The 144179-nt window shown below is 43.7% G+C and overlaps 2 protein-coding genes across 2 annotated transcripts; one reads left to right on the top strand and one right to left on the bottom strand.

The window, feature by feature from the left end:
* Window positions 1–77252: 77252 nt before the first annotated feature.
* LOC141104420 (serine protease ami-like) lies at window positions 77253–97735 on the top strand. Its single transcript, XM_073594054.1, has 6 exons — window positions 77253–77410; window positions 79206–79362; window positions 80978–81116; window positions 88409–88666; window positions 94995–95949; window positions 96956–97735. The coding sequence occupies exons 1-5, from the start codon at window positions 77353–77355 to the stop codon at window positions 95181–95183; spliced, it is 801 nt and encodes a 266-aa protein (XP_073450155.1). The 5' UTR covers window positions 77253–77352; the 3' UTR covers window positions 95184–95949; window positions 96956–97735.
* Window positions 97736–102241: 4506 nt separating this feature from the next.
* LOC141104404 (myeloblastin-like) lies at window positions 102242–139446 on the bottom strand. Its single transcript, XM_073594053.1, has 5 exons — window positions 139295–139446; window positions 134471–134624; window positions 104937–105078; window positions 104596–104829; window positions 102242–102532 (listed from the first exon to the last, which is right to left on the bottom strand). Exons 1-5 carry the CDS (start codon window positions 139347–139349, stop codon window positions 102383–102385), a joined length of 735 nt encoding a protein of 244 aa, XP_073450154.1. The 5' UTR covers window positions 139350–139446; the 3' UTR covers window positions 102242–102382.
* Window positions 139447–144179: the final 4733 nt, after the last annotated feature.

Below are 144179 nucleotides of genomic sequence, written 5' to 3'. Positions count from 1 at the left end.
TCAAGTGAAGGAAGTAGGAGTAAAGCGGCGGAAGTAGATCAGCATATCGGATTTCTGTGACCGGGGAACACAGGACTTTGATACAAAGGAGAAGGTCAGTGTAACGTTGAAGAAGCAGAAGTACTGGAGAGAGAGTAGCGTAGCATGCTGTGTGGCTGGGGAGCATAGCATGGACAGAGGTGGACAGGCTGGGAACAATAGCTTGTCGGGTTTGCCATGTGCCAAGTCATCAGGAGGGAAGATCCTGTGTGTGCTCGGTGGTGATAACTTCCAGAGACTATGAGGAGGTTTAGTTCTTTGAGTCATGGAAGATAGGCGGTATAGGCCTTTGGCTCTCTGATATGTAACAGGAAAACCACATTAGTCTAGAGGGGAATTATTCAAAGTGATTTTTCTTGTTTTAACTGGAAGCAGTGAGTAGTAAATCTTCAGTCAGATATGCCAAGTAACAGAAGAAGCAATAGTCTGCAGTGAGGATCTTACAGGGAAAATACATATACTAGGCCAAGGCCATGGATGATTCCCTTCTATATATGAAACCTATATGGGCATCTCATATTTCCCTTCAGTTCCATCCAAGTTTATCATGCAAATAAAAGCAACAGAAAAAGAGCAAAGTGACTGTTTAATGTATTCAGAAAGGTGAATGGGAGGTTGGCAGCAGGGTGATTGGCGGATTGCTATAACCAACTCAGCAGCCCTCACGAGGGTACCACTACGTTATGGAGGTCCCACCGAGATCTGCCTTCACAGCTAAACCTGCTGGTCGTTGCCAATAGCAACCGTTTATCGCTGGGAGAGATTTGTCTGGCTGCTTCAAAAAATACTTTGCTACAGGTTGTTACCCATAGCAACCAAACCGGACTTGTTGCCAATTGCTGCTGCCCATAGCAACATTCAGGATTAGCGCGGCCTGCGCATGTCCTGCACCCAGTTGCACCAATGGACACTGACGTTAGTAACAGGTCCTGCAATTCGGTGACTGTAATCATGTGCTGTCATACGTGGCAACCACAGCGGCATCATGCCTTTTGGATTACAAATGTGTCTGGCGTGTGTACAGCACAGACACTACTCACTGTTTACAACAGCTGAATCATCCTGCTAACACAGTAGAAAGTGTGGAATGTGATTGTGGATGTTGCTGTTGGCCTTGGAAACATGGACACAGGGGGTGTCGTGGACGGGGACTGCAGGGAATCGGTCTCTTACAGTGGGACATCACAATGGGGGCATTTTTCTGTGTAAATCAGTGACTGCTGCCAAGTTAGCCTGCAGTTCAACAGTGTCTGCCACCAGGTGTCGCTGGAGAACATTGTGAAAATGTACAGCTACAGTTCCTCGTGCACTGAACCAACAAGTGATGGGTGGAGCTATGCCCTGGACAAAGTGTTTTGTTTTCCTTGTTGATTGGTCCTCACTGTTTACCATTTCTATATATATTTGGCAATATGCAGAGGTGATTTATGCCCCAGTAGAAGACCATTTGGTTGAAACGCGTAGGGTGTTCTCATCACTCTTCATATTGCCCTTTCTTTTATCGTGATCGCATGTATTTTATTGTTTTTTTATAAATAAATTACCTCTCGTTTTTTTCTGCACCATGTGGAAGCACTATTTTTTCTCCACATGATTTCCTGTTATGAGTGGACACCATGACTTGGCCATACCCACCCCTCAAGATTTATGTTCCTGAGTCCTTGAAGTGGCGTTGGGTTTGGAGATTTTCACAAGTATCCTTGGAAATTACCAACTGGCGTGAGCTGATACCCCACCTGGCTTCATCCACCATCCGTGTTTCCATTTCTGTGGTTTCTGAAGTTGTGTTGGATCTGATAGCCCAGAGGAGTGCCCTTGGATTTCGTGTTGTGGTTCCATCCATTTAGACATCTATACACCTGCCAGATGCGGCACACTGCTTTGACGACTCTATGTCGCTGACATTACAGTCCACCAGATCTGGTAAGAGCATATACTTACCATCCAGTTGTTGATGTTCATTGCCTTCTTATGTTTTCTGCCATGGTTGGATCTGCATATTGTTTCCCATCATTTCAGGAGTTACACCATCCAGTTGCTGTTTAGTCTGTTTAGACATAGTGAGACTTTCTATTGTCCTTGTTCGGATATGGACACTTTTATTGTTTGTTTTTCATTCCTCTGGTGTATTGATTTTTACCCTCTTTTATATCATATTTTTTGTTGTTTCATATGATTAGCACTAATCTTATGCTCTTTTGTCACGCGCTACATTTTTTTCACCCTAGAGGAAAGTGTTCAGCGTGCCACGCGCCATACCCAAGGCAGAGGAAGATGGCGGAAGGTATTCAGAGTACATCTGCCATGCAGTGGTTATCTGAGCAGCAGGACCGGGTCTTAATAGACACCAGTATTTAGTTGGAGCTCACCGGTGGGCTGGCGTTAGAAGTAATCGGAGGTGTGGAGAGACTGTGCATGCTTTGTCTGGAATGTCGGAAGCCTACGGTCGGTATGTGTGCTTGGGCATGCTGTGGACACTGTGGCGCTCAGTTAACGCGCCTGGGACCCATGCAACAGGAGGTTCGATACTACTCTGCTAATCCTAAAACTGAACTTTGTCTGCCACAAGAGCAAGTGACCCGGAGGGCCAGAGAGGCCCGTGTGGTAACCTGCTTCAGCAGCAAAGGAGCTCCTGTCTGATTCGGCTAAATCAGAATCATCAGAGGATAAGGTAGGACCTGTTGGGGAAGCCTGTAGCCTTGCCAGGGACTCGGAGACTGTCAGTCTTAGTGGGCAGTCTTTGGAAGAAACCCCTGAAGAGCCAGCCGGGAGTAAGTCCTTTGCTGTGCTTGTCCGGAAGGAGCCACAGTCACGGGAGGGGGATCCCTCGGGTGAGCCGGACAGCGTGAGCAAGGGCCGGGCTGTGGATTGGGGGTTACCTGAATTATTGGAGAAATATGGCTCACTAGAAAATCTTTTCGAATGGTCATCCCCGGAAGAGGTTGAATGCAGTGATGAGGAGCCATGGGTTTTAGAAAGTTCTGTCTCTGCAGGAACTTCTGTCGGAGCACCGGAGGGGCCATTAAGATCCCCACTACCCCCAGTACCCCCCTTCAGTATTGTGTCAAATGCTCTTCCTACCAGAGCATCAAAATATCAGCAATGGGTTAATAAGGCCATCGACTCTTGTGTTCTGCCTGGCCGGGAAGGCCCAAAGAACTGCCGAGATGTTCTCGTTACCAAAGGGATGTACAGAAGAGAGTTGCTCAAGAGTGGGGCCTGGACTACCCATATGTTCCAAACCACATTATGGAGATAATTGAGAGTTCTCAGGAACAATGGGAGAATGACTTAGTTTTGAACTACCTTCATGTCCCAAAACCTCAGTGGACGCCAGAAAGTGAGGTTTGGGTTAGATTAAAAGACATTCACAGAGAGTGGAAGCTCGGGAGGGCCATCTATAAACACAAAGTTCTGGTTTTCAAGGCTGGACAGCATACCCGGAGCTACTCTGTCTCAGTCAGAGATGAAGGAGACAGCCGTAGGAGACTACCAGACCCTAGGTATTATCTGTGAGCAGGACTACTGTTGAGTAGCCACAGATGCACTAAAGTTACCCATTTGACTGCAAGAGGGCAGCTGAGTTAGGGTGGGTTTTCCCCAAATGACTGTCTAACAGCATTGCCATTCAGCGTGCCTGGCATGGACCAAGTCAAGGACACTAGGGTGTGCTGTCTCTGCTCAAATCCCTTTGCCATCATTTCTTTATTAGAGGGACTCTGTTGTATCATAGGTCATAGGTTGGACTTGATGGACTTGTGTCTTTTTTCAACCTCAGCTACTATGTAACTATGTATCAGAGCCTCTACTCTGTTCAGGTTGCAGTCTGCAGGAGGTCTTCCGGACTCCTTTTGAGGGAGTGACAATCCTGGCAGGGAATCCTATGCCATTTTGGTCCTTTATTGTTCTGTCACCAGATAGAGGATCATAACCCCCTCTGTTTGGTGAAGTGTCATTTCAGCTAGTTTGTTTAGTTAGTTTGTATATGGTTTATGTCTTCTCTTAGGAAATCCTGGGATGTGACGGCTGTCTATCCTCATCATCGTTGGAAACAGATGAAGACCTGTGGTAAGCAGAGTATTGCTCCCTAGGGAGCAATGCTCTGGTTCTGCTTGTATGTAGCTGATAGTTGTGGGGATCTGCAGTCAGGAAGTATAATTTGCACAAATGTATTTGTGACGTTTGTAATTTTATACCATGTTATTCCCATCCGAGTTTGTTCCTTTTACCCATTCCCCTTTCCAACTAAATTGATTATTCAAGGAGGTATTTTTTCCAATGTATTTTCCTACAACTGAGGACAGTTATGATTTTAGTGGGGGGTGAATGTAGCACCCTCTACCTTCAGGTAGGTGCTAGATTAGTATTTTTCTAGTGGTAGGGCTCAGATACAGGTACATTTAGCCATGCCTGTGTTTCATTTAATGCCTGGTTGTTTTTCGATCTGGGAGTGGGAGTGTTACTATAGTGAGGGGTGTGGCCACCTACACTTTGGCTCAAAGATGCCTCCTCTGTTTCTATAGGAATTACATAGTTACATAGGTTGAATAAAGACACCAGTTCATCCAGTTCAACCTGAGTGAGTGTGAGTGCGTGCCTACAATTGTCCCTATCCCTGTACATTGTGTCTCATTAAGATGCTCATCTATTATATATCATTATTTAAGGTACCCATATAGCGCCGTCAATGTACGTAGTGCTCCACACATACATCGCACACTCACATCAGTCTCTACCCTCAAGGAGCCCACAATCCAAGGTCTCCAAGGGCCCTTACATTCATATACTAGGGCCAATTTTGGACAGAAGCCAATTAACCTACCAGCAGGTCTTTGGAGTGTGGGAGGAAACCGGAGTACCCAGAGGAAACCCACACAGGCACAGGGAGAACATGCAAACTCCAGGCAGGTAGTGTCATGATTGGGATTCGAACCAGTGACCCTTTTTACTGCTAGGCGAGAGTGCTACCCACTACACCACTGTGCCACCCTCTGAAAGAGAGGCTGGACTTGAGACCTGAGTGGCAGGCAGCTCATGTGAGGAGCCCTGACCAATCATTAACTTGTATTGGCAGGGGGCAGGCATCCTATATGAGCTGGGGTCACATGCTTCCAGGGAGGAGTTCGGGAGTCTGGAGTTCCAGGAAAGATAGCATGGAGTAAGGAAGGTGCTGTACTGGGCGTCCGCATGTGGGGACACGCCATGCACCGAGGAGGAGGGATGGAGGAGCCATCTGGGAGGAAATTAAAGATAAAGATCTTCAGCTCTGTTGAGTGCATCGGGCTTCTGTGACCGGGGAACACAGAGCTTGGATGGGAAGAAGATCAAGTGAAGGAAGTAGGAGTAAAGCAGCGGAAGTAGATCAGCATATCGGATTTCTGTGACCGGGGAACACAGGACTTTGATACAAAGGAGAAGGTTAGTGTAACGTTGAAGAAGCAGAAGTACTGGAGAGAGAGTAGCGTAGTATGCTGTGTGGCCGGGGAGCACAGCATGGACAGAGGTGGACAGGCTGGGAACAATAGCTTGTCGGGTTTGCCATGTGCCAAGTCATCAGGAGGGAAGATCCTGTGTGTGCGCAGTGGTGATAACTTCCAGAGACTATGAGGAGGTTTAGTTCTTTGAGTCATGGAAGATAGGCGGTATAGGCCTTTGGCTCTCTGATATGTAACAGGAAAACCACATTAGTCTAGAGGGGAATTATTCAGAGTGATTTTTCTTGTTTTAACTGGAAGCAGTGAGTAGTAAATCTTCAGTCAGATATGCCAAGTAACAGAAGAAGCAATAGTTTGCAGTGAGGATCTTACAGGGAAAATACATATACTAGGCCAAGGCCATGGATGATACCCTTCAATATATGAAACCTATATGGGCATCTCATATTTCCCTTCAATTCCATCCAAGTTTATCATGCAAATAAAAGCAACAGAAAAAGAGCAAAGTGACTGTTTATTGTATTCAGAATGGTGAATGGGAGGTTGGCAGCAGGGTGATTGGCGGATTGCTATAACCAACTCAGCAGCCCTCATGAGGGTACCACTACAACAGGATCAAACAGTTTTTTTACACAATGCGCAGGATTAACCCCTTGAGTATAACAAGCTGCTTTACTGCATATACAGACTGATTTTTCTGTTGTGGGTTTAGTAACACTAATATGCACGTATTGGGATTTTTTTTTACAATGTAGTAGAATACATTTTGGCTTAAATTTATGAAGAAATTAGGTTTTTTTTGATTGGATATGTTTTATAACAGAAAGTAAAAAATATTGTTTGTTTTTGTTTTATTTTAATTCTGTCTTTTTCATGCATATAGCAAAAAAGAAAAAACCCAATGGTGTTCAAATACCACCTAAAAAAGCTCTATTTGTGTAAATAAAATTGTGTACAGCGTTGCATTTTCGCTCAAATGCCAGTTAAAGTAGCACAGCGCTGAATAGCAAAAAATGCTCTGGTCATGAAGGGAGTAAAACCTTCCAGAGGTCTAGTTGTTAATTCAAGAGCTATAATTACAGTTCACTTACAGCCTTGCTATCACTGCCTGCCATGTTTTCGTAACCACTTGCCGCCCGCCTAACCCAGATATACTGCGGCAGAATGGCACGGGCAGGCAGAATCACGTACCTGTACGTGATCTGCCTCCCGCGGGCGGGGGGTCCGATCGGACCCCCCCCTGGTGCCAGAGGCGGTCGACTTGTGTCTGGGAGCGATGAGAGGCGAGGGGGAGACCATCCATTCGTGGCCCCCCCCTCGCGATCGCTCCCAGCCAATCAGGTTCTTCCTCTGTTGCTGTATGCTAAACAGCAGCAAAGGAAATTATGTCATCTCTCCTCGGCTCGGTATTTTCCGTTCCGGCGCCGAGGAGAGAAGACTTCACTGTGAGTGCACAACACACACACACACAGTAGAACATGCCAGGCAATCAATACACCCCCGATCACCCCCCAATCACCCCCCCCCCCCGTCACACTAACAGCAAGCAGTTTTTTTTTTTCTGATTACTTGCATTGGTGTCAGTTTGTGACAGTTATAGGGCGTACACACGGTCGGACTTTGTTCGGACATTCAGACAACAAAATCCTAGGTTTTTTTCCGACGGATGTTGGCTCAAACTTGTTTTGCCTACACACGGTCGCACAAAGATGTCGGAATTTCCAATCGCCAACCACGCGGTCACGTACACCACGTACGACGAGACTAGAAAATGCCGGTTCAGAACCAAGCGCGGCACCCTTTGGGCTCCTTTTGCTAATCTCGTGTTAGTAAAAGTTTGGTGAGAGACGATTCGCGCTTTTTCAGACTCGTGGCTTTCAGATCGTTTTCTGCCGTTCAGTTTGTGCTTGTGGGTTTGTATCTGCTCTTCAGTGCGTGCAGCAAGTTCCGCGTGACTTTAGGTAGTCATAGTATTCTTGTTCGTTAGGTACTGTTTTTCAGGTCGCTCTTCACAGGCCTTGCTGTTCTTCAGTGCATTCTGTTACTTCGTTCTGAGCAGCCGACCGTTTTCTAGCCATGTTTCGTATGCGTACTCCTCGTAGAGTTCGTGCTGTGCGGGGGCTTGGTGTTGGGGTCCTGACCTTGACACAAGTCCAGTCCATGAACAGGGTGGGGAGGAGTTCATGGACCAAGAATTGGTTGCTTCAGCGTGACCAGTTCTCTCATATGCCTTTGCTCCGTGAGATCCGTGAGAATAATCCTGATGATTTCAGGAACTTTCTCCGGATGACGGACCCCGTGTTTCACCGTTTGTTGGCTTCGCTGACCCCCTATATCAGCAGGCAGGATACCTGCATGAGGCAAGCCATCACTCCGGAGCAGAGGTTGGTCGCTACCTTGCGGTATTTGGCCACAGGGAGAAGCCTGCAGGACTTGAAGTTCTCGACAGGCATCTCCCCCCAGGCTCTGGGTATCATTATCCCAGAGACCTGTTCTGCCATCATTCAGGTCCTGCAGAAGGAGTATATGAAGGTAAGATTTTTATCCTTTAAAATCACATTTTATTGTATTGAATGTTTGATAATATATTGTATTTCTTTCCTCATTCCCTAATTACCATGATTGTAATATGCTGTGAATGTCCCCTTTGTTCTCATGCATGCTGGATTTTTATGTAATTATTATTTTAGGTCCTTCATACATATTTGCCCTTCAATAACCTCCCCAGCATGGTGTCTCCTGCCCTATATTCACCTCATGTAGTCACTTAACAATTTATTTTATTAGCTCCATAGTAGTGCTTTACCCCAAACACCCCCTAAAATGTTTGGAAATGTTATTTTTTCTTTAAATTCAGGCAGAGTGCCAGAGGCTTTTTTTTGTGGTGTCCCCAAATAATTTTTTGTAACCCTCCCTCCCCCAACTGCTAAGTCAGCTAATCCCAATTCTCTATCTATCCTCAATCATCTATCTGCTGACTTTGCCAAACCCATACACACTATACCCACCTCTTTACTGGTCAGATTTATGGATGAATTACCCAAAGCATGTAGTGCAAGGGCCTGCCTGTATACTTTCCAATGGTACTGTTTAAAGTTTTTGTATCCTATTATTATCTTGATAGGTAATAGCAGAATGTCCAAATGTCCTCAAATGTGTACAGTGTGTATTTATATCTTTGTATTCAGACACTTCTTACCTGTCCAGTGGTCTGCCAATAGTGTAACTAAGGAGGGGCTGTTCCAAGTAATCCCCATTATTTAGGCATTCATCTCTCAATGAAGTGAAGAGGGTTACCTGTCCAAGATTTCCACACACCCCCTATAATGTTAGAAATGGCCCATGAGAGGGGGGGAGGGGGAATATGATAGGTGTACCTTATACTTTGGTGTTGTTAAATTCCCCTTAATAAATGCTATCTGGAGGTTGCCCCATAATGTTTGTGTCTGATCTGCTTGCCATGTTTCAGAGTAAAAATAGTAATGTTTATTGTTTTTTCTCAACAGTTTCCTTCTACGCCACAGGAATGGCAGACTGTGGCCTCCCACTTTGCCGAGCGGTGGGACTTTCCTAACTGTGGAGGGGCAATTGATGGGAAACACGTCCACATCGTCCCACCACCCAACTCGGGGTCGTACTATTATAATTACAAGGGGTTTAATAGTATAGTGATGTTGGCGGTGGTGTCGGCTAATTACGACTTCTTGTATGTGGACGTGGGGAAGAATGGCCGGATGTCCGATGGTGGTGCCATCGCCCAGACGGAGTTCTACAGGCGTCTCCAGAATGGCAGCTTGGACTTGCCAGCTCCAGAGGACAATGTGGAAGGACTCCCATTTGTGTTCGTTGCTGATGAAGTATTTGCGCTGGGGGACCACCTGATGCGGCCATTCCCAATGAGGACCCTCACCCCGGAACAGAGGGTTTTTAATTACCGGCTGGCCAGAGCCCGAAGAGTGGTGGAGAACACATTTGGAATCCTGGCCAGCCGGTTCCGCCTATTTCTGACACCTATCCATATGGCGGAGTATAAACTGAACCATATAATACTTGCGTGCTGTGTTCTCCATAACTTTTTACGGAAACATTCGGCCAACTATGCTGGCTCAGTTGGGCCTGAGGCCGGAATCCTACATCAAACCACACTGACGGTGCTTGAAAGTGGCCGTCCTGGCTTGCCCTCCCTGAGTGCCTGTGATGTCCGGTTACACTACCTGGAGTTCTTTGCGGGTAGGGGGGCTATCAATATGCCAGACAATATGTGAAGCCTTTTTATAATAAAAAAAACAGAAATTCTTTGTGGACATTTACTGCTTGTGTTTGTTTTAGCTGACCCTGACATAAATGTTTTGAGTGCAGAAAATGTCGTGATTGGGTAACCTTATACAAAGCACTGTTGGCTGGTATTTCCTAAATGCAAAAACACATTTCACTACAAGTGCACTTGCAACTGCCCTTAGGAAATAACCCCTATTCTTGCATAAAACAGCTATTACATCACCCCAAAAGTGTTGTAGTGTTGAGACAATAATCCACACATTCTTGAGTAAGCCACTTTTTTATACCTGCACAATCACATGTGCATTTACCAAAGGTTTTTAAAACAAACCAACATGTTTGTTGTATAACAATTTTTGCAGTAGCATTAGCAAAATTCGAAATGTCCATTTCAGATAAAACAGGCCTGTGTAAAACCAACAAGAAAGCCAAAAAAACTCGAACTTACAAAGTTCACATTAGGTAAAACCTGAAGGCTATATCAGACATCAGTATTTAGGAACTGGGTTTGATATAGCGTTCAGATGGGGGGAAATCACCCCTGGAAAAGCCAAATTTGGAAAATACACACCAATTTACGAATGTCAACATGTGCTATCTGCCATCAGGGGGGATCAAGGGACGTGTTTTGGGGGAGCAAGCCCTTCCTCAACGCGACTTTATAATTGAGGAAGGGGTTGCACCCCCAAAACGTGTCCATTGATCTCCCGTGATGGCAGATAGCACATGTTGGCACACTGTGTGCATCCTCCAAATTTGGCTTTTCAAAACATTGCAAAAAAATTTAAAAGATTGGACCACAATCCAAAAAGTGATTTTGTGTGGTTTTAAATTCGCCCCAAAACATCAATGATGTTATTATTTTTTTTAATAACATCATTGATATTTTGCTGGATGTTTTGCAGTTCGGCATTACACCCCATGATCTCCCCGATCAGGATCTGGGCACTTTCTGAAGTAAAGCGTTCTCTATCCCTCACATCACGATCACCTAAAAAGAGAGAAAGAAAAAAAAAACAGGTCTCAAAAATCTGCCACCATCCATCTCTTTTACCTGAGCCTGTGGTCGCAGACACTCACCTGTTGTGGTGCCAATCTCCACCACATCTTCTTCTTCCTCCTGCTCTTCTTCGCTTGGGGGTATTTCACCTTCTTCTATAGGTGGGGGTCTCTGGTCTCCTCGGATGAGGGGTGTCCTCCGAGTCTTTTCTCCCCTATGTAAAACAAAAATGGTATAATTAGCACACAGATATTTGATGGCAGAACTAGAAATAGGAAACATTGCTTGGAAGTGGGGTAGAATTGTCTATTTTAGCCGAGTTCAAAGATGTCTTTTTTTTATTGCCCTTTGTCAAGCTGCAATACTTTACCTGTTTAGTACAAGCTTCACAGATGGAGACCCCCCTATAGTATACACTGGAGCACCTGTGTGGCCCCCTAATAAAAATGGTGTTCTGGGGTCCCACACTAGTGCTCCAGTGTCCAGATGTGAAAACAGCTGCTCAGTGTCCTCTCCTTACACACAATCCAGTTGGCATTTCATTCTAGTAACAAACCCATCTATACAAACAAATATTTGGCATCCAAGTAGGCCCAAAAAAAATGTAGGAAAATGCATATGGCCTAAACAATGGTGTTCTAGAGGCCGAAAGAAAAATGTTTGATACGAACGAATAATGGGCCCATGAACATTAAAGTTGCCCTTTTAAACGTTACAATTAATAAAAGCACATGGAGCAGCACGAACATAATAAAGACAGAAAGAATAGGAACACAGCACAACTACTTACTTTTTGCAGCACTCTCCGGATCTTTCGGTACTGCTCTGGCTCTCTTAACTTCATGTCCGACCACCGCTTCCTGAGCTGTTTTATCGTACCCCGAAATTCCTGTGAAGGCTTTTGACCACTTTCGCCATGATCTTGGCCTTTCTGATGTTGGGGTTGGGGTAAGGCCCATACTTCCCGTCATAGTCGGACTTCCTCATGATGTCCACCATCTCCAACATCTCCCCAAAGGACATATTAGTGGCCTTAAAACGTCTCCTTCTGGATCGGGACGTGTCCGGAACCGGGCCTTCCTCCTCCTCCTCGTTGCTATAATTAGCACACACCTGCTCTAACTCCGCCATCATGCTCTTCACCCACTGCGCCAAACGAAAAGGGGCGGGGAATAGACTAGAAAGAACGTCAGGGGCGGGCGGAGTTACACGCATGCGCAGTGTGTATAAAGCATAACACGCCTGCGTATTACGTACGATCTGTGAGTGGAGGAAGGAGCATTGGATGCGCCGATCGTAAGAACGAAGGTAAGAGACAAACTTGTGCCTATACTGCTTCTAGATTGAGGCCTATATTGTAACAAGATTAGAGAGGAGAGTTTTGTCTGACATTAGGCTTTGTCTTGTGTTGTGTCTTGCAGTGAACATGGATATGCTACTCAAAGATAATGACTTCATGTCAGTATTCCTAGAGATGCTAAGGGAGCTGCCCTGTCTGTGGGAGATTAAACACCCCCATTTCAAGAACCAAGCAAAGAGGAAGGCAGCACTGGAGCAATTGTGTGAAATTGTGAAGCAGGTGATCCCCACGGCAGACATCACCTATTTAAATATATTAATTGGTTGCCTGAGGAGCACATATCTAAGGGAGAGCAAGAAGGTGCAGGATTCCCAGAGATCCGGAGCAGCAGATGACATCTATGTCCCCAGGATGTTGTACTACGACAGGCTACATTTTCTGGCAGGCCAGACTGAACCCAGGTCATCCCTCTCCAGTCTTCCTTCCACGCTTCCTTCCCCCCCCCGGCTGAGGCTTCTGACGCCCAACCTGGGCCTTCCAGGCCACATGTGGAGGAGCCCAGATTGAGCCAGGTATAGCATTCCTCTAAATATTTCTGCTTGTCCAATCAATGATGTTAACTAGATGTTAGTTGGGAGTACTAATTTAGGATTGGGATTGATGATGCAAAACATTACAACCATGTCCCTTTTTCATACACAGGGAAGTCTCAGCCAGGAGGTGGCCGGGCCGAGCCGGCTGGCTGATCTGCAGGTCCCTCCACCCCCCCTGAAAAGAGAAAGTGGCAGTAGGAGGAGTGCCCTAGAGGAGGCTGCTATAGGATTCTTTTGGAGGGCTACAGAGGTCCTGGGAGCACCCCACACCATGGAGGAGAACATTGCTGCCTTCATTGCATATAAAATGCAGAGGATGGAGGAGGGCCAACAAGTCATGTGTGAGGCCCTCATATTGGAGGCTCTTGAGAAAGGTATGAGGGGCCAAATGACACCTTAGACACACCTTTGGGATGGTCCTCCTCCTCCTCCTCCTGCAGGTCCTCCTCCTCCTCCTCCCTCTCCTCCAGGTCCTCCCAGTCCTCCTCCTCCTCCAGGTCCTACTCCTCCTCCTGCCACATCTCCAACTGCACAGCCACAGCCCGGAAGGAAGCGTGGAAGGAAGACCAGACAGTGATTGCCCTGGGTTCAGTCTGGTCGGCCAAAAGATGCAGCCTCTTGTGGTACCACAGCCTGGGGACACAGATGTCATCTGCTGCTATCCGTATCTCTGCGAATTCTGGACCAGACTGCCCTCCCTTACATATGGACTACTCAGGCCACCAATTTTGATGTTGAAGAATTGATGTCTGCCGTGGGGGTCCCAGGCTTTGCTAATTTCTCCTGTTGATCCAGTGTTGCCTTCCTCTTTGTTTGGTTCTGATCCCTTAATAAAGGATTTTTGTTTTGAATTCTACTCTCCTATGTGTTTTACTTCAAAAAGGACAGTTTGTTTGTGAGGATTCAGGTACATTTCAAATATACAATGTGAAATGAACAAGGGACACCAACAACAAACAATCTCCTGGAGATTAAATAATACAAGATATCAATGGTGTTGGGGTAACTTGACACACAAAACACACACAAAAATATTCTGGAGTAAAAATAAAAATAACATTGAACAAAGATCAGCCTTGGAAAAAATACAAACATTAAAGAAATAAAAAGGCTGAAAATCCAAAAAAAAAAAATAATAATAATATAAAACTGTCAGATGTGACAACTAATAACAATATATTCAGGGAATCCCACTAAAAAAACACAAATAAAACTTTGTGAGAAGTGTGTGTGAATATGAGCAGCAAAACTACTTCATTCTTGTCACATTATAAAGAAGAAGAGAGTGCGCTGTATTAAACCATTTTTAACATTGCAGCGTGACGAAAGTGCTGTATCCATTGCGAACGCTAAGTTTACCAGAATGAGCTGTCCCGTCTCGGAATTTCTTCTGAGCATGCGTGGCACTTTGTGCGTCGGAACAGGCCACACACGGTCGGAATTGACACGATCGGATTTTGTTGTCGGAAAATGTTATCTCCTGCTGTCCAACTTTGTGTGTCAGAAAATCTGATGGAAAATGTCCGATGGAGCCCACACACGGTCGGAATTTCCGACAACACGCTCCGATCGGACATTTTCCATCGGAAAATCCGACCGTGTGTACGGGGCATTAGTGTGTTAGGGCAGTTAGTGTTAGCCCCCTTTAGGTCTAGGGTACCCCCCTAACCCCCCCTAATAAAGTTTTAACCCCTTGATCACCCCCCATCGCCAGTGTCACTAAGCGATCATTTTTATGATCGCTGTATTAGTGTCACTGGTGACGCTAGTTAGTGAGGTAAATATTTAGGTTCGCCGTCAGCATTTTATAGCGACAGGGACCCCCATATACTATCTAATAAATGTTTTAACCCCTTGATTGCTCCCTAGTTAACCCTTTCACCAGTGATTACCGTATAACAGTTACGGGTGACGCTGGTTAGTTCGTTTATTTTTTATAGTGTCAGGGCACCCGCCGTTTATTACCTAATAAAGGTTTAGCCCCCTGATCGCCTGGCGGTGATATGCGTCACCCCAGGCAGCGTCAGATTAGCGCCAGTACCGCTAACACCCACGCACGCAGCATACGCCTCCCTTAGTGGTATAGTATCTGAACGGATCGATATCTGATCCGATCAGATCTATACTAGCGTCCCCAGCAGTTTAGGGTTCCCAAAAACGCAGTGTTAGCGGGATCAGCCCAGATGCCTGCTAGCACCTGCGTTTTGCCCCTCCGCCCAGCCCAGCACAGCCCACCCAAGTGCAGTATCGATCAATCACTGTCACTTACAAAACACTAAACGCATAACTGCAGCGTTCGCAGAGTCAGGCCTAATCCCTGCGATCGCTAACAGTTTTTTTGGTAGCGTTTTGGTGAACTGGCAAGCACCAGCCCCAAGCAGCGTCAGGTTAGCGCCAGTACCGCTAACACCCACGCACGCACCGTACACCTTCCTTAGTGGTATGGTATCTGAACGGATCAATATCTGATCCGATCAGATCTATACTAGCGTCCCCAGCAGTTTAGGGTTCCCAAAAACGCAGTGTTAGCGGGATCAGCCCAGATACCTGCTAGCACCTGCGTTTTGCCCCTCCGCCCGGCCCAGCCCAGCCCACCCAAGTGCAGTATCGATCGATCACTGTCACTTACAAAACACTAAACACATAACTGCAGCGTTCGCAGAGTCAGGCCTGATCCCTGCGATCGCTAACAGTTTTTTTGGTAGCATTTTGGTGAACTGGCAAGCACCAGCGGCCTAGTACACCCCGGTCGTAGTCAAACCAGCACTGCAGTAACACTTGGTGACGTGGCGAGTCCCATAAATGCAGTTCAAGCTGGCGAGGTGGAAAGCACAAGTAGTGTCCCGCTGCCACCAAGAAGATGAACACAGGCCTGTCGTGCCCATAGTGCCCTTCCTGCTGCATTTGCCAATCCTAATTGGGAACCCACCACTTCTGCAGCACCCATGCTTCCCCCATTCACATCCCCAACCAAATGCAGTCGGCTGCATGAGAGGCATTTTTATGTCCTCCCGAGTACCCCTACCCAACGAACCCCCTCAAAAAAGATGTGGTGTCTGCAGCAAGCGTGGATATAGGCGTGACACCCGCTATTATTGTCCCTCCTGTCCTGACAATCCTGGTCTTTGCATTGGTGAATGTTTTGAACGCTACCATACAATAGTTGAGTATTAGCGTAGGGTACAGCATTGCACAGACTAGACACCCTTTCACAGGGTCTCCCAAGATGCCATCGCATTTTGAGAGACCCGAACCTGGAACCGGTTACAGTTATAAAAGTTACAGTTACAAAAAAAAGTGTAAACAAAACAAAAAAAAAACAAAAAAAATATATAAAATTAAAAAAAATAGTTGTTTCATTGTTCTCTCTCTCTCTATTCTCTCTCTATTGTTCTGTTCTTTTTTACTGTATTCTATTCTGCAATGTTTTATTGTTATTATGTTTTATCATGTTTGCTTTTCAGGTATGCAATTTTTTTATACTTTACCGTTTACTGTGTTTTATTGTTAACCATTTTTTTGTCTTCAGGTACACAATTTACGACTTTGAGTGGTTATACCAGAATGATGCCTGCAGGTTTAGGTATCATCTTGGTATCATTCTTTTCAGCCAGCGGTCGGCTTTCATGTAAAAGCAATCCTAGCGGCTAATTAGCCTCTAGACTGCTTTTACAAGCAGTCTTACGTGTTTTTCTCTGGCTCTCCTGTCTCAACAGGGAACCTGAGAATGCAGCCGATGATTCAGCCAGCTGACCATAGAGCTGATCAGAGACCAGAGTGGCTCCAAACATCTCTATGGCCTAAGAAACCGGAAGCTACGAGCACTTCATGACTTAGATTTCGCCGGATGTAAACAGAGCCATTGGGTAATTGGGAAAGCATTTTATCACACCGATCTTGGTGTGGTCAGATGCTTTGAGGGCAGAGGAGAGATCTCTTTTTTCAAAAAAGAGTACCTGTCACTACCTATTGCTATCATAGGGGATATTTACATTCCCTGAGATAACAATAAAAATTATTAAAAAAAAATGAAAGGAACAGTTTAAAAATAAGATAAAAAAGCAAAAAATAATAAAGGAGAAAAAAAAAAAAAGCACCCCCCCTGCTCTCGCGCGAACGCAAGCGTCGGTCTGGCGTCAAATGTAAACAGCAATTGCACCATGCATGTGAGGTATCACCGCGAAGGTCAGATCGAGGGCAGTAATTTTAGCAGTAGACCTCCTCTGTAAATCTAAAGTGGTAACCTGTAAATGCTTTTAAAGGCTTTTAAAAATGTATCTATTTTGTTGCCACTGCACGTTTGTGCGCAATTTTAAAGCATGTCATGTTTGGTATCCATGTACTCGGCCTAAGATCATCTTTTTTTATTTCATCAAACATTTGGGCAATATAGTGTGTTTTAGTGCATTAAAATTTTAAAAAGTGTGTTTTTTCCCCAAAAAATGTGTTTGAAAAATCGCTGCGCAAATACTGTGTGAAAAAAAAATGAAACACCCACCATTTTAATCTGTAGGGCATTTGCTTTAAAAAAATATATAATGTTTGGGGGTTCAAAGTAATTTTCTTGCAAAAAAAATAATTTTTTCATGTAAACAAAAAGTGTCAGAAAGGGCTTTGTCTTCAAGTGGTTAGAAGAGTGGGTGGTGTGTGACATAAGCTTCTAAATGTTGTGCATAAAATGCCAGGACAGTTCAAAACCCCCCCAAATGACCCCATTTTGGAAAGTAGACACCCCAAGCTATTTGCTGAGAGGCATGTCGAGTCCATGGAAATATTTTATATTGTGACACAAGTTGCGGGAAAAAGACAATTTTTTTTTGCACAAAGTTGTCACTAAATGATATATTGCTCAAACATGCCATGGGAATATGTTAAATGACACCCCAAAATACATTCTGTTGCTTCTCCTGAGTACGGGGATACCACATGTGTGAGACTATTTGGGAGCCTAGCCATGCACGGGACCCCGAAAACCAAGCACCGCCTTCAGGCTTTCTAAGGGCGTAAATTTTTGATTTCACTCTTCACTGCCTATCACAGTTTCGGAGGCCATGGCATACCCAGGTGGCACAACCCCCCCCCCCCCCAAATGACCCTATTTTGGAAAGTAGACACCCCAAGCTATTTGCTGAGAGGTATAGTGAGTATTTTGCAGACCTCCCTTTTTGTCACAAAGTTTTGAAAGTTGAAAAAAGAAAAAAAAATGTTTTTCTTATCTTTCTTCATTTTCAAAAACAAATGAGAGCTGCAAAATACTCACCATGCCTCTCAGCAAATAGCTTGGGGCGTCTACTTTCCAAAATGGGGTCATTTGGGGGGGGGTTGTGCCATCTGGGCATTTTATGGCCTTCAAAACTGTGATAGGTAGTGAGGAATGAAATCAAACATTTACGCCCTTAGAAATCCTGAAGGCGGTGATTGGCTTTCGGGGCCCCGTATGCGGCTAGGCTCCCAAAAAGTCCCACACATGTGGTATCCCCATACTCAGGAGAAGCAGCTGAATGTATTTTTGGGTGAAATTCCACATATGCCCATGGCCTGTGTGAGCAATATATCATTTAGTGACAACTTTTTGTAATTTTTTTTTTTTTTGTCCTTATTCAATCACTTGGGACAAAAAAAAAATAATATTCAATGGGCTCTTAGCAATTTCCCTGGGGTGTCTACTTTCCAAAATGGGGTCATTTGGGGGGGAGGTTTGTACTGCCCTGCCATTTTAGCACCTCAAGAAATGACATAGGCAGTCATAAACTAAAAGCTGTATAAATTCCAGAAAATGTACCCTAGTTTGTAGACGCTATAACTTTTGCGCAAACCAATAAATATACGCTTATTGACATTTTTTTTACCAAAGACATGTGGCCGAATACATTTTGGCCTAAATGTATGACTAAAATTGAGTTTATTTGATTTTTTTTTTATAACAAAAGTATAAAATGTCATTTTTTAAAAAAATTTTTGGTCTTTTTCCGTTTATAGAGCAAAAAAAAAAACGCAGAGGTCATCAAATAACATTAAAAGAAAGCTCTATTTGTGGGAAGAAAAGGACGCAATATTCATTTGGGTACAGCATTGCATGACCGCGCAATTAGCAGTTAAAGCGACACAGTGCCAAATTGTAAAAAGTGCTCTGGTCAGGAAGGGGGTAAATCCTTCCAGGGCTGAAGTGGTTAAACAGTGCAGGGCTATCCTTTCGAGGAAAAATAAGAGCTCAGCTTATTAAATAGGTGTTCTTTAACTGCTCTGTCCTTTATGTGCCTAAAATTGTGTAAAAATACTAGTTGGCAAGTGCCCCAGTATCTCCAGCAGGTCAAGTTTAGTTTAATGCATTTTAGGTTTATTTGAAAAATGGCAACAACAGGGGTGGACTGACAACTCACAGGGCCCCCCGGGCAAAAGTAAATCCTGGGTCTCCCTGTCCCCGCCCATGTGTTCCTGCCCACACTCAAGCCACACCCACCCAAATCCCCACCTACATATTGCACTGCCCACACTACATGCGTTCGTCACAGAATTTCTCTACACTATGTTCAAAATAAATGTTTATTATAGAATATAAAGAAAAAAAAACTTACATTAAAGAAAGTGCAACAATGGTACATTTCCAAAATTAAGGATTTCATAAATTAACACAATATAACAGGTGCAACAAATGGCTTCTTAGCTAAACAGTTTGATAAAAAGTATACAAAAAATAAAAATCTCTGTCCAGCATGTTATAAAATTATGGCCCTAGAATCGCTCTTACTCCAATGTTCCCGATGATACCATACATGTGTGGCGCCATTATTGTTTACATACATGTGCTCGACCTACAGTCAGGTCCATAAATATTGGGACATCGACACAATTCTAATCTTTTTGGCTCTATACACCACCACAATGGATTTGAAATAAAACAAACAAGATGTGCTTTAACTGCAGACTTTCAGCTTTAATTTGAGGGTATTTACATCCAAATCAGGTGAACGGTGTAGGAATTACAACAGTTTGTATATGTGCCCCCACTTTTTAAGGGACCAAAAGTAATGGGACAGATTAACAATCATCCATCAAACTTTCACTTTTTAATACTTGTTTGCAAATCCTTTGCAGGCAATTACAGCCTGAAGTCTGGAACGCATAGACATCACCAGACGCTGGGTTTCATCCCTGGTGATGCTCTGCCAGGCCTCTACTGCAACTGTCTTCAGTTCCTGCTTGTTCTTGGGGCATTTTCCCTTCAGTTTTGTCTTCAGCAAGTGAAATGCATGCTCAATCGGATTCAGGTCAGGTGATTGACTTGGCCATTGCATAAAATTCCACTTCTTTTCCTTAAAAAATCTTTGGTTGCTTTCGCAGTATGCTTCGGGTCATTGTCCATCTGCACTGTGAAGCGCCGTCCAATGAGTTCTGAAGCATTTTGCTGAATATGAGCAGATAATATTGCCCGAAACACTTCAGAATTCATCCTGCTGCTTTTGTCAGCAGTCACATCATCAATAAATACGAGAGAACCAGTTCCATTGGCAGCCATACATGCCTACGCCATGACACTACCACCACCATGCTTCACTGATGAGGTGGTATGCTTTGGATCATGAGCAGTTCCTTTCCTTCTCCATACTCTTCTCTTCCCATTACTCTGGTACAAGTTGATCTTGGTCTCATCTGTCCATAGGATGTTGTTCCAGAACTGTGAAGGCTTTTTTAGATGTTGTTTGGCAAACTCTAATCTGGCCTTCCTGTTTTTGAGGTTCAGCAATGGTTTACATCTTGTGGTGAACCCTCTGTATTCACTCTGGTGAAGTCTTCTCTTGATTGTTGACTTTGACACACATACACCTACCTCCTGGAGAGTGTTCTTGATCTGGCCAACTGTTGTGAAGGGTGTTTTGTTCACCAGGGAAAGAATTCTTCGGTCATCCACCACAGTTGTTTTCTGTGGTCTTCCGGGTATCTTTTGGTGTTGCTGAGCTCACAGGTGCGTTCTTTCTTTTTAAGGATGTTCCAAACAGTTGATTTGGCCACACCTAATGTTTTTGCTATCTCTATGATAGGTTTGTTTTTTCAGCCTAATGATGGCTTGCTTCACTGATAGTGACAGCTCTTTGGATATCATATTGAGAGTTGACAGCAACAGATTCCAAATGCAAATAACACACTTGAAATGAACTTTGGACCTTTTATCTGCTCCTTGTAAATGGGATAATGAGGGAATAACACACACCTGGCCATGGAACAGCTGAGCAGCCAATTGCCCCATTACTTTTGGTCCCTAAAAAAGTGGGAGGCACATATACGAACTGTTGTAATTCCTACACCGTTCACCTGATTTGGGTGTAAATACCCTCAAATTAAAGCTAAAAGTCTGCAGTTAAAGCACATCTTGTTAGTTTCATTTCAAATCCATTGTGGTGGTGTATAGAGCCAAAAAGATTAGAATTGTGTTGATGTCCCAATATTTATGGACCTGACTGTACATAAAGCTTTCCATATAGAGCGTGTGTGGGGGTCATGGGTGTGCTTTACATTTTTTTAAAATAATTTTTATTCACTTTATATCATTTTCACTGACCACCAACGTAAGGGGCATTCCTCCCACTGATCACCAATGTAAGGGGCATTCCTCCCATTGACCACCATTGCAAGGGGCATTCTTTCTACAGGCCACCAATGTAAGGAGCATTCTTCCCACTGATCACCAATGTAAGGGACGTTCTTCCCTATTTTTCTTTATTAAAAGTCTTGACATCAATAAGCATAAAAACAATATATATAAGTATATACACATTTACATAAAAATGAAAATATAGCAAATCTGCTCTCAAACAAAGAAAGATTTTGCAGCAAAAGCAAAAAATCACAAATAATCATGTCATTACTGGAGAAGATAAATCTCATTACAACTAACACCACTACACCAGACAAACCTGTGAGGTCAAAAAACAAACCCGCACCCATTATGCATGAAGCCCTTCTTCAAGAAGAAGATACTAACCAACAAAAGCTAAGGGAGTGAAAGAAACAGAAAAAGGAGCTCCTTACCCAGAGATGGGCAGTTCACCAAAGGCAGGTCTGATATTCCTCCACGCCCTTTTCCAGACCGCCCGAGGATCCCTGCCCTTCTCAAGACCCTGAATTTTCCCAACCTCACTCAGAATATTGTGCACCACCACCTCAACAGAGAGGACTTTCTTCCACAGGGTAATCTGGCACTGTGCATTCCATGTGAAGTAACGAACAACTGTACTAACTAGAAGTGTATCGAAATCAAAATCCCAGCGAGTCGGGAATGCCCCGTACACCCACTCCGCATAACTGGTGATAGAAAAAGGGGATGCCTAGAGCCCTCCAAACCCTTTTATACACCTCTATGTTAAAGGGACACTGCAGCAAAAAGTGGTCCATAGACTCCACTTTACCAACACACTCTGCTCTAGGACAATCCCGATCATCCACAGGGCTATGCTTCAAGTTCCCTCTCACATAGAGCTTGCCATGAAAAGCGAGCCAGGCTTGATCCCTAAACTTCAAAGGCATTCTTTCTAAATTTATTAAATGCAACCCCTCCCTCATTACAGAGCCTGGGCAATCCCTTAAAGCCAGTGACACACTGAAAGCAGAGCTCAAAATCCTCTTCTCCAGAAGCTTTCTGGGGAGGGACTTGATATCCTCCACTGTCACCTGCCACTGCCAAAGTATTTTCAGACACGGGGCAACATAAGCCGGGAGCTTGCCATGTCGGACTCTCAGACTTTTCACTGGCCCGCCATCTTCCCAGCATCGCAGAAAAGGCCTAAAACAAGATTGAAAAATACCCACCCATCCCAGCGGGTTCTCTGCTAGCATGTTACCAAGATTGAACTTTAAAAAGAGCAGAGAAAATAAAACTATTGGGTTGACCATTCCTAGCCACCCTCCCGTCTAGACAGATAAGTTACATTGTGTTTGATCAGATTAAGCCTATTTCCCCATAACAGTTGGAAAAAACAGCCGTACACCCTTGCATAGAGAGATGCTGGCAAGATACAGACAAAGCTGACATATAAAAAGATTGGGACAGGTACGTTTTGATCAAGTTAACCCTCTCCCTCAAGGAAAGCTTCCATTTCTTCCAGCTTGCTACTTTGGCATTGGCACATACCAACCTGCTTTCCCAATTTCGATGACCATAGTCACCAGGACCAAATTTGATGCCCAACACTTTAATTTCCTGCTGGGGCTCTGGGAACGCATCCGGAAGTTCGAAGCTTTCACCCTCCTCACCCATCCAGAAAACTTCACTCTTTTCATGGTTGACTCTAGAACCAGAAGCCTCCGTGTACTGCTCCATCATAGAGACCACCTCCTGTGCCTCCTCCATCCCAGAGACAATAACAGACACATCATCAGCATAGGCCACGACCTTCAAAGGCGGAACACCAGCAATGCCCAAAGGCACCCCACACGAAGATCCACTCTCTAGCCTTCTTATGAAGGGGTCTATCAAAAGCCTTCGCCTGATCCAATGCCAGCAAGTACTTTCTCCATCCAGCAGCCCTGCATCATTCCAAAGCCTCCCGGACAGCTAAAACCGCTGAAAAGGTACTTCTACCTTGCACTAAGCAGTGCTGATGACTGGACAACAAATCACCTGCCACTGACGACAAGCGCCAAAAAAGAATCTTTGCCAAGATCTTTCTATCAACATTGAGAAGACTGATGGGGTGACAGTTCTCAATCTTTGAGGGGTCTTTACCTTTTAACAGAAGAATCACAGCGGATTGCCTCATGGAGGGAGGGACTGAACCCTCTATTAGACATCTGTTATAAACCTCTGCTAAAAAGGGAGCCAGAATTAACTTAAAACACTTGTAGAATTCAGCTGTCAATCCATCTGGCTGTCAGGTCACCTGAGACCAGGTGACAGATGCACTCTGTAGGAATCGGAAGTGCACCGCTAGGTAGTGGACCCTAGGACTGACTGCTGCGGATTGAACCCTGGGAGGTTCAGGAAGCAGGTCTACTGGATCACTAACACAGATCCCACTGGGAGCTAGAGCATAGATTCCCCAGGGCGCGGAGTCTAAGAGCCAGCAGGTGTTCACCAGAGCCTCTAGTGGTGAGGATGGACTGAGCTGCAGTCTGGCTCCAGGTCGCGGCCCCCAGGGTCTCACAGCTTACGCTCACGGTAGACTACAGGAGAAGAGGAAGGAGGCAGCAGGCTGAAACAACAAGGAAAGTAAGGGATAAGCCAAATGTCAGGGCGACTAGCAGACAAGGATAAACATAATACGCCAAAGGTTAGGGTCACAAGCAGACAGGGAAAGTCGAGAACAGGCCAAAGTCGGTAACTGGAATCAGATGTAGGAAATACAGCAAGTACACACGAAAGCTAACACACAATGGTTGATCAGCACTGCCGGCTTGCAGTGCACAGGTTAATATAGGGTTCCCTGATAGGGTCTGGGGTGGGGCCATGCTTAGAGGAGAGGTTATAAAACCAGCCAGGTGTGAGTGGCTGGCCTCTTAGTCTGAACACATGAGGAGAAGGTAAGCTGACAGAGAAAGATTACTGCATAACCATGACACTGGCCCAGGCGATTTTTTGGTAGCCAGCTTCTCTATAGCATGAACTACCTCATCCACTGAAATTGGTTCTGTCAGATCCATCAAAGGCAACGTACCATTTCCCAATTCTGGAGTAGAATCCAGAAAGCTTTCCATCCTGTCCTGACAAAGGTCCTTTCTTCCCAGAAGGTCTGTGTAATATGATCTGAAGATCTCCAGGATCCCTGATCTGGACTTCACCAGGGAATCCGTACTATCCCTCAGGCCTATGACCGTCTCAACTGCAATGCCTTGCTTACAGTTCTGGTAAGGATCAGGCAAGTGAAATTTTCCATAATTCCTCTCCAGAACCAAGGAGGCATACCAGTCGTATTGACACTTCCTAAGAAGAAACTTCACCTCAGAGATCTCCCCTGGATCTCCTCTATAAGAGACAAGACGATCAAGCTTCCTCCACAAATGCTGGTAGGCAATGTACATACCAAGCTGCTTCTTCTTACTTATGGCCTTGAAAAGTCCAATTGCCCTTTGTTTCACAAGTTCCCACCACTCTGACTTACTGCTGCAAAAGTCCAGAATAGAAACCTGTGCCTGAAAAAAATCCTCAAAGGATTGTCTTACCTCTACATCTTCCAGGTGAGCCCAATTCAGTTTCAAGGTCCCCCATCCCCTGAGTGTCCGAGGCTTTCAGAGTCACAGACAGCATACAGTGGTCAGAGAACTCCACTGCCCTCAACTCTGGGGCCGAGAAAGCAGAGTTCTCCTTTAAAAAAATACTATCTATCCTACTCTGACTATTCCCTCTCTGAAATGTGAATCCCGTGCTGCCAGGGCAGTGCTTAATATCTACCAGGCCTGCTTGTCTCACCATATCTCTAAGAAAAACGCTATCATAACCCAGGCTGTCTATGGAGCCTCTCCTGTCTTCAGGCCTAATTATGGTGTTAAAGTCACCTCCAAAGACAACATGCCGGGACGTAAAAAGAAAGGGCTTGATCTCCGTAAGGAGGCATTTCCTGCCCCATTTTGACTGCGGTCCATAGATATTGATCAGGCGCAGGTCCTGCCCCCTAACAGAGACGTCCAAGACCATGCATCTCCCCATTTCTACCTCAATTACCCGCTGGCACATTACCATATCGGTTTTAAAAAGGACCGCAACTCCGCTGCAGGGCTCAGCCGCAAGAGACCAAAAGGAGGGACCGCATCTCTACTCCCTTTTTGCTAGATGGACATCGGCCAAAGTATTGAGCCAGGTCTCTTGCAAAAATAAAATCTTGGCATCAAACTCGCTGAGCAAAAATAAGGCAATCTCTTGCAGATTTAATGCTGGCAACATTAATGGTCGCCACCTTTATCGGAGTGGGAACTGCCATCAGGATGATTGGGGTAGTCATTTATTAACCTTTACCACACTCTCATAACCAGAAACAGCTCTCTTCAGGCTACCTGACTCCCCCTCATCCATGGATGATAAAGAGAAAGATATATCAGACATATCATCACCTGACAAAACTGAAAGTGTTGCCAAGAGGAACCCCTCCTGGGTCCGACTCTGAGGAAGAAATTTCCACTTTACTTGTCTTCCTCTTCTTCTTTTTCTTCCTCCTAAACTTCTCCCACCACTCATCATCCGAATCCCCCTCAACAGAGGGTGAGACATGGGATATAGACACCCTTCCATCAGCCCCACCCCCATCCAGCACCCCCACATTCCCCTGACCATGTTTGCGCTGCTGAGGGACAGGGACTGGGGGCTGAGTGGGAAGATCCGCTAAACCTGCCCCCCCAGCAGCTTCTGCTAGTCTGGAGGATCTACTTACAGAAGGATTAGGGACTACCACAGGAGGGACAGACCCAGGGACCACATCACTGGGGAAATAGAATCCGAAACAACAGATGTAACAGACACAGGAGGGACAGACTCAGGGACCACAACACTAGGAAACAGAATCTGAAACAACAGATGTAACAGACACAGGAGGGACACACTTGAGGACCACATCACTAGGGGAAACAGAATCTGAAACAACAGATGTAACAGACACAGGAGGGGCAACAACATTTTTAGCGGCCTCATCCTCCTTATCAAGCCTCTGCAACTCAGCCTCTAATCCTGGCAAGTTATGCAATGCCTCTGGGCACTAACTATAAGGATGACCGAGCTTTTGGCACAAATTGCACCGAATTTCGGTACAATCCTAATGCAGCGTACACACGAGTGGACTTTTCGACCGAGTCTGGCGGACAATCCGATCGTGTGTGGGCTTCATCGGACCTTCAGCTGATTTTTTCTGTCGAAAGTCTGACGGACCTTAGATTTGGAACATTCTTCAAATCTTTACATCGTAACTCGGACCCAGAAATCCGCTCGTCTGTATGCTAGTCCGACGGACAAAAACTGATGCTAGGGCAGCTATTGGCTACTGGCTATCAACTTCCTTATTTTAGTCCGGTGTGCGTCATCACGTACGAATCCATCAGACTTTGGTGTGATCGTGTGTAGGCAAGTCCGTTCGTTAAAAAGTCAGTCGGAAGTCTGTCAAAAGTCAGTTGAAAGTCCGTCTGAAAGTCTGTCAGACCAGTCCGGTCAAAAAGTCTGCCCGTGTGTACGCGGCATTAGCCAAATGGTCTAGATCCTGGCATAGTGAGCATTTCTTACGGGTACAGGTAGATACAAAATGGCCTTTGTCACCACATTTATTACAGACTTTAGGCTGACCCTGGTAAAAAATGGTCAGCCTATCCCTCCCCAGAAAAGCTGAACAGGGAAGGTGTTGAACTACATTGCCCAGCACCCCCAATTTTAGTAACACTGTCCAGGCTCCTGTCCATATCCCCCGTTCATCCAGGACCTTCCACAGTGAAGCAAGGACCTCACCATATCCGAGTAGCCATACTATCAAATCAGCCTCTGGTATAAATTCGTTACGCACCAGGATCGTCATCGATTTTATCAGAAGCTGCCTCGAAATCACCTTTGGCACCAAACCACTCCACTGCGAAAGGCCCTTGCACCTCCTATATTGCTCCCAAAACAGATCCAAACCCTCAGGCTTTACAAAGGACAAATACAATTCATAACTCCATACTGGGCAAATATATCCAAAGCTTTGAACCTCATTTCCAAAACCAATTCAGCCACCCTCCCCCTTACTGGTGGGGACCCCTCCCCCTCACATTTCAACTGAACCACATTCCTCCTCCTGTACCCACTTACCATCCCACCACCAAACCTCCCCAAATTGTGACCACTAACATTTACAAAATCCCCCCACCCTCCTTAGTGCGACTCCCCAAAACTGCGTAACTGGCATATTTACAGTTCCTGCAGTCTTCTCAACAGTGTCAGTTCCCACTGCTGTGCTGGTGGAATCTTCAGCTGGCCTGTTCCATAGTTGCCAACAGTCCCGATTTTCCCGGGACAATCCCGATTTTGGGACCCTTGTCCCGATTTAATTTTGTCCCGGGTGTTTTCCCGAATTTTTGGGGTTTGTCCCGAGAAAATCGTGAGTGTTTTTGTAAAAAACGGCAACGGCTCCACAAAAATGGCCGCCGTTGCCTCCACGAGTCAGTCACAATGTTCCCCTTGTGTTCAGTGCAGGGGAGAGGGGCAGCCAATCCGCTTCTCTCTTCAGTGTACAAATAGAAAATTCTATTGTACACTGAAGCCTATTGGTTGGAGGGATTGGCAACCCCTCCCCGCTCTACACTGCACACAAGGAAGACGTGATCAGCCTCCACTGCCATCACCCTTCCCCCCCCCTGTGTCCAACGGAGCTCAGGGAATAGTGGGAGTGACGGGAGGGAAGAAGGGAGGCTTTCATCTGGCTGTTCAGGAGTTGTCTGACACTGTGAGTAGTGGCCTGTCAGTGTAGTGGGGGAGAAGAGAGATAGGGGGAGGGGGTGTACTCAGTGTATGGGAGGCTTGGAGCTTTCCCTGCAGTACACTTCTCAAAGGCTGAGGTCCAGCATGGATAGACTGGGGCTCCGCTGGCTGGGGACATTGATGGTCCTGGCTCCCCTCTTGCACACCATGTCACCACCATACCTGCACCCCTCTCCCCCCGTGTCACCACCATACCTGATTCCCCCTCCCCCCTGTGTCACCACCATACCTGATTCCCCCTCCCCCCTGTGTCACCAACATACCTGCACCCCCCTCTCCCCCCCGTGTCAGCACCATACCTGATTCCCCCTCCCCCCTGTGTCACCAACATACCTGCACCCCCCTCTCCCCCCTGTGTCACCACCATACCTGATTCCCCCCTCCCCCCTGTGTCACCAACATACCTGCACCCCCCTCTCCCCCCCTGTGTCACCACCATACCTGCACCCCCCTCTCCCCCCTGTGTCACCACCATACCTGATTCCCCCCCTCCCCCCTGTGTCACCAACATACCTGATTCCCCCCTCCCCCCTGTGTCACCAACATACCTGCACCCCCCTCTCCCCCCTGTGTCACCACCATACCTGATTCCCCCCTCCCCCCTGTGTCACCAACATACCTGCACCCCCCTCTCCCCCCCTGTGTCACCACCATACCTGATTCCCCCCCTCCCCCCTGTGTCACCAACATACCTGCACCCCCCTCTCCCCCCCTGTGTCACCACCATACCTGATTCCCCCCCTCCCCCCTGTGTCACCAACATACCTGCACCCCCCTCTCCCCCCTGTGTCACCACCATACCTGCACCCCCCTCTCCCCCCTGTGTCACCACCATACCTGATTCCCCCCCTCCCCCCTGTGTCACCAACATACCTGCACCCCCCTCTTCCCCCTGTGTCACCACCATACCTGCACCCCCCTCTCCCCCCTGTGTCACCACCATACCTGATTCCCCCCTCCCCCCTGTGTCACCAACATACCTGCACCCCCCTCTCCCCCCCTGTGTCACCACCATACCTGATTCCCCCCCTCCCCCCTGTGTCACCAACATACCTGCACCCCCCTCTCCCCCCTGTGTCACCACCATACCTGCACCCCCCTCTCCCCCCTGTGTCACCACCATACCTGATTCCCCCCCTCCCCCCTGTGTCACCAACATACCTGCACCCCCCTCTCCCCCCCGTGTCACCACCATACCTGATTCCCCCCTCCCCCCTGTGTCACCAACATACCTGCACCCCCCTCTCCCCCCTGTGTCACCACCATACCTGATTCCCCCCTCCCCCCTGTGTCATCAACATACCTGCACCCCCCTCTCCCCCCTGTGTCACCACCATACCTGATTCCCCCCTCCCCCCTGTGTCACCAACATACCTGCACCCCCCTCTCCCCCCCTGTGTCACCACCATACCTGATTCCCCCCCTCCCCCCTGTGTCACCAACATACCTGCACCCCCCCCTCCCCCCTGTGTTACCACCATACCTGATTCCCCCCTCCCCCCTGTGTCACCAACATACCTGCACCCCCCTCTCCCCCCTGTGTCACCACCATACCTGATTCCCCCCTCCCCCCTGTGTCACCAACATACCTGCACCCCCTCTCCCCCCCTGTGTCACCACCATACCTGCACCCCCCTCTCCCCCCTGTGTCACCACCATACCTGATTCCCCCCCTCCCCCCTGTGTCACCAACATACCTGCACCCCTCCCTCCCCCCTGTGTCACCACCATACCTGATTCCCCCCTCCCCCCTGTGTCACCAACATACCTGCACCCCCCTCTCCCCCCTGTGTCACCACCATACCTGATTCCCCCCTCCCCCCTGTGTCACCAACATACCTGCACCCCCCTCTCCCCCCCTGTGTCACCACCATACCTGCACCCCCCTCTCCCCCCTGTGTCACCACCATACCTGATTCCCCCCCTCCCCCCTGTGTCACCAACATACCTGCACCCCCCTCTCCCCCCTGTGTCACCACCATACCTGATTCCCCCCTCCCCCCTGTGTCATCAACATACCTGCACCCCCCTCTCCCCTCTGTGTCACCACCATACCTGATTCCCCCCTCCCCCCTGTGTCACCAACATACCTGCACCCCCCTCTCCCCCCCTGTGTCACCACCATACCTGATTCCCCCCCTCCCCCCTGTGTCACCAACATACCTGCACCCCCCTCTCCCCCCTGTGTCACCACCATACCTGATTCCCCCCCTCCCCCCTGTGTCACCAACATACCTGCACCCCCCTCTCCCCCCCGTGTCACCACCATACCTGATTCCCCCCTCCCCCCTGTGTCACCAACATACCTGCACCCCCCTCTCCCCCCTGTGTCACCACCATACCTGATTCCCCCCTCCCCCCTGTGTCATCAACATACCTGCACCCCCCTCTCCCCCCTGTGTCACCACCATACCTGATTCCCCCCTCCCCCCTGTGTCACCAACATACCTGCACCCCCCTCTCCCCCCTGTGTCACCACCATACCTGATTCCCCCCTCCCCCCTGTGTCACCAACATACCTGCACCCCCCTCTCCCCCCCTGTGTCACCACCATACCTGATTCCCCCCCTCCCCCCTGTGTCACCAACATACCTGCACCCCCCTCTCCCCCCTGTGTCACCACCATACCTGATTCCCCCCCTCCCCCCTGTGTCACCAACATACCTGCACCCCCCTCTCCCCCCCGTGTCACCACCATACCTGATTCCCCCCTCCCCCCTGTGTCACCAACATACCTGCACCCCCTTCTCCCCCCTCTGCTGGGGGCACCTTATGTAAGGACAGACTCTGCTGGGGGAACCTGATGGCATCTGGTGGCAGGCGACGTGGCAGGTGACACGCTCAGGGGTCCCACTGATTCTGCATTATGGTGAGTTGAATGATTTCATTATTTATATTACAATGTAATAATAGTAATAATGCGCTTCAATCATCCTGACACCATAACAACCATGGTGCCGGGATGATTGAAGCGCTAACACCAGGTGTTTGGAGTATCTTTATCTGCTGATTGTTAAACTCTGGAATACACATTGCTATTATGGTGTAGGGTCTGGGTCTGCTTTCCCTCCATCCCTCTACCCCCCTTTCCCTCTGCATCCCTCATTCACCTCAGACTCTAACCACACCCCATTTAGCCACGCCCATGTAAGCCACGCCCACTATTTCACGTAAACCACGCCCATTTTTTTGCGCGACGCATTTTTCCTTTTTTGTATGCCACGCCTACTAACGCATGCCCCGCCCCCTAATTATAGGCTGACTCCGCCTACAGCCAAAAAAAGTGTCCCTAATTTTTTTTTCCCAATGTTGGCAACTATGAAATCGCAGTAATTACCTTTTATTTTTCTATTCTTCTTTGCACTTCCTGGTTCTCCTCCCGTGGGAGTAGGCGTGTTTCTAGCCTCTCCCAGACTCCTGGGAGCTAGTCTCAGGCTTCCCAGGATGCCACTGAGCATGTGCGGGAACGAGCGGTGAATGCTGGGAGCACAGCATTCACCACATCCAGGAAATAAATGCTTGTGGGCTTCAAATGCCCACAATGAAGATGGAAACCGCCTGCAGTGAATAATATAAGTTATTCTTTCCGACGAAATCTGACACAGGCGGACATATTACACACAATATGTGAGTATGTAATGCTGAGAAGAAAAGTTTGTGAATGAACTCAAAAAAAAAACAAAAAAACGATAGATAGGTGGACCCCCGCTTTAAGACAATCATATGTGGTGTGCAGGCTCCATCTAGCGTTCCTTTTTGGTATTGCAGCAGTTCTGTTTAATTGTTTATTGTATGTGTAAATAAGGAAGTTTTCAGCAAGCAGAGAATTCTGGGTAGAATCTTGACAGGAAGTGAACCATCCACCATTCTTTTCAACACATTGCAGGAAGCAAGTCACGTCTTTCGCAATCTATCGCCATCACCCCTTAGAGAACTTAAAAAGTAAGTTTTTATTATCTCATCTTGTACTGTATATCGTTGTTTATGCAATGTATGCTGTATTGTATGCAATATTATACTTATTGAGGTCTATTTCTGTTATTTTGTAGTTTCACCTGGCTTGTTCTAATAAAACTGAGATCAAAGAAATATGGTATCTAAAGTTATTAGGATAAGAAGGTTTAACTATCTGTCCCAGAGACAGAACAGTGAAATTTTTAAGCTGACCTCTGAAGGGAAGATAAATCGACTTCGAAAGTCTGTACAGCCCGGGGCTACGCAGTACCCATACAGTCAGAAGCCTTAAAGATACAGGCCTGCGGCAGGCGAAGCAAGCAGCCACGCTACACAGAGACGCGCTCTGTCAAGTAGCAATGAAACTAGAACAGTCTCTGTACAGCAAGACAGCTTCTTCCCCGCAGCCATGTCTCACAGTGGGACATCTTCTTACAAAACACGTTCACGAGCAAGCTCATCTAAGTCATCTGTCGCAAATGCAGCAGCTATCGCCCGTTCAAGAGCCGAAGCAGCAAAAGCCAGGGCCGCATTCGCAGACCAAGAGTTGCAGATGAAAAAAGAAAAGGCCCACCTTAATGTAGAAAAGGTGAGACAGGAAGAAGAAAGAGCTCAGCAGGAGGCATCTCTGAAATTGCAGCAAGCTATCTTAGAAGCTAACATGGAGAAGCTGGCAGTAGAAAGAGACGCTGCCGCCGCCATTGCATAAACAGAAGCTTTAGAAGCAGCCGTCTATGATGAACCAGGACTAGGCAGCAGCATACTTGGTCTAGAAGAGGACCAACAAGATTCTTCGCAACACACGTCAGATTATGTCTACCAGCACTGTGACCCAAGCAGAATCCCACAACAAGAAATGAAATATGACGTCAGTGAGTCACATCAAATAAAGCAGCAACAAGACGACCTGGGACCCCAGCGCTACAAGCAAGAAAAATCTGACAAAGTTCCAGACTTTCCAGTTCCAACCAAACCTTCTACTCCACACATTACCCAGCCTTCATACAAGCATCAAACACCAGTCTTCATACCAAAGGTGTATGCAACGAGCCGGTACAAACTGCCAACCTTATGTAAGTTTGAACCCAGCGCCCCTAAAGAAGAGACTTTTACCAGGTATGCCTTTACACCGCACCACAATACACCAGCAGCCTACCCCAATGCCAATCAGGCTACTGTAGACTTTGCCAAGTTCCTGGCCAAAAGAGAGTTAGTTACCCAAGGACTTGTAAAATTTAGTGATTGACCTCTACAGGGCGTGGCGATCCTCTTTCCAGAGTGTCATTCAAGGTCTAGATCTATCCTGCAGGGAACAGATAGAACTCCTCGTAAAGTGGCTTGGCAATGATTCTGCTGAACATGCCAAAAGGATCAGAGACATTAATATAAACCACCCTGAAATAGGCCTTACAAACATCTGGAACAGACTGGATAGATGTTATGGCTCACCAGAGGCTATAGAGAGTACACTGTTTAAAAGGATAGAAGACTTCCCAAAATTACCTAGCAGAGGTTACCAAGGACTCAGAGAATTCAGTGACCTGTGTATGGAGTTACAAGTTGCTAAAGCAGAAGGAGGCTTACCTGACCTTTCTTATCTTGACTCTGCTAGAGGTATTAACTCCTTAGCACATAAACTTCCTTATGAGTTACACGAAAGATGGATTACTCATGGCTGTAACTACAAACGAAAACACAATGTGCCTTTTCCACCCTTTAGTGAGTTTGTAGACAGACAAGCAGGAATGAAAGATGACCCCAGCTTCATTTTTCCAGTGTCTTATACCACTTCTTCTGGCCCTAAACAACTCAGAGCTCCAGTAGCAGTGCACAAAACTAACATTTCTTCCCACAGATTTGCAGAGTCTCAGCTAGAGGATCAAGACAGCGATCCTACTAAGTTCTGTCCTCTACATAAGATGCCACATCCTCTTCTGGAATGCAGAGCCTTCAGGACAAAGACCATCCAAGATCGCAAAGCTTTCCTCAAAGAGAACAACATCTGTTACAAGTGCTGCTCTTCGTCCACACGTTTCGCCAAGGACTGTAAGGTCAGTGTTAAATGTACAGAATGTGACAACACAGCTATACACCCAAGGCCTACTCCAAGAACTTTCCCACCTGTTCATAGGGACAAGGAGCAAGGCAGGGAGACCAAAGACTCTAGCACAGACGCCATAACAATCACTGCACAGTGTACTGAAGTCTGCAAAGGAAGTACAGGTCCTGCTCTAAAATCTGTCTCGTGAGAGTTTACCCAAAAGGACGCAGGGACAAAGCAGTCAAGCTCTACGTCATCTTGGATGATCAGAGTAATAAGTCACTAGCTAGATCTGTGTTTTTTGACGTTCTAAACCTTAAAGGCCCCAGCAGCCCTTAATCCCTTAGGACTTGTGCAGGTACAGTGTAAATGGCGGGGAGAAGAGCTGATGGCCTACAAATTGAATCTATGGATGGTAAGACATGCCTACCCTTGCCGACCATAATAGAGTGCAACCAGATGCCAGACAACAGATCAGAGATTCCCACACCAGATGCAGCAGCTCACCAGACTCACTTGAATCACATAGCACATCTCATACCAGAACTAGATGATCAGGCTCAGATAATCTTACTCCTAGGAAGGGATATCTTGCAAGTCCACAAAGTAAGAAAACTGATCAACGGTCCTAAAAATGCCCCATATGCGCACAAAATGGATCTCGGGTGGGTTATTATAGGTGATGTTTGCCTGGGAGGTGCACACAAACCGGCATCTGTTAATAACATGCTCACTAGTACCCTTGAGAACGGTCGTCCTACTCTTTTCCAACCCTGTCAAAAGCACATCCTCATAAAGGAGCTACCACACAACAAGCCTGTACCTCTTCCTTTCCTAAGTCCCCTCTGTGACAGCAATACCTATGACAAGGACCAAAGTGACTTAGGAAGCACAGTGTTCCGGAGAACAAAGGAAGACAATCAGGTAGCAATGTCTGTTGAGGATAGGCTCTTCCTAGAAGTTATGGAAAGGAGTATGGAGAAAGACAGAACTAATAGCTGGGTTGCACCTCTTCCCCTTAGACCACAAAGACCAAGTTTGCCTAACAACAGAGAACTAGCATAAAAACGTCTCACTCCCCTAAGACACAATCTTCAAAGGAAACGAGAGATGAAAGAACATTTCCTTTCCTTCATGGAGAAAATATTCTGCAATGGTCATGCTGAGATAGCCCCAAACCTCAAAGACTCAGAGGAATGCTGGTACTTACCCATATTTTGGGTCTATCACCCTAAGAAGCCAGGGCAGATTAGAGTGGTGTTCGATTCTAGCGCCAAGCATGGGGGTGTCTCTCTAAACGATGTCCTTCTCTCAGGCCCTGACCTTAACAACAGACTATTAGAAGTGCTTCTTCACTTTCGCAAGGATTCATTCGCATTCATGGCAGACATAAAGCAAATGTTCTATTGCTTTCTTGTTAAAGAAGAACACCGAAACTTTCTGAGGTATCTCTGGTTCAGGGACAACAACCCCTCTGGAGACATCACAGAATATCGCATGAGGGTGCACATATTTGGCAACAGTCCTTCCCCTGCAGTTGCTATATATGGCCTCAGACACTGCTAGAGTGGGAGAGTTAGAGTATGGGTCAGATGTCAGATAGTTTGTGGACAAGGATTTCTATGTAGACGATTGCTTGAAATCACTACCACAAATGAAGTCGCAATCAGTCTCCTCAAAAGAACTCAGGCAATGCTTGCGTGTTCCAACTTAAGACTCCACAAGATCGCTTCCAACAGTAAAGAAGTTTTAGAAGCCTTTCCTGTCCAAGATCATTCTAATGAGTTAAAGGACTTAGATCTAGGCACAGACTCACTTCCCATGCAACGCAGTCTTGGTTTGCTTTGGGACTTAAGATCTGACACATTTACTTTCCAAGTAAACACAGAAGAAAACCCCCTTACCCGTAGAGGTGTCCTGTCTACCATAAACAGCCTGTATGATCCCTTAGGCTTTGCAGCACCTGTCACCATCCAGGGTAAAGCACTACTGAGAGACTTAAACTGTGATTCACTAGATTGGGACCACCCTCTCCCCACCGAAAAGAAGAACCTATGGCTAGAGTGGAAGGACTGATTAACAGCTCTATCCAACCTTAAAATTCCACGACCATATGCTCCTCTGTCAGCTGCTGACATTCAGATGCAAACACTGTGTGTTTTCGGATGCTTCTGTTAAAGCAATTGCTGCTGTAGCTTACCTGAAAACCATAGAAACTAAAGGACAATGCCACATAGGGTTTGTAATGGGGAAAGCAAAACTTGCACCACTTCCTGAACACACCATACCCAGGGTGGAACTTTGTGCTGCAGTATTAGCTACAGAGCTAGCGGAACTAATTGCAATCAGAGGCCCAGTGAAACTCATTCGCTCTGACAGAGGGTCTAACTTTGTAGGAGCAGTAAAAGAACTTCAAATTCCTTCTAACTTGGATGTTCTCAGAGTGGAAAGATACTTGAGTGAACAAGACTGTACGTGGATCTTCAACCCACCTCACTCTTCTCACATGGGAGGTGTTTGGGAGAGGATGATAGGCATAGCCCGCAGAATTCTTGACTATACCTTCCTAAAAGTAGGAACTGCAAGGCTTACTCATGAATGTTTAGTGACATTTATGGCAGAGGTTACAGCTATCATTAACGCCAGACATTTGACATCCATTTCAAGTGACTCTGAAGATCCAGTGGTCCTCACATCTGCCATGTTACTCACACAAAAGACTAGTCTTGCCGGTGCTCCAGCTGGAGAGTTTTGTTACCTTCTGGAACCGGTGGAGGGAACAATATATATCTACTCTACAAGTAAGGAGAAAGTGGCACACTGAAAAGCCTAATCTTAAACCTGATGATGTTATGCTCATGAAAGATTGCCAGACACTAAAGAATACGTGGCCTTTAGGTCTGATCACCAAAGTACTACCAAGCAAGGATAATCGTGTCCGTAAGGTCGAGGTTAAGATCTTTCAACAGAATGAGGCTAAAGTATTTTTGAGACCCGTGACCGAACTTATTCTGTTGCTTTCTACGGAGGACTCTGTTAGTGACATCACTTGATGTCAGGCGGGGACTGTTCTGTCCACCAGATGTTTTATACTGGTTATTTGTACCTGTGTTGTTAAATTTACATGCAAAATGTGTAACTTACTTAAGACAACCATATGTGGTGTGCAGGCTCCATCTAGCGTTCCTTTTTGGTATTGCTGCAGTTCTGTTTATTGTATGTGTAAATAAGGAAGTTGTCAGCAAGCAGGGAATTCTGGGTAGAATCTTGACAGGAAGTGAACCATCCACCATTCTTTTCAACACATTGCAGGAAGCAAGTCATGTCTTTCACAATCTATCGCCATCACCCCTTAGAGAACTTAAAAAGTAAGTTTTTATTATCTCATCTTGTACTGTATATCGTTGTTTATGCAATGTATGCTGTATTGTATGCAATATTATACTTATTGAGGTCTATTTCTGTTATTTTGTAGTTTCACCTGGCTTGTTCTAATAAAACTGAGATCAAAGAAATATGGTATCTGAAGTTATTAGGATAAGAAGGTTTAACTATCTGTCCCAGAGACAGAACAATAACTGCAACTCAGGCTTCATGGCCAAACAATTTTTACTCCAGGCCTGGCAGTATTTGGTTCTGAAGGATTTGGGTTCAGCCTTCAAAACTTTACGTTTTTCTTCAGCTCTTCCAATCGCCCTAAAACGATCGAAAATCTTCTGACTGAAGACATTTGCATCCACACCAGGGCCTGGACCCACAGTAAGGTCCTCCACCTCCTCCTCACTAGGCCCCATGTCATCAGGGGATTCCTCCCAGGGCCTCCCCCAGGATCAGGCATTATTCCTGGGCCAAGCCAGCAGGCAAGGCCCAGGCTTGAAAAAAAGGCTGGTTCTCACAGAGAGCTCTCCTTGGGTGTGTCCTCCTCCTCCTTCCCACTGACCACCAATGTAAGGAACATTCTTTCTGCTGACCATCAATGTAAGGAACAAGCTTTCTGCTGATCGCTAACGTAAGGAACATTCTTTCTGCTGACCACTAATATAAGGAGCATTCTTTCTACAGGTCACCAATGTAAGGAGCATTCTTCCCACTGGTCACCAATGTAAGGGGCATTCTTCCCACTGACCAACAATGTAAGGAACATTCTTTCTGCTGACCACCAATGTAAGGAACATTCTTTCTGCTGACCACCAATGTAAGGAACATGCTTTCCGCTGACCACCAATGTCAGGGACATTATTTTCACTGATCGTTCTTTCCGCTGAAGTGTACAGATGTCAGTGTTGTTATAAGGAATAGCTCTCGGTATACAGATATCAGTGTTAGGAAAAAACACTCAGTGTATAGATGTCAGTGTAACACATAGGGAATATCACTTAGTGCTATTCCCTATATATAACTGACATCTATACACTGAGTGCTTTTCCCTAACACTGACATCTGTATACTGAGTGCTATTCCTTATATACAACACTAATATCTGTACACTGAGTGGCACTCAGTGCACTGATATCAGTGTACTAGGGAATAGCACCTGGTAGATGGGCGCTGGGCAAAAAGAAACTCTCAGTCAGCCTGGCTGGTGATTCTAGACACACAAAACTGCTGTAATTACACACTGACCTGCTGCTGCACACAAGACAGGTCAGGTCTCCGGCATGACTCCACTCTGTCTTCACTCTGCACTGCAGCCTCCAGCTCTCTCACTGGCTTTGCCCGCGGCATGGATGTATACTGTGGCCCTGTCCCTCTGCTGAATTCCCCAGGAGGAGAGGTGAGCGACTTTCACTGCTATCATCCTCATGGCTCCACGATCGCTCTGTAATCCCAGCCAGCACCGAAGTCCTCTCATATAGCCTCATCAACCGCAGGCAGGGGTGACATAGTTCATTACCTCCGTAGTGCATAAACTTCCCCTATCCTGCATGATAAACTGTGGGCACATCCAGGGGCAGACTGAGCCGCTCATGGGGCCCCCCTGACCCCGGGCCCACGGGCAGTGTCCGAGGGCCCAAATGGTGAGTCCACACCTGGGCAACAAGGATGTGTAAAGTGCAGTAGTGCAGTGTTAATTTAATCAACAAAGTTAACACTATTTTAGTCAACTAAAACATGACTAAAACTAAAACAATTAAAATAACTAAAATACTACGTACTACGAAAACTAAAATGGCATTTAAGGCAAAAGACTATGATTGAAATGAAATCGAAATTTGATGTAAAAATTAACACTGCCTATATATCATGGCTAAATCTGTGTCTGTAGTGCATGTTCAAAACTTAATACCATAAATAATATTATGTTATCCGATTTTTACTTCAGGAGTATATAATGAGTTTGGAAATTCTAGAGAAATGCTTAAAGCGGTAGTAAACGCGCTGACTTTTTTTTTTCTACACCTGTAAGGAAAAAGGCATAATGAGCTAGTATGCACTGTATACTAGCTCATTATGAAATACTTACCTTAGAACGAGGCGCCGGTATCTCATCCGATCCACACCGAGGGAGCTGACATTTTCCCTCGGCATGTCTTCCGGGTATCGCGGCTCCCGCGCGTGTGCGGGGGAGACTTCTTTCCGGCAAGGTCCGGAATTTTGGGACCATTGACATTTATACAGCAATCAGAGATAGAAATAACCACTGATTACTGTATAATTGTCACTGGCAGGGAAGGGGTTAACACTAGGGGGGGACCAAGGGGTTAAGTGTTCCCTAGGGAGGTGTTTCTAACTGTGGGGGGATGGGACTGACTGGGAGTAGAGAGAGATCGCTGTTCCTGATCACTAGGAACAGCAGATCTCTCTCTACTTCCCTGAAAGAATGGGGATCTGTCTGTTTACATTGACAGATCCCCGTTCTGGCTCTCTGAGGAGCGATGGCGGGTTGCTGGCGGACATCCTGGCTCCGGCGTCGTGCCTCCGGCGCGCACCCCCTAGAGCTCTTAAAGCTGCCAACATACACAGCGATTCGCGCAGCCGTGTAAACCTGCCACTGTATAATGACGGCGGCTGATCAGCAAGCAGTTAAATAATGCATTACAATTTAACTAAACCCATTTGGATTTTAGTCGACTAAAATGTCCTGGAGATTTTAGTCAACTAAAATACTACTAAAATTAAAACTATTCAGATTACTAAAATACGACTAAAACTAAAATGGCATTTTAGTCAACAGACAATGACTAAAACTGAATTGAAATTTGAGATCAAAATTAACACTGGAAGATCTATTCTATACTCTAAGTACCAACAGCTTTCCATAAATGTGATTTCATTTTGCTTTTTCAGAAATGACTTTCCAGTTTAATCTAGCAGTTTGTATGGCTCATTATTATAGTTCAGCATGGGATAATCATGAGGGAGCAGTGAGTTGAAGATCAAACATATGCAGAATAGGTGGCAGGCATTGGCAAAGCTTGGCATGTGTAAGAGGGCACCTCAGGTGCACTGTAGACACTCATAGGGTGTTTGAGAAGATTTAAAAAAAAGTTTACCAAGAAATTTTAAAAGCTTTTAGATCGTGCTTTACAAACACCACTTCAAAAATGTGTGTTTTTCCTTTACTTTCCCTGCAAAGCCTCACAAATACCTGTTGATAGGGCGACAAAGCTGCTGCACTGCTCCTCTATACTCCTGTTTTCCTACACACCGCCACAGATATCCTCCTGTAGCGCCACTCTTGTGAGGGCCGCTGATAGAATCTGTCTTCCAACACCTCTGACATCCTAGCTTCAGTAATTATTCCCAGATGACACATATAATAAAGGACTCACACAATTCTGAGGAAACAGTTAACGTTTGTTTACTGTAGCAAGAAAGGCATATAAAGGTGAATTACATAAACTTTATGTAAATATCTCAGGTAACGAGTCCCTATTGGTGAATGCAATAATACCAGCAACTAATATTTGTTAGTAGGAAATGCAAAGAATGATTAAATTCAAACCCTTGTTTAAGCAATTGATTCCTATGTGAACAGGCAGAAGAAAGGCAGGGGAATGACTTTTGACTATGTCAGACCACTCTTTCCTGTACCTCAGCCCACAGGCACAAACACTATGATAAATGGTCAAACATTCAGCAAACTGTTGGATTTGTAACGTGACTGGCTCCTTTAAACTTGAGTCCCAGATAGCTGAAGGAAAACCCCTTTAGGCTCAATAACAATAGTCACTTGCAAAGGCTGAGAGGAAGAGGAAACAAAAAGGTTAAAGGTGGCTCTGTATTAAAGTTGAAGTCTTTAGGTCTTCTTCAGCTAGCATTTAACCACTTAAAGACCAGCCTCGTTTTGGAATTTAGGTGTTTACAAGTTTAAAACAGTTTTTTTTTGCTAGAAAATTACTTAGAACCCCCAAACATTATATATTGTTTTTTTTTTCTAACACCCTAGAGAATAAAATGGCGGTCATTGCAATACTTTTTTTCGCAACGTATTTGCGCAGCGGTCTACTAAGCGCACTTTTTTTGGAAAAAAATCACTTTTTTGAATAAAAAAATAAGACAACGGTAAAGTTATTTTTTTATATTGTGAAAGATAATGTTACGCCGAGTAAATTGATACACAACATGTCACGCTTCAAAATTGCGCCCGCTCGTGGGATGGCGTCAAACTTTTACCCTCAAAAATCTCCATAGGCGACGTTTAAAAAATTTTACAGGTTGCATGTTTTGCGTTACAGAGGAGGTCTAGGGCTAGAATTATTTTATTTGTATAAATTATTCCTGCGCTACCTTGGAAACAATGGTGCACATGGACAGCTGCAAACACTGAGTGGGATCAAACAAGGCCCATAGGTAGTGCAAAACATAAATAAAAAGTGCTGCGCTGGTCCAATATGGTGTAACTATGTGGTAGTGTGTGGTAAAAGAATATAAAAGATATATAAATAGGAGGGGTGTACGGGTAATATATCTATCTGCACAGTATCCTGTGATATAATCCAACAGTGTATACAAGTGAATAAGCAATAAAGGAATTTAATCTTGCGCTACCTTGATAAAAAATGGTACACGTGGACAGCTGCAAACACCGAATGGGATCAAACGGGGCCCACAGGCACTGCAAAACTTAAAAGAATGGGTGCTGCGCTAATCCAATAGGGTGAAAAAATGTAACAACTTATAAAGATGTATATCAGATGAATAAGGTATACGGGTAATACGCTCGTATGCACAGTATCCTGTAACGAAATCCAATAGTGTATAAGTAACTAACCTATATCAAATCAACCTTGTGTAAAAAACTATAACGGCACAGTGTGTGCAGGGAACCGGCATAAATAGTCCTCATACACACATAATGCCGTTGTGGCATGTGCAAAATCAAGCCTAAAGTGCTAATGTGCCACTGTGCAATCCATAAAAATATATATATATAAGATATAGTCATAAATATGTGTGCAAAGAGCATCAGTAATGTAACAGAAAATCAGACAAAAAATACCACATGCATATATGATACTAAAATAACATGTGCAACACAATAAATGGGCAAAAAAGTGCAAAACGAGCCAGATAAATATATTAGAAATAGTGCAAAAAACGCATATGTGCAGATCGGTGTGTAGCATAAATACATAAATGAGCAAAATAAAATGTATTAGAAATTGGCCAAAAAACGCATCAGTGCAAATAAGTGTGTGGCATATATCAATAAACCACAGATGGTAATACCATCAAAAATAACCAAAAGAAATGTAGTGTAAAGTCCAAACACAGTCTTAAAACACATCCAACATATGTGCCAATGACAGCTCTAATGTGCAATATTCAGTGATCCTCTGGATTTCAAATGTGCAATAGATAACCAGTGGGGTGCCGAAAGAGAGAGAGTGTGTATCCTCTTCGTGCTCCAACACACACACAGGTGGGTAATGGCCCCTTACCTTGCGGCAATGGGACAACCGCATAGAAAACAAATGGAGGAGATGGTCTCTCTTTGGGGTCCCTGGACCGGAGCCCCTGATGAAGTCACGTGATTGGGTGACGTCACGCGTAGGGACGGGATAGGCACTGACAGAGATTCGGATTGACGAGCTCGCCGCTCGTAGGAGATACATAGGATGTGTATTTACTTCATGTGAGTACATGCTTTTAACTTCAATAAAGATACTGATTTGTTCAAAATACTACACTATCTGGTACCCTTCTGTTCTCCCTTATGTTGGCTCTGCTGTCATTGATGCTGATACTGAGGGACTAAAGTCCAGGGACCCCAAAGAGAGACCATCTCCTCCATTTGTTTTCTATGCGGTTGTCCCATTGCCGCAAGGTAAGGGGCCATTACCCACCTGTGTGTGTGTTGGAGCACGAAGAGGATACACACTCTCTCTCTTTCGGCGCCACATAGGTGTTGCCATAACAACGATATCCGTCCTCAAAAAAGGGACGTACATCGCCGTGCGGTGGTCGGCAAGTGGTTAAACAACTGTCTATGATGCAATCCTAGTAGAGCAGAGCAATTCAGCTGGTATGGTTTAGCAAGCAATGCAGAATCTTCCTGTGTTGTTTGAGTACAAAGTGATCACTGTGACTGTTTGTTTGCTTAAAGGTATTGTATCTTGTGGTACTACAGGTACCAGCAAGGTGAATGAAGACAATGGTGTCTGTATACAGTGTCTATGTAGCTGGATGGACTTGTATCCTGTGGTACTAAAGGTAACAGCAAGGTGAATAACCACTTACAGACCGCCCTCTGTCGTTATACGTTGGTACTTTGAAGAGGAACATCGTTGTTATGGCAGCAGCTAGCTACCATAACCCCGGTATCCTCTTCTTCAGCGGGCTTTCCGCTTTCAGATAAAAGCGGTCTCCTCGGCAGATTTGCCACAAGATCACTTTTATCGGTGGCGGAAGAGGGCGCCCCCTCCCGCCGCGCTTCGGTGCCCTCCATCGCTTACCGGAGCCGTCGGTAGCGGCGGAGGCGATAGGGTCCTGTGTCCTGTTAGGTATGGAGACAAGTGAGGGGAAGATGGCCCCCACCCATCTCCATACCACTGAAGGGTGGAAGCAACGTCAAAATGTCACTTCCGCCCATAGCTCTTAAAGAGACATTTTTTTTTTTTTTATGACATTTAATTTTTTTTTTTTATTATAGCAGTTTAGTGTAAATATGAGATCTAAGGTCCTTTTGACCCCAGACCTCATATTTAAGAGGTCCTGTCATGCTTTTTTCTATTACAAGGGATGTTTACATTCCTTGTAATAGGAATAAAAGTGACACAATTTTTTTTAAAGAACAGTGTCAAAATAAAAAATAAAAGCTAAAATAAATAAAAAAAAAATCTTTTTAAACGCGTCCTGTCCCGCCGAGCTCACTTGCAGAAGTGAACGCATATGTGAGCAGTGCCCACATATGAAAATGGTGTTCAAACCACACATGTGAGGTATCGCTGCAATCGTTAGAGCGAGCCCTAGACCTCCTCTGTAACTCAAACATGCAACCTGTAGAAGTTTTTAAAAGTCGTGATTTTTAAGGGTAAAAGTTTGTCGCCATTCCACGAGTGGGCGCAATTTTGAAGTGTGACATGTTGGGTATCAATTTACTCGGCGTAAATTTATCTTTCACGATATAAAAAAAAATGGGACTTTACTGTTGTCTTATTTTTTAATTCAAAAAAGTGTATTTTTTCCAAAAAAAGTGTGCTTGTAAGACTGCTGCACAAATACGTTGACAGAAAGTATTGCAACGACAGTCATTTTATTCTCTAGGGTGTTAGAAAAAAATATATATAATATTTGGGGGTTCTAAGTAATTTTTTAGCAAAAAAACAGTTTTTAACTTGTAAATACCAAATCTCAGAAAGAGGCTCGGTCCTTAAGTGGTTAAAGATAATAGTGTCTGTATACAGTGTCTACGTAGCTGGATGGGCAGGTGCCCACTCACCGATACTGTAATTGATGATGCTGATGATGATGATAGTGGCTTTACTTCAAGGTCTTGGCTCAGGGGATGGCGTCCGACCTCTGCCGAACCGCGATGCGGCCTGCCTGGATCAGCTGTAAACATGGTGTAGATGGAGCAGAAGCGTCCTTCAGGCTGCTGCTGGACAGTAAAGCGATGCTGTCTGCAGATGGCCCTAGGATACACATGCGGTGACTCTTTCTTGCACAGGCCACAACTCGGCCACAGCACACCCAGAAACAGAGTCCCTGCTTGTATATCCAGGCTGGTTCCTAAGAGAGCGATCTAGGCCTAGCACAGCCTTTTTATCAGCTCTCCCAGCAGTCTGCTCTTATCTCCCAACCGTAGTCCTAAACAGTTCAATCTGAATGTGAAACTTGAGTCCTGGGATTACAATTCCCTGTATGCTTTGCTCCCTGGTAGTAATCACTCTGTTGGCAGGATGTGATGACACAGAGTCTTAGCTGGCACTAGAGGGAAATAGTGTCACTGCAGCAATGTTGCAGAGTGTCTTCTGATACTGCGTGTAAGATAGCTAGCTCCTGGCTACAGTCCCCTCTCTTTATTTATGCTGTGTGAATGCCCTTGAGAGGTGTACTGAGGGAGGGTGCTTTCATGTTGTACAGCACCCTGATGGCCCCTCCCACCAGCCATGATTTGTCTACATTGCATAGATAGGCACAGAGACCTAATGATGGTGCCACTGGGTTTCAAATAAGGTATGTAATAGAAACAGAAAGGTTTGATTCAAACATTTCATTAGTATGTTGGAGAGGCAGATAGGAGTAAACAGAGAAGGTAACATTGAAAGAGATTAAACTTCAAGGAACTCTAAACCCTGGTTGAAAAAAAATGTAATATGTGTTCTTTACTCACAATGTTCCTTTTATTGTTCTCAGGCTGCTCCAAATTCCTTTTTGTTGTGCTGCTGTGATCTGACTTCCTGTTGGAGGGTCTCTGTGATCCCACTGTATGTAGGAATGTAGCCACCCTCTTTTGTTCACACCCGAGATTGACTGGACTATGTGATTTGTATTGTGCAGTGTTCATGACCACAACTTACCTGTACTGCTTGTTCCAAACAAATGAATGGACAAAAGAGACTCATGGAGGAAGTTACAAGGAGGCAGAAAAACACTGTAAGAAATAATTTCACAAAAACAGATTACAGGGTCATTAAAGTGGTTCTAAAATTTTAAGTTTTTTCATCTTATTGCATTTCATGCATTAAGGTGAAAAAACTTTTTGCTGCAGCTCACCCTCAGACCCCCCCTTTTTCTTACCTGAGCTTGATCCGATCCAGCAACGTGCATGAGAGGCGAGGATAATTTTTTGGATAATCTTTGACGGATTTGCACCTACGGCTCGAGTGTGACTTTTTTAATCCATTGGGATCGGTTTCCAAAGGCCCCGGCTGGGTTTTAAGCCACTCGCTTATTTTGGCTTACTTCTGGTAAGCGCTCTACCTTCTAGATGTGTTCACCTGAACATTCACCCACAAGATTTGAATTTTGTTGAATCTGAGGAATTTCACGTGACTCACCCATGATTGATGATTGTTGGACTTTTTTCTATATAGGGTTTGGAGCTGCTCTGCAGTGCAATCCATCGCGCCGAGCAGCATCTGCCGCCCGGCCAGGTGGTTTGTTCTCAGTGTGAGATCAAAGTCACTTCCGGCGGGCTACAAAAAGATGGTCACCATGAGGACTAATCCCCTTGTGTTCATTGGAGAGGGGGGCCCCTCCCCTCTCCACTGAACACTCGGTGAAAGCCAGGAACTAGCTACAGAAGGAGTTCTGTGCTGCTGGGGACACAGATGTAAGGAGGGGCTCCGCTGGGGACACAGATGTAAAGAGGGGCTCCGCTGGGGACACAGATGTAAGGAGGGGCTCCGCTGGGGAAACAGATGTAAGGCGAGCCTCCCCTGGGGACACAGATGTATAGAGGGGCTCCGCTGGGGACACAGATGTAAGGAGGGGCTCCGCTGGGGACACAGATGTAAGGAGGGGCTCCGCTGAGGACACAGATGAATGGAGGGGCTCCGCTGGGGACACAGATGTATGGAGGGGCTCCGCTGGGGACACAGATATATGAAGGGGCTCCGCTGGGGACACAGATGTAAGGAGAGGCCCCGCTGTGGACACAGATCTATGGAGGGGCTCCGCTGAGGACACAGATGTATGGAGGGGCTCCGCTGGGGACACAGATGTAAGGAGGGGCTCCGCTGGGGACACAGATGTAAGGAGGGGCTCCGCTGGGGACACAGATGTAAGGAGGGGCTCCGCTGGGGACACAGATGTAAGGAGGGGCTCCGCTGGGGGCACCTGATGTAAGGAGGGACTCCGCTGGGGGCATCTGACGTAAGGACGGACTTCGCTGGGGGCACCTGATGTAAGGACAGACTCCGCTGGGGACATCTGATGACATCTGGTGGCAGGCGTCGTGGCAAGTGACACGCTCAGGGCTCCCACTGATTCTGCATTATGGTGAGTTGAATGATTTAATTTTATACTACAATGTAATAATAGAAATAATGCGCTTCAGTCATCCTGACACCATAACAACCATGGTGCCGGGATGATTGAGGTGCTAACATCGGGTGTTTGGAGTATCTTTATCTGCTGATTGTTAAACTTTCTAGAACAGTGGTCATCAACCCTGTCCTCAGGGCCCACTAACAGGCCAGGTTTTATGTATTATCTTATGGAGATGCAGACTAGAATACTGCAATCACTGAGCAGCAAATGATATCACCTGTGATGTATTTCAGTTATCTTGCAAACCTGGCCTGTTAGTGGGCCCTGAGGACAGGGTTGATGACCACTGTTCTAGAATACAGATATTTCTATTGTTGTGTAGAATCTGGGCCTGCTGTCCCTCCCTCTCTCCCTTCCTCTCCCTCCATCCCTCCTTCATCTCAGACGCTAACCACACCACCTTAGAGCCAGGCTCACTATTTCGCTGAAACCACCCTCACTATTTCGCTGAAACCACGCCCAATTTCACCAAGTAGGGGGGTCAAAAAGGAAGGGCGGGGTCTGGCGCCCCCCATCCTAAAACTTCACCAGCTGCCACTGGTAGTGGATGTGCATGTATTATTTTGTAGAATAATGAGTTTGTCAATTTCAGCCTTATAAAGAAAAAAATAGAAAATCTTGTTAAGATATTTTACAACCATTGATGATTCACATCATAAACTGAAAAAGACTTGCCCATTATTTGTTTTATATAAACCATTTAAATTTAGATACCTTTTGTTTTTGTAACTTTTGGTGAACGCGGCACAAGCTCTCAGCAATGCAACTTTAAAAACATATCTGATTTGTAAATACTCTGTTATATAGGTCTCTTTCACACAGGTGCATGCAGACTATCTGCATTCGAGGGCCAGGCACCCGCCCTACACACATGTCAAACTCTGATGTGCGACAGCGTCTGTACAGCCACTGCATCTCCATTCACTAACATAGGCTGCCTGCCCAGATGTGTAAAAAACAAATGCTTCATTAACGCTGTACAGGCCTTAGCACCCATGTGAATGAGGTCAAAGATTTATCTTTTACTTGATCTTCATATATCCCTCACAGATCCATGAAATTTCTCCCTCTACAGGCCTCCCATTGAGAGCCCTTCCTCATTACACAAGACAATCACAAAACCTGAGCTTTTGTTCAGTTTCTTCATTTACCTTTACACAGCAACCATCACCACCTTTCAGTCAAAAATGTTATGTGATACTACAAGACCCTTTGTGTTTTCTCTTTACCTTCCTGCTTGGCTGTGTAAGCATTTGCAATAAGTGCCCTCTGTCTACAAGTCTATATTATTTTAAATAATGAGGAGTATTGGCTTAAAGCCACCACTGCATTACCAAGTACCCTTGCCATGAGTCCAGGACAGACATTAGACTGACCTAGCTTTAACTCAAGGGCTTAGCTCATTAAAGGAACATTTAAGGCTGGCAATGTCAAACAGTTGAGAAAGTGGTGACAATCGACCTCAAACAGGGTGGGTGGGCGAGCAACTCTTCTGAAACTGTAGTTCCTCAGGTCATTGAAGATTTACCTCAGTGTAGGCCTTAATAGAGTTAATTCCCTACCTGATCACCTTGTGCTTATGTAGCCAATCATCTTATAGCTGCTTTAACTTGTTGCTTATGTCCACAGCCAACTACTGAGCCATGGTCTCATCAGCCAAGGCTTCCTTTCTCTATGGGCTCAAATGGCCCATATTATAACTGCTTATATTCCTTATTGCCAGAGTATGCTGCCTTCTGTTGTGCAGTGTACAGTGCAGTGTACAGTGTTGTGCAAAACTATGGTATATAAAAAAGATAATGTTACTACATACAAGGTCTCTCTTTTCTCCTGTTTCCTTTATTTCTCTATTTACTTTGTTAGAAGGTATATTGATTTTCACAGCTTATTGCTATTTTTTTTTTTTTTTTGGGCCAATGAGGCATTTTTTACATAGTTAAATTAATCCAGCACAAACCAATGTAACTATGCATATATCATACTTGTGGGATCCCCTTGGTTTCTGAAAGTCACTAAAGTAGACACAGTGACCTCCACTTACTTCTGGTCCAGTGTTGCGTGCCTGCCGTCCTGCATTGTGATGAATGCAAAGCATTCCCTGTTTGGATGAGGTAGCGATGCGAGGCTGTGACGTCACTCTTTTCACCTTGTCCAATCAGAGAATGCTTTAAATTTTTCTGAGAAAAACAAAACCGGAGTTTAACCACTTGCCACCTGCTTACAGTAATTTTACTGCGGATGAGCAGCACAGGCAGGCCGGACAACATACCTGTATGTCGCCGGCTATCTTCCGGGTTCGGAGCGCGCAAGCACACGACCACCGCTGGCCTGTATTGTCATTGGCTACAGCAAAAGTTTAATTAAAAAAAGTGTGAAACCCTTATTAGTGTTCAAACAATTACATTTTCCGCAGTAGCGCATTACATTTAGAAGAATTATAGAAAAATTATATAAGTGCAAACATAAATACAAAAACACATGCAAAAGAAAATTGTTGTGACCACTATAAAGTGTTTCCACTGTGCACAGTCCAAATAATAATAATCACACCCTTCCTGTGAGATGAATTTTCAACCAAGTGCAGTGTCAGTATAATTTTTCTGATCACTGTGACCTCTGATACATTGTACACAAAACCACATTGTTAGCAAAATCAGGCTGGATCTCTGCTAGCACTAGCAGTTAATTTTACTTCTAGCATGCAAGCAGTCCCTGAATGCTAGCCAGGAGCTTTTTTTTCCATAGTCGCCACTAGGTACTGTTCCTGTAAATATCTCAAAAAAGATACACTAGTGAGGAGGCCTACAGGATTTTGAGCATGACAGATGAGAGCAAAGAGGAAGCCTCACTGTCAGAATCTAACTTAGAATATGAACCTTTAGAAAGCACCGGCACCCCGACAGATAGCTCAGACGATGGAGAAAAGGTTCCAGCCAAGACCAGGCATACCCGACTCCAGGTTTCTGAGGTGCTAGAAACTCATAGTTATGCTCAAATGCAGCAGGGCACAGGTGCTAGCTCTGCACTACTGTTTGGTGATCTGGCAAGCACCAGCGGCGTAGTATATCCTGGCAGTTTAGACATCAGCACTGGAGCATTTAATGGTGAAGTGGCGAGAACCAGAAGTATAGAAGTGCAGTACAAGCTGGTGAGGTTGCTAGTGCTAATAGTGTAATGTAACTGCAGCCACCAAGAATTCGAGCACCGGCTCGTAGATCCCATAGTAGCTTTCCAGTGTAGCTTGCGAACTCTATTTGGCTGTCCCCAGATTCAGCAGCACCCGTTATCCCCCCCATTCACAGCCCAGCCCAGAGTTCAGATTAAAACAGCGAACTTAACAACACCCCTTGATTTTTTTTTTTAGCTGTTTTTCCCCGAAGACCTCTACAATTTAATTTTGGGTCAAACTAATGTTTAAGCCCAACAGTACATCGCTGCCAACCCAAATTCATTCCTTGCCAGGTCATTTGAGTGGAAACCTATCACCGTTTACAAATGTAAAACTTTTTTGGGCCTAACCCATAACCTAGGCATTACAAAAACAGGGGCAGCCCGTCCAGTAATGCCCCGTACACACGGTCGGATTTTCTGATAGAAAATGTCCGATCGAAGCGTGTTGTCGGAAATTCCGACCGTGTGTAGGCTCCATCGGACATTTTCCATCGGATTTTCCGACACACAAAGTTTGAGAGCAGGCTATAAAATTTTCCGACAACAAAATCTGTTCTCGGAAATTCCGATCGTATGTACACAGATCCGACGGACAAAGTGCCACGCATGCTCAGAATAAATAAAGAGATGAAAGCTATTGGCCACTGCCCCGTTTATAGTCCCGACGTACGTGTTTTACGTCACCGCGTTCATAATGATCGGATTGTTGACAACTTTGTGTGACCGTGTGTATGCAAGACAAGTTTGAGCCAACATCTGTCGGAAAAAATCCTAGGATTTTGTTGTCGGAATGTCCGAACAAAGTCCGACCGTGTGTACGGGGCATAAGGGTGCCCCCTCTATCCATGTGTCTGGCCCCTTGCAGGATGCTGGATGCATGAATTCCAATGGCAGGGGTGTTTGATCCCCTTTGATATGTATAATCCAAAGTGAAAATGGATGTGATGGAAGGAAGTTGCTGCAAACAAGCCAGCAGAGACACCAGAGGTGTAGCATTGGACCAGAAGCGTGAAACCGGTAATTGGGAAGTGCATCACTAAAATCACTCCCTGGAGAGACAGGATTTATGCTGCTAATTTCCCAGCTTTACTGCGATCAATCAAGCAAGATTTTTTAGAAATGGTACAGACTGACCCACAACTGGATTGTATGTACAGCACTTCTGAAGACAGCAATAGTATCCAGAGTATTATACCTACTGCAGAGCAGCGGGGTAAAGACAGGGGCAAAGTAAGTATATTTAATAACTATTTTTCCCCACAGGGTTTTTTACACATTAATGCAGGGTTTTGGCATGGGAGTAGGGCCTTGATTAAATAAGTGACCCTTTCTTTTTAAGCTGGCCATAGACCGTTCAGATCTTGGCCGGTTTAGCAGGGACTGGCCGAGATTTAAACCATCTATGGGTAGGCTAAATGTACTCAAGTCGATCCATCTTCCGACTTGGGTACAACCAGCATGTCAGTGGATTTGCACAGAACAGCCCAGATCCTCCTCTTTTCGGGTCCCTCTTCGCTGCTCCTGGCCCCTCCCTCCTGTTGAGTGCCCCCACAGCTAGCAGCTTGCTACGGGGGGCACCCAAGTCGAGTTGCAGCTCTGTGTGTCCCCTCTCTCTCCTGATTGGCTATGACTGACTTTGATTGACAGCAGCGGGAGCCAATGGCGCTGCTGCAGTATCTCAGCCAATCAGGAGGGAGAGTCCCGGATGGCTGGGACACTCGTGGACACTACTGGACAGAGATGGGGCGCAGGTAAGTATTAGTGGGGCCGAGGGGGGCTGCTGCACACTGTAGGCTTTTTATCTTGCATAGAATGCATTAAGATAAAAAAAACCTTCTGACTTTACAATCACTTTTAACAGCTTGCCGACCAGCCGCCCTCGTTATACTGCAGTAAGGTGGCACGATTCCGCAAATCGCCATAGGTGTACGTCAGCTCGGGAACTCCCTTTTGTAGATGCACACGCTCCCATTGGCCAGCAGGGATGCCAGTCAGCGATCGTTCCCCGCAGTGACAGAACGGGGATCTATCTCCGTTCTGACAGGGGAAATCACACAGATCCTGTCTTAGTTCTAAGCAGGAAGATGGATCTGTGTGTTTCCTCAGTCACACAGTCCCCCATACAGTTAGAAAACACAAACAGGTAATACATATAACCTCTTGATCGCCTCTGATGTTAACCCCCTTCCCTGCCAGTGTCATTAGTACAATAACAGTGCATATTTTTAGCACTGATTACTGTAATAATGTTATTGGTTCCCAAAAAAGTGTCAGTGTCAGTTAGGTGTCCGATCTGTCCGCCGCAATGTCGCAGTCCCACTAAAAATCACTGATCGCCGCCTTTACTAGTGAAAAAAATAAATATTAAAAATGCCATTAATTTATCCCCTATTTTGTAGATGCAATAACGTTTGCGCAAACCAATCAATATGCACTTATTGGGATTTTGTTTACCAAAAATATGTAGCAGAATACATATCAACCTAAACTGATGAATAAATGTGTTTTTTTTTACTTTTTTTTTGGAAATGTTTTATAGCAGAAAGTAAAAAATTTTTTTTTTTTTTGTTTTTGTTTTTTTCCACATTTTTGCTCATTTTTTGTTTATAGCACAAAAAATCAAAACCGCAGAGGTGATCAAACACCACCAAAAGAAAGCTCTATTTGTGGGAAAAAAGGACGTCAATTTTGTTTGGGTACAACTTTGCACGACCGCACAATTGTCAGGTAAAGCGACGCAGTCCCATATCACAAAAAATGGCTTGGTCAGGAAGGGGGTAAATCCTTCCGGGGTTGAAGTGGCTAAGGAAGAATGTGTTTGTTGTATGTGTGAGTGTGCTGACCTTAGGTTTGGCCTTGAGGGACTTGAGGTTATGTGTAATTGTTTGTTCAGATAAGAAGAGTGCTCAATAAGTAAAATACATGTTGTCTAAGGGATTCAAAAGCTTTGTGAGTGGCACCCACTGTGCAGCAATTCCTTATTCAGTTGGTTAAAAGAAAACCAAACCTACAAACATGGTGTAAGAGCTCTAAATACCAATTATCTGATAACAAAAAATAGCACTTACAGACAATGCAGAGTGCTTCCTTCTTTTCAGTACTGACAATACTCTACAGATTGTACATGATGACTAGTGCCCCGTACACACGATCAGAAAATCGTACGGAAAATACCGTTTTCGAAGCGATCGTACAATAATCAGATCGTTAGTACAGAGCTTTCGAGAGCCGATCATGGCAGTTCATCCGATATTATTCTATCGAACATGCACAAAATGTTTTTTCCTTTACTCACTACAGCCATCATTCGAAAATGCAATACAAATGCATTACAACACATAACATTTTTTTTCTGTCTTACGGGAATTTTCGTGACTATAGTAAACTCATCAGATTCGATCTGAGATTAGCATGCCAAAAAAAAAACGGACGATCAATCGTCCGATAATCTCATCGTGTGTACGAGGCTTAACCCTCCAATCTGACCCTGCAGAAGTATGTTTTCTTTTAACACTGAGAAACAGGTCATTATCATCAGCGTGGGAAAGCTAACCAGCCAGAGGACCTAATGCTATTTTCACCTGGTGATCCTGCAAGTACCACACTTCCTGTTCTAGTGTGAAAGTAATCATTGACCATACTGTATCTATAGAGGAGTGTTGTCACCCTAGAACATGACTACATAACATCCTCCTCTCCTCATGTGTATAACATGGGAAAGAGATGTTCTGTAATTTACACAGAGCACGGGGACAATGCTAACTGATAATGCAGCAAAACCAAAGAGCACAGAAAGTTATCAGCTAACTAGATTTCAGGCAAGATAAATGGGTATTTTTGCAAGGAATCTCTACCATGCTTTACTGTTGCCCGCAGACACTCATTATTGTACTGCTCTCCAGCCCTTTGGCGAAAAAAACTGCCTCCCGCTACAGCCAAATATTTAAAATTTTGACTTATCAGACCAGAACACCTGTATACAAACGATACGCTGCGCTAAGGTGAAAATATCAATCTGGAGATTATTAATGCATATGAGGTATACTGAAAATTCCGCATAAGCGGCTTATCCAGCCACAGCAAGGCACAAAAGATATATATAAAAAACAAGTGATTTTAAAGTGCAATGTGTATATATCCTTTGTGCCTTGCTGTGGCTGGATAAGCCGCTTATGCTGTATTTTCAGTATACCTCATATGCATTAATAATCTCCAGATTGATATTTTCACCTTAGCGCAGCGTATCTTTTGTATACATTGTATTGCACGGCATATGAAACGTGTTCTGCACGGGCAGCTAGGTGATTTCCACATTTGAGGCAATATACCATTGTGGTTCGCAAAATCTCCCCAGAACACCTGCTGCCATTTTTCTGCACCGTAGTTCCTATGTTGTCATGCATAGGTTAGTCACTTAGCCCTGTTTCCACTTCGAAGGTATGGCTTTTTGGCTGCAATTCTTCCATGAAGACCACTTCTGGCCAGACTTCTACAGACACTAAATGCGTTTACCAGGGTCCCACTGGTTTCTGCCATTTCTGTGCTGATGGCATTACTGGAAATCTTCCGATGTCGAAGGGAAGTAAGCATGATGTGTCTTTCATCTGCTGCATTGTTTCCTTTGTGGATCAATACACCCGTGCCAAAGTGATTCAATTAAAATAGATGGCCGCTGCTGTTCCAAAAATAATAAGTAGATTACTAGACGTGCACAAACCTATTGTGCAAACAGCGCTTACTTAGTGCAGACAAATAAATAACAAACAGTAATATAGAGCAAAAGAGGGGACTGTTAAAATAGACAGACCCCCAGACTATAATGCCCTGTACACACGGTCGGATTTTCCAATGGAAAATATCCGATCGGAGCGTGTTGTCGGAAATTCCGACCATGTGTGGGCTCCATCGGACATTTTCCATCGGATTTTCCGACACACAAAGTTTGAGAGCAGGCTATAAAATTTTCCGACAACAAAATCCGATCACGTCAATTCCGACCGTGTGTGGCCAGTTCCGAAGCACAAAGTGCCACGCATGCTCAGAAGAAATTCCGAGACGGAACAGCTCGGTCTGGTAAAATTAGCGTTCAGAATGGATACAGCACTTTCGTCACGCTGCAATGTCAAAAATAGTTTAATACAGCGCACTCTCTTCTTCTTTATAATGTGAGAAGAATGAAGTAGTTTTGCTGCTCATATTCACACAGACTTCTCACAAACGTATTTCTTTATTATTTATTGGGATTCCCTCAATATATTTAGATTTGTCACATCTGCCCAAATTTGTTTTTGGTTGTTTGTAATTTTTTTTGTTTTCTTCCAGGCTGGTTTTTTATTTTTTGGGGGTTTGTTTTGTTTTTCAAGGCTGTGTTTTTATTGTTGTTTTTGTTGTGTTTTGTGTGTCAAGTTACCACAACACCATTGATATCTTGTATTATTTAATCTGTAGGAGATTGTTTGGTGTTGTTGTCTCTTGTTAATTTCACATTGTATTTTTGAAATGTACCTGCCTCCTCACAAACAAACTGTCCTTTTTGAAGGAAAACACACATAGGCGAGTATAATTGAACAACAAATTCCTTTATTAAGGGCTCACAACTAAACAAAGAGGGAGGCAACGATGGAGAAACAGCAGAAATGGGTGAAGCCTTGGACCCCCAGGGCACACATCAACTATTTTCAAGCAAAATTGGTGGCCTGAGGAGTCCATATATAAGGGAGTGCAGTCTGGTCCAGAAGTCCCAGAGATCCGGAAAGCAGCAGATGGCATCTGTGTGCCTAGGCTGTGGTCATACAAGAGACTGCATATTTTGTCAGACCAGACTGAACCCAGGGCCATCACTTTCTGGTCTTCCTTCCACGCTTCCTTCCACGCTGTGGCTCTGGTGGTGGAGTTGGGACAGGAGGAGGAGGAGGGGCCAACTCACTCAGGTGGGTATTGGGTGTTAGTTCACCACTCACCCCCTTACTTAGGACTTTATACAGAAGGTCCTCACATAGTTTGCATTGACCCTCCTGCATGCCCTGCAGTTTTGTGGCAGCCATGCAGGCAAAGGCCTCTTCAGGAGTGGGTAAGGCTCGGAGGGACGCAGAAGCCTCCTGAATTAGCCTGAGTGCAGAATCCTGCATGTGAGTCGCCTTCCTCGCTCTTTGTATGGAAGGCGGAGGGGAGGAACCTGCGATTCTGTCAAGCTTCGACTTGTCCCAGGCTTCTCCTGGCTGACACTTAGCCCCGCCTCCTCCTGGCTGCCACTAACCCCCGCCTCCTCCTGGCTGCCACATTCCACAGCCTCCTCCTGGCTGAGGTCTTCCTGTGTATGAAAAAGGGACATAGTTTGAGTTTTTTATTCATCAATCACACACAATTTTCACCTCATGATTGTTGCAAATTGAATGTTAACCAATATAACAGACTATCCTTCTGAGCCCACCATTTTTCATTCTTGTCCCAATTTTTTGTGCCCACTACTGTCTATTGATATGTAAAACACTTTATTAAATCAGCAATTAGTGATCAATAATGACATCTAGTAAAGATCATTTATTTCTTGACTAGAAATCTGTAGAAGAATGCTATACCTGACTCCAGCTGGGCTCCTCCACTTCTTCCTGGCTGGAAGGCCCAGGTTGGACATCGGAAGCCTCAGCTGGGGTGGAAGGAAGAGTGGAAGGAAGAGTGGAGAGGGATTCCCTGACTTCAGTTTGGTCTGACAGAATTCGCAGTCTCTCATAGTACCACAGCCTGGGGACATAAATGTCATCTGCTCCAGCTCCTGATCTCTGGGAATCTGTGACCTTCTTGCGCTCCCTAAGATAAGTGCTCCTCAGGCCACCAATTTTGGTTTTTAAATAGGGGATGGTTGCTGTGGGGACCACTGGCTTCACCAACTCCAGCAATTTCTCCAGCGCTGCCTGCCTCTTTTGTTTATTGTTGTAATGGGGGTGTCTCACCTGCCACAGACAGGGCAGCTCCCTGTATTTATCTATGAACACGGGGAGGAAATTGTGATTTTTGAAGCCATCCATTTTCTCTGCAAGACACAACACAAGACAAACCCTAATGTCAGGCCAAACTCTCCTAATCTTGTTACAATATAGGCCTCAATTTAGAAGCAGTATAGGCCCAAGTTTAGATCTTACCTTCGTTCTCACGATCGGCGCCTCCGATGCTCCTTCCTCCGCTCACAGATCGTACGTACTACGCACGCGTGTTACGCTTTATACACACTGCGCATGCGTGTAACTCCGCCCGCCCCTGATGTTCTTTCTAGTCTATTCCCCGCCCCTTTTTGTTCGGCAGTGGGGGAAGAGCACATGGCGGAGACACAACAGGTGCGTGCTAATTACAGCAACGAGGAGGAGGAAAGCCCGGATCCGGAAACGTCTGGATCCAGAAGGAGAAGATTTAAGGCCTCAAATATGTCCTTTGGGGAGATGTTGGAGATGGTCGACATCCTGAAGAGGGCCGACTATGACGGGATGTATGGACCTTACCCCAACCCCAATGTCAGAAAGGCCAAGATAATGGCGAAAGTGGTCAAAAGTCTGCACCGGAATTTCGGGGTACGACGATCGAAAGATCAGCCCAGGAAGCGGTGGTCGGACCTGAAATTAAGAGAACACGAGCAGTACAGAAAGATCCAGAGAGTGCTGCCAAAAAGTAAGTAGTTGTGCTGTGTCCCTATTCTTTTTCTGTTTATTACGTTCGTGCTGCTCCATGTGCTTTTAGGAACTGTTGTATAGTTTAAAATGGCAACTTTCATGTTCATGGGCACATTATTCGTTCGTATAAAACATTGTTCGTTCGGCCTAGAAAACACCATTGTTTTGGCCATATGCATTTGCCCACATTTTAGACGGCAAACTTGTCTGAAAATAATTTGGTTGTGTAGATGGGTTTGTTACTAGAATGAAATGCAAACTAGATTCTGTGTAAGGAGAGGACACTCGGCAGCAGTTTTCACATCTGGACGCTGGAGCACTAGTGTGGGACACAAGAACACCATTTTTATTAGGGGGCCCACACAGGTGCTCCAGTGTATACTATAGGGGTGTCTCCATCTGTGAAGCTTGTACAAAACAAGTAAAGTATTGAAGCTTGACAAAGGACAATAAAAATGTAACATCTTGGAACTCTGCCAAAACAGACAATTGTACCCCACTTCCAAGCAATGTTTCATCTTTATAGTTCTGCCATCAAATATCTGTGTGCTAAGTATACCTTTTTTTTTTTTACATAGGGGAGAAAAGACTCAGAGGACACCCCTCATCCGAGGAGACCAGAGACCCCCCACCTCTGGAAGAAGGGGAAATACCCCACAGACAAGCAGAGCAGGAGGAGGAAGACGTGGTGGAACTAGTCACCACATCATTGATGTTTTGGGGAGAGTTTATAACCCCTCCAAATCCCTTTGTTTTTTGTTGTGCTACAATGTTAAAATTTTTTATGCCATTTTTAGAAAAGCCAAATTTTGAAGATGAACACAGTGTGCCAACATGTGCTATCTGCCATCAAGGGAGATCAATGTAGGCGTTTTGGGGGTGCAACCCCTTCCTCAATAATAAAGTAGCTGAGAGGAAGGGGTTTCTCCCCCAAAACACGTCCCTTGATCCCCCGTGATGGCAGCTAGCACATGTTGACATTCGTAAATTGGTGTGCATCTTCAAAATTTGGCTTTTCCTGGGGTGACTTAAAATCCCTCCAAATCCCTTTGTTTTTTGTTGTGCTACAATGTTAAAAATTTTTATGCCATTTTTAGAAAAGCCAAATTTTGAAGATGAACACAGTGTGCCAACATGTGCTATCTGCCATCACAGGAGATCAATGTAGGCGTTTTGGGGGTGCAACCCCTTCCTCAATTATAAAGTAGCTGAGAGGAAGGGGTTGCTCCCCCAAAACACGTCCCTTGATCCCCCGTGATGGCAGCTAGCACATGTTGACATTCGTAAATTGGTGTGCATCTTCAAAATTTGGCTTTTCCTGGGGTGACTTAAAATCCCTCCAAATCCCTTTGTTTTTTGTTGTGCTACAATGTTAAAAATTTTTATGCCATTTTTAGAAAAGCCAAATTTTGAAGATGAACACAGTGTGCCAACATGTGCTATCTGCCATCACAGGAGATCAATGTAGGCGTTTTGGGGGTGCAACCCCTTCCTCAATTATAAAGTAGCTGAGAGGAAGGGGTTGCTCCCCCAAAACACGTCCCTTGATCCCCCGTGATGGCAGCTAGCACATGTTGACATTCGTAAATTGGAGTGCATCTTCAAAATTTGGCTTTTCCTGGGGTGACTTCACCCCATCTGAACACAATATCAAACACAGTTCCTAAATACTCATGTCTGATATTGCCTTCAAGTTCTACCAAATGTGAACTTTGTAAGTTCTAGATTTGTGTCTTTCTTGTTGGTTTGAAACATGCCTGTTTTATCTTAAATGGACATTTCTATTTTTGATAATGCCACCCCAAAAATTGTTATACAACAAACATGTTGGTTTGTTTTAAAAACCTTTTCTAAATGCACATGTGATTGTGCAGGTATTAAAAAGATTGTTAATCAAGAATGTGTGGATTATTGTCTCAACGCTACAACACTTTTGTGGTGCTCTAATTGCTGCTTTCTGTGACAATGGGGGTTATTTACTAAGGGCAAATCCACTTTGCACTACAAGTGCAGTTTCAGTGCAGTTTCAAGTGCACTTTTAGTGCTAAGTGTCTTTGCCTTTAGTAAATAACATCCAACAGTGCTTTGTAAGGTTACACAATCACGCCCTTTTCTGGACTCACCACATTTCTGTCAGGGTCAGCTAAAACAAACACAAGCAGTAAATGTCACCAAAGATTTGTGTAATTTTTTTTTTTTTGATCAAGGTTTCACAAATTGTCTGGCATATTGATGGCCCCCCTACCAAGGAACTCAAGGTATCTTAGCTGGACATCACGGGCACTCAGGGAGGGCAAGCCAGGACGGCCACTTTCAAGCGCCGTCAGGGTTGTTTCGTTTATAATTCCGGCCTCAGGCCCAACTGAGCCAGCATAGTTGGCAGAATGTTGCCATAAAAAGTTATGTAGAACACAGCACGCCAGGATTATATGATTCAGTTTATACTCCGCCATATGGATGGGTGTAAGAAATAGGCGGAACCAGCTGGCCACGATTCCAAATGTGTTCTCCACCACTCTTCTGGCTCTGGCCAGCCGGTAATTAAAAACCCTCTGCTCCAGAGTGATGGCTTGCCTCATGCAGGTATCCTGCCTGCTAATATAGGGGGTCAGCAAAGCCAACAAACGGTGAAATACGGGGTCCGTCATCCAGAGAAAGTTCCTGAAATCATCAGGATTATTCTCACGGATCTCACGGAGCAAAGGCATATGACAGAACTGGTCACGCTGAAGCAACCAATTCTTGGTCCATGAACGCCTCCTCACCCTGTTCATGGACTGGACTTGTGTCAAGGTCAGGACCCCAACACCAAGCCCCCGCACAGCACGAACTCTACGAGGAGTACGTATACGCAACATGGCTAGAAAACGGTCGGCTGCTTAGAACGAAGTAACAGAACACACTGAAGAACAGCAAGGCCTGTGAAGAGCGACCTGAAAAACAGCAACGAACGAACAAGAACACAATGACTAATGAAAGTCACGCGTAGCTTGCTTGCACGCACTGAAGAGCAGATACAAACCCACAAGCACAAACTGAACCGCAGAAAACGATCTGAAAGCCACGAGTCTGAAAAAGCGCGAATCGTCTCTCACCAAACTTTTACTAAGATGAGATTAGCGAAAGGAGCCCAAAGGGTGCCGCGCTTGGTTCTGAACTGGCCTTTTCTAGTCTTGTCGTACGTGGTTGACGTCACCGCGTTCTTGGCGATCGTAAATTCCGACAACTTTGTGCGACCGTGTGTACGCAAAACAAGTTTGAGCCAACATCCGTCTGAAAAAATCCTGGGATTTTGTTGTCGGAATGTCCGATCAATGTCCGACCGTGTGTACGGGGCATAAGAACGTTAAGTGCCCAAAAAAGTAAAATTATAAAATTAAATAAAGTCCAAACAAGTGCATAATGTTGAATAAAAATGTGAATGAAATGTGAATAAATAAAATCCCCAAAAATCTTTAGAATAATCCAATGAAAAGGATTCCACCCACATGGATCATACGATGAAAGATTAGGTGTAGATGTAAATTCACCAGATGTTGTAGATCCCACTGCCTTATGACAGGAAAGATCATATAGGGCTTGTGGGGTCTCCCCGACAGCCTTGGATCTATTAAGCAAATTCCTCCGATCTCCTCCTCGTCAGAGTTGGACGTATCTTCAAATGGGATGTCACCAGCGCTATGAGTAGGAAAAAAGAGAGGGACTCCTCTTAGTGTGAAACCGTAGAGGTAGTTTTATTAAAGCCGCAAATGGCTACAGCAAGTAATAGATTAAAAACAATCTATAGACCTCCTATGCGAGAAATTGCACTTATCAGCGGAGACTATGGAAAACCGCAAGACCCACATCAGAGTCAGTATGCGTTCCACCTGGACGTTACATAGCTCAAGGTGTGTTCCAGTCTTGTGCATTTCGTCATCAAGTGTGATGTCATCATCAGCTTCTAAAGACGTCAGGCTTGATGACGAAACACATAAGACGTTGCGCTATGTCACGTCCTGGTGGAACGAACGCCGGCTCTGATGTGAATCTTGCGGTTTTCCACAGCCTCCACTGGTTAGTGTGGTTGCTCGCATAGGAGGTTTTTAATCTGTTACTTGCTGTAGCTATTTGAAGCTTTAATAAAACTACCTCTACGGTTTCACACTATGAGGAGTCCGTCCTCTCTTTTTTCATACTCATATCACTGGTGACATCCTGTTTGAAGATACGACCTATTCTGACAAGGAGGAGATCGGTGGAATTTGTTTAATATATCCAAGGAGGTTGGGGAGACCCCACAAGTCCCATTTTTTGGGACTTTATTTATTCACATTTTATTCACATTTTTATTCAACATTATGCATTTATTTGGACTTTATCTAATTTTACTTTTTTGGGCACTTAATGTTTTTATAGTCTGGAGTCTGTCTATTTAAACAGTCCCCACTTTTGCTCTATATTACTGTTTGTTATTTATTTGTTTGCACTAAGTACGTGCAGTGCACATTTTATCACTTATTCATTAAGTTTCCTTGGCCGACCACTGCGTTTACGGTCCTCAATGTTGCCCGTTTTTCTGTGCTTCTTCAAAAGAGCTTGAACAGCATATCTTGAAACTCCAGTCTGCTTTCAAATCTTTGCCTGGGAGAGACCTTGCTGATGCAGAATAACTACCTTGTGCCTTGTTGCTGTGCTCAGTCTTGCCATGGTGTATGATCTGTGTCATGAAACTGTCTTCCACAACCTCATCTTAATAGCAGAGTTTGGCTGTTCTTCGCCCAGTTTTAGGCCTCCTACACAGCTGTTTATGTTTTAGTTAATGACTCCAAAGACATGCTGGTAGGTTAATCAGCTTCTGTCCAAAATTGGCCCTAGTATATGAGTGGGGACCTTGGATTGAGGGTAGGGACTGATGTGAGTGTGCGATGTACAGGGTTAGGGACAATTGTAGACACGCACCCACACTCACTTGGGTTGAACTGGATGGACTGGTGTCTTTATTCAACCTTACTAACTATGTACTATGTACTGTGTTTTATGGCCCGTACACATGATTTGAAGATCGGACGAAAAAAAAAAATGCTTCGTTAGTACAGAGCTTTCGAGAGCCAATCGCAACAGTATAATATTATCCGATCTGACAAACACGAAAAAATTTCTCTTACAATACTAGATCGTACGATTTTCATTTAATCATAGTTACATAGTTACATAGTTGGTGAGGTTGAAAAAAGACACAAGTCCATCAAGTCCAACCTATGTGTGTGATTATATGTCAGTATTACATTGTATATCCCTGTATGTTGCTGTTGTTCAGGTGCTTATCTAATAGTTTCTTGAAATTTTAATTTTAATGAGTGGCCATGAGGCTTGTTAAACTCCCTTCTGCGAAAAAGTTTTATCCCTTGTAGCACTGACCCCCGAAGGAGCTACTGATATTTGATTGGGCCTGTACTCTGCTTTTCCACCCCCAATAAATTGGCTCAACCCGCTTGACACAGCTGTGATGCAGTTTTAGTGTGAAGTTAAACAACAAAGGACAATCCCACAATAACATGTACCAATGCTGTACCTTTACCTGGGTATCTGTTGCTCCACCTGTAGGGTAATGGACAACCCTTCACACCAATTGCAATTAACCAGAATATGACTTTACTGAAACTGGTAGAAAAGATAATTACAATAACTGCACTGCCACACTAACGTACTGTGACAGTGTGATAAGTATCCACAATTTGTTAACAATATATGACTTCCCTGAGTGACCCTTGCATGCATATCTCCAAGTGGGACCAGTGCTCAGTGTGACAACACCTTAACTCTGGGCACCTTCCCACTTCCAGCACGCCTAGGTAACCACAGGAATGCAAAGTTATCAGTACAGTGCAGTACAATTACCAGGGAGCTCCCCCTACTTTATGATGCAGTCTCTCTTAATACTCATAGAATGCAAGGCTTGCAAAAAGAGATACAGTCTTTAGTCTTCCATCTTCTGCTAGCTATTTGTGTTGAAGTAATTGTAATACACACAGTTGAACAAACAAGGATTAAAGTAGGGTGAGTGTTAGAACTGTACTTGCCATGCAGCACATATACAACCGCCTTTAGTGTAATTGGTTATGAACCGCACAGTGTCAGTAATTCAGTAATCAATGGACGTTAGGCTTGAGGCCTGTTTAAACTCAGTCCTTTAGATAAGATCTCCTCTGTGGGACTACAGGTCCCAGCAACACTGTGTTTAGAGTCTGAGTGTGAAAAGGTGCGTCATTAACTATGGGCGGCAGCCCTCTCACCCAAACAGGTCTGGAAAATAGAACAGCTCCGCTCCGGTTGTCTCAATCTTGCTTCCCTCCAGTCGGCGCCGTCACACCGCTCCGTTCCGCGAGATGAACCGGGACCTTCTGATGGCTCTGACAGATGCCTCTGGATCCTTCCCGATCCGGTCACACAGTCTTCCCAGCACCCAGGTATAAAGCAGAGCCGCTGGCTGTTCCGCTCCGCAGTTGGTGTAGACCGCGCTCTCTGGAAACCTCCTCACAGGTCCACACAGGCAGGCCACGCATCCAGAAGAGACCCAAGATGGCCGCGCGGGGTCCTTTTATAACTTACCCAGCATGCAGTTCAGTCTTTTGGTGCTCATGGGTAGGTCACTTGGCATTGTGGGTAGTTCTTGTATCATGTAAACAAACAGTCACTTCCTGTAACATTTCTCCATGTTCTTGAAACAGAAAAACAAATGAAGTCCATTTCACGTTTTAGCCACTAGATGGTGCCAAATACCCATTTATAACACTGTCTATTGGTTTGCATTATATGACATTAGGAAACAAAAATGTCAGCTCTACACTATTGTGTATTCACCAGTATGGTATTTGTATATTGAAATCATATCCCCTCTTAAGCATCTCTTCTCCAGAGAGAATAAGTTCAGTGCTCACAACCTTTCCTCATAATTAATATCCTCCAGACCCTTTATTAGCTTTGTTGCCCTTCTTTGTACTCACTCCATTTCCAGTACATCCTTCCTGGGGACTGGTACCCAGAACTGGACAGCATACTCTAGGTGTGGCCGGACCAGAGTCTTGTAGAGCGGGATAATTATTGTTTTATCTCTGGAGTTGATCCCCTTTTTAATGCATGCCAGTATTCTGTTTGTGTTGTTAGCAGCAGCTTGGCATTGCATGCCATTGCTGAGCCTATCATCTACTAGGACCCCCAGGTCCTTTTCCATCCTAGATTCCCCCAGAGGTTCTCCCCCCGGTGTATAGATTGCATTCATATTTTTGCAAGGTTTCCACATCCTGCGGAGAAGTTATTGCCCTGCTTAGCTTAGTATTGTCCGCAAATACAGAGATTGAATGGTTTACCCCATCCTCCAGGTTGTTTATGAACAAATTAAATAGGATTGGTCCCAGCACAGAACCCTGGGGGACCCCACTACCCACCCCTGACCATTCTGAGTACTCCCCATTTATCACCACCCTCTGAACTCGCCCTTGTAGCCAGTTTTCAATCCATGTATTCACCCTATGGTCCATGCCAACAGACCTTATTTTGTAAAGTAAACATTTATGGGGAACTGTGTCAAATTTTGCAAAATCCAGATACACCACGTCTACGGGCCTTCCTTTATCTAGAGCATCAGTAGAGCTGTCGTCTAAAAATACAATACAAATACATTACAACACATAACATCACTTGCAATTTTTTTATTCTGTCGTACGAAAATTTTCGTAACTTTAGTAAACTCTTCAGGTTCGATATACGACTAGCATGCAAAAAAAAAAAAAGACAATCTGCCGTCTGATTTTCGGATCGTGTGTATGGGGCATTAACCTACATGTGAAATTGATAATCCTTAGCACTTACTTTATATTGTACTGTATACTGTATACTACTATATAATTAATGCTGGTTTGAAACCAAAAGGTGGTCACACCAAATATTGATCTGCTAAAAATAAATAATTAAAATATATTTTTTTGAAAGCATTCTTACTTTGTAGCATTTCTTCACACCTATCAAAAGAGGAAAAAAATGTGCTGAAATAACAGTGAAATCAAATCATCAAAAGTGCAAAAGTGGAAGAGCAATAATCCTAGCTGCAACTCTACTGTGAGACATACAGTATACACAGTTACAGTATAATATTTTAAAACCATAAAAAGAAACTTTGCATACTTTGAATACAATACATCGATAATGATAAAGATATATTCCAGTGATACCAAGGTTGAAAAATATAAATCATAAATTATGAAAAATTGTGAAAAAACAATTGCGAAAAATGAAAGAAGTAGAAATAAAAATAACAATAAAGTCCTCCATATATGACGAAAATGTTGAGCTAGTTGAAAAGAGTCACCATACAATACCGAAGCGTGAAATCTTGACTAGGGCACCACCACCTTTATGGAAAAAAAAAAGACTGCTTACCAACTGTAAGGGACCTTCTGTAATGGAAGGTCAGCAGCGCTTGTGGCTATATACCCAGCCAGGGCTTTTTATTACAGTTCAAATGGAATCCCCTCTGGAGCAAAGGTGCAGGTCATTTAGATATATCCTCCATAATTTTGTCCAAAAAATATTAAAAAAAAGAGCTCCACATAGTGTAAAACCTTAAGTATGCTTTATTAAGGTAGGTTATGCACTTACATCAATGTAGTAGTTATACGCCTTAAAAAATAATCTCGCCGGCCGGCATAACACAAGCAACCCGCACTTCCGGGAATCAAAGAATCAGCACGTTGCGCCGCTCTTTGCGTTTCCCCACAGAAGTGCCCCGGGCATCATTCTGTGGCGAAATGCGTACGTGGGAGTGACGTGCTGATGTCATCGCGTTCTTCGATTCCCAAAAGTGCGGGTTGCTTTCTTATGCCGGCTGGCGAGATTGTTGTTTAAGGCATATAATTACTATATTGATGTAAGTGCATACCTTACCTTTTATAATAAAGCATACTTAAGATTTTACACTATGTGGAGCTCTTTTATATATTTTTGAGACAAACTTATGGAGATTATATCTGGATGACCTACACCTTTGGTCCAGAGGGGAGTCCATTTGAACCGTAATGTAAGGCCCTTACTGGGTATATAGCCACAAGCTGCTGACCTTCCATTACAGAAGGTTCCTTACAACTAGTAAGCAGGCATTTTTACCATTTAGTTGGTGGTGCCGTAGTCAAGATTTTACGTTTCGGTGATGGATGGTGACTCTGTTCAACTATCTCAACATTCTGGTCACATATGAGGAGGACTTTATTGTTCTTTCATTTTTTTCACAATTGTTTTTTCACGATTTTTCACAATTTATGATTCATATTTTTCAACCTTTCTTTCACTGGAATATATCTTTATCATTATCAAAGTATTGTATTTTTGTTTTCTTCACACCTGTCTAAAACTTTTGCACAGTTCTGTAGTTTAATGTTATTATACATTTTTTTTGCCCCTGCATTGTTGTGTGGTCGATTTACTAAAATTAAGCAAGTATTCTTCAAAGGTAAAAATGTAGTGACCCTCAGAGATACTTCATGTCCATCAAGGAGGAAGGAATGAGGAATCAGACCATGGTAACTGTGACCAGTAATGTTGATCTTCAAATAATTTATGGACATATAAAAGCCCTGAGACCTGCATCGCCATCTTGAAAGTAATGTCAACAGCCCCAACAGCCCCAGCTTCAGAGCTATCATTTAAGTGACACTCTTTAGTATACTCTTGGTCTTCACTCCTTCCCTGGCAGATGCACAGACTTTTTAATGAATGATTCAGGATCTGGAGAAAGAAAGGGGGAAAGATGACCTGTGACGTCACCAGACTGGACAAAGACCCCTGTAAAAAGGCAAACATAACATATACGTTTTCTTATTATGAGGTGGGGGTTTCCTAATGTGGGGATGGGCCAAAGGGAGTGCTGACATATCTGTAGTTGGGCTTTTAGGCTCCATGGTGGTTAATGGTACTATGTCATTCTGTTTCCCATTCAAAATAAATCTTCTTTTCTTACACGGATAGTGCAGGATGGCGAGATTGAAAGGGTGTTGTAACAATTTGATTTTACTAATTGTGACTCAAAGTGTGCACATCTTGCTTGCTCAACATCTTGGCCAAACAAGGCTCCATCAAATTACTATGGAGGGGAGAATTATTTTAGCTTTTTTTTATGAAAGTTGGGGAGTTCAATCTTCTCCTAAAAATTATGGGAAAGGGTATTGTGTTTTATTTAAGTACATGTATAGTTTCCTGTTTCTTATGGTTCTTGTTTACTGTATCACTTCTACAGGAAAAGTGTCTAGAAAAAATAGATCTGAATTGTACTGAATGCTCTTATCATCCCACTTTTCTCATGAATAATATTTGTAGGAGAGTTTGTGTGTTCTGCCAACAGTACGATTACAGTGTGCCAATTATACTGAAATATTTTTTAAACAGTGATTTCATTAAGGGAATATTTATAGCATTGTTTTACAAATACTGCTAAAGGGACTTCTGTAATTTCATATATACAGCTCCCAAGGTCTTGTGTCTGCAAAGCAAAAGAGATGTAGGTAATATCAAATGTAATATTTTATAACAAAATCGTTTTTTACATTTTTGCTTTTTAGGCAGATAACTATGAACTGTTGCATAAGATATTTTAGGCTTTACATTTCCAGCCTGTATTTGAAGCTGCAGGCTATATTCTTCAGTGCTTGCCAGTCTAGCTTCCCCTGCTTTGCCAAAAAAGCCTACTGTTTTGCAGACCACAATAGCTCAAGCTCAGATTTATACAAACAACTGAGACAAGTGACCTAACCTCCCTCCCTCCGTTTCTCCTCCCTGTTCCCCATTGCACTTACCATTTTCCAGAATCATTGCTGTTTCAGTTACCATTAAATGTTAATCGCACCACACATACCATTTACTGCTTAGTTTGCATTCACTGTATGTTAATGTTTACTGCGATTTTACAAATTAGTTCTTCTTAACACTTTCCTTTGCACCTGTCATTCATGGAACATTAACCCTTTACATTTAAGCTGGATTTACACAGATAGATCTATAAACAGCTTGGCAGGTATTTCTGCCCCCAACTACCCCTCCCCATCCCATGCTTATATTAGAACTCCTGGGGTAATATAGTCATATAACCAGTGGCGGCTGGTGCTAACTACTTCGGGGGGGGAGACAAACTAACACCAGTCCCCCCGGACGGACGATCGCCGCAAGCTTAAACCCCACCCTGTGGGAGACGATTGCAGCAAACACACCATTCCCCTCCCCCCGAGTGAGATGAACGGCTGGCGGGAAGCAAGCACCGGGCCCCCCCCCCCCCCCCGGGCGGCGGCGGAGACTAATCTTAGAAGGCAGGGGGAATGAAGAGCCGGCCCATTCTCCTCTCTGTTCTCCTCTGGGCTGAACAGGAAGTGTCCTGAGACACGATTGGCCAGTGTGTCCTGAGACGCCATTGGGAGTCCTAATGCTATGTACACACGGTCACACAAATGTTGTCGGTAATTCTGAACGTCGAGAATGTGGTGACGTACAACACGTATGACGAGCCGAGAAAAATGAAGTTCAATAGCCAGTGCGGCTCTTCTGCTTGATTCCGAGCATGCGTTGACTTTTGTGCGTCGGAATTGTGTACACACGATCGGAATTTCTGACAACAAGTCTTGTCAGAAAATTTGAGAACCTGCTCTCAAACATTTGTTGGCAGAAATTCCAACAACAAATGTTCTATGGAGCCTACACACGGTCGGACTTTCCGACAACAAGCTCATATCCAACATTTGTTGTCGGAAAATCCTATCTTGTGTATGGCCCATAAGACTCCCTGGCCAATTGGGTCTCAGGAGCTGCTTTCTGGTTGGCTGGGAGGGGAATCAGAGAGACAATAGTGAATATTAATTTGCTATTGTCACACAAGTGGGTGTGCTTGGGGAGTAGTGCTCTGCGCCCCGAGACCACCCTTTTTTGAAGCCTATTAGCGTCTCCTGCTCTAATCACGTGCTTCTAAAAAAAAAAAAAAAAAAAAAAAAAAACACCATTAAAATCTGTGTCCAGTGCCCCACATGTAGGTTAGGGGCCCAGCTGCATGAATAGGGGGGCAGCGCCCCTGCACCCTGCATTACGGGCCGCCACTGCATATAATCACACCTAAGTGCAGAGTTTTCCCGCTTTATATAATCGCTAAAATGTATCCCAGCTGCTTATTGATATATATTGCTTCACTCTGCTGGGAAAGTGGCCTGGCTCTGGGTGAAACAATGCCACACTGCAATGCCTAGTTCACACGATTTGAAAAATACCGCTTTAGAAGCGATCGTCTGATCATTAGTACACAGCTTTCGAGAGCCGACAGGGACAAGCACAAAAATGTTATCATAGGATAACAGAATAAACGTTTACAGCCGGCTTCACAGAACAGCTGTATTGATACTGAGATTAAATGACACACAGGTGGACTCTATTTACTAATTCGGCGACTTTGTAAGGAAATTGGTTCCACTAGACCTTAGGGGTATCAGAGTAAAGGGGGCTGAATACAAATGCACTCCACACTTTTCAGATATTTATTTGTAAAAAATTTGGAAAACCATTTATCATTTTCCTTCCACTTCACAATTATGTTGGTCCATCACAAAAAATCCCAATAAAACACATTTACGTTTTTGGTTGTAACATGACAAAATGTGGAAAATTTCAAGGGGTATGCATACTTTTTCAAGGCACTGTAGTAAGAGGCATGCCGAGTTTTTTTCAGTTGTAATTTTTTGTCAAAATGTTTTGTAAATGAAGAAATTAAACAAAATTTCAGGGATTTTTTTACACTGTTATTTCTTATGAATGGTTTAACCATTTATTAACTGCTTGCTTATGGTGGTGATCTTTGATTGGCTAAGCTAATCACATGGTACAGGTAGCCAGGTACCATGTGATTACTTTGGGCCAATCACAGATCACAGCAGTAAGCAAGCTGTTCATGAATGGAAAGCCATTGACCAATCCTAGTGATCACATGATAAACGGTTGCGGGATACTGGACACTGCACGCTCCGATCCCGTGAGAGACACAATTACATTTGTAATAATCACATATATATATATATACATGACTGAGCCTGCCAGTGCCGCTCCACCGCAGTAAATGTGCAAGTGGTTAAACAGGATTTTTTATTTTGTAAATGTCAGTTTTGCTGTAGTAGGTTGTATACATTTTAGAGATGCACCACTTCACAAAACGAATTTAATGGAATTTTGCATTTTTAATCTTGACTTTAAAGCATTATTAAATTGCTGCTACCCGACAAATGACATTTCTAAATAATGTTTTTGTTTTGATACATGTCTCTTAGGACAGTGTCCAGCCCCCCAAGTCACTTAATTGGCAATCACTTGCATAGTTAGCTTATAAAATGGTCATTATTGTTTTGTTTTTTTAATTCAGCTCTATTTGTCTTCAGTGGGATTTAGATTTGGTATCTGATACTTCAGCGATGTTTGTCAAACCCGCCCCGAATCAACTCAGGTATATCCGGTTTATATATTGCAGCTTAAAGTAATACTAAACAGAGAAATGTTTTTTGCCATAATTCATTCGCATAAAACAGAGGCGTAACTAGAATCTTCAGGGCCCCGGTGCAAGAAACCATGAAGGGCCCCCACCAGGGGTGTTGCTAGGTCTACAAAAGATCTCGGGCTAGAGCCCATAGCAGGGTAGTAAAGAAAGCCATACACTTGGGCAGGCATACACATCCCCAGAGGGCTCCTTCCTTACATCAGGGTCCCCAGAGGGCCCTCCTTACATCAGAGTCTCCAGAGAGCCTCCCCCTTACATCAGGGACCCCAGAGAGCTCCCCTTACATCAGGGTCCCCAAAAAGCCCCCCCTTACATCAGGGTCCCCAGAGAGCCCCCCCCCCTTACTTCAGGATCCCCAGACAGCCCCTTCCTTGCACAAAGGAGCTCTCAGAAGACCTACAATTAAGAATTGTTGACTTGCATAAAGCTGGAAAGGGTTATAAAAGTATCTCCAAAAGCCTTGCTGTTCATCAGTTCACGGTAAGACAAAATGTCTATAAAAGGAGAAAGTTTAGCACTGCTGCTACTCTCCCTAGGAGTGGTTGTCCTGTAAAGATGACTGCAAGAGCACAGTGCAGACTGCTCAATGAGGTGAAGAAGAATCCTAGAGTTTCAGCTAAACGCTTACAAAAGTCTCTGGGATATGCTAACATCCCTGTTAGCGAATCTACGATACGTAAAGCACTAAACAAGAATGGATTTCATGGGAGGATACCACAGAGGAAGCCACTGCTGTCCAAAAAAAACATTGCTGCACGTTTACAGTTTGCACAAGAGCACCTGGATGTTCCACAGCAGTACTGGCAAAATATTCTGTGGACAGATGAAACCAAAGTTGAGTTGTTTGGAAGAAACACACAACACTATGTGTGGAGAAAAAGAGGCACAGCATACCAACATCAAAACCTCATCCCAACTGTGAAGTATGGTGGTGTGGGCATCATGGTTTGGGGCTGCTTTGCTGCGTCAGGGCCTGGACGGATTGCTATCATCGAAGGAAAAATGAATTCCCAAGTTTATCAAGATGTTTTGCAGCAGAACTTAAGGCCATCTGTCCACCAGCTGAAGCTCAACAGAAGAAAAGCATAGAAGTAAATCAACAGAATGGCTTAAAAAGAAGAAAATACGCCTTCTGGAGTGGCCCAGTCAGAGTCCTGACCTCAACCCGATTGAGATGCTGTGGCATGACCTCAAGAAAGCGATTCACACCAGACATCCCAAGAATATTGCTGAACTGAAACAGTTCTGTAAAGAGGAATGGTCAAGAATTACTCCTAACCGTTGTGCACGTCTGATCTGCAACTACAGGAAACGTTTGGTTGAAGTTATTGCTGCCAAAGGAGGTTCAACCAGTTATTAAATCAAAGGGTTCACATACTTTTTCCACCTGCACTGTGAACGTTTACGTGGTGTGTTCAATAAAAACATGATAACATTTAATTCTTTGTGTGTTATTAGTTTAAGCTGACTGTGATTGTCTATTGTTGTGACTTAGATGAAGATCAGATCACATTTTATGACCAATTTGTGCAGAAATCCATATCATTCCAAAAGGGTTCACATACTTTTTATTGCAACTGTGTGATATGATATTTTTCTTTTTTAAATCCTCTAAGTACCTTATTCCAGAAACACTGTTGTATTGTCACATGATTTTTCTTTGTTCTTTGGCATCTGCAGGGAAAGATCCCTGGGCAAAGTATGAAGCTGGCCATACATAGCAGGAGTCAGCCGAATTCCGATCCATGTATGGGCTAGGTGATTTTACGCAAGTCATTCTATCAATCGACTTGTGTACAACCAGCCTGTCGGGGTTTTTGTTGGGTGGCTAAAGCGAGCAACATTTATCATTGTATTCTGCCGGTGGGGGAGCATTCTTTGTTTCCTGGTTTCTGGCTTAGGCAAAAATTATGTTGTACATCCCAGGAGTGTGCATGGGCATTTTTTTTGTCTTTCATCTGAAGGAGGGGAGGAGGGACTTTCTCAGCTAAGCACATCCTTCTGTCATCATTCCTGAGCCAAGGGCAGATGGATTCCAGGAAGTAAATGTTACAAGAATCATCTATCCTCACTCAAGATGGCTTCAGCTAGAAATGATAGGGGGTATTTTTCAAAGTGATTTCTCAACTAAACAAAGCATGGAGACATGGGAGGATTGGCAGAGTTTGCTGTGAATATCAAAAATGAATCAAATATCGATTTCAGCTTATGGTGCTCAGATACAGTTACGTTCTGCTTTTAAGCATGGAAAATTTAAGTTATTTTATAGGCTTTTTTTTACGCAAGATCCCTGTTATTTTAGGATCAATGTGCCATACAGGAGTTTCTTTGGAGCAAGATGGCCCAACAGACTTTTATTATGGGAGCGCCTCAAAAATGTGTAACACGTGTTTTTCGGCTCTCCCTTTGAAGTCTATAGGGGCAAAAAATGCCCAAATCTTCTTCTGTGCTTTTTTGAGCAGCAGGATTCTAGAGCACTCATTTGTGAACAAACTCCATTTAAAAAAAAGAGATTTTGCAATGATGAGTGTTTTGTAGCTTCTAGCGTCAAATCATTCAGGTGGGAATGAAGCCTAGCTACTCCTCCAATGTAAGCAAAGTAGGTAAATATGTTGAATAATATGTTTAGTGAAGTTCCTAAATTGAACCCTGCAAAAGACTTAAAGTGGTTGTAAAGGCAGAAGAATGCATTAAGATAAAAAGCCTTCTGTGTGCAGCAGCCCCCCTCAGCCTCCCTAATCCTTACTGGAGCCCGATCTCGATCCACCAATGTTGCACGAGAGACTCGGCTGTCCGGGACTCCCCTCCTCATTGGCTGAGACAGAAGCGAAGTGCCATTGGCTTACACTGCTGTCAATCAAAGTCAGTGAGCCAATGAGGAGGGGGGGCAGGGCTGGGCCACGGCTTCATGTCTGAATGGCTAGATGGAGCTGCGGCTCGGCTCGGGTCCCCGCATAGCAAGCTGCTTGCTTTGGGGGCACTCAACAGGAGGCAGGAGCCATGAATGCCAAAGAGGGACCCAAGAAGAGGAGGATCTGGGCTGCTCTGTGCAAATCCACTGCACAGAGCAGGTAAGTATAACATGTTTGTTATTTTTAACAAAAAAAAAAAAAACGAGTCATTAATATCACTTTAAGGCAGCCAGTCATAGATGGATTGAAATTCGTCTGGTTCCTGCTGAATGGGCAGGCTGGTTGTACTGAAGTCGATCTATAGTACAACCGGCCTGTTGTTTTTTTTTCTTGCCATCATTGTATTCTGCCGGTGGGGAAGGCTCCCTGCACTCCTCACTGGCAGAGCACAATAACATTGCAGGAGGGATTCCCCCAGCAACAGGGAGAATCTAGCAGTTTTCTTTCTTTCAACCCGTAGATGAAGGAAAGAAAATTGGATAATGTATGGCCAGCCTACTGATAGCATGAAAAACGTTATGCTATAGGAATTCAAAGGTTGATAACAGATCTATCAAATATACATACAGTGCCTTGCAAAAGTATTCACCCCCTTGGCATTTTTTTCATGTTTTGTTGCCTCACAACCTGGAATTAACATGGATTGTTTGAGGATTTGCATCATTTAATTTACAGAACATCCCCACAACTTTGAAGATTTTTTTTTTAATTGTAAAGCAAACAACAAATAGGACAAAATAACAGAAAAAAATCAATGTGCATAACTATTCACCCCCCTAAAGTCAATACTTTGTAAAGCCCCCTTTTGCGGCTATCGCAGCTCCAAGTTGCTTTGTATAAGTCTCTATGAGCTTGCTACATCTTACCTCTGGGATTTTTGCCCATTCCTCCTTGCAAAACTGCTCCAGCTCCTTCAAGTTGGATGATTTGCGCTTGTGAACAGCAATCTTTAAGTCTGACCACAGATTTTCTATTGGATTGAGGTCTGGGCTTTGACTGGGCTATTCCAACACATTTACATGTTTCCCCTTAAACCACTTAAGTGTTGCTTTAGCAGTATGTTTGGGGTCATTGTCCTGCTGGAAGGTGAACCTCCGTCCTAGCATCAAATCACACACAGAGTGGTACAGGTTTTGCACAAGAATATCCCTGTATTTAGCACCATCCGTCTTTCCCTCAACTCTGACCAGTTTCCCAGTCTGCTGGTGTTCTTTGGGTGATGTGATGTGTTGGGTTTGCGCCAGACATAACATTTTCTTTGATGGCCAAAAAGTTAAATTTTTGTCTCATCAGACCAGAGCACCTTCCTCCATACATTTTGGGAGTCTCCCACATGCCTTTTTGCAAACTCAAAATGTGTCGTTTTGTTTTTGCTGAAAGTAATGGCTTTCTTCTGGCCACTCTGCCATAAAGCCCAACTCTATGGAGTGTACAGCTTATTGTTGTCCTATGTACAGATACTCCCATCTCTGCTGTGGAACTCTGCAGCTCCTCCAGGGTTACCTTAGGTCTCTGTGCTGCCTCTCGGATTAATGCCCTCCTTGCCCGGTCCGTGATTTTTGGTGTGCGGCCGTCTCTTGGCAGGTTTGCTGCTGTGCCATGTTCTTTCCATTTGGTTATGATAGATTTGATGTTGCTTCTAGGGATCATCAAAGATTTGGATATTTTTTTATAACCTAACCCTGACTTGTACTTCTCAACAACATTGTCCCTTACTTGTTTGGAGAGTTCCTTGGTCTTCATGGCAGTGTTTGGTTAGTGATGCCTCTTGCTTAGGTGTTGCGGCCTCTGGGGCCTTTCAAAAAGGTGTGTATATGTAATGACAGATCATGTGACACTTAGATTGCACACAGGTGGACATCATTTCACTAATTATGTGACTTCTGAAGGTAATTGGTTGCACCAGAGCTTTTTATGGGCTTCATAACAAAGGGGGTGAATACATACGCACATGGCAATTATCATTTTTTTATTTCTGAAAAATTAGTTTTATGTATATATTTTTCTAATTTTACTTCACCAACTTAGACTATTGTGTTCTGATCCATCACATATAATTCAGATAAAAAAAACATTGAACCAAAGGCTGTAATGTAACAAAATAGGTAAAAAGCCAAGGGGGGGTGAATACTTTTGAAAGGCACTGTATGTTACAACTTAACATTTACCTTTCTTTGAGCAGAATACATCATCATTACCTACGTGTTTTTACACCAAATATGCTTATTCATGATTTTGTTTTTCAGATAAGTACATTAGTGTTATTTCTTGTATTTTCCTGGAATATTTTCCTGGAAATATTTTACTGGTTTCCCTCTATGTTGTGCTAGTTAAAAAGTTAAATAGGAGACGGTATTAGAAGTGCCCTCAGGATGAACTTTGGTGGCTTCATTGTATACTCCTGCTATCACTCTTCACTGATATACTATTGTTTTGTATGTTTCCTGTTTACATAATAGATAATGTGAAGTCAGCACAGGAGGTGTTAAATTAGGTAGCTGTTGGGGGTATTACCACCTCCTTATATACTTGGGGAAAGAAATCTGTGGAATCATTCCAACATGACTGCAGCCAGACTCTTATCTGTTTTTCTACTGGTGCTGAGTATCCCTCACTATGGTAAGTAAAACATTTTTGCAAGCACAGTGCTTAAATGTATATTAGTCATAGGTATTCTACAATGCATTATGTGTATACAGAAGAGGAATTATTAAGCTTTACAAACAAGCTGTGTGGTGTGTTAGACCTTGTATAGAATATACATTTTTGTCTTCATGGTTTATTGCTGTTCAGACAACAGCTATTTGTTTACTCTATATTTTTCTATATTTTTTTTTTATATTTTTCTATATTTTTATTTTGTCATTGTTGTTTATTATTATTATTATTATTTTTACTATTATATTGTTGTGTTGTTGTTATTATTATTATTAATAATATTATTATATTGTTGTTGTTATTATTATTATGAATGATATTAATATATTGTTGTATTGCTATTGTTGTTGTTATTATTATTACTATTATTTATTATCATCATCTGCAGTAGTAGCAGAGGCCTGGTTCACACTTGTGTGGGTAGTTCCCATTGCGGGTCCTTACCCATTCCAGCCTGAACCACCCACACAGAAAACGCAGGAGATGCGTGCGGGTGCCATTAATCCTAATGGCACCCGCACACACTGGAAATCGCTGCAGCTGCATCCCGCACTGGGAAACGCACTGCACTTGCGGTTTCTGTGCAGGCTGCGATCAAATGAATGGGCTGCCGTGCCCCCGTATTTGTGAACCAAACCTAAGGGTACACATGGATAGGTTTTGGGCAGATAGGGCAACAGTCTCAGGTCTGTGGTGAGACCCCTCCAAAAAAAAAATGTGTAGAAGGAGCACCAATAATGATTGTAAAAAATAAATAAATAAATAATTTCCCATTAAACATGGTTACAAACTAAATGTGGTTCCATTGAAATTTTCAGCTGACTTAAGGGACTTTACCTCAATAATAATGAACTTCACTGCCCCAGATTGTATTACTTTATTTGCTGTGATGCACAAGTCAGGCTTCTTGCACACTGGTGTATAAAATGCTGCATTAAGATCCATACTGGGTACAGTTTTATATGGGTATGAGCGCAGGCGCAGCAGTATTGTGGCCTTTAGCACAAAGCCGCTTTGTGGTCAATTATTCTCCCATAGCACTGAGCTTAGTTAACAAAAACAAGAAAAATCTGCATCCATGATATTTTACGCAGTACGCATGCAAATGTTTTTGTCAAAGTTTACATTGGTACATAGACAAAGTCATTACCGGTAATTCAGAATGACTAAAGTCCTATGTCATTCTGCACCTCCCTACTTGAAAAGGATGTAGCTTTGCGGGGCAATCAGCTTCAATAACTGAATAAATGTAAAGGACATGCATTCAACAGGTAGGTTGTGCTTCCTGAGTCACAGAAATCCAACATTTCCATGTTAGAATTGTGATAGGAGTGTATATACAATTATTATATAAAATGTAGGCTGGACATACACTGATAGATTATTTTTTTCAGCCTATTGGCTGAAGGAAGAAAATCTAACAGATTCTCCCATCCACTCTATACAATGCAGATGGATGAATGTGCCTACTGAGCGATTATATTCTGACAAGCACTAACAGCAGAATACTTGAACAGTGGTTGCACCCATGGTTCGGCCGACAGGTTCCCACCTAGCTCCATCGATTTCAAAATCCAAGGAAGTCAGGCAGGATGGGGTTGCCAAAGTCACCCACAAAGTCAATTTTATCTGGTTTATCAGGAACTGGACACAATTTGCACAGTGTATATAGGCCAGCTTTAGTTACTGACTTGAAGAATTAATTTATAAGGAAACAATCTTTACATGATTCCTAACCCTTTTATAATTCTTTTAGATTGCAGACCACGGGGTCGGATCTTAGGTGGGTCAGAGTCCGCTCTACACAACAGACCATACATGGTATCATTGCACGTGGAAGGCAGTCATTTATGTGGTGGTGCCTTACTCAGTCCGCAGTGGGTGATCAGTGCGGCACACTGTGTTCCTGACAAGTAGGTTAATGTATAAACCAGTACTATCTATCTATCTATCTATCTATCTATCTATCTATCTATCTATCTATCTATCTATCTATCTATCTATCTATCTATCTATCTATCTATCTATCTATCTATCTATCTATCTATCATCTTTCTGTAAGCCTACTAACTGCCAACTTTCTACAAAGGGCATTTTTGCTATAATTTTTTGTGTTTCTGGGTAGGACTGCGGGTTGTGGACAGATGATTCTTTGTTGTCCAACCTCGAGGACAGTGCTTAAAGTGATTGTAAAGGCAGAAGGTTTTTTAACTTAATGAATTCTATGCATTAAGATAAAAAGCCTTCTGTGTGCAGCAGGCCCCCTAATGATTACCTGAGGTCCGCCTAGCTCCAGCGATGTTGCAGCAGTGTCTCGACTGCCCGGGACTCCCCTCCTCATTGGTTGAGACAGCAGAGTGGCATCAAAGTCAGTCAGCCAATGAGGAGAGAAAGGGGGCAGGGCCAGGCCATGGCTCCGCGTCTGAATAGACACAGGGAGCTGCAGCTTGGCTCAGGTGCCCTCATAGCAAGATGCTTGCTGTGGAGGCACTCAACAGGAGGGAGGAGCGCCCGCGAGGGACCCAAGAAGAGGAGGATCTGGGCTGCTCTGTGCAAAACCACGGCACAGAGGAGGTAAGTATAACATGTTTGTTATTTTTAACACAAAAAAATGAGACTTTACAATCACTTTAAACTACTAAAACCTCTGACCCACACTTTGTGGACTGAGAATTAAAGCTATGATGTCCCTGTTATGTTGACTACTTTGAGTTTTTTTAATTTCATTGCCCTGAAACCAGCATTAGCAACATTTGATCTATCATGCATGTAAGAACGTTGAAGTTCAAACACAACACACTTACAATATATGCTACCCTTGTGTACAGGGAATAACAGGTAGGTGAATCTTTTTTAACATGACATTTTGACAATAACATTTTCTGTGAACTTTTTTTAAATTCAAAGTGTTACTAAACCCACAACAGAAGAGAACCTAAGGGGTTAATCCTTTGCATTGTGTAAAAAGGCCTGTTTGATCCTGACTTCTCTGATCCTCCCCTTCCACTGTCCCCTAACCATCTCCTGATTAAACAGAGCCTTTGGAGGCACTCTGCACATGCTCAGTTAGGTGTGTATTGCTAGAGAGTTTGTTTTTCTTGGGAGGGTGCATGTGATCGGCACAGGTCCAATCAGCACTGTCCAGAGGGTGAGGGGTCCTGCAGCCTCATAGGACAGTCAGAGTAGATTAAAAACTCCTCCTACAAATTTTAACCAGACACTGATAGAAGTCGCAAGACTGCTATATACTGCTGATGAGAAAAGGCATTTAGCAGTTTATATTTACTAAAATAATTGCATTTCCATGTTCTATGTACTGTGTGAGACCAGATATAGTGAATGCAGGGTCCCGGGTTTAGTAACACTTTAATTTTAGTAACTTATTTGGAAGAAAAAGATTCAAAGAAGCCCTAATTCACACCAGCTTTTGATAGTTACCAGAATGTATCAGATACAATTATTGCTCTGGTTTTGTCAGGTTCACTGTATAAAAATAAATAATTACGGTATGTGTCATTTTCTTTGCAGCGCTAACAATACTATTTTGGCTGTACTGGGGACTAACTCTCTGTTGGACCCTGGGAGGTTGGTTGTTGGCATTGAGAAACAGTTCATCCATCCTCAGTACAACAAAACTACCAAGGAACATGACCTCCTTCTTTTGAAGGTATTTTTGAAGGCTTATTCATTCATATTGACTAGTTTTTCTGGAATTTGTCATGTGTGATTGTATTACAAACAGGTGAACAGCCCTTTCTTGTGATGTTGCTGTAGTTTCCTGGACTACGTGTCCCAGCCTCTCTTGCAATACACTAAACATATGGGCATGCATGGACATTCTCTTATGTTTAGAGTGTAACATGAATCTGCCCATACTCCCAATGTCATTTAATGACCAGAAGATTTATTGGGTGGGGCAGCCATAAGTATGCAGTGATTGGCCCCACCCACCATTTAACTAGGATGCATTACTGATCTTTTTGATCTTTTTGTTCAAAGTTGCTTAAGACCCCTTTCACACTGCAGGCGTTATTGCGCTAAATATACTGCCTGCAAACCGACCCAAAACAGCCGCTGCTGTTTGTTCAGTGTGAAAGCCCGAGGGCTTTCACACTGAAGCGGTGCGCTGAAAAAAACTCCTGCAAGCCGCATCTTTGGAGCGGTGAAGGAGCGGTGTATTCACCGCTCCTAAACCGCTCCTGCCCATTGAAATCAATGGGGCAGCGCGGCTATACCGCGGCAATACCGCGGCTATAGCCGCACTATGCGAGCGGTTTTAACCCTTTTTCGGCCGCCAGCGGGGGTTAAAACCGCACCGCTAGCGGCCGAATACAGCAGCAAAAACGACGGTAAAACAGCGCTAAAAATAGTGCTGTTTTACCGCCAACACCCCCACTGCCCCAGTGTAAAAGGGGCCTAAAGCATTTGTTACCCTTAAAAAAAAAAAATAAAAGGATCTTGTTCATTTAAAGCATGTTATACAGTGCAGTGCTTGTGCAGGACTGCTCAGAGCTGGATTAACTCTTTGTGGCAAGACTGGGCACAGATGACATGAAATCCTATACTCTACAAGGTGCAAGCCTTAATTTTAAAAAAATTTCGGGTTTACATCCACTTGATGAGCTCAGGCGTGTTGGCAACTCCACGTGCCTGCACCCGCCAGGTAGCTGACACTCCACAGCACTAATCGCAGGCAGTGAGACATTTCCCGATCCACGGCTGCACTGATCGGGAAATGTCTCACTGTCTGTGATTAGCGCTGTGGAGTGTCAGCTTCCTGGGGGGGCGCAGACACATGGAGTTGTGAACACACCTGAGCTCATCCTTTAAGTGGATGTAAACCCGAAAAAAAAAATTTAATTAAGGCTTGCACCTTGTACAGTATAGGATTTCATGACATCTCTGTCCAGTCTTGCCACAAAGAGTTAAACCAGCTCTGAGCAGTTCTCTTTTCTTTTTTCAGTGAGATAAAAACTGACACACGGAGAAATAGGAGTCAGTTCTTAGGCCTTGCTGTGAGTGACAGGTGATTTACATATCTCATGCAGGAGCCTAAGAGAGGCATTCTGTGTACTTCAGATCACCTCCTCCTTGGGCATGCTGAAGTCATGTGGTGACTTTTCTGGGTTTTGACTGGATGTTAGTGATCATAGCAGAAGTCCAGTATAAGAAATACACAGGAGAAAATGCATGTTGACAAGGGGAGTGTAGAGGTGGGCGGGGAGTCTACTGACATCACGACTCCACCCACCGAGCTCCGGACAACAGACCCACCCACAGAATCTGCAGTTTTTCGGGTCTCATAACAGACAGAGGGGAGATATTTGACAGGTATGGATACATGCAGGAGGCATGTATATCCTTTTAGATAACCACTATGGCAGTAGTTTAGAAAGGATGAGAGTGGGTTTGCATCCACTTTAAACCTGAAATACCTGTCTGATCCTGCCTGGTTAGCCCCCCCCCCGTAAACTGACCACAGTTTATCATGAAATCAAAAAAAGAGCAGCGCTGTGATAGTGATTACCTTAAGGTTACCCTATAGGTAAACAGATATATAAAGTGAAAATACCTATTTAAGTGTTACTAAATTATATCAAATATGTGAATAAGGAATTGATCACATGAAGATTAGTCCCAAAATCAGTAAACGAAAAAACAGTCTAGATATAAGTCCCAACAGAAGAAATGGACTGATGAGGGGAGATAGGATAACAATCCTGATTGCCAAATGAAGTACAGTTGGATAAATGAGACCTTCACCGCACCAATGTGACAAACTGATAAAATTGTGCGCTTACCAGAAGGCAAGCTAATATAAGCTTGCGACCTTAACCCGGTCGGGGCCTTTGTAGATGAAACGGCACCGCACCCCTTCAGCTTATGGATGAGTATACTGTCAATCAGGTCCCAGGGAACATTCATATGAAGAGGTACCCCTCCAGTTATACTCGGTTCTCACAGGGGGTATGTGAAGGAAAGAAAGGGCAACATAGTGTAATCCTGCTTAGATTTATTAAAAGGTAGATAAAAATTGCACTTACATTTAGTAGGTCATATAAAAACAAAAGTTAGTTTATCATGGCTGCTGAGCCCTGACACTGTAGTCAGTTTACGTGCGTCCATCATCCACAGCTATCCTTTTTCTCCTCTGTCCTCCTCTCCCCCCTCCCTCCCTGCCTGTCTGCGCTATGTCAGTGCCCTCCCCTCTCTCTTCCTTCTGCTGAAATAACATTTATTGTTTTATATAATCCTCTGTGTCTCGTTACCCTAGGTGCTCCTGTTTCTGTGTTTTATAAAAACACCCACAGGTTGCAGGAAAGAAAATCGATTGATTCTCCCATCAACACAGTCAGTGTTGCTGGGGGAATCTTTCCTGCAGAGCTACAGTGTTCTTCCAGCAAGGGGGGGTGCAGGGAGTGACTATTATTAGCTATAGCTGCTGGCAATAATCGCATCCCAAAAATCCAATATGCTGGTTGTACCCAAGTTGATCGATAGATCATCTTGGCTATAATCAGCCTGCCCATAAATAAGCTAGGAAAAGGACTTTGGCTAAAGCTAACCATGGACGATCAGGTTATTTTTTTCCATTCAGCCAGTGGACTGAACAAAAAAACACATGGATTCCTTCATCCACATACTGTAAATGCTGCAGCCACCAATTGACAAAAAGTTTCCTGCATTCCTGTTTGACATAAGTTGATCTAAGAGTCCACTTCTGTTAAACAGGGGAATCAAAATGGATCAAAATTTGGCCAGTCCATGCTAAACTAACCAAAATTTAATCCATCTATGGACAGCTTCTGTTTACACTAGTGGCAGCCCTTGCTGCCCTTCCAAATAGCAATCTGTGGTGGATTGTTTTTCAGACGCGATTGACAGGTGGTGAGAAGGCACTACGCGCTCCTCAAGAGAGGCCTGCTACAGATGGCAGTCTCTCCCCTTGTCTGTCCCTGCACCGTGCTGATCTACTCACTGTCTCACCTTGCTTCTTCCCACTGCCTCTCCGGCATGAATCCTTCCACTCCCTCCTGTGTTAATATCCATCCAGACCAGCTTTGCTGAGCACCCGGCCAAAGGGAGAACCCCTTACCAGTAGGGGGTCCCTCAAAGGCCGACAGCCTTCCTCAGCACTGCTTCTCCATCTTCCACTTAACTCCCTTGCTAGAATGTCCCATGTCTATTTATGTCTCAGTCTCCTACCAGCCCACTTCTGGGGATTGGCTGAGGCCATATAAATATTCATGGCAGCTCCTCCTAAGCCCCGCTCCCTAGTTCTAGAAGGTTCTTCAACCTTCCAGACACCAAGGGGGGGCCCCAAAGAGCTGCCAGGATGAGTCATCCAGCCCTGCCCTCTAGTAACCCTGACCCACTTGACACAGGTTAGTGACTCAGGTTATTTCTGGCCAGAAATATGTTTTGCCTACTCTCAACTTTACCAACTCTCAACACTAGAGGGTGCTACATTTATAATATGCTTCAAGTTCTTCTGCTGTAAACAGGGCTGCTGTTAGAAATCATGGGGCCCTGTACAGTCTTCCTGATGGGGCCCCCAACCCTGCAGTGGAACAGCGGCACTGACCTACGCCCGGAAAATGGAAAAAAAAAGTTTCTCCTCTGCTCCCACCTCCTGGCCCCATCTGTTAACATGATGGGGCCCAGGGAAATGTAATTAAAGCCCTGGTAAACAAGTACTGTGTTTGCCAGAAAATAAGACCAGGTCTTATATTAATTTGGGCTACATAAAACACACTAGGGCTTATTTTCAGGGGATGTCTTATTTATGTTCTAAAAAACCTGGAATAAAACAATAAAATATATATTTTTTAAAGTTTCCGTGTCCCCTGTCTTCTCTCCCCCTGTCAGGTCAGAAGTCAGTATTTTGACATCATTTTAATCCCAAAAAAAACATCTTGGTTAAAGTCCATATAAAATTATGTAATCCGTTTTATAAAAAGATTATACACCGGTATAAGGTGTAGTGTGTCTCCCTTTATAACTGTATTATGGAAAATACCTTATTTACAGGGCCCCTGGGCGCTCACATGACCTGTCTGAGGTTTTCTTCTCCGCTCTGAGATCCCCTCTGACGTCAGCCCGCTCCAAACACTGCAGAGGGAGGGGCCACAGACGTCAGTCAGGAGGAGAGGGGAAGAGGAAAGAGCCGAGATCCCCACTAACGTCAGCCCGCTCCAAGCACTGCATAGGGAGGGGCCACAGACGTCAGTCAGGAGGAGAGGGGAAGAGGAAAGAGCCAAGATCCCCACTAACGTCAGCCCGCTCCCAGCACTGAGAAGGGAGGGCCGCAGATGTCAGCTGGGAGGAGAGAAGACCTCCGGCGGGTCAGCTGCGCTGTAAATAAAGTATTTTAAATAATACAGTTACAAAGTAAGATACACTACACCTTATACTGTTATAATCGTTTTCCAAAACAGATTACATTTTTTTTACGTGAACTTTCCTAGGGCTTATTTTCAGGGTAGGGCTTATATTGCAGCCCTCCCCGAGGTGTTGTTTTCGGGGTAGGTCTTTTTTTCGGGGGAACAGGGTAGGAGTGGGGGTGTGGTCCCATAAAATTAATTTATTCATTTAGGCAGAAATGAACAATAAACCTGCCCTGGGCCCCCCTGATTAGCTGATGAGGCCTGGGCCCAGTACAACAGGACCAGTTGTACTGCTTCAGCGGCCCTGGCAGTAAATACTGAGGATGAAGCGACTGTAAAGCGCCTCTCCTGTCACTCCAATGTGAAAGCCCGAGGTCTTTCACACTGGTGTGGTGCGCTGGCAGGACGTCAAAAAAAGTCCTGCTAGCAGCTTCTTTGAGGCGCTTTAGCAGCGCAGCCGAATCGGAGGGAAAAGCGGCGCTTTGCCAGCGCTTTTAACCCTTTTAGCAATAGCGGGGGTTAAAAGCTCCCCGCTAGCGGCCGAAAAAGCTTTACCGCCGAGGCCCAGGCACTGTGAGTGGGAAAGTGCCCTAATACACTCCAATAACACCTGCTGGGAACATGATGAATAGTGTTCAAAGAAATAAACCGAGTCATCCTCCAATAACCACACCAGAGATTCAACCTGATCCATACTTAAGGGGGGAGAAAAGTCATCACTGCCTTTCCGAGTACTGGACAAAGCTAACTCTGCACAAACCTGATTCAAAGGATGAACATCTCCAATCAATATACTGCCCTGATCAACTAGGAAATGAGCAAGTCGGATACATTCTAGTAGCTGGTCACTGGTCCACTCCTTCAATATCTGGCGGCAGTATTCACTATCCTCTGTCACCAGCAAAGAAAGAATAGATAACTTCCTCCGGATGCATTTTCCCTCAAAACGACAGAACCAGGATGGCTTCCCTGTGCAGCCACTTCTGGTTGGGACTGGCCTTGGTATCATGTCAGGGACTGATGTGACCAGAAATATGTGGACTGGCACACAAAATGCCAAGCACAGGTTCAGTATATGGCAAACAGTGTAACAAACCAGCAACTAAAACCACAGCGACACTCAACAAATGACTAAACCAAATGTACATATAAGTGTGGGATACAATCGTGATCGTAACAAGCCAGGGTCATACACGGGAGATCAAGCAGATAGGGCTGGCAGCAAGACAGGACAGGGAGAGGGTAACATGAGACAGAGAGAGCAGGTAGGAAAAGATCCGACTGCAGGGCAGCGGTCCTGGAACAGATGCAGGCACACAGGTCAGGGCACATGGATAAAATACCAGGGTGAGGTGTACTAGTAATCACCAGGTTTAACCGCTTGCTGATCGGCTCACGCCAATATACGTCGGCAGAAGGACACGTACAGGCAGATTAATGTACCTGTACGTTGCCCTTTAAAAAGCAGTTTGCAGGTGCATGCAGCCGCGACCTCCGTGAATGTAATTGCGGGTCCCACGGACTCTTTGTCCACAGGGATACCCGCGATCATCTCACAGAGAGGAAGAACAAGGAAATGCTGATGTAAACAAGAATTTCCCCATTCTGCCTAGTAACAGGACACTGATCACCGCTCCCTGTAATCGGGAGCGGTGATCAGTGTTGTGTCACACATAGCCACGCCCCCCACCGTTAGAATCACTCCCTAGGACACACTTAACCCCTTCACTGCCCCCTAGTGGTTAACCCATTCACTGCTAGTGTCATTTACACAGGAATCAATGCATTTGTATAGCACTGATTGCTGTATAAATGACAATGGTCCCAAAAATGTTCGATGTGTCCGCCATAATGTCGCAGTCCCGATAAAAATCGCAGATCGCCACCATTACTAGTAAAAAAAAATTAAAAATAAAAATGCCATAAAACTATCCCCTATTTTGTAGACGCTATAACTTTTGTGCAAACCAATCAATAAACACTTTTTTTTACCTAAAATATGTAGAAAAATACGTATCAGCCTAAACTGAGGGAAAAAAATGTTTTTTATATATATTTTTGGGGGATATTTATTATAGCAAAAAGTAAAAAATAATGCGTTTTTTTTTTCAAAATTGTCGCTATTTTCTTTTTTTATAGTGCAAAAAATAAAAACCGCAGAGGTGATCAATTACCACTAAAAGAAAGCTCCATTTGTGGGGAAAAAAACGTGTGGCTCTATGGTTGCAGGAAAGCACCAGGATAATACATTAGGCATATAAAATGCCCGTAAAGGCCCTGTGTCCATGAGCCCAAAGGAAATTAAAGAGAATGAAAAGATAATAAGAAGGAAAGGTGCTAGGATAAATGAAGGGGGCATTGAGCAAATTGCACACTCTGATATCAGAACCGCAATGTGTAATATAATGGTAATGTACTGCGCATTGCTTCTCAAAAAAAGTCTGCAAGCTCACCATGTATATGGAAATATTTGTATCTTTTATTCCTTTTGACAATGCCACATATAAACAGAAAGCTTTCTGGACATATCAATGTGAAATTCTCAATATGGACTGAACCTTTTTATTTTCAGCTAGCAGTAAATGTCACGCTGAGCGATAAAGTGAAACCCATACAAATCCAATGTGAAGACAAAAAGATACCTGCAGATACCAGATGCCTTGTAGCTGGCTGGGGGAAAATAAAGCGCACAGGGAAGAAACCGGACCAGCTGAATGAGGTGTTGGTACCTGTAATCAGCAGAGAAGTTTGTAATGGCCGGGGTTACTATCAAGATGAAATCACAGAGAATATGATGTGTGCAGGGACTGCAAAACAAGACTCATGTGAGGTAAGAATGTGTGCTGGATCATAATATCATACTTTCTGTATGTGGGAATGGATTACAAATTGCTTTTAACTCTCTGTAGAGAGCAGGCAGCATCTCCATCACTATAAAACTCTTTTCAGCAGCAACAGACAGGCTTAAAAGCAGAACTATCCCCCCCCCCCAAACCTTTTACAGCCAAGGAAGCTGCCATCTTTTGATCTGCCTCTGTTTGATCTGCAATTGCCATGGTGCTAAATATGTGATCAGCTATGACATCAATCATATCATGGCTTGACAATTCTGTTGAGAGCTGACATAAGCACAGGAATAACTGTGATAGTTATCATTTTATGGCATGCCTTGATTGTAACTTTTTGGAAACCATTAGAAAAAATGAAAAGTCAGCAGCTACAAATACTGTAGCTGCTGACCTTTAATATATGGACACTTACCTGTCCAGGGTTCCCTCGATGTCGGCACCTGAAGCTGGTTTTCGGATCGGCTGTCAGGTGCTCACAGCCGGTTCCCTACTGCGCATGCGCAAAGTGCGCTTTCTAACTGGCCTGGCGGAGGAAGGAGGGGGCCGAACTTCCCCAGGAATTGTGCTGCGGCGCTGTTTCCCGGAAGTGGAGAAGGGTACCTGTCAAAAACAGGTACCCATTCCCTCCTCCCCCCTGAAAGGTACCAAATGTGGCACCGGAGGGGGGAGGAAGCGTATAAGTGGAAGTTCCACTTTTGGGTGGAACTCTGCTTTAAATGGGTTTAGTTCAGTTTTAGGGTTGCAAGCAGTCCTTATGCAGTATCTGTGGTAATAGGCATTGCTGCGTGTTCAACTGTAAATTTACTAGAGTTAATTTACTAAAGGCAAAAAGACTGCACTTTTGCTTCAGAGCTTGGTATATAAAGGGAAGCTCTGCTAATTTCCACCATCCAATCATGTGCAAGCGAAAATGCTGTTTTTTTATTTCCTTACATTTAATTTGGTATTCATTGTAAAGTTAAGCTTTACCTCATTGAAGTGAGGGTAAAAAGAGAGGTTCAGAAACTCACAGAGAGTGTTGCAATGGGAAAGAAAAATACAGTAAGGAATGTTTTAATGAAAAATAGATTACAGGACCAATCAGTAGCATATGAATTATTTTTGGGGAGAAATGTTATTATTTCATGTCACTTTAACTCTATTTCTTCTTCTGCACATGCATGGATGCATCTTGTTCATTCCTTTTGAGGAGCCATCTATTATATATTTCAACAGTGGATGGTCTCTCCATAGGAATTCATATTATTTGATTTAGGATAGATTTGGAAAATGGTAAACATTTCTGTGAGGTGGTCCTGGCTCCTCCCCCCTGCCAAGTGCCCCAATAGCAAGCCTTTTACTATGGGGGCACTCGAGCAGGCTCACTCTGGAGCTGCGGACCTGTGAATGGACATTGTCCCCTGCTCTCTCCTCATTGGCTCACTAGCTATGATTGACAGTAGCAGGGGCCAATCTAACAACCAGGTTCTGTTGAACAGAGAGGGGTACACACACATTGAAATTTGACAGTTCCTGTTGCACCAGCCGGATTTTGATTTGTGTATACCCTAGGGCTGCCACCTCATCCCTTTAAAACAGAACACATTAATTACACAGGTTCTGTGGATGATTAAGGTGATAATTAAACTCACTTGGTGCCTTATCTGCATGAAATTAGCCACAGAACCTGTGTAATTCATATGTGTTCGGGTTTAAAGGGATGAGGCGGCAACTCTAGTATACCCTGCCTAAGGGCTCTTTCACACTGCTCTCTAGCAAAATCAAGGTAAAAATGCATATATGATTTTGCCTTTTTACATAGTAGGTGAGGTTGAAAAAAGACACAAGTCCATCAAGTCCAACCTACTGTATGTGTGTGATGTCATTATTACATTGTATATCCCTGTATGTTGTGGTCATTCAGGTGCTTATCTAATAGTTTCTTGAAACTATCGATGCTCCCCGCTGAGACCACCGCCTGTGGAAGGGAATTCTATATCCTTGCCGCTCTAATGCCCCATACACACGGTCGGATTTTCCGACGGAAAATGTGTGATAGGACCTTGTTGTCGGAAATTCCGACCGTGTGTAGGCTCCATCACACATTTTACATCGGATTTTCCGACACACAAAGTTTGAGAGCAAAGTTTGCGAATTGTCCACTTGCCACGTCACCTGCCACACGTTGCGGATTGTCACTTGCCACAAGTTGGGGGCGGAGAAGGAATAATGCTGGCGCTCTGCCACTGACAGTGGACGCTGGACATTTTAACTATATCTAACTCTATCTATCTGTCTAAACTGCAGAAACAACTGTTCCCCTATTTGAGGTTCCAGCTCCTGTCACGTCGACTCTGAGACTCGAGTCCGACGTGACTCACTGACGTCACTTGTCTGAGACTCAAGTCCGACATGACTCACTGACGTCACTTGTCTGAGACTCGAGTCCGACGTGACTCTGACGTCACCGTTGCTAGACGCCAGGCGGCCCAGGCGCTAGCAACGAGTGCAGGGAAGAGGCTCCACCCACCTCCTCTGGGCTCCTGGTCAGTATGGCCGCGGCGTAGCCGTAATAACACTAGACGAGTCGCTCTCTCGGTGCCGATGATTGGCTGATGTGAGAGAGAGACTCGGGCAGAGCAAGTGCAAGAGACATATCAGGCTGGTATTTTCGGGGGGGGGGGGGCAATTGCCCTGTTGCCCCCCCTGGATTCGCCCCTGGTCTTGTTAAACTCCCTTCTGTGAAAAAGTTTTATTCCTATTGTGGGGTCACCAGTACGGTATTTGTAAATTGAAATCATATCCTCTCTCAAGCGTCTCTTCTCCAAAGAGAATAAGTTCAGTGCTCGCAACTTTTCCTCATAACTAATATCCTCCAGACCCTTTATTAGCTTTGTTGCCCTTCTTTGTACTCGCTCCATTTCCAGTACATCCTTCCTGAGGACTGGTGCCCAGAACTGGACAGCATACTCTATGTGCGGCCAGACCAGAGTCTTAGAGCAGGAGAATTATCGTTTTATCTCTGGAATTGATCCCTTTTTTAATGCATGCCAATGTTCTGTTTGCTTTGTTAGCAGCAGCTTGCCATTGCATGCCATTGCTGAGCCTATCATCTACTAGGAACCCCAGGTCCTTGTCCATCTTAGATTCCCCCAGAGGTTCTTCCCCTAGTGTATAGATTGCATTCATATTTTTGCCACCCAAATGCATTATTTTACATTTTTCTACATTGAACCTCATTTGCCATATAGTTGCCCACCCCATTAATTTGTTCAGATCATTTCGCAATGTTTCCCCATCCTGCGGAGAAGTTATTGCCCTGCTTAGCTTAGTATTGTCCGCAAATACAGGGACTGAACTGTTTACCCCATCCTCCAGGTCATTTATGAACAAATTAAACAGGATTGGTCCTAGCACAGAACCCTGGGGGACCCCACTACCCACCCCTAACCATTCCAGGTACTCTCCATTTATCACCACCCTCTGAACTCGCTCTTGTAACCAGTTTTCAATCCATGTACTCATCCTATGGTTCATGCCAATGGACCTTATTTTGTACAGTAAACGTTTATGGGGAACTGTGTCAAGTGCTTTTGCAAAATCCAGATACCCCACGTCTATGGGCCTTTCTTTATCTAGATGGCAACTCACCTCCTTATAGAAGGTTAATAGATTGGTTTGGCAAGAGCGCTTCTTCATGAATCCATGCTGATTACTGCTAATGATACCATTCTCATTACTAAAATCTTGTATATAGTCCCTTATCACCCCCTCCAAGAGTTTACATACTATTGATGTTAGGCTAACTGGTCTGTAATTCCCAGGGATGTATTTTGGGCCCTTTTTAAATATTGGTGCTACATTGGCTTTTCTCCATTCAGCTGGTACCATTCCAGTCAGTAGACTGTCAGTAAAAATTAGGAACAATGGTCTGGCAATTACTTGACTGAGTTCCATAAGTACCCTCGGGTGCAAGCCATCTGGTCCCGGTGATTTATTAATGTTAAGTTTCCCAAGTCTAATTTTAATTCTGTCCTCTGTTAACCATGGAGGTGCTTCCTGTGATGTGTCGTGAGAATAAACACTGCAGTTTTGGTTACCGAAGCCCCCGATTCCCTCATAAAGATTGAGAAATTAAATTCAATACATTAGCCATCACCCCATCCTTTGTAACCAGATGACCTTCCTCATTCTTTATGGGGCCAATATGGTCTGTCCTACCTTTTTTACTGTTTACATACTTAAAGAATTTCTTGATTTTTTTTTTGCTCTCCTCCGCTATGTTTTTCATGTTCTACCTTAGCCGTCCTTATTGCACCCTTACATTTCTTGTTGCATTCTTTATAAAGTCTGAATGCTGATGATGATCCCTCAACCTTGTATTTTTTGAAGGCCTTCTCTTTTGCTTTTATATGCATTTTTACATTGGAGTTAAGCCATCCAGGACTTTTGTTTGCGCTTTAAAATGTATTACCCAATGGATTGGCTAATGCCCTTATTTAATATGCTCTTAAAGCAAACCCATCTCTCCTCCGTGTTCTTTGTTCCTAAGATTTTATCCCAATTTATGCCTTCTAGCAAGGATTGTAGTTTAGGAAAGTTGGCTCTTTTGAAATTCAGTGTCTTTGTCCTTATGTTTCCTATTTGTGTGATTTATACTGAAGCCAATTGACCTGTGATCGCTGTTACCTAAATTGCCCCGTATTGCCACATCCTTGATCAGGTCTGTATTTTTGGTAATCAGTAGATCCAGTAACGCTTTATTTCTAGTTGGTGCGTCTACCATCTGACCCATAACATTCTCCTACAAGACATTTAGGAATTGGCAAGCCTTACATGAATGCGCAGTTCCCTCCACCCAGTCTATGTCTGGATAATTAAAATCCCCCATTATGATAACACTTCCCATCCTTGCTGCTAATCCAAATTGTGATAGGAGATCTGTCTCCCCTTCATCCCTCAGGTCAGAGGGCGTTGTTTCAGATGCATTTCCTGTGTGTTTCTGGTGGGCTTTTGGGTTGCCTGCACCTGCAAAAAATTGACTCAATAAAGCACCGTAAACACAAATCGCAGTACGTTTTTACAGCGATTTACCAGCGATTTCTATTCATTCCAATGGGAAGCTGTGTTTTTGGTGTGGTTTTCAAAACCACACCAAAGATGCAGCATGCAGGACTTTTCAAAACGCACTGCACCTGTAACGTAGTGGTGTGAAGAGTCCCATAGGATTTAAAGCGGTGGTAAACTGCAAACATTTTTTTTTTTTAATTTTAACCCCTGCAAGGAAAAGGCATAATGTGCTAGTATGCATCACATAAAAGCACACTATGAAATACTTACCTTAGAACAAAGCCCTCCAGCATCATGCTGTCACTGCTGAGAGGGCTTCCATCTTCACCCAGTCTTCCTTCTAGGTTCGCGGGTTCCGCCCACCTGTTTGGCCGCACCGCAATGACGTTACTCCCGCGCATGCATATGGGAGTCACGGACCATGGCACGATGAAGAGACAGCACGGGCATGCCGTTTCTTCAGAGTGCATGCACCGATGACATCACCAGCTGCATGCAGTGTGAATATCTAAAAGAGCAAGTTTAGGAGATATTCATGGTACCTACAGGAAAGCCTTATTATAGGCTTACCTGTAGGTACAAGTGAAAAAAAAGAGTTTACTAGTTTCTGGCAAGGAAAAAACGCAGGAATAACATATCAGTGTGAAAGGGCCCTAATGCTACCCTATCTCCAGATTGAAAATGCTGCTGTCCAAGGGTGTCTTCATTGCTTTCCATCCAGTGTGGAGACACCCTAAGACCGGAAAATAATAGGGGAAAAGCCTAAAAAGAATAAACTAATGCAGCCACCACATACTGTATAAAGCTGTAAGCTGTAATATATTACACTTTTGTTTTGGGGCTTAACAACACTTTAAATAAAAATGGAATAAAATACCTTGATTCTGCCCTACATCTGTTCCCTGAATGTGCCAGTTGCCTCACTGTTCTATACGGCAGCCACCTAGGGAAGCAAGGTGCTCATAATCCTTTAAGAAATTGCTCCAGCACCATGCAAGAGTGCATTCATGTGGGATTATGAGCACCCAGCTTTCTAGAAGACATCAGCGAGGAACAGTGATGTCACTAGCTCTCCAGAGCTAGGACCTAAGGTATGTATTTTTTTGTTGTTTTTTTTCAGAGAGCTCCTAAAAAACCAACCTTGCATTTTCATGCAAGATTCCTCTCAAACCTAACAATAGCCTTATATGTTTTGAAGTCTAACACTTGCAAAAAGTACACTTTAAATAATAGTAAATCAATCACTTTTCAATCCCTCAGGGAGACTCCGGGGGTCCCTTGGTGTGTTCTGGAGTGCTGGAGGCTGTAGTGTCGTCTGGATTTAGAGTCTGTGGTAATGCCAGACGGCCAGGCATCTATACCCGTTTATATCCCTATAGAAGATTTATAGAAGAAACCATGCATAATGCCACCCTATGCAGTCCTTCTGCTACAACAATCAAGTCCTAAACAACAACGAAATGTAGTACAGTACAAATTATAAATGTTAATTGTTTTACCTGATAAAAGTATTATATACTGTTTATTCCAAATGTTCATTTATGTTTATTGTTCTTAACTTCACTGTTGTTATGTTGCATGTGAGCATAATACATACATGCATCTGTAAGACTAAAACTAAAAACAGAAATGGTTCCAAGTCATTGGCAAAGCAACAAAGTTCACATAATTCAGTTGCTATAAAGCTGATTTTGCCCACCATGATAAAATGTATTTTTTTTATCTGTTTTCCTTAAAGTGAACCTGTGTCCAGACTATGCATACTAAAGCATTAGCATATTCTGAAAAAGCAGTAAAGGTATTTTAAGGCTTTCTTTACACAGGCCTCCTGAGAAATGTATTTGGGAAGTATAATGTTTGTTTTGCATTTATATGTAAAATTAACATGGGTTTACATGCATTAGGTCTATCATACAAAATTTTCCCTACAAACTTTGCATTTACATGTGTTAAAAAGCATTTAGATACTTTCAAAAATGTATAGATTTTTAATTTTTCTAAATTAAACTGAATGTACTTGAATGTAAGTAAATGCAAGTAAAGGCACAGTGTTCACTATATCATTTAAAATCATTATGTGGATTTAGAAGTGTCCAATAAAAGCATATAAATTCATATATCTGCATGTACTGTACTGTATGTCAATGTCCGTGTGAATGAGTCTTAAAACAGACCTTCATTTACCTCTGTATCTATAAGCATCGGGGAAAAGTTTGTTTTTAACCGCTAAGCCACCGCCCACCGTCATATGACGGCTGGACGAGGCTTCTATTGTTCTGGGAGGACGTCATATGACGTCCTCGCCTTCCGAGCCACTAGGGGGCGCGCGCGCGCCGCCGGCGGCGCGCGCGCGTGCCCGCTGCGTCGCTCGGGACCCGGTGCGTGTGCCCGGCGGCCGCGATGTCCGCCGGGCACCCGCGATTGCCGGGTAACAGAGCAGGAGCGTGGATCTGTGCATGTAAACACAGATCCACGTCCTGTCAGAGAGGAGAGGAGACCGATGGCGTGTCCCTTGTACATAGGGACAGCGATCGGTCACCTCCCCCAGTCAGTCCCCTCCCCCCACAGTTAGAATCACCTCCTTAGGTAATACATTAACCCCTCGAGCGCCCCCTAGTGTTAACCCCTTCCCTGCCAGTCACATTTACACAGTAATCAATGCAATTTTATAGCATTGATCGCTGTATAAATGTGAATGGTCCCAAAAATGTGTCAAAAGTGTCCGATATGTCCGCCGCAATATCGCAGTCACAATAAAAATTGCAGATCGCCGCCATTACTAGTAAAAAATAAATAAATAATAAAAATGCTATAAATCTATCCCCTATTTTGTAGACGCTATAACTTTTGCGCAAACCAATCAATATACGCTTAGCGCAATTTTTTTTTACCAAAAATATGTAGAAGAATACGTATCGGCCTAAACTGAGGAAAAAATTTGTTAAAAAAAAAAAAAAAATTGGATATTTATTATAGCAAAAAGTAAAAAATATTGTGTTTTTTCAAAATTGTCCCTCTTCTTTTGTTTATAGCGCAATAAATAAAAACCGCAGAGGTGATCAAATACCACCAAAAGAAAGCTCTATTTGTGGGGAAAAAATGATAAAAATTTCATTAGGGTACAGTGTAACATGACCGCGCAATTGTCATTCAAAGTGCGACAGCGCTGAAAACTGAAAAATGGCTTGGGCAGGAAGGGGGTGAAAGTGCCCTGTATTGAGGTGGTTAACATTCAATTAAATCATAGCCATAATTCAATTACAACAGAATTTTGGCAGCCTGGCAACCCTCTACTGTAAACAGCCAGCAAGTGTTTCTAAACTGTTAGGCTAAATCTGATTATACAATCTGCTTTATATCTAACATAACAACTATGTGATGTAAGGGCTTGCTTGATTTAATATTAATAACATGGATTGTTTAGGTTTGTCCTCATATTACATAGTTTTGGCAAAAGGAGATTGTACAATCAGATTGTATAGTATATGACCAGCCTTAGGCTCCATGTACACTGGGTGTTTAGCCCTGGTGCTATGGGGCTCTGATGTTTAGCTGCTGCGGAGGACATAGGTGCTCCGTACAGCCTAGTCACCGGCAGCTTGTCAAACGCTATGAGAGGCTGACAGCTGCTGCAGCTGGGCAGGCTGGATGGTGCACCTAGCACTAAGAACATTTAGGGAAGTATGTGCCCAAGGATGAATGCCCGGAGTGCAAGAATACAATATTTCAATGACCTCGGTTCTGCTGTATTTCCATGTATTTTTTTGTGATTTGGGCTACAACTTGTTCACTAATGTGATTTTTGTATCTTTCTATGACCTCACCTCCTGTTTAGTGCTAGTTAGTTTAGTCCTAGCAAGACCCTCCCCACTTCTTCCATGTTCCCGCAGTCTGTGTTAGTTATTCACAGAAACAGTGTTCATTGTCTTCTTACACTTCAAAAGAGTGGAAAAATATCCTCTGTAGTGAAATTAGCTGAAGTAAAATTGTACTGGATTCAACTTCTGTGTCTTATTGAAGAGTTAAGCTGCCTGTGCATGGTGTCAAGTCAGCAGGTGACCATACTGTCAGGACAGACCTGATTTAAGGAGATATGTCAATGCATAAAGCACCACAGGATTACCCCACTTCTGTTTGTTGGTCAAAACTATTGTATAGATATACAAAATGCTTGGTGAGTGAGACTCAATCTCATCATCAGGCGTTCCTGATCACTGGAGGGTTCAGCCAGCCACTCCCACTCTCTCACTTCCCTGCTGTCCTCGCTGTTTCAGTCGCCCCCAGACAAGATGACAGCACATTTTTTGACAGCATTTCAGTTTTTCCTTGTCATTTGCTAGGGTAGCAGCCTATCCAAACTGTATGACACAAACTATCAGCATTGGTGGCAGCTATGCCATTTTTTTGCTTGTTATTTTATAGTTTAGAAGATCACCTATAGGCAAGTGTACAATATAGATTATCAGTGGAGAAGCAAAAAGAATGTGAGTATAGTCTGATTTTGCTGGAAACCACTATTTTTCTATAAGCAGTGCATGGTATGAGGTCTGTCAGTAGGAGATAATTAATCAGAGGTGACAAGTATTTAGCCTTGTGACAGATCCCCATACAAAGTTTGTACAACAGATTTAAAAAAAGGTATTAATCCTCATATAAAGTAGAACATACAGATAAAACCAAATCGTTGTTTTTTAGAGCCTTTTTGTTTTTTTTTGTCTTAACCTCCCTGGTGGTATGATTATTTCAGATTTTAGGTGCTGAAAGCGGTACAATTATTTTGTATGGAAATTTGGCGTTTTATATTGTAGGCCTGTAATTCTTAGGAATAACACACATAAATCTGTCCAAACCAGAGTCTAATAGACATCCCAGGTATGATAAAGTTTGAAAAACGAAATCACAAATTATAATATAATAAATAACTATAAATAATTATACCAAATAATAATATAATAATAATAAAAATTATTCAATAATGTAATCAAATCAAAAACACTAAAATTTGCTCAGTTGCAGAATTGTCGCTGTCATTACTTTTCAGTGTTTGATGACGGATCTCCCCACAAATCACTATCGCTGAATTCTGCGAGTGATTCTAATTTATTATCGCTGTTTTCTAGCTGGTCTAAAACCCCTTTTGATGTAAAGGGACGCTTTTGGTTGCTATGGATAATCTCCAGTTTCCAGGCAGAAAGAACAGTTTTTATAATATAAAACTGCATGCAGGGCATGGGACAAACCACTAGGGACAAAGGGGATGTGTAATTATTTGATACAGTACTGTAATCTGTAAGATTACAGTATACTGTATCTATACTGTGTGTTTTACTTTATGAATTTGGAGCCAAACTCCGTCCCCGTGCGTCGCAACGCTCATGGTGAACGGAGCTCGGCACTGTGAATTGAGCGTGACACGGCGGCTCGCAGGTCACAGCGGGGAGACATCACAGGATCCAGGGGACAAGGTAAGTAACCTTTAAAACAGTGGTTCTCAACTCCTGTCCTCAGGGCCCACTAACAGGCCAGGTTTGCAAGATAACTGAAATACATCACGGGTGATATCATTTGCTGCTCAGTGATTGCAATATTTCTGGTCTGCATCTCTCCAAGGTAATAAATAAAACCTGGCCTGTTAGTGGGTCCTGAGGACCGGAGTTGAGAACCACTGCTCTACAAGGATCCTGCGATACGATCCCGAGTCTGGCTCGGGGTTAACGTTTTCGGTATTGAAAATCCACCCCAAGCCAGACTCGGGAATACCGTTAGGGGGGTTAATGTGGAACTGAACTAAAAAAGTAAAGATTTAGGGGCCCGTACACATTTCGTCCGATGAACGATCTGACGAGTTTTGGATCGTAAGTACGGTGCTTTCGATAGCCGATTCTGATTTTTCGTCCGACAAAAGCTGGATGTGCAGACTATCAAATTTTTGTCGTACGCGAACTCAACGTCCGATTTTCGTTTTAATTAGTACATTTTTTGTCAAAAAAACATCATAAGTGCAAGTTTATGCATGCTCAGAAATGAAAGAATACATACAAACAATTCAACACATTACATCATTTCTGAAGTTGAATTCTGTGGCACAAGAATTTTCATATGGTGAGAATCCACTTCACTTTCGACATGAGACTAGCATGCCACAATAAACGGACATTAGGACGTCCAAAAATCTGATCATGTGTACAAGGCTTTAGCTTGTTATAGGGAAAATCTAAAGAGCGAACTGTGTCCAAGCAGTAAACTCATAATGTACCCTTTGTCTTGAATTTGTCCTGGAAAATAACAGTTTGCTTCCTGGTATTTGAGTGTGCCTAGGCACTTCTGTGCTTCCAACCTCATAGCTGTATATCTCATTAGTGTGTTTTAATTATGTCGCTGTTGTGCTGCTTACTGATCTCTTTGCTGGCATAAGGAAATAAAGCCCTACCTCTTCTACTAGGATAGCACCTTCCCCACACAGACACATTACAAGGCATGGTAATGTATAAAGATCATCTGCAGGAAGACACAGTGAGATATAGATATAATATAAGATATAATATTGGCTGTGGATAGGATATCAGATTTTACTGGCAGGAATACTAGCAGATTGTTCTGAAAACAAATAAACAAAAAGAAGCAGCGCTATGATTTAAATAATATAGGTAGAATCTCAAGTAGTGAATAGTGATAAATAAAACTCATAAACAATCAAGTGACAAAATAAAGTCCAATAAATGGAAGAAAATCTTCAAAGGTGCAATGGATAAACCGGACAACTAAGTCCCTTATAGGCAAACACAGATGGGGCTGGATGGACCTTCACCACACCACAGTGTTACGAATAAAATGGGCGCTTACCAAATGGCAAGCTTAAAAAGCTTGTGACCTTAACCCGGTCGGGGCCTTTAGTGAGATGGGAACACCGTTTAGACACTTCCTCAGACCGTAGATAGCTCACTATCTTCCACAAAAAGAGCCCAGGATGCAGAGAGGGCTATGCCCATAACCTACAGTTGTTCTCACAAACAATGCCCCAAAAAAGAAGGAAGAGCAACATAGCGTAATCCTGGATGGATATTTATTTAAAAGACATTAAAAATACACTTACAGTGTGTAGAGTAAAAAACAGCATGGAAAGCCGGCCGGCTAGCACGAACACCCGTCCTACAGACGGTGGATACGGCACGTCAGCACGTCAGCGTGCTGACGTCTGTAGGACGGGTGTTCGTGCTAGCCGGCCGGCTTTCCATGCTGTTTTTTACTCTACACACTGTAAGTGTATTTTTAATGTCTTTTAAATAAATATCCATCCAGGATTACGCTATGTTGCTCTTCCTTCTTTTTTGGGGCATTGTTTGTGAGAACAACTGTAGGTTATGGGCATAGCCCTCTCTGCATCCTGGGCTCTTTTTGTGGAAGATAGTGAGCTATCTACGGTCTGAGGAAGTGTCTAAACGGTGTTCCCATCTCACTAAAGGCCCCGACCGGGTTAAGGTCACAAGCTTTTTAAGCTTGCCATTTGGTAAGCGCCCATTTTATTCGTAACACTGTGGTGTGGTGAAGGTCCATCCAGCCCCATCTGTGTTTGCCTATAAGGGACTTAGTTGTCCGGTTTATCCATTGCACCTTTGAAGATTTTCTTCCATTTATTGGACTTTATTTTGTCACTTGATTGTTTATGAGTTTTATTTATCACTATTCACTACTTGAGATTCTACCTATATTATTTAAATCATAGCGCTGCTTCTTTTTGTTTATTTACTGTATAGTGTGTGTATCTCACATATAAGCGGCTGCTCTTTTTTCAATTGCCTGTCAATTATTTATTTGCTTGATTGTTCTTTTTTGTATAGATCATATAGCGCGGTGGTTTCCTCTTTTATTTGTTCTGAAAACAAAAGTCTGATGTTGTGATCCAGGCACAGGTCATACATGGGAAGGTGATGATCCCAAACATTGCCCAACTCTATAGTACATAGGTAATTTGACAGTGCAACACACGTGCACATTTTTTTTTCTAAATCCATTACACGGGCTATGGGGTTGATTTACTAAAGGCAAATCCACTTTTCACTACAATTGCACTGCAAGTGCACTTGGAAATGCAGTCGCTGTAGATCTGAGGGGGACATGCAAGAAAAATAAAAAACAGCATTTTTGCTTGTACATGATTGGATGATAAAATCAGCAGAGCTTCCCCTCATTTTAGATCTTCCCCTCAGATCTAAAGCGGCTGCACTTCCAAGTGCACTTGAGTGCACTTGTAGTGCAAAGTGGATTTGCCTTTAGTAAATCAACCCCTATGTGTTTTATCAAAAAGATATTTTATTTATGGAAAGAAGCTGATCAGCTGATTGATCCACTAACTTTTTTTTAATTTCTTGAGAAATCAAGCAACAAGATCTCTTAATTCAATCAACAAAGAAAGAGTCCTCACATACTAGCCATGATAGGTAGCTTGAGCTAGAAACTCAGGTCAAATTAACCCATTCTATACAGTAAGTCAGTCAGTGAGCCACAAATATGAATAGCTTGAAAAGTTTATTTGACAATTGATTTGAGAAAGTAGCGAAATAGAAGGGTGCACATAAGCAAGAACGATATATCCAACAGCGGCAATTCATTCTGGAAGGCTATAAATGAATGAGGCTTATTCTGCTGTGTCATCTATTGATGGCACCATCAATAAAGTTTCGAAACAATGCTACTCGTGCAAAGAAATCGGGAGCCACTCCACTTCCACAGCTTCTAATTATAAAAGATGAAATTCCCTGAATCACCCCATTGCATACAAGTGGACCCCCAGAGTCACCCTGAAAAAGAAAATTAAGAACACATGTCAAAATGGTATGGTTATTCCAATGTTTTATTCATAGAGGTATCATTACATAAAGTAATTTGTAAATATTCAATTATTTTTATGAAGCTTAAAAACTGCTATAAGCAGTGGCAGCTGGTGGGGGGCGGGGCAAACAGTGCACCCACAGCCCCCCCCCCAGCCTCTGTCAGTGCATCTGTCTAGCCCACAGAAAAGTTGGAACCACACTACTGCATTTCAGCGAATACACATGTACACAACCATGCATGCAATGTACTAAGATAAAGCACCAGTGCTTTTATATCCTGCATTGCATCCTTGAAAAAGTTTCATGTGCATTTTTGGCTGCACAGGGGGGTTGGCAGCCCATTTAATATGCTGTCAATGCATCCTAGTGTAATAGGTATGAATCTAGCCTCAGTGATTAGATGCTAATGCTTTCTCAAAATGAGCACTAAGAAGGACATCTGGACAGTAACAATAGGTGGAATGCAAAACAGACATATTTGCTTTCCTCTAGTTTTCCCAAAGTGAATTATAATGCATCCCTGAAATTTGGGTGATCTTTGGCCCTTAACGTAAACCTGTGTTACTGTAATGCCCTGTACACATGACCGGTTTTGCCGTTGGAATAAACTCTGAAGGTTTTTACGACGGATTTCCAATGGAATTCCGCTTAAGCTGTCTTGCATACACATGATCACACCAAATTCTGACCGTCCAGAATGCGGTTATGTACAACACGTATGATGGGACTAGAAAAAGGAAGTTCAATAGCCAGTAGCCAATAGCTTCCATCTCGTACTTACTTCAGAGCATGCGTCATTTTGGTGCGTCGGAACAGCATACAGATAAGTGGTTTTGCCGATAGGAATTTGTTCCGTCGGAAAAATATAGAACATGTTCTCTATCTAAGTCTATGTCAATTTTCGACAGAAAAAGTCCAATGGGGCATACACACGGTTGGAATATAATATGAAAAGCTCCCATCTGACTTTTTCTGTCGGAAATTCCGCTCGTGTGTACGCGGCATAAGTTTTGCATATAACTGACTACTCCTACAATAACTGACGGTCATGTGTTTTTTTTCTCATCCAGAATTGCCCATGTTGTGACAGGCTTACCATACAATCAGTGTTGGTCTGCGGACAAATTTGGCTCCTGGTTTCTGGTTTCCAGGGGATTACTATTATTATTATTATTAAAGTGGTTGTAAACCCCCCTGAGACATTTTTACATATAGGTAAGTCTATAATAAGGATTACCTATATGTACTGAAAATATCTCCTAAACATGCGGCGTTTAGGAGATATTTACTTTGTAGTGCGCCGATGAGGTCAAAGGCGCATGCTCAGATAAGAAACAGCCCTCTGTGCTGTTTCTTCCCCAGTGCATGCTCCAGTCAGTCACAGAGGCGGAGTCCGCGGCCCCGGAAGGAAGAGGGGCGAAGATGGATGCTTCCAACGGTGGGACATCGCTGGGTTCGTTTGCCGGTAAGTGCCACATAATGGGCTCGTATGCGATGCATACGAGCCCATTATGCTTTTACTTTTCAGGGGAATAAAGAGGAAGTAAAACCCATCAGGGTTTACTTTCTCTTTAAAAATTATTTCAACCCAGAATTTTATATTCCTGATATGTGCCATGTACTTGTTTGAAAAAATATCCTGTTTTCTTTGTATTGCTTGTGTGAAAAAGCTGGTTATCCTGCCAGTCCCTCTGCTTTCCTATTAAAACTGACCACACTAGGCATGAGAGCACAGTGTGGTCAGTCTGTGCTGGGCTGAGAACTCAAATTGCTCTCCTCCTATAATCAGACTTGTCCTGACGCCCCCCTTCTACAGCCATTCACTGAGAAGATCAGTGTGCTGCTGTTTCTCCTCCCTCAGCTCTTTAAGATCCTTTGCAGCTGAGAGCAAAGGTTATGTGATCAAAGGTATTTATAATGTTTTTTATATGTATACACTAATACTTTGCCTTTCATGTATATTTTAAACTGAATAGGTTGTTTTACAACATAAGGGTTTACATATACTTTAACTGTTAGTTTTTACTCACAAAGCATATGCCCGCCTGTCTCATGAATACTCCAGTGCAAATGTTGTTTGGACGGCACAAGTCTCTGCTGGTCACAGTTACATTAAGCTCCTGCAGGAGGTCTGAAGCCCTTGATTGAGTCCCTAGGCGTCCCCATCCAGACGTCACACATTGTGTCCCAGCGGGGACTGTCTCATTTACACGGGGTAGATTTACTACTTTCACTCTGGAGTTCAGAGATGCGGCCCTGTCAAGCTGAACAGAGAACAGAAGGATTTATCATTCTGGAGCCAGTTTGCAAGAAAGAGTGGTTGCCATTGCAATATTTTATCACACATTATATTAACTGCCATTATACTCACTCTTAATATAAGGATGTCATTCGACAAAGTTTGGGGATTGAAGCCATTTTCAAAAACTTGTGCGATCCTAAAGGTTTGTTTAGAATCCTCATTACTACGGAGAGAATGAGCCCCTAATACTATAGTCACTTGAGATGGGTTCCTAGGAATGAGAGAAGAATGAAAGTACAACATAATACATATGATACATATATTGTGACATATTGTGAGTTCATGCTGGATACTGAGATGGCACAATAATGGTGTGGTCCATATCATAAACAGAATAAAAACGTTTAGTGTACTCTCACACAGCGCCCAGGTGTCGGCGATAAAGCGCCGCTATTTTTAGCGGTGCTCTACCGTCGTTTTAGCAGCGATTTTCTGCTGCTAGCGGGGCGCTTTTAACCCCCGCTAGCGGATGAAAAAAGGTTAAAAGCGTTGGCAAAGTGCCGCTGCTGCGGCGCTTCGGCGGCGCTGACCATTGATTTCAATGGGCAGGGGCGCTTTAGGAGCGGTGTAAACATGATTATTTTCATTATTCTCATTGTTCAACTTCTCCCACTGTGTACATCCATAACCTTGGGATAAAGACCATGATAAATACTAAAACAATACTGAAAAATAGCAACATTAATTTTCAAATTGTAAATGATAAATAATCTCGAAGGAAACCTGTGTGTAAATAATGATAAACAAAATTCATGAAAATGCAAAACCTACTGAAATTATACAAGTCGCAAAATTACAAAGTATTACAAAAAAATTGCAGAAACATGGAAAAATCAAAAAATCTGATAATGAATCAGAAAATCAGAGAATCGAATATCGAAAGGGAAGGAAGTGAAACATAGCCACATACGAATATAAACCAGGGAGCATTACGTCATGTGCTGGATGAATTTAGGCAAAAGTATCAAGATAGACACGCATGTATGTGGAATGTTATGGGAATCAATACTGACATTTATCAATCAATATGTTATTATCCAACTGTAATCTTCATTCCATGTTAAACAATTGAGTTTAGATAAAAGTTGCTTGGTGTCACGGAGGTGACCTGGCAGCTCCACTACCAATGGTTGCAGCTGCTGGTCCACCCAATCTCTCATTTAGTGAGTCTATACCTGCCACGATCGGTCTACCTGTAATTTAGGGAGATGGTGAAAGATTGGCATAACTGGAAACATAGGTATAAACATCTCCTTCTCTTTTTGTGTGAATAAACCCATTAGGACAGCTCGATCCAACAGTGAGGAGAGCTCTGCCGTAAATGAATCAGTAGGGTCGCCCCTTAATTTGCAATAGGTAGTTGTGCCCGATAGTTGTCGCATGGCCTCATCTCTATATGTGGCCGCATTCATGACAACTACCGAACCCCCCTTATCTGCACTTTTGATAACTATACTGTCATCTTTACGTAACTTTTCAATAGAAATTTTCCCATCAACAGACAAATTATCAACTGATTTTTTTTTAAATATTCCGTGCCAACAAAGTCAAATCCCTTTCAACCAGAGTCTGATATGTGTCCATGTCTTTGCCTCTAGAACTCACTGGATAGAAATCAGATTTCATCTTAAATGATACTGAACTGCAACAAACATCATTATCATCCATGTTTATATCTGATTCAATAGCCAAGTGAGTGAGGTCCATTAAGGCACATACATCTTTGAAAGATTAAGAAGGGATAGACTCACCAATTGATGACTGATCTGCTGGCAAGGAAGTATCCGAATCTTCTGTTTCAGAAAAATAATGTTTCTGTAGTGTTAACAACCTAGTCAGTCTATTCACATCTAGAATTGTTCCAAATAAATTAAAGTGGTTAGAGGGGCAGAAGTTTAAACCCCTTGAAAGCAATGTAATGTCTGTGGCCGATAACAGTCTTTCAGATAATTTACCACATTGAAACTCTGGGTTATTTCCGTCTTCGCAGCTGATAGCGACTCTCACTTATTTTTTCGGTGTCTTTGACCTTCCCTCCTCGTTTTCCTTTCTTTCTTCTGGATCTCTTGTTGTGTCCCGTGTGTGTATGATTAGTATCTAAACTGGTGTCTGGGGATGAATCTGATCCTGTCAGTGCCATGGTATCATAGGCTGGTTCTCCCTCGGTGTCTGAAAAGCTCCCCTTTTTTTTAGATGAGGATCTCCGCTGACGACCTGGATGGAATATTGGCTCCATCCATATGTAGACATTGTCGGTGTCATAATCGATTTGGTCTCTCATGCGTTTTTCTTTTTTGGTAGCAATGACACTCCTTTCCAATTTTTCCAAACTTCTATTAAGTTGGCCATCGAGATCTGTAAAGCTGGGCCTGTTTTGTTGTTCTGTAAGCTCTTTTTGAATTAGGACCATTTCACCTTGTATGCAATCCAGCTCTTTTTTCTTGGAATCGATAATGATTTTAAAAAAATGGTCTCAAAAGGAGACCTGCCCACGCAATCAAACTCTAGGACAACACCCAAGAGATAGGAGACACCTGGGATATGAAGTTGAATTTTGAATCAAAGTTTGAAGGCAAAATAATATAATAATATGATGATATAATAATGCCAGTTTGATTGTGGGGCAGGTCTCCTTTTGAGACCATTTTTTGATTGGCTATCAAAACCTGAAGTCTCTATATATACCCATGATCAAACTTTAGTCATTTAGCTATGAATGAGCGCCATAATAGGGTGTGAAACGCGTTAGCTATTTTTCCTGTTTTTCCCTGTACATGAAGTGACTGCATTTGGATTTTACTTCTTCATAATAATAAAGATGCCTTCTATGGTGTGCGGCCGTCCAGGATCCTTTTCTTTCCTCAAGCTTGTGCAGAGCCAGCACCTGTGAGTTCTACTAGGGCGGGTATCTTGTTACAGATTTGAGAGACTGGAGCGGCAATCTTTTGCTGCACAAAAGAATGTGAGTGAGCTTTTTATTGAAATTGGTTTTAAAAAAATAGATTTTTTAAATGGTGAGCACTGTGTAGTGTTCATGCTTTGCTTTGCTTTGAGTGGCGGTGGAGACAAGTGGAGATTGCCTGGTACTTTTGGACCTTATCGCACATAATTTTTAGCACGTTAATATTTTTTGGGTGAGAGGGTTGCCATACAAGCATGTGTAGCAAGGTCCCAGGCCTCCTTCAGTCTAATGAGAACCTCCAGGGCCAGAGATAGCTGACATCCTTCTGTATGTGGTGGGTTGGAAGGCATAGTGGGTGTAATGCAAGGTAGATTCATTGGGCGCCAGACACTTCTTGAATGCAAAATATAATTTTTTTCTCTTAACAGAACTTTGGGAGAGAGGGTTAGGGCCAGGACACCCTTAGGTAGTTGCAATGTTAATTGGCAGACTCCGAGACTTCAACAGGAGGACAGCCATGCAGGAAAAAACATCCAGCAAGACGCCACATTTCCATGTCTAGGAATGCTGTCTCCTATGGCAACAGTCTTTAACAGTTCCTTCGCACCACTAAATCAATTCTCGTAGTTCTTCAGCCCATTGAGCTCCCAGTCTCTCTCACTAGACTAGATGATTCACTGCCATTGATTCCCGTGAGCTCCTCCAATCTTCACGGTAGTATCTTCCTCAAGCGTCACCCCCGCCTCTCTGCTGGGTCTCTAGCTTGACACTCAAAATACTTCTCAAGCTCTTCACCCCACTGGCCTGCTCGGTCCCTGGCTTGACACACAAGGCTGCCCTGCAAGCGTCACCTCCGCTAACTGGGTCCCTTGGTTGATACCCACTGAAGTTTCCCGATTCTTCACCGTCCCTGGTTGGTGAGGATACTGCTCTGGTACTTGCTTCAGCTACTCACTGTGGTCCTGGTAATAATGTGGTTGGTCCCTTAGTGGCGACAGCTTCCCCTCTACCTCCGACCACAACAGGTTCTCCAGCCAGCAGAACTGTCACTTCTGGTTGGACTGCAAGCAGCAATCCCAACCCTGCGCTGCTCTCTTGCTTCTGGATAGGCCCACAGACAGCCTAGCAGCCAGATGTGCCCAGGATAGGCCCAAACTCCAGCCTAGCAGCCCGGGCAAAACAATGCACATCCACCCAGACAGCCATCCAGGTGGCACAGAACACAGATCACCTGACTTCACCCAAATATATAGGCTCTCCCAACAGGCCAAGGGATTCATGAAAATCCCTGCCCACTGACTGAGATTCCCCATATACCCATAATCTGACCTTGCACTGCCCTTCTTGTATCTAAAGCCACCAAGTTCCCTGGCCACCTAGCGGCAGAAGAGAAAAGTGCAGCAATGCCAGACTTAGGGAAGAATCAATTGATCCCTAACAATTAGCCAAGTTACCCCTGGCAGGTAAATTTAGGAGCAACCCTGCCTAAACTTCAGGTTGCTACACATGTTTTATATATTTAACTTTGTGTAGTTTTTCAGTAGCTCTGCACTAATTTCAGAAATGTAGGCTTGTGTAATGTTTTGAATGGCATAAAGTGTGAGCGTCTACTAAGGAGTTAAAGTGGTTGTTAACCCTTTCACACCACTTTTACCTACAGGTAAGCCTATAACAAGGCTTACCTGTAGGTACCTTGAATGTCTGCTAAACTTGCACAGTTTAGCAGATATTCAGTATATGCGCTGCTGCCGATGTCATCGGCACATGTGCACTGAAGGAACGGGCAGCTGGTACCGTTTCTTCAGGAGTACTGTCGTGACCGGCGGCTCCCGCGTGGGAGTGACATCATCGTGGCTCCGGCCAGTCACAGCGCCGGAGCCGCGCACCCGGAAGTAACTTCGGTGGAAGATGTCCACAATGAAATAGGAGAGCCGACGCTGATCCAGGGAATCGTTCTAAGGTAAGTATTTCATAATCAGCTAGTATGCGATGCATACTAGCTGATTATGCCTTTGTCTTGCAGTTTGTCTTTGTTTTTTTTTCTAAGGTTTACAACCTCTAATAACACAAGTTAGAACATAGACGTGCAGAAGTTTAAAAAGAAAAGGTTCTATAGGATACACAAATCCTCCTTCATTTGTGTCTAAAATGCTCTCCTTCTCGGACACTGCAATGCTATGCTCACAGGAATGAGGCCGTCACCCAGACAGATATGTGTATTCTGATAATTATCTACTATCATCAAAAGGGGTGTGTGCAAAAATAGACATATATTATTTTAGACCCCTTTCACACTACCTTGCTACAGTTTCCTTGCAGCACAGGTGCCGAGCAGTGTACCGTGGTTTCCATGTGGGTTACCTGCGCTTTCCAATAGACTTCTATTAGGTTGTTTGTGCTGTGTTTCCTGAAAGTGCACCAAAGATGCAGCATGCAGGACTTTTGGGGCAAATTCAGAAAACACACCAAGAATGCCCAATCCAATGGAAGTGTATTGGAAAGCACAAGTCAAACCGCAGGTACATTGCACTGCATCTGCACTGCAGGGAAGCTGTGGCAGAACAGTGTAAATACACCTTTAGTCTTTATCTCCCGCAAAAGGAATATATGATATTAGACCAGTGATTGAGTTTCTGTTTTGCTCCTCTTTCCTTTTACCTTAAATTTTAGGATTTTTGTTCATGGCCAGCTGTCTGTGGGTGGTCACCATGTGCGCCTAGTTGGCTCCAGTGGTCTACACATGGGATGAGGGTAACTGCTGCCAAGATATGCATGGGGGTTCCTTTTGGCATTTTTGTATTTCGGTTTTATCTGGACTTTTTGAAAAGTTGTAATAAGGATTTACTAACGTAGCTCTTTGGTGCATGATATATTATTCCAGAGAAATCAGTGTTATTAGCTGCCAAACACGTCGAGAAATTGCAACGTCAAAACACTTGTGGATTGCTAATATAGTGTTCCATGTTTTGTCCACTATCATAATTATTATTCGTCAATTTAGGTGTGGCAGTTTTGTGGAGTGGAAATTATAGAAAAAAGAGTAAGGAACATATGTATTTACATGTTTTTTATTTTTATGTATTAAATGTTTTTGTAATTACATTGGTTATACTTTTATACATATGTAGTGGTGCCCCCGTAGGAGTCGCTGAGTGTAGTGGTCCACCTGTCCGCCCAGTGGTCCGCCCAGCCCGGCGTTCACTCTTCAGTCACTGTCAGGCAAAAAACAGTTCATGTGCTTGTTTTTTTGTTATTTTTGTAGCAAGGTCTCCAGCCTTGTCCAGTCTAATGAGGACCTCCAAGGCCAAAGATAGCTAACATCCTTCAATATGTAGTGGGTTGTAAGGCATAGTGGGTGCAAAGATGGTGAAAGTCATTGGGCGCCATACACTTCTTGGATGTAAAAGAGTATTTATTTCTTTTGACAGTCCTTTTTGTATTTTTGGGGGAAAAAGGGTTAGGGCCAGGACACCCTTAAGTAGTTATAGATTCAATTGGCAGACTCCAAGACTTCAATAAGAAGACAGCCGTGCAGGGAAAGGCCCCAGCAAGGCGCCACTTCTGCACATGCAGGAATGCTGTCTCCTATGGCATCAGATCCTAACTCAAACGTAACAGTTCTTTCAGCTCCACTACAACAGCCTCTTGTAGTTCTTCAGCACTGTGCTCCCAGTCTCTCACTAGACCCTCTGATTTAGTGAATCTGTTGAACTTCAGAATGACATTGGTGGCATCTTTATGCGACTTAAATGGGAGATGGGAATTGACACCATACAATGATGATGTAGATACCTCTGAGTGGTTTCAGTATTTCAACAAGGCAAGATTAGCACTTCTTGATTTTTTAAACACTCGCAAAAAAGAGGAAATTGACAAACATTGATGATGAGATTGTTAAAATTAGAGAAAAACTGGTCCCTTTTAGAGACCTAGAGGGCTATAAAAAAAGATCTGATAATCTTAGAAAACATTTAGAAAAGGAAGAGGCAGAACAGAAAACAAAAAAGAAAAATAAATATGTTCGCGATACTGAAGATTATAAGAACAATAAAGAACCAGAACAATAAAGTTTTTAGATGGCAGAGTATAGAGAAGGTTAATACCACGAATAATGGGGGGGTGGTAGTTGGGACTAAGGGAATACTTGGTCAATCACAAGTAACTCCGGGTCCCCTACAGCCTTCCACGTACCAAGGTAGAAATTTAGATTCTCCCAGACCTGTACATGGACAACCACCTAAAAACAACTCTAGAGGTAGAGGAGGCCCCAGAAGGGGCAATAAAGGAGGTGGCCACCCTTTACACCATAAGCCTGTCGACACCCATAATAGGTTTGCACCCCTCTATAGAGAGGACAAGCGCTATGGAGGTAGTGACAGTTACATTGTACAACATCCTCAACAAGGACCCCCACATGGACATTTCAATAACTCTTGGAGACAACATGGAAATTTTTCTCCAAGGGTTCCCTATGCATATGAAAGGGACAATGGTGGTAATGAATAGTGGGAAGATTACCATTATACACCTACCCAATCTACCAATCATCGTGTAAATAATGATAATTTTTTTACCACGGAGGGATCAAGTCTAAAAAGAAGCATAAAAGCAAACGAGGGACCAGAGGAGGGAGGAGGACAAGGTCAAAAAAGAAGGAGGGTCTAGCAGACAATGGACTATTCAACTTGAGTATAGCTTCTCTTTCTTATGAAGAGAAGGTTGTACTAAATCAAGGCCTGAAGTTTGCCCCTCCCCGCCCCTTAAATAAATTTGAAACTTATATGGATATCCATAAGTATATCCGGAAAATCAATGTACAGAGATATATTATCTCTAATCCTATTCGTAATAGGACTATGGCTCCATCTGAGTTTCAACATACCACTCTGTCAAATGAATCGCTGTTCAATCCTCCGAGCCATTCAGCTCCATTAGTGGGAGTTTTCAGGGACCCAGTATTTAAAGATCTTGAGAAATTGACTATAAAAGAAAAAGAGGATGGATGCAGTTTTTAAAAGAGGCCTGGATTCCCTTAAACAGAGAAATGACATTACCATTTGCCCGGCTGACAAGGGGGGCGATATTGTCATTCTTGATAATACTGCCTATGTTGAAGAAATGAACAGAATCTTGTCTGACACGGCTACTTACCTTCCACTTGGAAGCAATCTGACTCTAAAATATAAAAGAGAACACCATATAATAGTAGATGAGGGTTTCAATAAGGGTATTTTTTCTTGATCCCGGTAGCTCCCCACATCCCGGTGATCTATTATTTACCAAAAGTCCATAAGAACCCCCTAAATCCACCTGGCCGTCCCATTATTAGCGGAATTGATTCTGTTACTTCCAGGATACATAGATAATTTCTTGCAGCCCCTTGTTTTTAAAACTCCATCTCACCTTAAGGATAGTACACAGGTCATTAATATTTTGAAACAGATCACGTGGAAGGAAGGGTATATTTTGGCCACTGTGGACGTGGCCTCTTTATACACCATCATTTCTCATCGTCATGGCAGGGAGGCCATGAAATGTTTCTTGGAGAGAGATTCGGGCATCTGTAGGTTGCAGCGGCAGTTCCTTCTCCACCTCCTCGACTTTGCCATGAGCCACAATTATTTTTGGTTTAATGGCTCTTATTATTTGCAAGGTCGAGGAGTGGCGATGGGTGCCAAGTTTGCACCAAGTATGGCCAATCTTTTTATGGCCAAATGGGAGGAGAATGTCATCTATGATCAACAGAGGACCAATTTGATCTTCTGGGGTCGATACATTGATGACGTCCTCCTCCTATGGGAAGGAGATGGTGCTTCTTTGGATGTGTTCATTGGTGAACTTAACTCCAATGATTGGGGCATCATTCTCCAGCATGAGGCCAGCACCTCTGCCATGCATTTTTTAGGCCTGCAAATCAGGGTAGACAATGATAGACTTGTTACGTCCACATATTTTAAAGACACTGACAGGAATGGCTACATAGGGAGGGACAGCCACCATCATGAGTCATGGCTTAGGTCTGTTCCTATTAGCCAATTCCTCAGATTAAGGAGTAATTGCTCCTTACAGGAGGACTTTCTGAAGGAGGCAGAGTTTTTGAAGACTTGCTTCCTACAGAAAGGTTATGCAGTCAATGATCTTGATCGGGTCATAACTGATGTTGCATTGAAAAATAGAGAAGACCTGCTGAAGCCCAGAATAAGAGAAGGTGGGGATTTTTCCTCTCGTTTTTCGTTCTATACCACCTACTCAGATCATCACTTTTCAATTAAAAAGATTTTTAGAAAGCATTGGGGCATTATAAAAAATGAAAGAATACTAGGTCCTTTGCTCCCTGAACAACCTAGGGTCTCCTATAGAGGTGCGCCCCCATTGAAACTTCAAGTAGCTCCAAATATAATTAGACCCCCAGTAAAACCAAGCTTCTTCTGCGATTTCAGGGGCTACTATCATTGTAGAAAATGTGAAGTTTGTCTAAATAATGGCCTTAAGGAAAGGAAATATACCACTTTTAGCTCTAATGTTACTAGTCGATCATATGATGTAGAATCTTTTATCACCTGTTCGACTAAGAACGTGGTTTATATGATCACGTGCCCTTGCGGCCTACATTATGTGGGTCGCACCATCCGCAAGTTGGAAACTAGGCTCAAGAAGCACCTGGCAAATATTCGTAAGGGCTTCTTGAACCATAGTTTATCTACACACTATGCGCTATGCCATGGTAAGAGTCCAAAGGGCACATCTTTTATGGCCATAGACAAGTTTGATCCTCATTGGAGAGGCAGCCATATTAGGAGAGAGATTTCAAAGATGGAGACCTGGTGGATTTTCTGTTTAAAATCTTACAGACCATTTGGTTTGAACATAGAATGGGATGTGAATGCCTTTATTAACAACAGTTTAACCCCCAGACTGTTCTTCCTTTTTTATAGATTTTTTATTATCTTTTTATATTTATGTTTTCTGTATGTTGCTTTTATATATTTGATTTCCCTGTTATACCTGTTTTCAACCACATGATAGCAGCATTACGTCTACTATAGAGGTAGTTTTTTGAATCCCCAGGACCTAGCGCTCCAGTCATACCTATAGGCCGAGGTCGGGCCTAGTCCCTCGCTTTGATGTCTGACCTACCCGAGAGGAAAACACTGGGGCCAGGTAATCCAGTGACCGTGAAAGGGGATGCTCTAGGGGTGCCCGCAGATGCAGTATTCTTGCCTAACTATATACTGGCTATAGAATGTTCCACTATTGCAGAGCCCGATGCTCTGTTTGATGGACTACCTGAACCCGGGGATGGTGCCTTGTCTGGTACTGAAGAGTGGAGTGACAGTGATGAGGAACTAAGGTGGGGGATGGCGGAAGAATGCCAGGAACGCTGGATTCCTAAAATCACCCGCTATTGTGGTGGGGTGTTTAGCACCCAAACTTTTGGTAGAACTGGCATTATTTGGATTAGTTCACGAACAGGTATAGATCCGGTAACAAGGGAGCCCTTAATCACCGTCTCTCTGCTGTATTTCCAGGGTAATGACATACTCATATACTCATAAGATTCTTAAGGCAGTGGAACTTTTGTAGCTCTGCCAATAGTGAAACATTTCTTACCTTAAGATTTGGAAGTAAACAATGCAAGATACAGTCTTTCCGATGCAACACACGATAACGACTTTACAATACTGTTCCTTTATCTTCCTCAGCCATTTGTGCCTCCTTGTCCCAGACTCTGAGAGCAGGGTATACGGGTTTTGACACCTGATTTAGATCCTTACACATGGGGCATGTGGTGCTAAACACCCCACCACAATAGCGGGTGATTTTAGGAATCCAGCGTTCCTGGCATTCTTCCGCCATCCCCCACCTTAGGTCCTCATCACTGTCACTCCACTCTTCAGTACCAGACAAGGCACCATTCCCGGGTTCAGGTAGTCCATCAAACAGAGCATCGGGCTCTGCAATAGTGGAACATTCTATAGCCAGTATATAGTTAGGCAAGAATACCGCATCTGCGGGCACCCATAGAGCATCCCCTTTCACGGTCACTGGATTACCTGGCCCCAGTGTTTTCCTCTCGGATAGGTCAGACATCAAAGCGAGCGACTAGGCCCGACCTCGGCCTATAGGTATGACTGGAGCGCTGGGTCCTGGGGTGGTCACTAATGCAATGTCGGCAACTTTCTGCCTGAGGTGTGTGATGACAGATGAGCTCTGGACATCACTCCTAGCCGGGACAGCAACGCCCCAGTCTTGGTCTACTTGCATAATCCTCGTGGCTGCATTGAAGAGACAGCCTCCAACAGATGCTTCCCACAGCATCCACATCTAATCCAAGGCCTCAGCTGTGGGGTCAGACCAGAACACCTTTCACAAATCAGTCCCAGCACCTCGTAGTCTCCGGCCATGTACAGGGCAAGTTGACCTTCCGTTGTATAACGCACTCCGGTGTCAGTCAGAACGCCCTTCTACCGACTCCAGTCAAGATCAACACCAGAAAGATAAATTGTCCAATCCACCATTGTGCTCCAGAATTGCCCCATCTTCTTCACTAACCCACAATCAGACACACATGACAGCACTTCCTTTTCCTCCTCTGCACAGCGGAGACTCCTCCCCCTGCCAAGGGATTGGTGCAAAAGTTCTTTGAGAAATGTGGCGCCTGCCTTCTTCTGGCTGCAGCGTGCCAAAACTGTAATGGAGTCCATTTTGGAGTCTATATTAACCCTGGCACTGGCGGGAAGTGTCAAAAGACCAGGCTGATCCTCTCCCCTGAGCAATGAGACTTGGTGGTTCTTCCCCACATTGACAGTACACATGACAACACAATCTATAAGAAGGGTAAATGTTATTTGCCACCTTCCCACGAAGCCAGACGAAATCCCGATGGAGCTGAAGACGGTTGCTATGGGCGACTGCTGCAAGGACAATGCCTTAGCCCCACGTTGGGCGCCAAATGTAGCAAGGTCTCCGGCCTTGTCCAGTCCAATGAGCTCCAAGACCTCCAAGGCCAAAGATAACTGACATCCTTCAATATGTAGTGGGTTGTAAGGCATAGTGGGAGCAAAGATGGTGAAAATCATTGGACGCCAGACACTTCTTGGATGTAAAAGAGGTTTTTTTTCTTTTGACAGTCCTTTATGTATTTTTGGGGGAGAGAAGGTTAGGGCCAGGTAACCCTTAACTAATTATAGATTCAAATGGCATACTTTAATAGGAAGACAGACGTGCAGGGAAAGGCCACAGCAAGGCACCACTTCTGCACATGCAGGAATGCTGTTTTCTACGCCAACAGTCCTTTAACAGTTCCTAACTCAGACGTAACAGTTCTTTCAGCTCCACTACAACAGCCTCTTGTAGTTTTTCAACACTGAGCTTCCGGTCTCTCACTAGACCCTCTGATTCACTGACTCTGAATCCCTTGAGCTCCTCCAAGGTTGGCGGTGCTATCCCCCTCAATCGTCACCCATGCTTTCCTGCTGAGCCCCTAGCTTGACACTCCAGATACTTCTCAAGCTTCACCCCTGCTAGCCGGCGAGGTCCCTGGCTTGACTCACAAGACTGCCCTGCATGCGTCTCCTCTGCGGGTTGGGTCCCTGACTTGATCACCGCCTGAAGTTTCCTGATTCTCCACTGTGCCTGTTCGGTGAGATTATGGTTACTGGTACTTTCTTCAGTTACTCACTGTGGTCGCTGGTAAAGGTGGAAGCGACAGCTTCCCTTCTACCTCCGACCACTGACAGGTTCTCCAGCTGACAGAACCATCACTTTCGGTTGGACTGCCAGCTGAAGTCCCAACCCTGTGCTGCCCTCTTACTTCTGTATAGGCCCTCTAACAGCCTGGCAGCCAGATGCCCCTGGGATAGGCCCGATCTGCTTGCTTGCGGACTATTGCTCTCTCTCTCTCCCTCCTGCACAACTTTTGATCTCCCAGGAGCAGCTAGCACATATTTAGGCCTGACATTGGCTCAGCCAGGCCTAAGTAACTTGCCCTTTGCAGGCAGGGACCACAGTCCCCTATGGTGTAGCAGAAAATAGAAAGTCATTTGTGCCATCTGTCCTATAGGTGGACTACTGCTTCCAGTTAGTCCTCTTCAGGCCCTGCCAGCCCTCCTGGCTGCAGCTGCCCGACTTCACTGCCCATGACATTGCAATCCTCCCAACTGGCTCCATGCCAAGCTCTGACTGTTTCCTCTCGGTCCTCTCTGGCATGCCTCTCCAGTCCTCCTGGTTGCACATGTAACTCACCAGCCCTCCTGGCTGCAACCGGTGGTCCTCTCCTGAAGACTTGCCCGCCAGTACTAGCTCCTGTTCTCCTCTCCTGCTTCTCCTGTGCCTCCTGTTCATAGCCTCCACGATTTCCTGGAGGGCTCTGTCCTGCACCTGAGCCCAGGCCCAAGGTCACCCCCCCCCAGACTTGGAAGCTTCCTCCAAGGCACTGACAGCCTAGTATTTCATTCTCAGTTCTTCCACTGGACAACTCCTCCCCAGCTAGGCCTGCCTAAATTTGCCTATACTCACAAAAAAAACTTAATCTAGCACCTACCTATGTAAAGGGTTCTACACTTACCCCCCACCAAAATCCAGCTGGTCCCTCAGCTGGGTAAAAATTGAAAAATGGCTCCTGGGCCCAGGAGCATGGGCATCTCATAAGATAAATTGGATGGGGGAAGGGAAACAACTTGGATGGGGAACTGTACAAATAAATTACGTACAAAAAAAATATGTAGAAATCTCTGGTAAGTATTTACATCTAAAAACTGAACTTCCCCTAAGGTAGAGATGGAATAGTGGCGCTGGCCCTAATACTTGTGGGATAAGCACTAGTGACGTTAATGTGCTGAGATTGTACTCTAAGCAATGCTAAATCAAAAATAAAAATAAAAAATTAAACAATAAGTGTAATGGATAACACCTCTACTTCCACACCTTAGTGTGAGCTTACACATATCATATAGTGACTAAATTGATGTATAAACTCTTGATGAGAGCAACATCAAAACCAAAAAAACTGAATAGACAGTGATAATGTCACATAACATGACTCAAAATACACGTGAAACATCAATATTATTAACACCCCGTGATAAATGTGTGTACTGGTATCAAACTCTCAGCACAAAGAAATCTCAAAGTATCAAACTATATAAAAACAGAAGAAAAACCTGAATAAGATTGAAAAAAAGAGGACATAGTGAATCCATATAAAAAAAATTACAAAAAATATAAGAAGTGAAAGTCCACATATACTGTGAAAAATAGGAAGGCAATTCCAAAAATAAAAGTGTCTCCGCTCGACAGTGCTGCAAATCCAAATGTCCACCACACCTCAGTGACGTGATTCCACTCCCTTGTGAATTTCAAACTCACCAGCTGTAAAGGCCTCCCACTCTCGTGTTTGGCCAAAATAAGCCTCAACCCACTCTTATAGGGGTTAAACAGCGACCACTGTTATCCACCGCTATATATTCTGGACCCTCTCCTTAGGATGATGTTTCACATAAAGGATGAGAAGAAATGCTCCAATAGTGTAGTACCGTTTTAAAAGGATTTATTCAAAACCAAAACAAACGCTAATACACTCACATGGTGAATAAAATCAATGGGCAGATCGATACATAGCAGCCAGATAACATCACAGCGAAACATGCGGCAGACAGTGATTCAACAATGCATGGCCACGGCGGACCCAGGGAGTATGAACGCCGACGATCGTCTCACCAGCCCGCAGCAGACAGTCCTCTGCGCTCATACACTAACCCTCGCTCTGTGCCCGTCTCTCCTTCCTGTAAGTATTTACATCTGTACAGATAACATGATGCATACCTAGCTACAGGTCCCTGCAGCTAACAGTAACACATAAATATACATCTGAGCCAGAGCATCTCTCCCATGAGAAAGATACTCTGCCCACAGGAAATCTTGACTCCAGCTGGAGGGGATGGACAGCCGTCCTGTTCCAGAAGTTCCTAAACATCCTACATCTACCTAGACAATGTACAGTTTCTGTTGGGAGGGAGTTAGCATCCTGCCGACAGAAATAGCGAAATGTCTCGTTTTAACACATTTTCTTTCTGTTGTTCTGTCAGGAGGGGGTTATAGCCTGCTGACAGAAGCAACTGGGAAAAAAAACACAACAGCATCAAAAAGGGAATAGTTCTCTCTTGGAGTTCCTGATGGAAGGGGTCCCTCCCCGGACTAGCAGGGTCCTTGGAAGAATTCAGATAGAGATCAGACCTCACCCTCCAGTGTCCTTGCAACAAGGGAAACTGTTCATCAGTTGGGCACATCCAGGGTGGAAGGCCAGTCTGATCCTGCAGAAAAATCAGGGAAGAAAAAGGCACATTCTGCTACCTCCCAGCAGTTCACGTGGATCATCTTTATGCACACTTTGGCTCCTCACAGTCTCATCAGGCATAAAAATGAGGAACAGGCAATCCCTTCCTGCCCCTCCTTCTTCCTTAATAGAGACCTAATGGCTCTTTGTAGGAAGTCCTGCCTTCCTGCACCCAGTCCTTGTATATAGCTCTCCCCGCCACCATTCACACCGAATGTCTTATAAAAAGGTTGCAGGTCTCTATCTCTGGCACCAGCAAGGGCTTGGGGATTTGCAAAAAGTCCCAAATCATGTCGTCCTCCGACTCTCCCCGTCAGTTTTCTACAACGTCCATGATCTGGGAAGGGACATATAGGTAAGCTGGGCTGACTCTGGATAATTAAGGAGGCCTGTCCCCTGCCAATCCAGGTTAGGGATTGGTCAGGGCTCCTTAACACACCCCAGGCAGCTCCACGCCTACTCTCCTTCTCTCTTTCTAGTACCTTCCAGGAGGCTCTAGAAAGAAGGAGGAGGTCTTAGTGATGCTGCCTGTGAATCACCAGCTGCTAACTCTGAGCCACTCCCAGCCCACACAAACCAAAACAAACAGACCTAGCTTCCAGCTAGGCCTGCCTGAATTTGCTTATACTCACAAAAGAAACTTAATCTAGCACCTATCTATGTAAAGGGTGCTAAATATATATGTTTTATACTTGTAAGTTTCTATGGGTGGTGCCTTAGAAATCTGTGTATTTTTACTTTTCTTGTGACAAGTACAAGCTTCTTAGGTGCCCTAAAACACTAGGTACAATGTCAAATAGGTTGCCCCCCTTGCCACATAGCTGCCTGACACCACAGCTAGCAGGAAGACAGCTGCTTTGCATTGGCTCTTTCCAGCTCCAAGCACTTGTCCGAGGCAAGCTTTGGCAAGAGGAACTCAGAGAAAGTTGACTTGCTTCGGGAGAGTGTTGAGAGTCGGAGACAGTCGCTACAAAGCAAAGTACTACATATACTTTGTCCCATCAGAAGATTGGAAGGCAGGACATAGTACTACATGTACTTTGTTCCATCAGGAACTAAATAATGCAAACAAAAGCTTATGATAATCGTCCTTTGATTAACAGAGAGATTGTTACCTATTTCTAAATTGAGGGGTAGTCTAGGGAGAAGAATTTAAGATAATAAGAGATAAGATAAGAGTTTTTTTCAAAAGCCTCGTAGCTTCTTATGAGAAGATATTATTATTATGTACAGTATATAGTGTTTATGATGAAGCAGAAACAACATTTTGGAAATGTCATGGCAGTAGATGGAGAAGAGCAAAGGCAACATGCGAGAGGACTTTCACCTAACTATCTCTACTCCACTATCCTAGAAACAATTTTTGTACATATCTGTATGTGGGCGGGGCTTACAAAGTGTATCCAGAAAGCTTGAGGAGTCAACATCACATGGTTTCTGAAATATAGCAGGTTGTGCAATGGCACAGGTGGAATTCCTACCAACTTATTTCACTTGTTCAGACAGTCATATCAATAAGATAAAATTTAGAAAACAAAATGTTTAGAAAATAAATGTGGGTTTTACATATACTTTAAAGTTGGCCCTACATGGAGAAAATTTAGGCCCATTCCTGTTAAGCCAGACAACATTCGCTCAGTGGGTGGCCTTGTGGGTTCCTTCCTGCTCAACATCCTTAAATTGAAAAAATGGTAGGTACTGGGCAGAAAATTGTTGGCTAAACAGTGGCAGCATCCAATCAGATGCAGTCAATGTTAAGGTATTTTGACAGCTTGTGTGGTCATCTGTAAAAATATAATATCTGCAGTGGGATATTTGTTCAGCTGTAGAGGGTGTAGATAGATTTTTTTTCAGTTTGGCCTGCAAGTCAGCCTTTATGGCCAAGTTTAGTCTTGTAACAGCTTTGGCAAATTGTAAAGGTAGCAAACTAACTAGTGGATACCAGACAGTAGGCAGTAGTCAAGGAGATACATTTTGAGTGTATGAACTAGAACTTTGACAGTCTCTTGAGCGAGGAAGGACTATATTTTGGAGGTGCTGTAAAAGGTACAGATGTAGGCAGGGCCGGTACAAGGGGTGGGCGGAAGGGGCAGGTGCCCTGGGTGGAGAAATTTATTGTAGGAAGGGGCGTAGCGCTGGCAGGCAGTGTGATGTTAAACTTTCTGGGCAAGTGACTATCACCTGCCGCCCCTACAACATTGCAGAGCTGCGCCTGCTTGCAAAGCTGTGCAGAGGCGTACTAAGTGGGCCGCGGGCCGCCCCGAGTACCACACATTGGGGGGGTGTCAGGCTGGCCCCCCCTCTGCGATTGAAGCAGTGGCAGCGCCGTGGGTTTAGGCAGTGGCGCAGTGACAGGCCACAGGGAGAGGCGATCTATATTGTGATGAGAGGGGGAGGGGGTGTGCGGGGGTGCAGGGTGACACTCCTGCACCTACCATCCCCTCCTCTCGCAGGTGCGGGCTGTCTGTCTGTGCGATCTCGGATGTCACACAGGCACAGCCAAGCAGAGCAAAGCCGCTTCCCTCTCCTCTCTGTTTATGTGTAAACAGGGGGAGGAGATCTGCTGAGCATGTGCCGCCGCGCTGATCTGAGGTACTGAATGGGGGGGTCTGCACACTGCACTGAATGGGGGCTACACTGAAGGGGGGCATCTGTACTGAACAGGGGAGGCACACTAAAAGGGGGCATCTTCACTGAATGGGGGGGCTACATTGAAGGGGCGTCTGCACTGAACGGGGGGCTACACTAAATGGGGGGGCTACACTGAACAGGGGCGTCTGCACTGAACGGGGGGCTATACTGAAGGGGGTGTCTGCACTGAAGGGGGGTCTGTGTAACATGCAGGGGGTCCAGAGCTGCAGGGTGCTGTGTAATGTAAAGGGGTCCAGAGATGCAGGGTTCTGTGTAATGTAAAAGGGCCCAGAGGTGCAGGGGTCTGTGTAATGTAAAGGTGTCCAGAGGTGCAAGGTTCTGTGTAATGTAAAAGGGCCCAGAGGTGCAGGGGTCTGTGTAATGTAAAGGTATCCAGAGGTGCAGGGTGCTGTGTAATGTAAAGGGGCCCAGAGGCACAGGGTTCTGTGTAATGTAAAGGGGTGCAGGGTGCTGTGTAATGTAAAGGGGTGCAGGGGGCTGTGTAATGTAAAGGGGTCCAGAGGTGTAGGGGGCTGTGTAATATAAAGGGGCCCAGAGGCGCAGGGGGCTGTGTAATGTAAAGGGGTGCAGGGTGCTGTGTAATGTAAAGGGGCCCAGAGGTGCAGGGTTCTGTGTAATGTAAAGGGGTGCAGGTGCTGTGTAATGTAAAGGGGTGCAGGGGGCTGTGTAATGTAAAGGGGCCCAGAGGTGCAGGGGGCTGTGTAATGTAAAGGTATCCAGAGGTGCAGGGTGCTGTGTAATGTAAAGGGGCCCAGAGGCGCAGGGGGCTGTGCAATGTAAAGGGGCCTAGAGGTGCAGGGTTCTGTGTAATGTAAAGGGGTGCAGGGTGCTGTGTAATGTAAAGGGGTGCAGGGGGCTGTGTAATGTAACAGGGTCCAGAGGTGCAGGGGGCTGTGTAATGTAAAGGGGCCCAGAGGTGCAGGGGGCTGTGTAATGTAAAGGGGCCCAGAGGCGCAGGGGGCTGTGTAATGTAAAGTGGTGCAGGGGGCTGTGTAATGTAAAAGGATCAGTGCGGGAGATCCAGGTTAGCAGGACTGGGAGGGATGGGGAGGGGGTCCAATGTAAGTTTACCTTACAGATTTTCTGTAAAGTGAACTTACAATTTAACCATTTGCCGACCCGCCGCAGTGCATATACTTCGACGGGGCTGCAACTACAGTATTGTATTGTTGTATTGTTTTAAGTGTTTTCTGGTTTTGAAAGGACACGGACTCTTTCTTTATACCCGGGGGGGGGGGCGCAGTTTTCCATCTTCGCCCTGGGCACCAGATGGCCTTGATGTAGGATAGATCGGCAAAAAGGTATCAAGGATCAGTTTGGAATGTGAAAAAGAGATGAAGATTAGGTTAGCTATACCTGGGTTAAGTGTATGGATTATTTAAACCAAGCAAAACAAATGATTTAAAGGCAGTTCAAAATGAAATACCACAGTGAGAATGTATGCCTGGATATTGTCTATATACAGATCGTATGAACTGCTATGAAAAGAGACTTTTTTTAATAAAGAGTGTTGGGGAAGAAAAAAGAACGAGTACTGTTCTAAAGATTCAGCCTACAGGTGAGATCAAAGTAGAGAAGTGGAAAAAGAAATCCTTTGATATTGCTCTGAGGAAGTCTTCTGCCACCAAATAAGATTAGTTTCTATTGAATGTGCCCAGCAAAAATCCAGACTGAAAAGGATCAAGTACAAAGTAAAATTGAAGGACTGCTGTAAGTCTGTTAAAGACAAGACATTCAAGCACTTTGGATGTGTACTGAAGAGGATAAATTGGGTAGAAGCTAGAAATTTGAGATGCTTAAAGATGCTTAAAGTTTTTCTTCAATATCGTTGACACAATTGTACATATGATGGCATAGGGCAACATGCCTGTAGAGAGAGAAAGGATAAATAGGTAAGTTTAATAAAAGGGCCAGAGTGGAGAAGCAGTGCTATGAAAAGTCAATGGATTCTAATAGGTTGTAGGAATAGATGATGATAGGCCAGACTTTTTAGTTTGCAATATCTTTGGGGCAAAATCAGTATCTTGGACGGGAGTAATCTGATACGGTAGGGAGTTAAATGTGCCAAGAAGTTGACATATTAAAAACTTTATGAAGGTAAACGGGTGGAAGAGTAATTATGCTTAACTATGCTGAGTTCAGTGTTATTTTTTACTAGTAGTCAAGAAACATTGCCCTTAGACCACCTTTCCTTCAACTATAATGGGGTAATTGTGGATAGTTCAAGAGAAAAATATGTGGAAACCAGGAAGCAAAACTATTCAGGAAGGAGAAAATCATGGCAAAGTATGAGGATGGGACAGGGAAAAAGAATGGAGACGTTGCATGGATTATGAAGGAATTAAGGAGGCCAAGTGAAGTCATAGTAAGTGTAGTGAATAAATATTAAAAGTGCTACACCTATAGCAATATCCTAAGGTGTGGATAAATACATACATAAATAATAAAGCCAATTAAATAGTGTTGTAGCACATTTGGTGTCAGGGAGCACTCAGGTTTCAGTGAAGGTATGTGTTGACTTGGAGACCAGTAAAGATCATAGATTAAGGTTAGGCATTCCACAATGCATAATAAGCACCAGAGATGCCAGGGTGAAGGGATAAATAAAGGCCATTCCTCTAAGTAGAAAGGGTTTTAAAATGGACAATGGTTTTAAAGGGTGTAAGTTCCATTAAAGAGCTCTGTACTATGCAAGTAAAAGACACATCATTGTGTGAGATGAGAAACACCTGAAATCATTTCCAAAAATTAGCAACCAATGTAATGATGGTGTAGCCAAGTCCCAGGGCCCCTGAAGCCCAATGGTGACCTCCAGAGTTAGGGACAGCTGGCATCCTTCTGTGCAAGCATCACCTCCAATGGCTGGGTCCCTGGCTTGGCACCTGCTGAACCTAGCTTCACTGTCCCCGGCTGGTGAGAATACTTCTCAGGTACTTGCTTCAGCTACTCACAGTGGTCTCCGGTAGCAAATTGGAAGGTCCCTTAGTGGCGACAGCTTCCCCCTCTACCTCCGACCACACCTGGTTCTCCGGCCGGCAGAAACGTTGCTTCTGGTTGGACTGCAAGCCGCAGTCCAAACCCTACTCTGCTCTCTTGCTTCTGGATAGGCCCTCAGCCTAGCAGCCAGACGTCCCCGGGATAGGCCCAAACTCCAGCCTAGCAACCTGGGGGAATTACAACACACATCCACCTAGACAACCATCCAGGTGGCACAGAACTCCGATCACCCGACTCCACCCAAATAAATAGGCTCTCCCAGCAGGTCAAGGGACCCAAGAAAATCCCTGCCCATCGGCTGAGACGCCCCATTCATTCCTAATCTGTCCTTGCAAAGCCCTTGTCTTATCTAATGCCACCAGATACCCGGCCATCTGATTTGTTTATCATACTTTAGAATTATATGTGAATTTATTTACTTCACGCATAAATGCAATGTGCTTATCCTATTTTCTTTTCCTCAGCATTTTCAATATAGGTTATTCTTACTTTCAACATCCCTGTAAAGAGGATCTTCACTGTGCAGCCTTCCTGTCAGGCTACAGCCTCTAGATCAAAATCTTCAGAAATCATTGAATTTTTACTAGTACATATACACCGTGGTCTCCTTGCAGTCCAATTAATAGTCTGTCCACAGCCAAACAGGTTTTATGTTAAAGTAAATGAAGACCTAGGTGTGTATGTACAAGTACAGTGCATTATGGCTAAAGGCTGTGTGTCACTGGTAAGGCAGCATGGTTGCATAGTTACATAATTAATTCTGTTTGAAAAAAGACACAAGTCCATCCAGTTCAATCAATAAAAGAAAATAAAAAATTTACAATCTTATATACACAATCCCATACCCACAGTTGATCCAGAGGAAGGTAAAAAAAACAGCAAAGCATGATCCAATTTGCTCCAGCGGGGGAAAAAATTCCTTCCTGTTCCCCCATGAGGCAATCGGATATTTCCTGGATCAACTTTACGTACAAATATAATTATCATGTTATATTATGTATGTTTAGGAAAGAATCCCCCCTTGTAAACTCTTGGAGGGGATGATAAGGGACTATATACAAGATTTTAGTAATAAGAATGATATCATTAGCAGTAATCAGCATGGATTCATGAAGAATCGTTCTTGCCAAACCAATCTATTAACCTTCTATGAGGAGGTGAGTTGCCATCTAGATAAAGGAAGGCCCGTAGACGTGGTGTATCTGGATTTTGCAAAAGCATTTGACACAGTTCCCCATAAACGTTTACTGTACAAAATAAGGTGCGTTGGCATGGACCATAGGGTGAGTACATGGATTGAAAACTGGCTACAAGGGCGTGTTCAGAGGGTGGTGATAAATGGGGAGTACTCAGAATGGTCAGGGGTGGGTAGTGGGGTTCCCCAGGGTTCTGTGCTGGGACCAATCCTATTTAATTTGTTCATAAATGACCTGGAGGATGGGATAAACAGTTCAATCTCTGTATTTGCAGACGATACTAAGCTAAGCAGGGCAATAACTTCTCTGCAGGATGTGGAAATCTTGCAAAAAGACCTGAACAAATTAATGGGGTGGGCGACTACATGGCAAATGAGGTTCAATGTAGAAAAATGTAAAATAATGCATTTGGGTGGCAAAAATATGAATGCAATCTATACACTGGGGGGAGAACCTCTGGGGGAATCTAGGATGGAAAAGGACTTGGGGGTCCTAGTGGATGATAGGCTCAGCAATGGCATGCAATGCCAAGCTGCTGCTAATAAAGCAAACAGAATATTGGCATGCATTAAAAGGGGGGTCAACTGCAGGGATAAAACGATAATTCTCCCGCTCTACAAGACTCTGGTCCGCCCGCACCTGGAGTATGCTGTCCAGTTCTGGGCACCAGTCCTCAGGAGGGACGTACTGGAAATGGAGCAAGTACAAAGAAGGGCAACAAAGCTAATAAAGGGTCTGGAGGATCTTAGTTATGAGGAAAGGTTGCGAGCACTGAACTTATTCTCTCTGGAGAAGAGACGCTTGAGAGGGGATATGATTTCAATTTACAAATACTGTACTGGTGACCCCACAATAGGGATAAAACTTTTTCGCAGAAGAGAGTTTAATAAGACTCGTGGCCACTCATTACAATTAGAAGAAAAGAGGTTTAACCTTAAACTACGTAGAGGGTTCTTTACTGTAAGAGCGGCAAGGATGTGGAATTCCCTTCCACAGGCGGTGGTCTCAGCGGGGAGCATTGATAGCTTCAAGAAACTATTAGATAATCACCTGAATGACCGCAATATACAGGGATATGTAATGTAATACTGACACATAATCACACACATAGGTTGGACTTGATGGACTTGTGTCTTTTTTCAACCTCACCTACTATGTAACTATGTAATCCAGGCCTTTTTTAACCACTTGAGCCCCGGACCATTATGCTGCCTAAGGACCAGAGGTCTTTTTCCAATTTGGCACTGCGTCGCTTTAACTGCTAATTGCGCGGTCATGCAATGCTGTACCCAAACGAAATTTGCGTCCTTTTCTTCCCACAAATAGAGCTTTCTTTTGATGGTATTTGATCACCTCTGCAGTTTTTATTTTTTGCGCTATAAACGGAAAAAGACCGAAAATTTTGAAAAAAAATGATATTTTCTACTTTTTGTTATAAAAAAAATCCAATAAACTCAATTTTAGTCATACATTTAGGCCAAAATGTATTCGGCCACATGTCTTTGGTAAAAAAAATGTCAATAAGCGTATATTTATTGGTTTGCGCAAAAGTTATAGCGTCTACAAACTAGGGTACATTTTCTGGAATTTACACAGCTTTTAGTTTATGACTGCCTATGTCATTTCTTGAGGTGCTAAAATGGCAGGGCAGTACAAAACCCCCCCAAATGACCCCATTTTGGAAAGTAGACACCCCAAGGAAATTGCTGATAGGCATGTTGAACCCATTGAATATTTATTTTTTTTGTCCCAAGTGATTGAATAATGACAAAAAAAAAAAAAAAAAAAATATTTACAAAAAGTTGTCACTAAATGATATATTGCTCACACAGGCCATGGGCCTATGTGGAATTGCACCCCAAAATATATTCAGCTACTTCTCCTGAGTACGGGGATACCACATGTGTGGGACTTTTTGGGAGCCTAGCCGCGCATGGGACCCCGAAAACCAATCACCGCCTTCAGGATTTCTAAGGGTGTAACTTTTTGATTTCACTCTTCACTGCCTATCACAGTTTCGGAGGCCATGGAATGCCCAGGTGGCACAACCCCCCCCCAAATGACCCCATTTTGGAAAGTAGACACCCCAAGCTATTTGCTGAGAGGCATATTGAGTCCATGGAATATTTTATATTTTGACACAAGTTGCGGGAAAGTGACACTTTTTTTTTTTTTTTTTTTTGCACAAAGTTGTCACTAAATGATATATTGCTCACACAGGCCATGGGCCTATGTGGAATTGCACCCCAAAATACATTTAGCTGCTTCTCCTGAGTATAGGGATACCACATGTGTGGGACTTTTTGGGAGCCTAGCCGCGTACGGGGCCCCGAAAACCAATCACCGCCTTCAGCGTTTTTAAGGGCGTGAATTTTTGATTTTACTCTTCACTGCCTAACACCGTTTCGGAGGCCATGGAATGCCCAGGTGGCACAAAACCCCCCCAAATGACCCCATTTTGGAAAGTAGACACCCCAAGCTATTTGCTGAGAGGCATGGTGAGTATTTTGCAGCTCTCATTTGTTTTTGAAAATGAAGAAAGACAAGAAAAAACTTTTTTTTTTTTTCTTTTTTCAAATTTCAACACTTTGTGACAAAAAGTGAGGTCTGCAAAATACTCACTATACCTCTCAGCAAATAGCTTGGGGTGTCTACTTTCCAAAATGGGGTCATTTGGGGGGGTTTTGTACCACCTGGGCATTCCATGGCCTCCGAAACTGTGATAGGCAGTGAAGAGTGAAATCAAAAATTCACGCCCTTAGAAAGCCTGAAGGCGGTGCTTGGTTTTCGGGGTCCCGTACACGGCTAGGCTCCCAAAAAGTCTCACACATGTGGTATCCCCGTACTCAGGAGAAGCAGCAGAATGTATTTTGGGGTGTAATTTCACATATTCCCATGGCATGTTTGAGCAATATATCATTTAGTGACAACTTTGTGCAAAAAAAAAAAAAAAAAAAAAAAAAATTTGTCTCTTTCCCGCAACTTGTGTCGCAATATAAAATATTCCATGGACTCGACATGCCTCTCAGCAAATAGCTTGGGGTGTCTACTTTCCAAAATGGGGTCATTTGGGGGGGGTTTTGAACTGTCCTGGCATTTTATGCACAACATTTAGAAGCTTATGTCACACATCACCCACTCTTCTAACCACTTGAAGACAAAGCCCTTTCTGACACTTATTTTTTACATGAAAAAGTTTTTTTTTTTTGCAAGAAAATTACTTTGAACCCCCAAACATTATATATTTTTTTAAAGCAAATGCCCTACAGATTAAAATGGTGGGTGTTTCATTTTTTTTTTTTCACACAGTATTTGCGCAGCGATTTTTCAAACGCATTTTTTGGGGAAAAAACACACTTTTTTAAATTTTAATGCACTAAAACACACTATATTGCCCAAATGTTTGATGAAATAAAAAAGATGATCTTAGACCGAGTACATGGATACCAAACATGACATGCTTTACAATTGCGCACAAACGTGCAGTGGCAACAAAATAAATACATTTTTAAAAGCCTTTAAAAGCCTTTACAGGTTACCACTTTAGATTTGCAGAGGAGGTCTACTGCAAAAATTACTGCCCTCGATCTGACCTTCGCGGCGATACCTCACATGCATGGTGCAATTGCTGTTTACGTTTGACGACAGACCGCCGCTTGCGTTCGCCTTAGCGCAAGAGCAGGGGGCGACAGGGGTGCTTTTTTTTTTTTTTTTTTTTTTTCTTTATTATTTTTTTGCTTTTTTATCTTATTTTTAAACTGTTCCTTTCATTTTTTTTTTTTTAAATCATTTTTATTGTTATCTCGGGGAATGTAAATATCCCCTATGATAGCAATAGGGAGTGACAGGTACTCTTTTTTGAAAAAATTGGGGTCTATTAGACCCTAGATCTCTCCTCTGCCTTCAAAGCATCTGACCACACCAAGATCGGTGTGATAAAATGCTTCCCCAATTTCCCAATGGCGCTATTTACATCCGGCGAAATCTAAGTCATAAAATGCTCGTAGCTTCCGGTTTCTTAGGCCATAGAGATGTTTGGAGCCACTCTTGTCTCTGATCAGCTCTATGGTCAGCTGGCTGAATCACCGGCTGCATTCTCAGGTTCCCTGTTGAGACAGGAGAGCCAGAGAAAAACACGGAAGACGGTGGGGGGGGGGGGGCATTCCCTCCCACGGCTTGTAAAGGCAGTCTAGAGGCTAATTAGCCGCTAGGATTGCTTTTACATGAAAGCCGACCGCTGGCTGAAAAGAATGATACCAAGATGATACCTAAACCTGCAGGCATCATTCTGGTATAACCACTCAAAGTTGTGAATGGCGTACCTGAAGACAAAAAAATGGTTAACAATAAAGCACAGTAAACAGTAAAGTATAAATAATTACATACCTGAAAAACAAACATGATAAAACATAATAACAATAACAATAACAATAAAACACTGCAGAATAGAATACAGTAAAAAAAGAGCAGAACAATAGAGAGAGAGAATAGAGAGAGAGAACAATAAAACGACAACTATTTTTTTTTATTTTATATATATATATTTTTTTTTTTACACTTTTTTTGTAACTAACTTTTATAACGGTAACCGGTTCCAGGTTCGGGTCTCTCAAAATGCGATGGCATCTTGGGAGACCCTGTGAAAGTGTGCCTAGTCTGTGCAATGCTGTACCCTACGCTAATACTCAACTAGTGTATGGTAGCGTTCAAAACATTCACCAATGCAAAGACCAGGATTGTCAGGACAGGAGGGACAATAATAGCGGGTGTCACGCCTATATCCGCGTTTGCTGCAGACACAACATCTTTTTGGGGGGGTTCGTTGGGTAGGGGTACTCGGGAGCACATAAAAATGCCTCTCATGCAGCCGACTGCATTTGGTTGGGGATGTGAATGGGGGAAGTACGGGTGCTGCAGAAGCGGTGGGTTCCCAATTAGGATTGGCGAATGCAGCAGGAAGGGCACTATGGGCACGACGGGCCTGTGTTTGTCTTCTTGGTGGCAGCGGGACACTACTTGTGCTTGCCACCTCACCAGCTTGAACTGCACTTATGGGACTCGCCACGTCACCAAGTGTTACTGCAGCGCTGGTTTGACTACGACCGGGGTATACTAGGCCGCTGGTGCTTGCCAGTTCAATAAAAAGCTTCCAAAAAAACTGTTAGCGATCGCAGGGATCAGGTCTGACTCTGCGAACGCTGCAGTTATGCGTTTAGTGTTTTGTAAGTGTCAGTGATCGATCGATACTGCACTTGGGTGGGCTGGACTGGGCCGGGCGGAGGGGCAAAACGCAGGTGCTAGCAGGTATCTGGGCTGATCCCGCTAACACTGCGTTTTTGGGAACCCTAAACTGCTGGGGACGCTAGTATAGATCTGATCGGATCAGATATTGATCCGTTCAGATACTATACCACTAAAGGAGGCGTATGCTGCGTGCGTGGGTGTTAGTGGTACTGGCGCTAACCTGACGCTGCCTGGGGCCGGTGCTTGCTAGTTCACCAAAATGCTACCAAAAAAACTGTTAGCGATCGCAGGGATCAGGCCTGACTCTGCGAACGCTGCAGTTATGCGTTTAGTGCCTTGTAAGTGACAGTGATCGATCGATACTGCACTTGGGTGGGCTGGGCTGGGCCGGGCGGAGGGGCACAACGCAGGTGCTAGCAGGTATCTGGGCTGATCCCGCTAACACTGCGTTTTTGGGAACCCTAAACTGCTGGGGACGCTAGTATAGATCTGATCGGATCAGATATTGATCCGATCAGATACTATACCACTAAGGGAGGTGTACGGTGCGTGCGTGGGTGTTAGCGCCACTGGCGCTAACCTGACGCTGCCTGGTGCTTGCTTGCCAGTTCACCAAAATGCTACCAAAAAAACTGTTAGCGATCGTAGGGATCAGGCCTGACTCTGCGAACGCTGCAGTTATGCGTTTAGTGTTTTGTAAGTGACAGTGATCGATCGATACTGCACTTGGGTGGGCTGGGCGGAGGGGCAAAACGCAGGTGCTAGCGGGTATCTGGGCTGATCCCGCTAACACTGTGTTTTTGGGAACCCTAAACTGCTGGGGACGCCAGTATAGATCTGATCGGATCAGATATTGATCCGATCAGATACTATACCACTAAGGGAGGCGCATGCTGCGTGCGTGGGTGTTAGCGGTACTGGCGCTAATCTGACGCTGCCTGGGGCGACGCATATCACCGCCGGGCGATCAGGGGGCTAAACCTTTATTCGGTAATAAACGGCGGGTGCCCTGACACTATAAAAAATAAACGAACTAACCTGCGTCACCCGTAACGGTTATACGGTGATCAGTGGTGAAAGGGTTAACTAGGGGGCAATCAAGGGGTTAAAACATTTATTAGGTAGTATATGGGGGTCCCTGTCACTATAAAACCCTGACGGCGAACCTAAATATTTACCTCACTAACTAGCGTCACCAGTGACACTAATACAGCGATCAGAAAAATGATCGCTTAGCGACACTGGCGATGGGGGGTGATCAAGGGGTTAAAACTTTATTAGGGGGGGTTAGGGGGGTATCCTAGACCTAAAGGGGGGTAATACTCACTGTCCCAACACTGTAACTGTCACAAACTGACACTATGCAGTAATCAGAAAAAAAAAAAAAAAAACCTGCTGGTGTCAGTTTGTGACGGGGGGGGGGTGATTGGGGGGGGATCGGGGGGCGATCGGGGGGGGGATCGGGGTGTTTTGTATGCCTGGCATGTTCTACTGTGTGTGTGTGTGTTGTGCACTCACATTGATGTCTTCTCCCCTCGGCGCTGGAACGGAAACTACCGAGCCGAGGGGAGATGACATCATTTCCTTTGCTGCTGTTTAGCATACAGCAGCAAAGGAGTGTTCCCATTGGCCGGCGGCGATCGCGAGGGGGGGGCCACGAACGGATGGCCTCCCCCTCATCTCGGATTGCCGGGGAACAGAACGGGACCGCTTCGGGCACCGGGGGGGGGGTCCGATCGGACCCCCCACCCGCGAGAGGCAAATCACGTACATGTACGTGATTTTGCCTGCCCGTGCCGCCTTGCCGACGTAAATCGGCGTTAGGCGGTCCTTAAGTGGTTAAAGCAATATACTGAGCTGGCCAGAACCAGCTCTGGAGGGAGTCTATTGTACATTTTCACAGCTCTTACTGTGAAGAAGCCTTTTCATATTTGGAGATTAAATCTCCTTTCCTCCAGATGTAAAGAGTGCCCCTTGTCCTCCGTGATGACCTTAAAGTAAATAACTCAACACCAAGTTCACTTTATGGACCACTTGTGTATTTATACATGTTGATAATATCCCCCCTTAATCTCCTCTTCTCAAGAGAGAATAAATTCAGTTCCTCTAATCTTTGCCCATGGCTCACCAGGTTCCTCCATGCCTCTTATCAGTTTGGTTGCTCTTCTCTGCACTTTCTCCAGTTCCCTGATATACTTTTTGTGAACTGCTGAAGATGAAGAAGTGAAGAAACATAACATGATTAAAAGAAAAGGTTTATATTTATCTACATACTTACAGGTCTGATAGGCAATGGGCAGCAGTCATAAGAAATTGAGGGGCAATAAGAGATCCACCACAGAAATGCTGCCGCCTGAACTGTAGGGAGGCAATGTAAGGATGTGAGTTGGGTCTGGCTTCCCTTCCCCCAACAATTTCAGTATTGAAGGTTCCTAGGGAGAGATATCACAAATGTAATGAAATCCTGTGCTTCATTTATGATCCCTAAACTTCAAAAATTAATATAAAGACAATTATAGCTTTTGCAGGTATGGTATTGCTAGGTGCTAGGCAGACTGTAGCATAGCAAATGTCTAACAATTGACCATACTAGAGTACTTCTTTTACTGATTACAAATGTTGGTAAAGTTCTAACATATCTACAAAATACATATAATACACAAAAAGATATGCAAAAGATGGCATGCCTTTTTTTTATTACTGCGCATTACTTACTAATCTTAACATACAGTGGGGACGGAAAGTAGTCAGACCCCCTTAAATTTTTCACTCTTTGTTATATTGCAGCCATTTGCTAAAATCATTTAAGTTAATTTTTTTCCTCATTAATGTACACATAGCACCCCATATTGACAGAAAAACACAGAATTGTTGACATTTTTGCAGATTTATTAAAAAAGAAAAACTGAAATCACATGGTCCTAAGTATTCAGACCCTTTGCTCAGTATTTAGTAGAATAACCCTTTTGATCTAATACAGCCATGAGTCTTTTTGGGACAGATGCAACAAGTTTTTCTCACCTGGATTTGGGGATCCTCTGCCATTCCTCCTTGCAGATCCTCTCCAGTTCTCTCAGGTTAGATGGTAAACCTTGGTGGACAGCCATTTTTAGGTCTCTCCAGAGATGCTCAATTGGGTTTAAATCAGGGCTCTGGCTGGGCCATTCAAGAACAGTCACGGAGTTGTTGTGAAGCCACTCCTTCGTTATTTTAGCTGTGTGCTTAGGGTCATTGTCTTGTTGGAAGGTAAACCTTCGGCCCAGTCTGAGGTCCTGAGCACTCTGGAGAAGGTTTTTGTCCAGGATATCCCTGTACTTGGCCGCATTCATCTTTCCCTCAATTGCAACCAGTCGTCCTGTCCCTGCAGCTGAAAAACACCCCCACAGCATGATGCTGCCACCACCATACTTCACTGTTGGGACTGTATTGGACAGGTGATGAGCAGTGCCTGGTTTTCTACACACATACCGCTTAGAATTAAGGCCAAAAAGTTCTATCTTGGTCTCCATGCGAGCTTTCATGTGTCTTGCACTGAGGAGAGGCTTCCGTCGGGCCACTCTGCCAAAAAACCCCGACTGGTGGAGGGCTGCAGTGATGGTTGACTTTCTACAACTTTCTCCCATCTCCCAACTGCATCTCTGGAGCTCAGCCACAGTGATCTTAGGGTTCTTCTTTACCTCTCTCACCAAGGCTCTTCTCCCCCGATAGCTCAGTTTGGTCGGACTCCCAGCTCTAGGAAGGGTTCTGGTCGTCCCAAACGTCTTCCATTTAAGGATTATGGAGGCCACTGTGCTCTTAGGAACCTTAAGTGCAGCAGAATTTATTTGTAACCTTGGCCAGATCTGTGCCTTGCCCCAATTCTGTTTCTAAACTCTTCAGGCAGTTCCTTTGACCTCATGATTCTCATTTGCTCTGACATGCACTGTGAGCTGTAAGGTCTTATATAGACAGGTGTGTGGCTTTCCTAATCAAGTCCAATCAGTATAATCAAACACAGCTGGACTCAAGTGAAGGTGTAGAACCATCTCAAGGATGATCAGAAGAAATGAACAGCACCTGAGTTAAATATATGAGTGTCACAGCAAAGGGTCTGAATACTTAGGACCATGTGATATTTCCGTTTTTCTTTTTTAATAAATCTGCAAAAATGTCAACAATTCTGTGTTTTTCTGTCAATATGGGGTGCTGTGTGTACATTAATGTGGAAAAAAATGAACTTAAATGATTTTAGCAAATGGCTGCAAAATAACAAAGAGTGAAAAATTTAAGGGGGTCTGAAAACTTTCCGTCCCCTCTGTATGTGTACTGCATGCACATTATATTATCACATTAAATTAATAATTTTACAATTATTTGTAATTAAAGGATAATTTAACAAATGCAAGTGGATTTGACTCCAGTAAATATCAATAGCTGGTGTTGACAGTACGTTTCATTTAGGTATCTGTTCAGTGGGGCAGAAAAAGTAAAGGAAAAGTTCCAGGTAAAGATAAAATCATACTTCCTGAAATAATATAGGGCTTTCATAATTTAACAGTTAATTTCATGTAGCAAAATATCAAAAAAATAAAAAATAAATCCATGTCAAATAGATAATGTGAATTACAGATGGACACAAATGTTACATACTTCGCAATGCATTTGTTTTCACTTTATATGCAAAATGTAATTCTACAGCTCTTTGGACTAAGTAAAACTGTGTATGTATAATGATCCATTGTTAGGGTAAATTACAAAAAATAAAATATATCCCACCTCTGGAAGAGAATTTTAGTTCAAATACAATCAGTTGCGCTAAACTTCTAAAATATATATGCATTTTCTAATTTCATAATTGCCTTATTTATATATATAAATAAAGTAAAATGAGGTTACTTTACTAAATGTTATGGCCAGCACAGTGGCTAGCAGCACTAGGGTTGTTAGTTTGAATCAACAACCATGACACTACCTACTGTATTCTCCCTATGCCAGCTTGGGTTTCCTCCCACACTCCAAAGACATGCTGGTAGGTTAATTGAATCTTTTCTAAATTGGCCCTAGTATATGTTTGAAAGGGCAGGGACTGATGTGATATGCAAAGAACTGCGTAAATTAACAGAGCTTTTTAAGAACCTGTAATAAATATAATAAAAGAGATCCCATAAATAATCACATCCAGTTGTACTCAAGACCCGTTCTCTTGTATTGTACTAAAATTTGGTTCTACCTACCACTTCTAATAAATGCTATAATTTTGCAACATGCAGGTTAATGGGAATCTTTGGGTTTAATCACACTTGTGCACTTTTGAAATATTTTTAATGTTAAGGTTAATGTTAAAACTACATTGTTTTTGTGTCTTTTTGTTGGGCTGTTCCTAAATGTTTAATCATGCTGCATTCTTAAAAATGGCAGTTTGACTATAAGATATGCCAAAAGTTAGTTACAACACCACCACGTGAGCAGAAACTGAAAAGAACTTTGGAAAATATGAGCTTAGCAACATCAAAACTGCAAGAGTAATGCACTCAAATACAGATAAGGCTGTATACTAAATTATGTGCTAATGGGCCCCAGAGCAATACACTTTAGGTTTATAATATGGACCATTCAAAAAACTTCCAGATTATATTAACTAATATCCACAAATGAAATATTACAAACCTAGCACTGGAAATACAAAGCAACTCTTAAATGGAAAAAAAAAAAAACTTTCAAAACTGTATACACTTTATATGAATATAATGGTTTAACCGGTTCCCGACCGGTGCACACAGAATGGCACGGCTGGGCAAATGGGCGTACCCGTATGTCTCTTTAAATTTGCCGCCGTGTCATTGCGTGCGCGTGGCGGCGGCGCGCGACTGCACCGGCCGGGAGCTCCGTGAGTTGGGTCGTGGGTCCCGCGGACTCGATCGCCGTGGAGATACCCCCGATCGCCTCATGGAGAGGAAGAAAGGGGAGATGCTAATGTAAACAAGCATCTCCCCATTCTGCCTAGTGACAGTGTCACTGATCTCTGCTTCCTGTGATCGGGAGCAGAGATCAGTGACGTGTCACACGTAGCCATGCCCCCCCCACAGTTAGAAACACTCCCCAGGACATACTTAACCCTTACACTGCCCCCTAGTGGTTGTATAGCACTGATTGCTGTATAAATGACAATGGTCCCAAAAATGTGTCAAAAATGTCCGATGTGTCCGCCATAATGTCGCAGTCACAATAAAAATCGCTGATCGCCGCCATTACTAGTAAAAAAAAAAATTATCAATAAAAATGCCATAAAACTATCCCCTATTTTGTAGATGCTATAACTTTTGCACAAACCAATCAATAAACGCTTATTGTGATTTTTTTTTACCAAAAATATGTTTAAGAATATGTATTGGCCTAAACTGGGGAAAAAAATGTTTTTTTAATATTTTTTGGGGATATTTATTATAGCAAAAAGTAAAAAATAATGCATTTTTTTCAAAATTGTTGCTATTTTTTTGTTTATAGCGCAAAAAATAAAAACCGCAGAGGTGATCAAATACCACCAAAAGAAAGCTCTATTTGTGGGAAAAAAGGACGTCAATCTTGTTTGAGAGCCATGTCGCATGACCGCGCAATCGTCAGTTAAAGCGACGCAGTGAGGATTTGCAAAAAATGCACTGGTCAGGAAGGGGGTAAATTCTTCCGGGGCTGAAGTGATTAAGAAAATCAGGCGTTTGTAAATTGCTCCATACAATTTCAGATAATAACACTGTATTGCCTTGGCTGGCTTTGATTCTGAGTATTTATTTACCCCAGTTAACCAAATGTTTCTTTTAATGGAATTGGAAATGTGTTATACAAAAAATATTCCTTCAAAAATATTTCTTATGCAATATATAACCTCTACATACTATTGTTTAGTGAACATCAGGACCAGCTAACTGCTTTAACTTCTTTAGTATAACCAACACACCAATGTCTATGGATAGATTTATAAACAAACGGTACCTTTAAACTAAGGATTGGTTTAAAGATAGAAATCATTAGCACGCCATGTTTCTGTCAGAAACATAAATTATAAATACACAATATTGCCGACCATATAAAATGGATAATGCATCTGCATTAAGAATGTACTACTCACCCCCATTCACCTGGCATACCCACAAAGCTGCCACTAATGCAAGCAGATGATCCATGTTACTCGAAGCTATGGGACCATGCCTTTAGAGCCTGGAAATTTATAGCATTCCGGTAACGTTTAGTAACAGTATATTACATAATTAACTGTTGTTTCTACCCACAATGAGCAAGCTGCAACTTGTAGAGGTCTGGAAATGTAGTGTGTGGAAAATACTTGAACACAAAAGAGAAGTATAAAGCAAAACAAGTTACTAAAGATCAATACTGATTCAGTTATGTAAGTAAGAAAATCATACAAGTATGTAGCCACCCTCTACACGTCTCCTCTTCTTTTTCACTGACAGCCATGTGCTAGAACACAGGGTACAGGCCTTTTAAAACAGGTGAGACATATATATATGATCACATATAAAGTGGAACTTCACTCTCACAAACAACATTGACTATTGTTAATCCTCATGCTGCTAGCATTAGTACATCTTATTTACTTGTTTTAAACTTTTGTTTTACATTTCTTCAGTTTCTTTCTGGTTTCTTGCCTAGGCAATAGAGGTGGGCAATCTTTCTTGGTCTATCTGACCTTGACTTGGTATCAAAAGAGCCCCTAATTTTCCACTTCTTAATAAGTGATTAAACAGTACTGGCTGGCATATTCAAGGCTTTGGATATCTTTTTATATCCTTTTCCATTTTTGTAAAGTTTCATTACCTTGTTATGCAGGTCTTTTGACTGTTCTTTTCTACCTCCTCATGGCTCAGTGTCACTTAATTGTGATTCAAAAAGCCACAAATATGGGAAATTAACCTTTAATTGCCATTTTAACCTGTGTGTGCCACCTTCTGTGTCTGTACCAATGCCAAACATTCCAGGGAATGTAAACTTTTTATCATGGCCATTTGGGTGATTTCTGTTATCATTATGATTCAAAAAGGATCCAAAAAACTATGTGATAATAAATGGCTTCATGTGATTGCTATCCTTAAATAAAAGACAGTTTTTTGGCATGATCAGTCATATTTTCAATATTTTACTGCAACGTCCTGTGAGCCTCCACTGACTACAAGACCAATCAGGCCTCCTTGAAACCAATAATCCTCTATTTGAATCAGCTGGTAGCGTTACACATGTCTCATATAGCATGCAGGGGTAAATAAATATATATATATATATATATATATATATATATATATATATATATATATATATATATATATATACACACACACACACACGCTGCGCTAAAAATTATTATACTATATAGCTTTTTATAGCTTTTTTTAAAGATTACTCAGAAAAATCTCATAATTACATTTGACCCTCTCATAGGGTGCAAAGCTCTCATGGGTAAGCATACAGTAAAGTATGATAGTTATTTTAATACCCCATTATTGGAGAATAACTAAGTTCTAAAAAATCTGTATGTATATTTATTTTATTTGATCAAAGAGTACCTGCAAAATGGTGCGTGGAGGTTGCTTGACTCAGTTGTTATATGTATAATAAAAAACAACAATGGGGGAGGCTGTCTGTGGACACCACAACTGAGAAAAGATAAAAACAATAAAAATAAATGAAAATAAAAAAAAAATAGAAATAAACGTAAATAATAAAAAATTATTTAATAGAAAGTAAAAAATACAAAATGTGAGGCAAACAATAATAATTCAGAATTGTGTGAAAAAAAAAAAAAAAATAAAATCATCAAAAGGCCAAATTGAGAAAGCAAGCAAAACAGGTGATTAACCCATGTAGAGCAGACAGCCAAAAAGGAAATATATAGTAGCAGAGAGTAATATATCAAGGAGTTAGGAGTCCACCAGACAGAATGCAGGAAAATAGCAAAGTAGACAAGGTAGAGCCAGAAACATACCTGGAGAGATATTGTGACCGCTTGCTCCAGCACCCAGCCCAGGACTGAACTGGATGCTAGAGAGAGCGGCCCTATAATGCAAAAACTCCCCCCTCCCTCCTCCCCCCCGCAATCAGCCATATCTAACACAGCTGATCTGGAGGCAGGGAGAGAGGACAGGGTCCGATCCAAGAACGGCCCCCTGAGCCATGCGCGCGCATCTCCGTCCACAGCGCACGCTTGAAAACAGCGTGCGCTGGAACGAGGACACGCCCACACCGCCCACCGACGAGCAATGCTTCAACAGCGGACTGGGCATGTCTGCGGGAGGAGCAAGATGGAGGCCGGAACGCTGAGAGAATAGCATCCCTGGCCCCACAAATAGCCGCCACATGCAGGGAATACCTGGGCAGCTTTGCGTGCCGGGCGGCCCCCCAGCAAACCCCCCACCAAGGGGGGGAGAGGGGGGGGGTGAACAAAGCAGCAGAGGGTGATGGTATAAATGTAGAGCTACAAATGGGCATCAAGCAAGGACAGAAGTATATTACAACAATACATACAATAATGCAAAATAAGCCAAATACGAAATGGGAAAAATTTTTTACATAATCAGACAATATGACAAATAACAAAATACAGAAAGAATTCTTTTATGTATAGAAAAAAGGAGGAATATATAATGCAAGATAATATATCATATATATATATATATATATATATATATATATATATATATATATATATATATATATATATTTATATTATATAATATATTATTGCAAGATTATGCAGGGGTCAGAGTATAGAACCATAAGTGCATGAAAAAACTACATCCAGGGGATGAAAGGTGTAAGGGCCATTAAAGCTCTATTCCTCCTGGGGAGAACCCCTCAAGGAATGGTTTACAACAGATGGCTTCGATCAAACCTGGAAATTGTGTCGCTTTCAGTTTATATATCCACTGCAGCTCCAGCTGGAGGAGAGTCTTATTCCAGTCTCCTCCCCTGGAGCTGGGTTGTACACGGTCAAGAATGAGAAACTTGATCTTGGAAAAAATACCTTGGTGTATAGATTTGGTATGGCGCCTAAGCGGGAGGTCTGGATTGCATACCTGTATGCTGTGTATATGTCGGTAGGCTCTCCTCCAAAATTCGAGCTTAGTTTTTCTGACATAAAAGCAGTTGCAATCACAGATCAGCAAATAAACCACCCCGAACGTCCTGCAGTTAGCAAAATGTTTTGGGTGGAAGATCTGACCATTCAGCAAGACAGGTTTTTTTGTGGGTGAGCATGAACCTGCAATAGTTGCAGGTCCCGCACATAAAGGTCCCCTTATATTTACAATGGTCCTTACGATTATCGCCTTTAAATTCAGTGCTCACAACTCTGTCTTTCACTGAGGTAGCTCGCCTGAATGTGAACAGAGGTTTATTGGGGACAAGTGGGCCTAAGAGTGGGTCAAGTGAAAGCATATGCCAGTAATTCTCCACAATGTTCTTTACTTTATGTTGTTGATTTGTGAATCTTGTGATAATTCTAAGGGAGTTGGCATTGCTTTTGGGTGTTTGGAAATATAGCAGGTTATATCTTGATCGTTTGGATACCTTTTGAAAGGTTCTTTTTAGAGAGGCATGAGAATATCCTCTCGAAAGTAAGCAATTCCACAGGTTATTAGCCTCCATTTGGAAGAAGGCATCATCAGTACAGTTACGTCGGATCCTGAGATATTGTCTGTATGGTATAGATTTAATGAGAGCTTTGGGATGAAGCAAGCTGGTGGCATGCATGATTGCGTTCCCGGCCGTTGGTTTCCTATATAGTTTACCGAGGAGAGTCCCCCCTTCCCCTCTATAGACTTCCACGTCCAGAAACGCAATCCGCTGTTTATGATGAGACATAGTGAAATAAAGGTTGAAGTCATTTTTGTTCATCCTGGAAAGGCAATTCAAAAGCATATCATGCAAGCCATCCTAGATTATAAAAATATCATCAATGTATCGGTACCACCCCATGACATCTCCTTGACTGTTTTTCCACTCCCCCAGGTACCGGTTGGCATACGATGGGGTACAACATGTCCCCATCGCAACCACCTGCACCTGGTGGTAGTGGGAGCCATTGAACATGAATACGTTGTGTTCGAGAATGAATTTAAGTAGTGAAATAATAAATTCACTATATGCTGGATCAGTGTCTCTATCCTTATGCAAAACATGCCTGATGGCCGCCACACCTTCACTGTGTGGAATAGAGCTATAAAGCGCTTCGACGTCCACTGTAACCAAAGTGCAATTGTCAGGAATAGTCAGATTATCTAAAATCTGTAAAAAATGTGAGGTATCCCTCACAAAGGAGGGTAACGCTGTCACGAATGGTTTTAAACACTCATCGATCAGCCTACTGGCGTTCTCACTAATTGACCCAACCCCAGAGATGATGGGTCTGCCTGGGGAATTCTTGTCGTTCTTGTGAACTTTGGGTAGTGCATAGAAAGTGGGCACTCGAGGAAAGTCATTTCTGATGTAATTCCAAAGTTGTTTAGTTATTGTATTATTGGAGAAAGCGGTATCAATCAGGGTATAGAAATCTCTGTTGAATTGCTCAACAATGCTACTCGGCATACGATGATACCAATTTGAGTTTTTCAATATTTGGTTACACATGTCTAGGTACTGTTCATTGTCCAAAATCACAACATTCTCGCCTTTGTCAGAGGCTTTGATGGTGATTGAGCTGTTGTCAGATAGACGTTTTAGCGCAGATAATTCATTCTCACTTAGGTTCATGGGGTTTTTATTGGTGATCCTGAGTTTCTCTAGATCCCTATTAACTAGTTTAAGAAATGCTGCAGCATTAGGGTGGGTACTAGGTGCTGGGTAGAGGTCAGATTTCTTCTTAAGGGTAGATTTGCCTATTCTAGGAGGATCACCCTGTTTATCCACCGCTTCCAGAATCTTTTGGAGATAGACTCAGTCAATGAGATCAGCCGGGTCGTTCTCCTCCAAAAGAGAAATGAGTTGGTCGAGCGCCTGTATTT

Source organism: Aquarana catesbeiana, linkage group LG01 (genome assembly GCF_042186555.1).
Source record: "Aquarana catesbeiana isolate 2022-GZ linkage group LG01, ASM4218655v1, whole genome shotgun sequence".
NCBI classification, from domain to species: Eukaryota; Metazoa; Chordata; class Amphibia; order Anura; family Ranidae; genus Aquarana; species Aquarana catesbeiana.
This window is presented reverse-complemented; position numbering and strand designations above follow the sequence as displayed.

Bases quoted from the DNA above. Each gene is read 5' to 3' on its own strand.
- LOC141104420 (XM_073594054.1), top strand. From the start codon at position 77,353: ATGACTGCAGCCAGACTCTTATCTGTTTTTCTACTGGTGCTGAGTATC. The intron at 81,117-88,408 runs GTATTTTTGAAG...TTTTATTTTCAG, and splicing joins ATGACCTCCTTCTTTTGAAG to CTAGCAGTAAATGTCACGCT. The intron at 88,667-94,994 runs GTAAGAATGTGT...TCAATCCCTCAG, and splicing joins CAAAACAAGACTCATGTGAG to GGAGACTCCGGGGGTCCCTT.
- LOC141104404 (XM_073594053.1), bottom strand. From the start codon at position 139,349: ATGGATCATCTGCTTGCATTAGTGGCAGCTTTGTGGGTATGCCAGGTG. The intron at 134,625-139,294 runs GTGAGTAGTACA...ATCTCTCCCTAG, and splicing joins GGTATGCCAGGTGAATGGGG to GAACCTTCAATACTGAAATT. The intron at 102,533-104,595 runs GTGAGTAAAAAC...TTTCTTTTTCAG, and splicing joins GACAGGCGGGCATATGCTTT to GGTGACTCTGGGGGTCCACT.